The 144,179-nt window shown below is 45.9% G+C and overlaps 2 protein-coding genes, 2 long non-coding RNA genes and 1 other non-coding gene across 6 annotated transcripts; 2 read left to right on the plus strand and 3 right to left on the minus strand.

The window, feature by feature from the left end:
- The first annotated feature begins 9,077 nt into the window (after window positions 1–9,077).
- Window positions 9,078–9,712, plus strand: LOC124049646. The gene is made up of 3 exons (XR_006841440.1): window positions 9,078–9,194; window positions 9,366–9,438; window positions 9,540–9,712. It is a non-coding gene; the product is annotated as an uncharacterized LOC124049646 (long non-coding RNA).
- An 11,055-nt stretch (window positions 9,713–20,767) lies between these two features.
- LOC124049355 (matrix metalloproteinase-16-like) lies at window positions 20,768–77,492 on the minus strand. Of its 2 annotated transcripts, XM_046370882.1 has the most exons (11): window positions 76,962–77,492; window positions 62,307–62,455; window positions 60,998–61,012; window positions 60,039–60,161; window positions 55,750–56,054; window positions 41,516–41,677; window positions 37,215–37,432; window positions 30,361–30,499; window positions 26,808–26,958; window positions 25,983–26,098; window positions 20,768–22,969 (listed from the first exon to the last, which is right to left on the minus strand). In XM_046370882.1, exons 1-11 carry the CDS (start codon window positions 77,085–77,087, stop codon window positions 22,635–22,637), a joined length of 1,839 nt encoding a protein of 612 aa, XP_046226838.1. In that variant the 5' UTR covers window positions 77,088–77,492; the 3' UTR covers window positions 20,768–22,634. The 2 variants fall into 2 exon arrangements, with proteins under 2 accessions (XP_046226838.1, XP_046226839.1); XM_046370883.1 differs by lacking the exon at window positions 60,998–61,012.
- Window positions 77,493–125,160: 47,668 nt separating this feature from the next.
- LOC124049935 (proteasome maturation protein) lies at window positions 125,161–126,865 on the minus strand. Its single transcript, XM_046372068.1, has 6 exons — window positions 126,754–126,865; window positions 126,349–126,446; window positions 126,088–126,148; window positions 125,792–125,893; window positions 125,572–125,665; window positions 125,161–125,483 (listed from the first exon to the last, which is right to left on the minus strand). Exons 1-6 carry the CDS (start codon window positions 126,754–126,756, stop codon window positions 125,416–125,418), a joined length of 426 nt encoding a protein of 141 aa, XP_046228024.1. The 5' UTR covers window positions 126,757–126,865; the 3' UTR covers window positions 125,161–125,415.
- Window positions 126,866–127,031: 166 nt separating this feature from the next.
- On the plus strand, window positions 127,032–127,103 carry trnac-gca. The gene has a single exon. It is a non-coding gene; the product is annotated as a tRNA-Cys (tRNA).
- Window positions 127,104–128,149: 1,046 nt separating this feature from the next.
- On the minus strand, window positions 128,150–129,040 carry LOC124049960. The gene is made up of 2 exons (XR_006841516.1): window positions 128,603–129,040; window positions 128,150–128,467 (listed from the first exon to the last, which is right to left on the minus strand). It is a non-coding gene; the product is annotated as an uncharacterized LOC124049960 (long non-coding RNA).
- Between the last annotated feature and the right edge of the window lie 15,139 nt (window positions 129,041–144,179).

The following is a 144,179-nucleotide window of genomic DNA, read 5'->3' on the forward strand; positions in this document are numbered from 1 at the left end:
TCTCATGTCTGTGTAGTCAGTCCAAGGAAATCCTTTGGAGCACAGTTAGCGACAAATTGAAACTTAATGAAGAATCTTTTAAACAGCAGTAAACAAGAGCTGCATGCCAGGCTACAATTAAGGCTTTTTATGTTCTTCTAACAAAGTACCAAGTTTTCTATTGCAGGTTTAACTTTTTTGTGAAACCGATGGGACGTCCCGCACAGTAAAAGCTACCGGGGAGCCGCGTCCTCACTCATTTGTGCATCTAACGGCCCATCGGCCCTGTGAGGCCGAGGCTAATATCGCTTTTCCTGTAAGTAGGACTGGGAACACAGCGCAGACCTGCTGTTGGGAGCCAGCGTTAACAACGTAGACCCCATCTGTTCCACTGGTTCAGCAACAAAAGCTTTGAGGTCCATGTGAGCAACCACAAAAACAGATTCATCTCCTTCGGAAAATATTATTAGGCCTCCACGTCTGTGTGTACACAAGGTCTGCCTGCCGCCAAGCACACAAACACAGATGAGTTTTTACTGTCTCTTAGGCTCCGAGTGAGAGGTCAGCTGGGACCATTTCCTCCTCCTCCTGGCTTGTTATATTACACTGCAAAAAGTTTAATCTCCTCCTGGGCAGGGCTGCCCAACAGTCAAGTTTAAACAAATCTGAGGGGACTTTGTTCAAATTAATTCAGAGAACGTAGCTCAAAGCCTGACAGCAAAGCTGCTCTGTTCGTTTTCGATCCGTCACGGTGCCTCGGCTGAATGACAAGAGCGACAAACTAGCGTTGAGGGAGGGAGATGATTTCCAAGGTGTCCGATCCCAGCCCAGCTGCACGAATGAAATGTTGGCATTGCACACTCCTGCAAAGCCAATGATACGTTAAATTTGTACTTTTCATACACATCCCGTGAACATTTCTACCTGTCACATTCAGATGACATTATTAGCTAACCCTGATGCCAGGAGGAGGAGGGGAAGGTGGTGGTGCGACGCCAAGGACGGCTGTCAGGCGAGAGGTTGCAGCTCAAGACGGTGTTTCAATGTCGGTAAGCGTGAGACCACTTAGAGACAACAGCTAAGCATTTGTAAGGAGATGCTGACATGTTAATCAGGTGTTTTAAGGCACAGCATGATCTTTTTCTAAACCCAACAAGTAAGCAGTTTTGTGCTTAAACCTAACCAGGCTTTAAACAGCAGAAAACTGAACATTGGAACATAAGGTCTCCACATATCATATGTTTCGTAGAAATGTTGCTTTGCTTGGCATGAAACACAGAAACTGACAACTTTCATTCTGGTGATTGGGTCGTGAATCCAAAATGTTTCCCACATTAATGCTCCGATGGTTTTAGTGGATTATTTTCTTTATCACACAAATGAACACAACTCAAATTAGACCATTTCATTACTATTCGTCTGTTGCAGTATTTTATCTCACTGGCAAATTTACTGTAGTTTCTCACACTCCTTTACTGTTGTTGGTGATGTTGGTGCATTCGTCAGGTTTTTCTTTTCTCTCATCAGACAAGAACTTTGTTGAAACTATAAATGCTGTCTAAACATTATGCATTAACATTAGCATGGAGCTGGTGAGGTGGTGAGGTGGAGCGGAGGTGGCTGCTGATAACAGACCAGAAACACACCACAGAGACCGGGACTGGACCACAAGCCATAAATCAAACAGATTTTGGACCAAGTTGTCTCTTTCCTTCCAAATGCATGCAGCTAAATGAAACTGGACCTCTTTACAAAATGTGAAAGTTTACCGCCTGATCTGATTTAATGATCTGATCCGGTGTTGCAACATGTGACTGATGGATTACCTTGAACAAGCCTATATGTTTTGGAGTATATTAGTACTGTAGTGGTTAAAAAGTTTTCAGTGTTTAGTGCATGAGTGTAAAAATTGCCACAGTTTCAAACATAAAAGAGATGCTGGATATAAAAATGTGGGTAATCCCTTTTAAAAAGTGATAACTCTCTGCAGTGCTGCCTCTCCCTCAGCCTGTGTTGATCTATGACATGTTTCCTTCCACGTTGCTTTGGGAAAGTAGGAGGTGCGAGGAGAGCGACATTCATTAAGGTGGCCTTGACATCAAAAACATGGCGTGGAACAAAAACTGGACAAGACTGAGGAGTCAAGGCCAGTTGACAGGGAGGAGGAAGGAGGGGACGTGGGATTGGCCGCATATGGACGAGACAGTAACTGTGTGTGTGTGTGTGTGTGTGTGTCTGCACACACGTCTGTGCACGTTTTGCTCATGAAGTTGATGGAGATTGAGCCATTAAAGGCATTATCACCGTTCTGCTCAGGGGGACAATTGATGCCGACGCAAACAGAGACAAAAGCATCTCAACCTGTCTCTTTGCCATTTATCATTGTTAGGCCGACAGCTGCAGCACTCCCAGTATCCCCACAAAATCCCCCAAGTGTGTGTGTGTGTGTGTGTTTCTAAGAATCACTTCTCACACTGTATATTTCACAAAGGAGGCAATTTACGACGATGTGAGGGAGATAAAGCTCGGGGAAAGAGAGGAAAACACAAGACGCTGTTGGAAGGAAGCTAATTTTATCTTGGCAGACGACGGGCGGCCAGAGGGTCGATGGCTGTTTTCTCATTCCAGATGCTGGCTGGAAAACGGGCTGTCGTCTGGATTTCTGCGTGGACATAAGAGGAGACAGTGGAGGGACGGGGGGTGTCCCAGTGCACCGCCGACTCTCTCTCTCTGTTTATTTGTGTGCATGTGTATGTTTTGCAACATTTAGGAAGCTGCGGACGCCCATCCAAACACAGCTTCACTGTGTACTTGTTTATGCACACACACGCTCATCTGTCTGCAGACTTGATTTCCTGTGTGTGTGTGTGCATGTGCATGTTTGTATGCGGGTCTCTCGGGGGCCCGTCCAGGCCACAGTGTTGAGCACTGAGCGCTGAGTCAGTGCATTACTGTCATGGCAGATGTATCCTCCGGCCCGTCCCCTGGCTCGCACTGCCAGCCCATAGAGATGCGTTCAGCTGCAGCCAGCGGCACTTTGCGTGATGAGCCTGGCCAATGGCCTCAATAAGGACTGATGGCACCATTTTAAGAGAAAGAGAGACGGAGGAGGTTGTGGGGGGGGGGGTGTAGGGGAAAGAGGATGGAGTGATGCTGAGGAGAGTAACGGTGGGGAAAGATGGGTAATACTGCAGCATAACTGAGCTCTGCGTGCACTCAAATGGGCAAACTGCTGGCCATTACTGATAAACAGTCATGTTCTGTGACTCCAGCCAGCTCAGACACCTATCATTACCCTGCTGAATTTATTATGAGACACTGAATCCATTTCACAGCCACACTGAATCAATGACTGGAGCGTCGCTGGCAGCTGAGTCCACGGCACGTGTTGCCCGATGCCACGAGTTTGAAACCTTCGCTGAGGCCTGCCGCTGCTGCCGACGGGAGGGGGAGGCTAAGCAGGGAGGGGGGCATTTCATTATCACTTCAGATCCACATTGCCGGGATAAATAATTAGTTGGAAGGCACTAAAGAGAGCCCGCCATGCTAACACTCCCAAAAATCAAAAGGCAAAAGGGTGATTTATTTACACAGAGATCATTCAGGTGATCTCTGTCAGCAGGTCAGCGGAAAGAGAACGAGTCAACAGTGGAGTATGACTTCGCTTGACTTTTTAAAAGCAATATTAGTGCATAAAATGCCACTTCGGCCAGAACACTGCCGTATCAAAGGCCCTGATGGCTCCTTACTGTCATGATAAATGTCATGACTTTCTTCGTTTCATCAAATCACAGAATAAAACGTGCGTTTTCATTTCGCTGGTCGACACACTCGTGTAGTGAATGAGTCTGCGACTAACGACTGTTTTCACTGTCCACCTGTGGTTCAGGTCGTTCCTAACACAAACCCTTGCACAGCATACAAACAGGCGTTTGTTCGCCGGACGCACGTAACACGAACCACCGGAAAACAAGCTGAAACGTAAACGTCTCCCATGCAGATAAATGTTGAAAAAGGGAAAGAAGCTGCGGGCTGCTGGGTAGAAACCCGTCTGTGACCCACTCGCCACTATCTGACACACGGACGAATCAGAGCTGACAGTCAGCTGACTCAGGTGACTCGGTCATTAAAGTGATAGATGGCGTCATCAACCTTCTGCGCTCTTTAATCACCTGTTAAACCACACGAGTTGAAAATGGCGTACAGTAAAGACACAACCCTCACTTAGTGCTGATGACAGAACTGAACACATGAAACATCCAAACCAGCTGTAAACAACTCATTTCCATCTTTATTTGTTGTTATTTGTTGTTTGTAGTTGGGGTCGACTCAAAAAGCTTCCTAATCAGGCGACCTGCTGCACTTCCGTTAAGCTTGATTTCCACGGCGCTGATTTCCGGCAGCGTAGCGACGCCGCATGACTTCTCCATAACAAGAGATCAGCGCTGACAGCTTTGACTGCTGATTAAGATGCAGAGGAAGAAAGAAAGGAGAAACTGAAGCCCACTGAATAATTCCACTGCAGGGTTAGGCGGGTACATTTAGCAAGTATTTCATATCATGTCAGAGTGGATCACAACCCTCTGAAGGAGAAGAGGGTAGGCTATGGCTAACGCATGCTCTCCGGTACCACTGACATGTTTGATGTTTCAGGAAAATAACTCCACATCGTCCTTTATTTTGCTATTCAAGTGACGATGTGTCAGCCTCTTCAGAACATAATGACCCGTGTTGGTGCTATTATGGCCCAGAAACTTGTGGTTACACGTTGTGAGAAGGTGCAAAGATGAAAACGTAAAGAATTCACTTAAAGAATTAATATGACATTTCTTAATTATATCATAAGTCTTATTCAATTTCTCCCACTGTGAAACTGAAATGTCCAAACTAGAAGAGTCCAATAGTTAGGTTAACTAACTAAGCTAGCTAACGTTACAGCATTAATGTTTACATCCTACATGAACCTGCACACAGCAAGGTCTGAGGATTATCTGGAGAAACTGATATCTGAAACTCTGCAGCTCACACCAAAACCATCTGGATGTGTAGACCACACTACAGGTGGGAGGAGGAGGAGGAGGAGGAGGAGGAGAAATATGTACTTCTGATATTGGAGTAAACTATGCCGTTAATGAACATCTTCAGGCCACAATTAAATTCAACCTCGATACAACACAAGTGGAGCAACGTCACACCACCGAGAACTTTATGTCCAAACCAACAATAAATTCACTTTGCATAGACACACTCTGCAGTCTGTGTAACACAAGTGATTACTGGCCTTCCAGTGCACAGCCTCACCAGAATTCACCAGAAAAGAGGACAAAACTCAGACAGATAAATGACCAGCAACAAATAAAAACAAGCAGTGGACACCAAAGCGGGTGCATGGAGCCTCAGAAAGTTACACAACTTAAATAACTGCCATCAGGCAAATGGCAGCAAAGTAAAACATCAAGAGAGCTCTCACCTGTCTGGACGTCTGAAACTCCTCTGTCTGTCCCGGCTCATTCGTCCCAGTAGAACCCGTCCTCTCGCTGTTTTCTGTCCATCTGTGCTCCTCAGGGTTTTCAAACATTTTGCTGACAACAGGAGAAAGACCACCCACACCTCGCTGAAGGTGGAAGCCCACAATCAAATGCAGAAGCCACCACTGGGTCATTTAGCCAAACCCAGCCTCACCTGTTAGCCACGTACCATCCAGGTGTGTTTGATTTCACTCACCGGGTCTTGCTTTGAACCTCTGATTGATTAAGTTCATGTCTGTCCAGACTCATGTAGTAAATGTAGTGGGTGACACAGAGCTTCTTCACGTGGTACAGTCGCCTGAAGCTCCGTATCACCAAAACACATGAGGTGAACAATAATGCTTCAAATATGGATGTTAGCTTAGTTACTCAACAGGCGCAATTCAGTGTCCTGCTTTCAAACAAGGCTGCGTTGTCTGTTTCTCACCTCAAATGTTTTCAGAAACATATTTTAATCTACTGATACATGAGAAAATTTCTTACGAGGCCGCCATGTTGAAAAAGACATGTGGAGGACAGGGAGGACCTGAGGCGGCGGTGGTTTTCTGAGCACATGGTTTCTTCTCTTTGAGGACTGATATTACACATGCAGTGTTTTCCCTGCATTCTGTCCTATTTAGCAACAGTACACAGACACACTTAGCTTCCCAGTGAAACATGTATTATTGTTGATCTGCACTGAAAAAACATTTCACTGGCTCTTACTGATGTGTTAGTGCACGTAAGCTGGTGTTGGTTTGATGTGATAATATAATCAATAACAGCATCTAATGAACTTGAAGCCACGAGGGGACGCGACGCCTGCTGTTTGGAGAAAGATGAATGAGGGTCAGACGGCATCCCAGTATCTGTTCTGCATGCAGCTTCCTCTTCCTTTGACAAAGCAGACTCCAGCACAGCAATCCCACCTCCCAGCAAACAGACCCACAGTCATTATGTTCCCATTAGCCCTAGCTAACACCACTGCTCCAAACATTATCACGCCTAGATGCTAATGTTATGACTATGATTATCATTATGTGTTCTTGGTGCTGGAAGCGCACACACACACACACACACACACATCAGTGCTGGAGACCTCATTCCATTTCCTTCCCTGCTGTGAAACAAATCAAAAACTAGTTAAGCCACCATCTCTGAACGCCATCTCTGCTACCTCGCCACGACATTAATATCAACTATCGATACCAGCCGGCAGGGAAACTATCGACCGGGGCCCACTTTTCAGCTGGAGTCAATTAGTGGGGAGGACGACTTCTTCAGATCCCCAATTATTATCCCCTCATTAAAACCCCTCTGGTTCATTCTAGTCTGCCCTGATAGCATCTCAGCTGTGCCGCTAAGCAAAACTAATTCACATTCATGAAAGAGTGTGAATGTGCACACGTGTACGTGTTGTAAAGCCCTCCGGTCGCTCGGTGGGGGTCGGCGTCGCAGCAGATAAAACCGTTTCCTTTCACAGATTGTTTTTCACCTGTTGAGATGTTTCCTTGATAGCTTCCAACATTGTAAACCAAAGACAATGTAACCGCATTGCACTGCGCTCCTGCTGCAGCAGCCTGAATAATAGTGCAGCAGCAACAAACAGATGTTTGCGATTGGTCAGTTGCCAAACACAATTTCCTTATGTTTTGTTTTTTTCTTTTCAGATAGAGACGTGTAGAAAAACGACTGAGACCAGAAAACCAATTCATCCAACATGAACCTCTGCAGCACTTTGTTAAGCAGTGCATCTTCCTTTGTTTCCATATCTCCAAGGTGTCCTTATCTCTACTGCAAACGTTAGCATTCGCAGCTAACTATCTGACTACTACATGTTGCTTTGACTTTCTTCTTAATGTCCTTCTTCTTAATAACCTGCCTCAGGTGATGTCACATGGGATGGGGTGGCGGAGTCAGAAAGAGGGGAACTTACCAGATCTGCGTGGCCTGCTCCTCATCTCTGCTTCAGGCTACATCAGCACTAACGAACGAGCCAGTTCATGGGGCTGAACCTCGATTAATTAGCTGGCTGGAAATCAAGAGAGACGATGTCCCTTCCCTTCCGCTGGATCGCCGTGGAGCCTTTTGTCAGAAGAAAGATGAGACTGATAATTCTCTGATTTCATCTGAATTCTGCCATGAATTACATATGAACACGTTTGCCAATTTAACAGACAATTTTGTAACTCACGAACATCCAATACTTGGACTTGTGCAACACCACTTTGCTGCTGTGCGTACTCTGCACCTTATCCGTTTATTCCTACAATGTTTTCTTCGGTAGCTTTGTATATCTGTTTATATTTTTAGCTGTATATACTGTTGTACATTTTAGAGCCTTCATTCTATTTAACTGCTCTTATCTACTGCATCTGCACCTGTTGGCCTGCTCCGGATCACGTCTCAGTGACAATAAAGACGTCTACCGCTGCTCTTCTTGGTGTAAGACACTAACCGTAACCGACAGGCTTACAGAGCAGAGTGACTCTCCTTTCACAAAGCTGCAGCGGCCAACAGCGACAGACTTGTAGTTATTTTAGCCTCTTTATTTATGTGCCAAACTAACACATGTTGGTGTTAGTGATGTATGTTGTGAGAGTCAACCGAAGTGGTTCACTAAGCAGTTTAACACAACGGTTTACTGTCTCAAACTGTCGGAACTTTGAGTTGCAAACTTATCTTTACACATTAAATCAAATGCACTGTACTACTTGCCGTTGTCTCCTCTGCATCAGCGCTAAGGTGATTAAAACAGGCCGATATGCTTGGAAATCCCCGTCTGAGTGTGTGCACTCACCTCCTCTGTGCTCACTTCTTCTCTTTTTCCTCTTTGATCTCACTGACAGATCTGCACTGCACCCTTATTTTGTTAACAGTAATTGGAGAGGCATGATGTAAGTAGAATGCAGCTGGACTCTATTTGTAATACAAATGCAAATTTGATTTACTTTGGTACAGGCTGCACCTCTCGCTCCAGGCATCCGAGCTGTCTCTGCTTATTCTTTTCCAAGTAGTCAATGAATACAAGCTAGAGAGTGTGATTTTAAAGGTAGTTCGGTTAGCCAAAGTTCAGCAATTCATGAACAGGTAAAACTTATCGATGTTTCAAAGCCCAGCTTCCGTTTTAAGTTAATTAGTTCTCGTTCCTCCTTGCAGTTTGCGTTAAGCAGTTGTGGGTTAAGCAGCCTCAGTTTTCCCTCCGTTTTTGTCCCTTAGACTTCAGGTTTTGTAATGAAGCATAAACCGCCTGCTGTGTAGCCTGTGAACAACGTGGAAAACAGACAATTAAAAAACATCTTCCAAGCCTGCCCCGTCCCTCCACGAATTCTCCATCTTCTCTTCACCTTCAGGTTTCTAATAACAGTCTTAGGATGACATTTAGTTTTTCCTGGGGCCAAACACTTCTGCTGGTGCTGTCTGCTTTCTAATTGTAATAATAATTGTGGTTCCGCCTAATCTCAGCCGGGGCTGCGACCCCAGCCTGCTGTGAGCGGATTTGAGATAATGAAATAATTGCCCCAAATGCTTTTTTTTTCCCAGCTGCCGCCGAAACCTGAACCCTCAGACGAGGCGGCATCAACATTCACTCGGTCTCCATCAGCGGCATTTTCCACTTTAATTGAAATTTAGATTGTTGTTGACCCCCTGGATGAGGTTTGGTGGACCAAGCAGAGGAAGAGGAGGATATCATGCAACCCTAATGGGGTGGGTTGGACAGAGAATGTCATCTATCTATCACTGTGCGTGTATTCATGTTTTCATATAAAAGCAAGTCCAGATGATCTGTCTTCACCACTGCTGCAGTCATTTCTGCATATGCATGCGTGTGTGACGAGACACACACACTGAGGACATGTTTTCCATTTGTCTCCGTAGCAGGCTGGATATCACCATGCATCATTTATCATGCAGGCCGCTGGTCCTGGCTCTGAGCCGAATAAATCTGAAGGTAATTTGTGACTCATTTGTGAACGTCCTACATGTCAGTGCAGCTCGGCTTCGGTCTGTTTAGGACAGCGTTTGTTTATATGTGTTTTTCCACTCTAACAGGACCTGAGGGACATCAGCGAGGCTGTATGGACGAGCACCAGTGGACATTCTGCTATTAAACGATTACCCCATCTGCCTCCATTTCACTTTGGCCTCTCAATGAATGTTCTATTTGCCTCACTAACTAATGAGAGTGGAAGAATGCCTGCGGCAATAAATGTTTAAAATGACTTACAGCTCACCATATGTCTCTTTAAGCAGTCGGTTTAAGCAGCTTAAGGATTTCGACTCAGTTACCACAGAAGGAAACGAGGCTAAAGATTTTAATGTCGCAGGGACAGAAATAAGTAATAAGTGTTACTGAAGACTTTACTTTTGCTATTCTACATTCGCATATTTATTTAGAACGTTTTACATTTTACCACACAAAACAAAGCCCCTTCTGAGCCAAACCATCCCTGCACTCACTGCGACATCCTCCTCACGGTCCTGCAGCAGCTGAGCGTTGGCTAACGCTAGGAGACGTGCTAAGCTAACAGCAGTGAGTGAGAAGATCCCAGTTATCTCCAACGACAACTTATCCAGTAATTACCAGAAGCTGAAGATGTTAATGTGTCGCTTAAATTCTTTCACTCGTTGAGGCACGAACTTCCTTCTTTCGTTCAACTTTGACGCACTTTTGGCCTTGAGGCCCTTGAACACAACACTCCCTTCAGCTTTTGGATATGTTTTGTATTTCGTGACCAGGTGTTTAGTCAGGTGAGACGTAAGGCCCAGAAAAGATTTGTAATTTGCATTACAAACACTCACACACTGCCTCATTACTATACAACAACACTGGATCTTTCATGGGAAACACCGTGTTTGCATTACAGCCGTTTGCACTGCAGTTCAGATATCACTGAGGGGAACCGCTGAATGGCTGATAGAGGATTCCTCGGAACAGGACCATTACAGAACCACTTTTATAATGTGGAAACTATTACAGTGGTTCGGGTTGGATCAATATTTGTAGTGAAATGAGTAAATGAGACGTCTTTGTCTTGTTCTGTCTCTCTCTCCCTCACACACAGCACTCAGGCCCTTTGTAGCAGAGCTGTAGTTATAAAAGCCACGATACAACAGCATGAATAGTAGCCGTTATCAGCCCACTTCGGGGCCACAGTGACCACAACCTCAGGAATCAGACCGTCTGAATAATTCAGACCTCGGAGACATGGGGCCGCTGGAGGGGACACGCTGCTCAGGGACAACAGGGACACAGACGACATAAATACACGATCAAATATTGCAGTGTAATTGCAGCAGGTAGATTTTGTTGTCTACGTCTTTATTACCTTTAATTCCTTTTACTGTCAGTAGAATTCTTTATGGCATTCATACTTTAAGTAGGAAGATGACTGGAGGAATTAAAGTGAATCAGAGGGGATAAATAAATGTCACATGTTTATTTAAGTGTGGCTTACATTACAGCATGCAAGTGATGAATATGTTTAATATTTGGCCACTTCTACACCAAGTCCTCCGACGCAGACGCAGCGCCTCAGCAAAGTACACCCGAAGAGTCTTGTGAAGTGTTTGAAATAAAAGGCAGAGTTTTTTTCCCCTCAAACCCCACAAAACAGCCTTCGTCCGATTGGTTCTGGGCCGAACGCGTTTAGATCCTGGTTCTTACACTATTCATCGCACTAATTAAACTGACTGGGGAACAAAAAACCAACTTAGCCCGTGCAGTTTCCTTAATTGCTTTTGACACAATCCACAGATCGTCAAAGATAAGATCCACAGCCTGTGCTATTAGCACAGGCTTTAATTAGCCTCTTTTACAGAAATAATTTTCATGAAGGCGAGAAGTGAGGGAGTCGGGGACTTTTTGTGACCACCGAGAGCACCCAAGTGAAGGATTGACCTGATTCAGATAAAGGCAGTTCCTTCATCACGGGGCTCGACGATATTGCAACAACACGACAGGAAGTGAAGAGGCTAAAGCAAATACAAATGATCAATTACTACAGTGATCAATCATGGCCACCGTGCAGGCTAAACGACCCCGCAGAGGGCCATCGAAGAGCCTTTCTGACATCCACACTCTCCCTATCAGGTGATCGGTGAGCCCTGGTTGGTTTTCAGCTGAGCTAATCCTCATATCATTTCCCCTGTTCTTTTTATGTCAAGTCCCCTTTGCAAAATCCTCCCTCAGTGCTGTGCGTCAACACGCCGCTCTGACGTTAATGTCGTGACGCCGGCATAAATATCATCCTAACACTTTTAGAACTGTTTGAATACACTGCCTGTAATCCACTTTCTTCACATCCCTGAAACAGTAATTCCCGAGCACACGAGACATGCGGGAATGAGATGGTTGGATAATCATCTCATAAATTGGGGAGGTCAAAGTGTGTGTGCGGTGGGATTAGAGGACAGATTAAATCCGATCCGAGATGCCTTCAGTTGCCGAACAGGAAGCGACGGCCGAGGCTTCGTCTCGCAGTCCGGCATGAACTCCTGTAGCCGAGAGGTCTTACTTATTGATAAAAACACGACCACGAGTTTAAAAATTGAACTGTATGGAGCATTTCAGACTTTGAGTGCAAATTTATGTTTCATATTTGGAGTAATCTTTGCCCGAGAATTTTAATCCAAACGTTTCAGCCTGCGCTCCTGAGAGCTTTGGAAATGAGATTCGGCTGTCGTGTATAATCCACTTCTATAATGACTTCCCTGTAAAAGGGACAGATAGTCTGAGCCCACAGGGGTTCGCTAAGTAACTCTGTCAGAGAGCCACAGCCACTCACCGCTAACACAGACGCTTACTATAAATACACTCGGTCTGCTGAGCAGCACATTTCCACACATCCTGCTTGTGCTGTGAACATCCTGCTCACCGTACAGGTGACAACACTGACGTGCAGCCGCTTTGCAGCAGTGGCCCACTCAGTCACTGTTTCCTGATACGTTCATGTTCCTCCAGCAACGCGCCAACTGTGGCTCGCTGCCTGCCGCTGAATCATTAATAATGAAAACTCCATTATGAAGTCTTAAATAAATGAATACTTGTGACAAGTGCCGCACATGTTGAGAGTTTGATGAGGCGGAAGGGCTCGTTTTTTTAAAGCCGCGGCATCACCGTCGATAAGGCTGCGGTCGGAGTCCGTTCTGACAAGATGCACTGAAGAGCTTTAAAAAGTGCAGCTGATGACAGAAGCTCGTGTTCTGTATGTTGAGCACCTGCTCCAGCACACCTGCGTCAGGTATACAAAGCTGCACAATGTGACTTCAGACATTATTAAACTGCAGCCCTCAAGTGCTTGTTATCGCTGCTGCTGATAATGTGTGCCATGTGCTGACCTGATTCAGGCTTTACGCACACACCAGCTAAAGATGTACTTTTGCACATTTTCACACGTGAGCTACTGGAGAATTCGACCTTTTTCCATTTATCTTCGCAGGTCCGCATGTTGACTTCTAAAATTTCGGTTCGGTCCTTTGCAAGCTATTTTGGCAAACATGTTTGTCAGGAGGACCTGCAACAAGCGACGCCACAAACAGACGCAGGAAACGCCAGAAGCAGGTTGTTAAAAGCAAGTAAATCTCCAGCTTAAGTTGTGTGTGTGTGTGTGTGTGTCCAGCAACTGAAGACACACACACACATGCAGACACAGCACGACAGCCATGAGTCATAACTCAGATACACGTACACACATATAGACACGGGAACATATTTCAGGCTGTTCAGGCCACTGAGCCTACTTCCTGTGAGAGGAACAGCATGCGGCGGTAGCCCTCGCTGCCCTCAGTCGGCTCCTTTGTGATCACATGGTGCAGCTTACACAACATGCACTTTGCTTCACAAAGCCGCAGCCCACAGTTCCTCTGCTAAGAGCCATTTGCATCAGGTCCACTGCTTCACGGAGCTCCATGTCTTTCCCACAGTCATTTGTCTCGTAAGGCCTGCGGCGGTCTTACTTTAACCCCCGCTTCCTTTCCTTTACGTATTCCTCGGAGACTTAATCCATTTTGAAGTCTACTTATGAGAGTAAAATGTTTGTGTTTGATGTTATTACAGATGTAGACGTGTTTGGCTGAGACCAATAAAGTCCCGTTGATCTTATCCTAATTGCCTGAGATCTGACTAAAATTCTGCTGAGCACAGGAAAGAAACAAACAGGGGGCCATCATGGCTGCGGTACCAAAATAAAGTCCCGAGGAGACGCCTAATATTATCTTCACGTCGAGGCTTGAGACAAATGGGGGAAGCGAATAAGATGGACTGCCCACGAGGAGCCGTGCAGCAGCCTCTCAGGACCGTTTGAAATGCATAACACTTCCTGAGTTTCCACTCGCTGAAAATAATCACCGAAGAGAGAAAAAAGAGAAAACGTGTGGGGTGTGTTGATTTAGCAGATTTGTTGCTGAGGTCCTCAGAAACGCTGTTGGATATGAAGCGATTGCATCCCGCGTCTTCCTCGCTGTCAGACGAAGCTGTGAAGACAAAAATGAACGGATATTTTTGCTCTTCTGGTGTTCTCACGTATCCTCTTCTGTAAAGGTCAAAGGACAATTCAGCTTCTGCGGCATCATCATCATCATCATCATCATCATCATCATCTATCCGTCTCGTACTTGCAGGGCCGCCAACAATTTCTAAAAGTTCAAACTGAGAGGTTTACAAGTGGGAGCTTTTGCTGCTGTTTGATTTTTGGGGTTTGCACAACTGAAAAGCCACAAAAAGCTAAATGTTAAGTTTGTCGGTCTGATTTTCCTTCAAGGATCCGCACAGACAAATTAATGCAATGTGGAAAATCCCTTTTTGGTTGTTAATGTTCCAACTGTGGGCGAGAAGAGAAGGAATTTGTAATGAACAGAAACACTGCGGGTGCGCTTGAATCACGGCTCCACGTTGAGCGGCGGCGAGCAGAATGTTAATACATGCCCTCCAGGTGTTGGACTGTCCTTCATGAACGGGCGATTAAAACCTGTAAAAACCCATTTATATCTGAAAGTAAAATGTGTATCTAAGTCCAAGTACACTTCCTTCATTTCTGAATGAAGGCATTCTTCTTATTTAGATCAAGCGATTCCTCTTGTTCCGAAACAAATCGGGTTTTGGACTAACAGGAGCTCGTGTTTGGCTGCATCGCACTGCACGGGCGGTTTAAGGAGAAATAATCAAGACTGATGGAAGAAGATTGTGCTGGTAAAAAGGAAACAGAGCTACATTTCAGCCATTGCACTCGTGCATTGAGAAGGCAGGGTCTGGCACACGTTTGGAAAATAACAACAGGGTTTCTTTTATGTTTGCAGGTATTTGGGTGCTGATGGTCGATGCATAGTAATGGCCCCGCCAGCCTCTCCACTTTCAGATCTCATACATCTTTCTGAAAGGTGGATATCAATCAAAGAGAAAGCTCTCTCACTCCCACTCTGGAATCTGGCTGCCAAAAAATGAAAACAGTTCATAATGTCTGGGTCAAGATGCCGGCAGAAAATCCATCAGGGGGAAGCGGGAGAGAGGACAAAGGTGATGATGCAGAAAGTGAGATTTAAAAGTTTCCCGGCAAATCGCCGTTGAGTCATACTTTTTTGAATAAGAACTGGATGGAGGAGGTTTTCAAGCCCAATTCCTCTTAATCTACAAAGTGACAGGTATCGACTGTTCCTCTGAAGGCTGAAAAACACAAACAACACCGAAGAAGAGCCTCCGGATGAACAGAGACTTTTCTCCGCAATCAAAACACATCATTCACAATTAACCATAAATCCAGTCCCACGCCAAGACTCCAGAGCTCACCGCTGCCTCTTGTGACAGAGAGGGGGCATTGCATTCTGCAGCTGACCAATCAATGGTGTGATTAATGAAACTAATTTTACCTGGACACTGCGGATCATTACTTCCTGCTCTCCATCTCCTCCTTCCTTCTGTCCATACGGAAGTCAGGGTGGATAATGTGTTTGCTTCACTAATGAGAGTCCCGCAGAGACACAGAGGACAGCGGAGGGTAAAGCCACGGACGACGAGTCATCTGGGACCGCAGCCCGGAACAGAGATGCTATCTGCAGGAGCCGCTGAAAGCACCGCGGCCGCTTACAGAGTCGTGACCTTCTCCACGGCGTCCGCCGCTGACAGCGCCTTGACTGGAAATGCTACTCTCGCAACAGCCTTTCATTAGCCTGGGTTTCTATGGAAAATAATTCACTTTTCACCATTTCCAACAATATAATCGTTGCAGAAATGCTAACTTAAATGTTGGTAGTTCTCATCATTTGTAATGGACGGCACCTCAGCAGGTTCTGTCCCCCGTGTTGACTCCAAGGCGGCGTTGATTTGTCCAACGCAGCTTCTCCTTCAAACAGGCCGTCAGATTTGAGCCAACGTCAGCCACACTCGATTCTCTCTTTGTAGCTCATGATGTTGCACTGGCTCAGAAGCAATAAGCAAGATGCCTTTTGGTGACCTTAACCTTGAGCTCAGATTCAGAGCAGGGCCGTTTGTGTGAATTCAGGTTTTATGGCTGCCAAGGCCAGCTGAGACCACAGTTTGAAAGATGACTAAAAACAAGGAACCTCCTGGGGCTGGTTTTCTCAAGATGACCCCTACAAAATATGAACTTGTGACCCGTGCAGGAGAAGAGAAAAAATAAGCCCACAGGGACTCGTACAATAGATGTGTGGCTCCATTCGCTCCTGAACTACTGGACTGTGAACTTTCATGAACAGGATAGTCGTGTCTTTTCCCCCTTTGTCCAAATCACTGTTTTATTGTTTCACAGCTATCTTTAGCCGTGCCATGCTGAGGTTTCAGGCCAAACACCAGCAACACTAATGACTCTCCCAGCAGCCTCAGCTGTACTATGTGTTTAGCGTTAACTCTCTAATGTCGCTAAAGACGCTAAACTACGATCCTCCTCTGCTGCGGTCCACCGTGATTGGCTCGGCAGCTGTTGTTAGCAAATGGACACAACAGGAAGCGAGTGATGGCACAGGAAAAAACTCTCTTTCTTTACTTTGTTTAAGTCTGTTCTGCAGTGAACCTCTTTTCCTTGTCAACCCATCAGCCCCATACCGCTGAAGTTAATGATGTGAACGCAGCACACAAAACAGCCGCTCTGAACGCAGCCGGAGAACCAGAAACTAGAAGGCTCTCGGTCAACACATGGTGGGAAAACTAAACAAAATGTCAGCGATTAGAAAAAAGAAAAAAAAGAGAATGTAATACTGTTACAACAGCTCAGAGACACTTTCAACAAAAGCATAATGCGCCTCATTTGGGAGTCTGGAATGTAAAATATGCCCTGGGTATGTTTTCATATGTATGTAGGTGTTATTCTAAGTGGATTCCAAGGAGAAGGTGCACGGCTGAGAAGAAACCATTTGGAGCCACTGATGGAAATGATAGAAATTGGAAACAGATTACAAGCACGTCTGGTCTGAGCAGCTCGCTCAAAGCAAGCAGACACAGAAAAGAGTATTTCTTTGCAGATGCAGGGCTGGCGTATTGCAGCAGAGGCGTCATTGATTATTCAGTATCATTCTGCACGGTGCTGCGCTGGAAACCTTGCTGTCTCCGTTCTCCTGTCCTTGCACAGGTTGCTGTTTTCTATGGAAGTGTGAAGATGGTCCATTCGGTGGTGTGAGGGAAAATGCTGTCTGCCTCTGAATGGACTAAAAGGAGACTGGAAGACGGCTTTCATCTGTCACGCTGCACATAGTGACAGTAACTATTGTATTTCTCTACGCAGAGAACAAAATCCATGGCACATCTCTGCTCTCCTCTTTGAAGGAATGACAGAAGATCTCTGCATGGATGTGGGAGGAATGACATGAAAGGCTGACGTATGCTAATCATATAAGAATGTGACAGGAAGTGCGTTTCTGTTCCCAGGTACGGCTGTTTCATATTCAAATACCTGTAAGGTGTAACTGTAAGAAAAGGCTTTCAAAGAAACTGAGTTTTTGATCATCTGAAACTTGTTGCATGTCGAACTGTCATGTCTGAACTGCTTGACTGGATTCCTGCAGGTGAAGGCGATGAGTCAGGACCACGCATGCATGAACACAGGCACGAACAAGACAAGGATGCATGGCAGCATCTTTTCAAATGTATTTATTGACAGAGAAAGAGGAGAACAGAAGAATGATGCAGAGAAACATTTGGTGGAAAAATGACCAAAACAAAAGAAGACATTTTTGTAAATGAGCGTCATCAGAGCGCCTCTCCAAACACAACGACATGACTGGACAGGTCAACTGAGCGTTCGCTGAGCCCCATCCCGTCACGGTTAACCTTCCTGTCAAGCTTTCTGCTGTTGCACGGGACATGTGCACTTGATAAAAATAACGGTGGCAGACACTGGCTAACGCTGGCAATTCAAAGTACTTTTGCTTTTTTAAACAATGGGCCCTTGATTTCAGGGAGAAGTAAAGATAATGCCTAATTCACAACCGGAAACTGTCCATTTTGTTGGCTGAAACAATAACCGATAACCAATAACCATCTGATCAACCAGCTAGCAAATCAATCAAACACTAGCGCTGTGAAATAGCTGAAAAAACTGTTTATAATTTTTCCAGACAACTTGTTTTAAACGTATAAAAAGAGTCTCAAATCCAAGGAAAAATGAAAGATGAGACTCATTTTATTCATAACTGTGTTTAGCTGCTTAGCATACATTTGGTTAGCTTTGTGCCTCATTACGCATATCTTCACACACATTTCATTGTTAATGTTAAGACTGAATTATGTGCTATTACGAATTTATTACATAATGCGTATTTACGTAACGTGAAAATGAATTACCATTTCAGGCAGGACGTGGCTTGCTGGACAGACGTGCTAACAACTGTAGCTCATGTTAGAGCAGGCAAGCACACTTTTCATTCCCTTCCTTACACTGTTGATCTTGTGATTTTGGTTTTGGAAACACCCCTTGAACCTTGAACACCCCTTGAACCTGGTTCTGCGTACAGCCACGTGCACGCAAAGCTTGACCATCCTGGGGTTTAGCAAACAGTCAGTTTTGACAATGAATGAGCTGAGATGTCACACACACATTTAACGTCATCAAACACAGAATATAAAGTGGCGAGCGATGTTACAGAGTTAACTGTGAACACGTATGATCCCCCCCTGCTACAGAAGGCCGAACAAGTTAACCGCCATTAGTCTGTGTGTCTCATATATGTTTTGACCTTATTCGTCCGGGCCAAAGCAACAGCTTGACCCGTGCTAACCTTCAACGAGCTCCTTTCACCTGCGCTAATAACCACCACTAAGATATATGGTCCTTAACCTAAGAGGGGCCATTAAGCAGGGCGCTGTAAGGACTCGGCTTAAATGAAAATGTATTACTTCGCTTCCCGTTGTAATCACTCAAGTTTTGTACCAATGACAGCAGCAGCAGCAGCAGGAGGAGGAGGAAGAAGAGGAGGAGGACGAGGACGAGGGCTGACAAAAATAGCACCGTAGAAAAACAGCCATGACCAGTGTAGGTCAGCTTAGCACCAATGTTTTAGCCCAGCAGTCGCCACAGTGACTGCTGAGCCCATAGGGGTTTGTTCAGGCTCCAGCTGTGAGGTTTACATGCTTGACACACACACACACACACACACACACCATCATGATCATGACAGAGTTTCACTTACTATAAGCCGACTGAGACACACCAAGGCAGGAAAAGCAAAGTTTGGTGTGTGGACCAGATTAGTAGTTCCTTTATAGAAGTAAGAAACAGAGTGCTTACTTCTTAGCACTAAACTGCTTGTACTAACTGCTACAGGACTGGTAAATACAGTACACACATCTGTAGGGAAGAGACACACTCACATGGACGGACAATGAGTTAGAGCCTCAGGAAAAAGCACCTTTCTAAACATAGCTGAGCACATAATGCCTTTGTCTGAAAGCAGAGAGGCAATTTCACCACTGAACAGTCCTGCGATGAAAGCCAACCAAGTGTTATCCCTAAGAGTGTGACTTCACACACACACACACACATAGTGACCACAATCAGTAAACTGGTTTGACTTACACTCCCTTTGTTGTCGGCTCCTGTTTCACATTCAATGCACAATAAATGCCAACGCTGCACCGCTGGGATCGTACATCTAAAGCGCAGATTTTTATCACGCCGCCCAAAAATACTCTCACAAAACCAGAGGACTGCTGAGCTCTGACGTCCAGATCCACACGTATACAATTTTATCAGAATCAAATCCTATTTTTTATTTTTCTTTCCCGCTGCTGGCTGAGTTTATACCTGCAGTTCACTGTAGCTCGAGCCAAGAGCCTTATGGACTGTACATCAGTCTTCTGCACTGTTTTCACTAGACATAGTGGTTATTGTCAAAAGAGAGAAAAGACCGCAGCAGCATCTAATCTGACAATTTAAGGAGCGTTTATGTGCTGTTTATGTTCTACAGCTTTGTGGCTCGACAGCCACGTAGCCTGCAAACAGACATTAGCACTCTGGCCAAGTGAATGTTTGTTGGGTGGCTCGTACAAAAAGCTAACTTCTAGGACAACATGTGTGTTCTTGTTTGTGAGCTGGATAAGAAGGAGACTTTAGCTGCAAAGCTAACGTAGATGTATAAAGTAAGCAGACGCCATCATGAAAACATAATATTAAAAATACATCGAACGTGATGTTAGCATTTAAGTGGAGTCTGTGCAGTAGTAATGGGGCAGTGGAGCCATGGTATCGAGTTCCCGCCCATGCAAACATCTGAGCCAATCATTAGCAGCGCTCACCTGTCAATCATGAGGCTTGAAGCACTTTTTCATAGCATCAAATAACTAATTAAAATCATCATCAACTTATCAGGAAAATCAATACTTCAGCATTATTCAGCACAAGAGAACTACCTAAGATGACAGAAACCATCTTTGGGAAAAATTTATTTAATGTGTACTTTGACTTTTTAGTTTGGCTCATGTCCCATCCGCTAACATGGAGGGGCAGGGGCCACTGAGCTGTACTGCAGTCAGCCACCAGGAGGCGATACAGATGTGTGGCTTCACTTTTGAGGAGCTCTCATGGCGTTCATCTTCATATATAATCAAGTTCCCTGTGTTTTTCCAAAGTCTGAACGCTTCACCTTCCTGACTGCATTCAAGCCGAACTGAACACCACACTGCTGTGCATTCACGTCACCTAAGAGGCGGAGCTAACAAACGACCACGAGCTCACAAACACAAGCAGACGCTCAGCAGATGTAGAAACTGCGGCGATGCGTACTGAACATACGAAATCTACAGAGAAGTTAAAAGACTGTTCGAAGGCAGCTCGTAATCATGTATTGATCAATTTATTCATTCTGTCAGGACATGTTTCCCCGTTGTCCCAAAGTATTACACAAAGAAGTCATGGTGAGATTTTTCAAATTTGTTCTGACCAGAAAACAGGAAAGAAAAGAAAGAACCAGTATGTGATCAAGAAAACAGACACACATTCAAAGACGCTCGCCTTCACAGCGAGGACACTACATGTTTGCTAACGGTTGGTCGGTTTGTTGAGGCCAATTTGACTTGCTAATCACCCATCAGATCTCCCAAAAATTTCCCAAATGTACCACTTTAATTGTACCTGGAGGTAACGGGGAGGAGGGCTTGGGGTACACATAAAATGTAAAAAAAACAAAATAAAATAAAAGCAAACATTATTTTGAAGAGTAAACTTCTTCCTCAGCTTTTGAGGGGCTCCAAAGCCACGTTGAGCAGAACCGGTTGGATGTACAGCGTGTAAATGCTTGCATGCACGTTGACACAGGCACTGATCTGGATTTGGTGTCTCACTTTGTGGGTCCTCAGTTAAGAGACCGGATCATTCTGGGAACTGTGAGCTCTCTCAAACAAGGCAGTCAACAGGATTCTGTAAAAACAACAAAACTAAAACGGTCTGTTCATTCACAAATAACCAAACAGAAGAAGCACTTCTTTAAACTGAGGGCAATATGGGCCAAGGACAAAAAACATAACATCAGCAAACCCAAACCCAAGACCCTCAGGCTCATAGTTAGCCTGAATTCTGCCATGTGGACATGATAAACGCAACAAATAGCTGAACACACAAAAATAGTGGCTTAACTCCAGAACCTTCCGACATCCTTTTACAATACTATACATTATCCTCAGTACAGGCTGACTCTACTGTATGCTCTGTCCAGAACACCTCAGCAATCCAGTGCTGAGAATTCTGGGTAACGTAATTAAACATATCACAGGAAGCTCACAGTTAGCTTCTGTTACAAACAAACAAACAAAAACAAAAGCGGTATACAAATTTAAAAAAAAACTCAAAGAACAGCAAAACCAAGCACAAGTCATATGATCTATAATTAAGGCGAGTTAAAATATTGCAGAATAATTTGGCCCCTGTGTCTCAAACAGACTGCCACAACAGTCAGAGCTTCCCGATTCCAGAGAAGAAAGGATGAACTGAAATGAGAACAGAAAAAGAGAAGAAAGCCAAAGGAAAAAAAGCGATCCTCTTTGGGGAGAAATTGATTTTTATTTGGTTTAGTTTGGTCTCTCCCTCTGGAGCACGTTAAAGGGAACAGTGAGGACCTCCTTTCTCGATGAAAATAAAAACATCAGAGGAAATACGAACAGAAAACGGTAACGTGATTAACTTGTATTTATCTTTTGAGCGCAGTATGAAGCGGGGGGGAGGGGAGGCACCAAGATCAGAAAATATAAAACTGTTGTTTAATCAATAACCTGATATGACAGATGACGCGAAGTGCCCTGTGGAAAGAGTCCGTGTCCCCCTGAAAGTCCTCCTTCTGATCAAGAGCAGTCGGGCAAAGAAAGAAAAGAGGAATGGGACAGGAAGTGAAGTTTCTGAGATACAAAGCCGACCCTCCGTTTTGTGTTTGACTGGGACCGAAGGCCGTTTCAGGCAAAGATCCCCCACAAACTGTCCCGCGGCTCCCCTGTTTGTTAAAAAGGCTGGGGGTTAGCAGAGTCAACTCGAAGTCCCGGGGTCGCCGACAGGCCGTCTGGCTGTTTCCGTGGGTCTGAACGAAGGTATCAGATCACCCAAAAGGAGGAGGCGTGGCTGTGCGTTTCCGCTGAAGATGTCCAAAGTCCACCGTCCTCCTCTGTGAAAGCGAGGGGCCCTCTTCCGCCACCCCACCTTCTCACCTCCCTGCGGCGTTTCAGACCCATTCCTGCATGGAGCGTTTGCAGTACAGTATGTGGCGTGGCGTCCCCTTCCTCTTAAACTGCACCACAGTGTAGATCAGCACCAGCAGGCACAGCGCCAGCACGCAGGGGATGACGATGGCGATGGCCTTCACCGTGTTCGCCTCGTTGTCGAGCTCGATCACCACGTCCGAGTTGCCGTCATCCGCCGGGGGCCGGGCGGGGTCGATGGGCCTCAGCTCGCAGCCCATGAAGTCCTTGAGGATGGACCGCGGGTAGCCCGGCTCCACGCGGAGGAACTGGTTGTTGAACTTCCAGTACTCCTTCCCCTTGTAGAAGTAGGTGAAACCTGAGGGAGGGAAACAGAAGCAACAGAAACCTGTAAGGGCACCTTCAAAACCTCAGAGTCCCCTGTGGTTCAAAGTTTACGGTCTCTTCATCTCCTCCTGGAAGGGGAGGCCCGTCGCCTATCTTTATCAGTGTCACTGGCTGTACAGTAACTGGAGCTGTCAAATAAAAGCAGTCATAAAAAGTACAATATTGCCTTGTGAAATGGAGTGGAGTGGAAGTACGAAGCATTGGGCAATGGAAATACAAAAGAAAAGCACTTGAGCGAGGACTCTTTAAGACTGTTCACAAGTCCAGCTCACTTTAAACTCAAGGAGAGCATTTTTCTTTCTAATTCAAACACTGAACCGACTCTGCCTCTCGTACCATCAGACAATAAAAACAGACGGAGCTGAAGTTAGGTGACGATTAGGTGCCAGAGGGGTAAAACAGGAGGATCTCAAAAAATCGTTTCCGTTTCAGCTCGACTGTCGAGCCGAGGTGTCCCAGACTGTCCCTCAGGACCAATTATATCTGGTCATAACAGAGAAATCACACCCAAACCAGGATCCAAACCCCACAGCTAATATCACGCTACAAATGTCATCAAGAACCAAGCTGCTGTGGTGCTTTCAAATCACAAGAGTAGCAGTTTTATTTTATTCTTTTTTTCTGCAGGGTTGTGGAGGCGACTGTCCCACAATGTCACACAAAATCACGAGTCCACTTCGGCACCGAGTCAGTGTTCATTTTCTGATGAAACAGTGCGAGTTATTTCACTTGAGTCCCTTGGAAATTGTGAGAGGAGCTAAACGTGCATTCAGAAAACATTTTGACAGGGAATAAATTGAAACATAAAGATGTCAAGTTTGAAAAAGATGTTAAAAAAAGAGGCGAGGGGACATTTGAGAGTCCTTACAGTCTTTTCCTGTGCCCTGATAATAAATTATTGTGAAAATGTTGTCTCTGTTTGCATTGACGCTAAACTTTGCTGCCTCCTGTGAGTTGCTGCCTCTGAAATACTTTGGATATAAATGCCGTGTGAAACTGAGTGTGACAGTCTGGCTGAATTCAAGGGCTCCTCTTCCTCACTGGACCCTTTTACACTTTGCTTCCCGTGATTTATTATTCATGCACAATCTTCTCAGGGAAAATAAAGGAGGAAAAAGCTCTAAATTTCCAGTCAGATGCTGAGAGAGCTTCTTAAATCACTTGTTCGGCGAAGATGTTTCTGGTCAGGAAGTGAGGAGGGACAGGATGAAGCTTTAAAAGATTCATTTGTACATGTGAAAAAAAAAAACCCCATCAAGTTTAGTTTCTTTAGCAGCAAACTCCAAAGTCGTCTGATGGCAGCAAACCCAATTAAAATCTCTGCAATAATTCACTGATTTTGCTGGTTATTGGTGTGTTTCCACCTGCTTCCAGTTGTTATGCTATGCTAAGCTAACTGCCTAATACTTGGCATACAAACATAAGAGTGGTTTCAATCAAGGGAGCCAATAAAATGTTAATTTTTTTGCTTTAATTTACTTTCCCTGCGTACCACCAGACTCCACTGACAAAAACACTCATTTCACCTTGCAGATGTTTGTAAAACACGCTTCATTCAAACAAGGCAGGAAAGTCTTTCTGGCTCCACGCGCTACATTCTCAGCTCGCCAAGCTGTGTCTTCCAGCTGCTGAGTGACCTAAATCCACCTAACGTAATTATTAGCTTGCTTGTCCTGCTGACGCTAACTGCCCCGAACACGAAGTAAAAACTGCTTTGAATGTGTCTCGAACTGGAACGTGTAGGTGGTCACTCTGTAAACCAGACCGGTCTGAGCAACGCGTGGGTTGTGTAGGCAGTGAAACACAAGCTGATCTACACACAACACAACAACGTCTCTCTGAGAATTCAGCTGAGGATTGTTGATTAGCTGAAGAACTACAACTGCTTCTGGACTTTCTCTCCGTCCTGGCAGCAGCTGCTGCCACACATTATTTTTCTACGCTGAACACGGATGAAGATTTATATGAAGAAATCCAGACGACGCAACAGACGGAACCATAAACTTGAGTCCTGTGATGAGCGTGGATATTGAGAGGGGGAGGCGGGGGGTGGGGGAGGGTGAGAGGTGAGACAGCCCGAGTCGCTGTGGGTTAGGGCCAGGTCACCATCGCCCCGAGGCCTCCTCTCCGAAGCTCATCATCGACAGCAGCAGCACACTCGGCTATGGATGGTTATCTGGGTTAATGCTATGAGCGTGCCACTTGACACGCCGTCTCCGCACACAGCAAACCAGACAAATAAATGCAGGCAGAAATACATGTGCTGTAAACAAACTCCCATCATCCCTTTGGGTATCAGTCCATCCTTCATGCTCCGACTGACGCCCGCACCACCTGGCCCTCACCGGCAGAAACGCTCGACTACGGATCTGGCAGCAGATCTGTGGCACAGATGGCCTGAGCGCTCGGCACCACCTGTCCTGCTTTTTCCAATCCAGGCGGTGCCAAGACCAGGCCCAATCCCACCTGGCACAACGCAGCCAATGGGAAAAGCGTTCTCCCTCTTCGCTGTCTCCGACGGGCCAATGAATGAGCTCGTTCAGCCTCAAACACGCCTCCCGACCCTTGGCGAGGGCCGACTGGCTCAAACCGGATTGAGCGCCCAGCAGTGGTCCTGTCCTTTCTGCTTTCCACAGTCCCGCTCCAACTGGGTCTTATGGCACACTGAGCAGGATGGACTGATTATGGAACGCTGTGCTTGTGAAACAATTCAAAACAAAAGCATTTCTGGATGAACTGACCCCTTTTTGTCTTTGCTTTGCTGCACACAAACGCTGCGTATGTGCCTGCTTAGCCTGATATTGCGTGTATGGCAGCGTGCCACTGGCTGAGACTCGGTGTAATAACTGGGGCAAATTTCAATCAATACTCTCTGGTTTACGTCCCGCTTAGCGAGTGCCAGCGACCGGCTGAAATCAATGCTGCCTGGCACGTGAACCGTGCTGTTATTGCCAAATGGGAGTAGCGGGCAGGACAAACCGTACCATTGGCTTTGTCGACGAAGGCCCCCTGTGGCGAATCGGGCACACCTCTCCACACTGTGATGGGCTTGGGATAGCCGGGGTCCATGGTTCTCATTTCCTCATTGTAGCGCCAGTACCTAAACATGAACAAATGATGAGCCGCAGGAAGACAAAGCAGGTACAGCAAGTCTGTGAGTGCAGGCTGAACTGACAGCTGATGGTATTTTGTGCTCACATGGCAGAACATTTTGGCCTCTGCTGCTTTGACTTTAACCACTTTTGTCCCCTCCAGCTTTATAAAAATGCAGCAATAAACCGCCAGACGTTGGGCCACCAAAGAGGTGGATGTTTTGTAGGGAGATGGTGTCCCTCCGCCTACCAGGCTTCCACAGATCTTGGAAATGGATTCCAAGCAGCACAGAAGCTGTTCTGGATGCTCATGGGGCACAAAACACTTCGCATTCAGTTTCCCTTTCTTTTGTCATCGATTTTTATGTCGGCGGACTGAACCTGAACAGGATCACCCGGCCTGGGGTCAAAGCTCTCAAGGCACGTCGTTTGGTAACAGAAATCTGAAATTCTTGATGTGCTACAGAAACATGTTTGTGGCTGTGAGGGCTTGACTGCACGGGGGATCAGTAAATCAACTCTGTGGGGTTTTACAATTAGGTCACCCGTTTGAAAATACAGTCTCCTTTAGGGACTTCATGGTTATGGTGTCTGTTTTAGGTTGGTATCTCTAAATAATACTAAAACTAAGTCATTATTTTTTGGTATTTCTTGGACAGTTGTGGTTTCACATCTTAATAATTTCATTTTCTACTGGTTTGCTGATGTTTTATCCACCTGTCGCCTTTAAAGAAGTACGTCTTGGCCACATCCTCCCACCACACGGCGGTCTCGATGCTCTGGGCCGGCATCCCGTGTCCGAACTGGGTGATGTCCTTGGGGTATCCGGACTGCAACACCGTGTCCTTAAACACCCAGAACTGCTTCCCTGCACATCAGACAGAGAGGAAAAAATAAATTAGGAGGAGAAGGACAAGTAACAGCTGGGATTGCCCTCCAGCAACCACACACGAGGAGGGCAGATTTACGAAGACAGATAGGAGCCCTGCAACAAACGGCAGGCGATAACCTGCTGACTTGGATTACTGTAGCTGATGTTGATGTTTCCCTAATTTAAAATAGGACACAGACATGGCGACAAGTTCCCCTTGCCCTTGCTTAGAGGTACTCGGGGAGCTTTTCGGCGCTGACAAACTGAGCCGGTAATGGCTCAGCTGAGATAAAAAGAAACAGCAGCGACCCTCGTGGGAAAACTGGAGTCCAAAGGGTCACATTAAAATATGTTTTCAAAGTTTCCTGACTCGAAGGAGCCGAGCAAATGCTGGAACATGAGGATATTTTTCATGTCCAACGTCCATTGAGATGTCCCTCTGCTCTCTCCTCTTTTCTCCCTCCTTCCTGTGGAGTAATTAGGTTACACAGCACGTCTCTGACACAGCCTGACCCCAGGAAGTGCTCTTCTCCGTCACCGATGGAGGCGGAGGCTCTACCGGCAGGAAGTGCCGGGTGAGCGGGCGGAAGTGCGTTACACGAGAGCAAAAAGAAAGAAGGCTGAGGGAGGAAAAACAGGACGTAAAATATTCCGTGGCATCATTCTTTACCGCACTGCTCCTGCTGTCCCCCTCTCAGATCATCTCGCTCGATTCATCGCTCGAACGAGTCCTCAGTGTTCCACACGGGGGACGCAACATTCGTCAGTAAGACTGCGTTTCTATAACGAACACATTTCTCTCTGGGATCTGAAGTTTTGATCAGGTAAGCTGATGATGAAGGGAAAGCGATCAGGCTGTGCTGAGGAGGAAGAGGGTGAACCTTCAACATGTGACGTGCCTGTGGAGTTGACTTTGTTTTGTTTGTTTTTTAGGATTATTCTAAGATTTCAGTTAGTTTAGGCGCCGAAACTTCTCAGATCTGCTTGGTTCAGTTTAGGTAACTTAAGTGAAACATTTTAAGATGATTTCTTTGACAAAAACAAGAAGTGGACGTGAAATAAAACAAATGCGATTCCGGCAACATTTGAGCTCTTGTTCCTAACAGGCCACACGTCTGACATTTAACCGTGAAGAAATATTTCCAGCGTACAGCTGAGGTGGAGGGAGATTTATGGATGGAAATCAGGAAGGAACAGTAGGACTGAATGTAAGTGGGAATGTAGTGGCCTCTTTTCGAGAAAGGAAATTCCTGTCATTTCACCCCTCTCTCTTCCAGGGCTCCTCTCATTCTGGGTCACACTTCCTTTGGCCCTGACACACACACACACACACACACACACACACACACACACACACACACACACACACACACTCAGATTAAGTCTCCCATCCCCAGAAAGAATAAGCTCAACTCGATTTCACAAAGAAACCCTCTCTATCCTTCATTAAACGGGGTTCTCCTTTCTTTTTCTTCCTGTCTTTAAATTGGAGTCGACTTGCAGAGCCTCCACATTAAAGTCTGGCTTCATCCTCAGAGCTCTGAGGGCCGCTTTGATGTCATGGCGTCCGCTGCATCTGCTGCAGTGTAACGACTAATCCCCTGCCTGCCCTCCGCGCTGTGCGATGAGTGTTATATAGGATGAAGATTTGTTCCAAAACCGCGTCCTGCTGAACGCTGGCCACACACAAACACACACTGTAAATCAACCACACATGTGAGGACTGAGATCGTTATGCACAGTCACACACACACTCACACACACACACACACTCCAAATGAGAGCCTGAGGGGAAAATGTTTGACTTTTCTGTAATTTTGTGCCTCTTTCCTGATTTGTGAATGTTGTGGGACTGAAAAAACATCATATTGAGTGACAAGTGTTGATCCTGACTCTTTGTAAGACCACAAACACAAGAGTAAAAGCCTAAGCAGTCAGTTACACAGCTTGTTCATCTGCTCGAACGAAAGCTGCAAACGTTAGCCGGCTAACTAGCTCACCGCGGTGAGGCGGTTTCTCTCTCTGACGTGGGTAACAAATCATTTGCTTGCATTCTTGGCTAAATGTCTGTCTGTCTCCTGATGCAAAAAGCATGCACGTGTGGGGCATTTAGCTTTAATTCACCAACGCAGCTTTAAGGTGCAAGTCTTCAAAATGTGTCTGCATGCTGTCATGGAGCTGTGACGTGTCTGATGTGATCAACAGAGCCGACAACAGGCTCGAGTCTACCGTCGCACATGGCAGAGTCTTGAAACGGGGAAGCACCGAGTCAAAGCTGGGAACAAGCTGCTGTGTGGGAATGAAGAACACATGCTGAATCTAATGTGCACCAGTGGAGTCTGCTTACTGACCTGCTGCGATGCCATTACAGCACTAAGCCAATCAGCGTCTCAGCCGTGAGTCCGGCGCAGACTAGTCTATAAAGCCTACATCTGTGCCTGTATTTTGGCAGAACTCTTCAGACGAGGCTGTTAGAGAATATTCAAAGCGGATGGTTTGAGTGCTGCATCCCTGCAACGGGGACAGACAGAATGAGGCCTTCAGGGAAATCAGCTGTGCATGTTCAAATGAAAAACGGCTTTCCGTTTGTATAAATTTCCTGAATCTGAATGCAATCCCGCTGCTGCCCGGGCGGGAATGAGAGCAGGTTGGAGGATGTTGCACCGAAAGCAAACTGCCAGAGCTTGTGGCACACGCAGCACCAGCAGGCCGCACTTCCAGGAATCGTTTGGTGCTGAAGACAGACAGGAGTTTGGGTGAAGATTTGTAGTTTTCATGCCAGCAGACTTTCTTTGCTTACCGACATCGGCCCCCCCTCCTGTCGCTGCTCTGTTTGTTTGCTGCTTCTTTTGAGTAGCTTTTCGGCTTTGGACATAATTATCTTTAAACCTCAGTGTTTCCAGGCGAGCTCAGCGTGCTGACAAATCTCTTCAGGAAAAATCAAAATTAGAGATTATCGAACACTGACGGAAAATACTGAGGGTCTCTGTCACAAGGCCGTGAAGCACACTAATAATGTTTAGCTACAGTCGAACACCTTTATTAAAACATACTGCACTGAAATCAGTGCTATCAAAAGTCGTAACTGGTGGATTATGGCAGATTTTCCAACCAAGTGAGCAAAACATCACTTTAATCACCCACAGATTTACACTGAAGTTTCACAGATGAGATCAGGGCACGAGTGTGTGTGTGTGTGTGTGTGTGTGTGTGTGTGTGTGTGTGACAACATACAGCAGTCACTGAGGATACAAACACGTTCGTTTCACACACGGAGAACACATGCTGGACGCTCAAAAGGCAGCGTGACAGCCGTGTATGCAGACCACATCGAGGACGACTAACACAGGGGGCGCACATGCAGCGTTTGGACCGTGTGGATCGAATGCAGCAGCTTACCTTTGAAGAAGACAAACTTGCCCTCGCTGTTCTCGTACACGGCGTCAATCTTAGGCGGCAGGCCCCTCCAGAAAACACTGATGAGCATGGGGTATCCTGGCATCACAGCGTTATCTCTCACCCGCCAAAACCAGTGGTCCTGAAACATGACAAAGGCCACAGGTCAGCCCGTCATCTCACACCCTGAGCAGCCACGATTCGCTGGCCTTGAGACATAATATGCAGTAAAATGAACAGAAAGTCATTAGAATATAATATAACACTAACTGATCGGGCGTGTCAAAGAAGAAGCCCAGTTTTAAACCGACAATCAGGACTGAAAATCACCATAACTTGTCCCCCGTCGCTTCAGTTTGGATTACTGTTGTTTTAACGTGTCTCTTGTGAAACCCTAAAGCGCTGGAGCAGCCATGTAACCGGACACAAATCGTCTGGCAAACGTGCGTCTGGTTGAAGGGAAACTTAGTCCTTCAAGTCATTTCTCTTGTAAAACCAAGACCAAAACATTCACTGACACTCAACTTTGTCATCTTGTCGTCGCAGCGGTTTCCTCCTCGATCTGGTTCTCCCCAGAACAACTTTGCTTGGTGATGACTGACAAACCAGACACCCTTTGTCTGGTTACTTTCCCATTCCTGATAAAGAGTCGTGCACAGACAGACAGGAGAAAGTCTGACTCCTTCACGCTAACTGAAAAGACTTTTTGACTTGTTTGGTTTTTGTGTTCACATGTGCAACACTAACGAAGGCCTTGACGCGCCCGCTGACTCGGCGTGAAGTCTCCGGACAACGACCTGCTCGATTCAATGGGCTCAAACTGACAGGCAGAAGTCCGGGCCAACCGATTCAGGCGTTTGTGTTGACACACGCAGCTCTGCTCTGCATCCCACACCTCTTATCATCTGAAGGCAGCTTTACAAACAAATCCCGCCGGCGATGATCGGCTCCGGCTGCCGCTTCATTCGCCCGCGTGCTTTTCAGATCACAGACTGTCAAGTTGTTCACAAAGCCCACGAGAACAACACGACGCACGCAGAACTCGAAGAACATACTGGGAAAACCATCACGTAACGAGAGCAAAGTGATAGCCAGGATCTTTATGAGGAACCAAGAGTCTCTGATTTCCACCGGGGGGGCCGAGGGGGTCGGGGGGGTCGTGAGCTCAGCCAACTGGAAGGTGTGTCTGTTTGATGTTGGATGAAATCAGATGACAGAGGGGGGGCCGAGGGGAGACCCAGCTGCAAAAGCCATTAGGACTCAGCGAGGTGTCCCACCCCTGAACGCGCCGAGGCCGAAAGGGCCGACCTCATAGCGAGGGACGCACGGACGGCGAGAGAGGAGACAAGACATCATCACACCCCACCTCATTCGCAGCGAAAGCTAAATAAACAGCCCATTTATCAAACCCTCCGCTCTGCTCTCGTTCTCTCTCTCCGTCTAATCCAATTGTTTCTCTGGGACTCTCCTCTCTGCCCGGACTCTTCCTCCTCCTTCTTTTCACTTCCCCCTCGTCTCTCACTCCAGTTCCTCCTCTCTTTCTCCCCCTCCCTCGCTCTATACGTGCTGCCTCCATAGATTTCAATTGTTCAGCGTTTTCGCCTACCCGGCCTGATAATTGAAAACAGATCAAACTGTGAAATACAAGCCATTTGAATCGTTTTGCCTCTCCCACCCTGTCGACACGCTCTCACGCTGAAAGCAAAGCCGAGGCGAGCAGACGTGAAGAACGTCCGAGCCGCCACTTCGCAATCACAGGAACGTCGAGAACAATCACGAGTTGGAAACGTTGGCGCTCTCTGCTTTCAGGTGAGGCGCGGTTCAGGGCTCGCCACACAAACCGTCTTCAAAGCCTTCAAACTGCGGACTGCTCCGCGCTATCAACAAACTGCCGCCGCCGCCGCCGAGCTTTTTCGGTGTCAGACAAAGTGGAAAGCAAACTGCAGTAATTAGCGTGAGAGGAGTGTGAGCTCAGACGATCCTCACTGCTATACTGACTCCAAATGACCACCGAGAGACACACAAAAAATCCCATTTTCTCCTAATTTGTTCAAGATCAAGATATAATCTTCTCAGGGCTGCAAATAAGAATGATTTTCAACATCTATTAAGCTGCTGATGATTTTAATGATGAACTAACTAATCATTTAGTCCATATAAAAATGTGAAAAATGCTCATCGCAGAGCCCGAAGCTTCTTCATTTACTGTCATAACTGACAAAGAAAAGCAGCCATCAAATGCTTGACATTTTAGCTTGTAAAATGACTGAAACGATTAATTGATTACCAAAATAGTCTGCAACTAATTTACTTGTGATTGACTCACTGCTGCAGTTCTGTATCACAATGATAAAAATGTGTTAAAAAGTGAACGTTATTAATCCATCGCAGGTGAGCTGTGACACTCGTCTGCTGCACTTTCACACAGATTCAGTAAAATGAGCAGCGAGCTGACCTGCTGACGAAGCCTGGACGCCGACTTATCACAATTACACTTCAAAATACCAACAAGACGTCAACTGAGGAGTCACTAAAAGGGAAGAATATGATGAATGAAGCTGGTGTCTTTTTGACTTTATCAGGTGAAACGTGAAGCCGACTGTGTGTGTGTGTGAAGAGGGTGACAGACAGCAGCGTTCCCATGACAAAGTTGCTGACCTCTGGCTTGCTTGGCTTGGCTGAGAGCAGCATGCAGGTGTAAATAATTTGGAGGGAGGAGGAGGACGGCCGACGCCTGACAGTCCAGGATTTATCTCCACTTCGTTCCAAACTCGACTCTTTCACAGAGGAAAACAACAGCCGGCCGACTTTTTCTCAGCATGTGTGCAGCTGTGATGAAAGCTAAACTTCTCCAAAGCCACATTAACTCAACTGCTGTAAATAATTAAAATATTAAGTCCGACCCTGAAACGCAGTCACTACAGCAACGTGTGGCTGTTTCCCTTCGTTTGTGTTCATTCTGACGCGGAGGCTCCACAGATTATAATCAGAGTGCAGTGCGACAGCAGGCAGTCAGACATGTCAGCACAGGTGTGTTCAGCAGGTGACGACTGATAATGTGACAAGGAAACGTCCTAAAACAAAGCTTTTGTTCCTCATGTCACAAGAACATCTGGATAAAATGTGAGCCAAAGTGGCTGAAGTTCTTCTTAAATGTTTGATCTCCCTGAAACAATTAGAGCAAGTGGTTTGCTTAGTGTAACATCTGAAACTCCACGTCCAATCTGATGAACATGAGAACATAATTATCTGGTTTTTTTCTTAAAAACAAGTCTTAAAAATCTTTAATGAAATAAAACTGTCTCGTGTTCGTCTTCTGCAGGCCCGTCCATCTCTTTCGTCCCAGTGAAGCGAAGGAGACAGACGCTGAGGAGAGTGGACAGCTCACTGCCCACTCGGCCACTGTGTCCTCATTAAAGACTGTTGGAATCACAGTGTGTCTCCAACATCGGCGGCCAAGTGGCCAATCTCGAACAGCAAGGCCCCCTCCGGCATCCCAGAATCCCCTGCTCCTAATCTGTCCACCAGGGGAGGGCGGTGAACTCGGGACGTCATGGAGAGGTCGGAGGAAGGAGGAGGAACACGAGGGTGGAGGTGGAGGCAGATTCCTTTATTACAGAGCGGATGGGAGCTCGTCGATGGACTAAAGACTCAGGTGTGTCTTTTTCTGTGTTGTACCTGACTGAAGGCAGAGCAGGAGGCTCTGAGGTCCACAACTACAAACGTCTGAGCATCATAATTACATGAGAGCAGAGGAAAACCGAAGAGTTCAGTCAGTCACCCCAACAGTGGATACAACCGCTCCAACGCCAGCGCTTTGCAAAACCTTTTCACACGTTCTGGGCTGAAACCTGTCTGTGTTTTCTGGCTGCACAATCTGATTAAGAGTCAAATCCAGACTTCTAAACACCTGCTGGACGACACCACACTCCGAGCCTGACGGGAACGAGTGGACTCTTGGTAAGTGGTTGCATTAATGCCCGAGAAAACTGACTGTTCATGTGGGCACGGGCGCATATGCGTCCAATGGGACACCATATGCTGTGAGGGTTCATAGAAAGTTGAACCCAGAGCGCCTGTAATCATAAAAGCAGTAGCTGTGTAGTTTTAGTGAGGCGTTCGCTGGTGATACTGGATCTACACGGCCGTATGAAGTCACCCGTAAACCTTAAAAGTCACCCAGCCGAGAGAAAAATGGCCGACAGTAAAACAACCACCTTAACAAGCGTGACTCCTAACCCGCCTTTGTAGATTAACGCCCCTCGAATAAATCAGGCACTTCGCGGCATGGTTGGGAGCCAGAATGAGCTCAAAAACCAATAGACTTTTCTTTTATTTTTTACCTTATTACTCCTGCACTGTTATCACTGAAGTTAAAGAGGTCACGTTATTACTCAGCTCATAAAAGAAGCAGTTGCGTAAGGTCTGCCGCTGCTCTTAAAGAAGCTTTCCTCAGTTTGAAATAATAACCCTAACGATGTTGTCCAAAAAACCAACCTAATAAACCGAACCACAATATTTTATGCACATATTTCTGGTTTTACCCACTTCTAGCTGTGGCCTTCCTGCCAGCAGTACCAACAATCCAAACTGAAGTTCCTGATGGCAGATGGTGTCCAGTTTAACAGAAAGTTCACCTGAAACACTTTCTGCTCAAGTTTATGAAGCTTCCACCACAAAGGAACCAACAACAGGCAGGACGGCTCGGGTTTTACGCTCAAAGATCCTGTAGCACAAAGCCGGCGTTACAAATCGTCTCCTTCACGTTGCTGGACCACCTGTGGACCGCTGGGATCTCTGCTATAATCACCTGGCAATCACTTGACTCGGCTCTTCCAAGACAATCAAGCGTGGCCTGTGAAGACTGGCAAAAGGTTCGTATGGCAAGAAGTAACCGAGCAGACAATCACTCACATAATGAAAAAAGGAAAAAAACCAAACCACAAAATCAGCCTTAAATGACAGGAATGAGAGGAAAAAAACCACAAATAAGTCTGAAATAAGAAGTAAGCACAAGCTGTGAATCATTCCTGTTCGGTCAGCCGTCGTTTTAACCAGCCTGCAGTCCAATACGCAGACCTTGGCGAGCACTAAAACAAATATATCAAAGTATGGAGTAGCACAAAATCATGATTCCAGATCAACCGTTGGGCAGCCTCGCCTCTACCAGGAGAAAAGAAAGCACGAACACGAAACCTCAGTCTTCTCAGGGAAAACTGGCACAACACTCGCTGAGAATGAAGAAATATGAGGACCACCTGCTCCTCCTGCGAAACACGCTCGCAGAGGCCAAGTCAGGCCTGCGATCGCTTATTGATTTTACTTTACTGAACGCGTTTGATTCACTGGCTGGATTATGCAAACGAGGGAGCAAATCATCGTGAGTCTCTCGATGTTACCGGCGGCCCTGATGCCGTGAACGCCGGCGATTTACGGCCGTGCGCTGCAGCAAATCACTCCGCTGCACTTTTAAAAACAGAGGAACATCCACCAGCCTCCAAGTTCTTAGGTAGAATTCTATAATGTCTGCAGTGACTGAGCTTCTCCACATGCAGTTTTGTGGGCTCACAGTGACCTTTGACCTCCAAGTTATAATCAGTCTAATCATCGTCATCTTTGAGTCCGAGTGGACGTTTGCGCCCGGTTTGAAGAAATTCCCTCAAACGTTCCTGAGATATCACATACATGAGAAAGGAATGGAAATAACCAGAAAACACGACGCCTCGGGCCTCGGCTGACGCCAGCGTGGAGACATAAAGAAATGTTTTCCGAGGGTCCCTTTTGTCTCCACGGCGACTCTGAGCTCTGCAGAAATCCCATGATCCTCCACACCGGGCTGCTGTCCTGAGAGCGCCGTGCGGACGAGGCTGGGCTGTATTTGGTCTGTTGTAACTAGCTGATATTATGGTCATCAGCTCCAGGTTTAATACCTTCACAGGTCCTGGCGCTCTTCAGGCTTAAAGAACGCAGTCGGAGAGGGGTGGCACAGAGGGCAGAAAGGGTTTTTCCCCTGGCTCCACAAGCCTCTTATTTAACCATTGAACACTATCTATTTATATCCGCAGAAAAACACAGCCTCACTCACAGAAAGCATCAGAGACTCTCTTTCTCCTTTCTGTGGAGAACACAGGACAGTTTGTGTTGCCTCAAGGTTTTTCTCAATTCCTTACTGCGCGTTGCCAAGGTCTTGTGCTCACAAGCTTAGACCGAGGATAAAGATGCATTAATGGACGTGTGTTTTTTTTTTCCCTTCTCGCACTCGAATGAAAACCAGGCCGAGTTCGTCGGGAGAAAGGAAAACCGTGCTTCCTTCTGAACACAATATCCATTTTGTCCCGATTCAAGTGGCCCCAAGCAACCTGGAAAGAGTCCAGTTCAGACATAGTAACTCCTTTAATTAGGCCATAAAATACACAGAGTCTGGCTGTAAGATAATCAAGGAAGAATCCACCGTATTTCTTCACGCTACGACCGCAGCGTCAAACTTGTCTCCACAGGTCGGACCTTTGGAAAACTCAGCCAAATCATTCATGTTACATCCGTGTGATCCGTTTGGTGCACGTATGCAACGTGGAGCAGATTAGCAGAAAATCTGCCACCCACCCGAGCGCCTTCTCTCTGCAGGGTGTTTTCAACCCTACAGGCCATTTTCATCGCTCTGAACCGAGAGAGTCATTCAGAGCGACGCACGAGCCCATTAAATCACCCAGAAATTCTGTTGGTATGAAGCAACTCTTCCATCGAGGCCTCACCAGTTTGTTTGGCCTGCTGCACTGGGCTGAAACAACCCCGGGGTTCAAAACGACTCCTCAAAACAAACAAAATGTGAACATGCCGCGGGTTTGTTTTTCACTTACCTTGAAGACAAACATCTCTCTCCTCAGTATGGCCAGGGTGTTGAAGCCTCCATCGCAGATGTTGGGCTTCGTGTTGGGGTGGGACGGTCTGTCTCCCGGCGGCAGCCTCGGAGGTCGTGTCTGCCTGTCTGGCTTGCGAGGGTCTGAAGGAGGATGGGAGCGGGGAGGCGGCGCCGTCGGCAAAGGCTTGGTGGGCTGGGGAATCTTATCAGGAGGCCCTGGAGGAAGACAGAAAGACGAGGATCAGTCATGTCTGGACTGCGTTTGAGAGCAGGAGGTGCAATCTGACCCAAACGAACAACAACAAACAGCAACGCTTAGAGCAACAAACAGCTGTAAACGCACCGCAACAAAATAATTCACTTTGGTTTGGATTAAACAAACGGACGGATTGTGTTCACTAGATAAGCTTTGCTGGTAGGAGGAGTGTGTTATTTTTGGACACGTGGGCTAAGCTAAGCTAGCTGGCTGTTGGCGGTTGCTTCTTTAGTTTAATATTTACTAACCAGACAAGAAAGTGGGAACAAATTAGCATGACAACCAAAATGTTTAATTATTCATTCAAAAACTTTTCAGGCCAAGCAGAAAATAACTCAGACTCCATATTTCAAATGTCTGAATTTCAGGCTCAGAGTGGATCTGATAAAGGCAACATTTAAAGATCTTAAAGCTAAACTTTGTTGCCTGAAAATGGGACGGATGACAAAGGAGGAGGAGGAAAGAAGTGAAGACTGAAAAACAAGACAACAAAAAGACGATACAAAGCATGAGGGAGGACAGTACAGACTGTTAAGATACCCTCACGGTGATCAGAGACAGCGAGGGACGAAGAGGAGACGGCAGGTAGGAGGACGTCACACGTGTGGGTTGAGTGTATGAATAATTGAGCACATGACGACGCATGAATAAGACAGCGTGGACCTGTGAGAACCACAATATGAGTTCCCATGTGCTGACCGAGGCCAGCAGAGGCAGAAATAGATGTGACCGGCAAGCTCCTCCTCGTCCTCCAAGAACCAACATGTTAAGGCCTCGCACATCAACGACATGAACCTCAAAAGCAGTGGAAAACACTCAGAAGTTACGTGTGAGTGATTCAGGGGCTCGACAAATGGCGGTGAATGAAAAGCGGATTAAAGACGCGAATGAGCAGCCAGGAGTGCGTCCATAGTGAGCAATGAAACAAAGAAATGAGGCCAAGGCAAACCAGAAAAGTCGTCGACACAGCAGCCGATCGGAGGATTAAGAGTTAACTCGGCTCTGCTAGACATCTCCCAGCCTGCAGAACTGATCTGAGATCTGCACCAGAGAGTCTATCCCCCCAGACTGAATCAAATCCCCTGAAATTCATCTGAGATTAGCAGAGCTGAAGCACTCTGCAGTTATGTAAGCAGTGGGAGGACATGCAGCCGGATGGACACGGAGAGCAGGCGGCTGATGGTTGGTGCATACCAGAGTCTTCAAAACAAAGAAAAGTCACGCACGATCTCATTACTTTATGCACATTAAAATCTAAAGTAAATGGTTATCTTAGCTGGAGATATAAATCATTACTGAAACAGAAAAACACACCAGGATACGCTGTAGATTTCTGGTGTTTAAGTGAAGTACAACTGCATTATTTTATTCATTATTACATTAGAGTGAACCAGCAAAACGCAGTAAAACAATCTGAATATTGTTTCAGAGGTACACGGGGACCTGTTGTACAAGAATGCAGCAAAGGAACAGAACGTAACAACAGATGTGATTCAAAACGTACAACACCTCTCGTGACATTCGAGTGACGATCTCTGAGTTCACAAGGTGTACTTAAATGCACCATGTACTTGGAGGGGTGGGTGTTCTTATCAGACCCTGCTAGCCTGCAGTGGTTTTAGATTAGATCTGCTGTCACTTAGGATATTAGAAACATGATAGAGATAGATAGATACTTTATTGATCCCGAGGGAAATTCAAGAACATGTTAACATTCAGAAAACTGATGGTGACTGAAGGCGTTTACAGTTACAGCACAAAGCTGGAGCTGTCATCATGCTAACATCGCTAACGTCGCTCCACAGCAGCCACACCGAGGAGGCCGCCTTCAGATGTGCCCACAGACACCGGAATGCCAGCTAATCAGACAAATTAATCGGTCGACCAGTTAATCGTCCGTGACTGAACCCAACCACACACAACATTGTGGTAAACGCAATCAAACATGTCACAGATTTTCAGTTGAACTCTACATTTATTCCCAGTCTTCAGGTGGTCCCAGGTGCTCGACCAGTCGTCCAGTCCAGTTGACTGATTAGCTCACTATAAGCCACAGAGCAGGAGTCTCATCAGCGAACTCAGCTGCTGCGTTGATTGGCTCCAGTGAAAATCTGCATCCTTGTCGGTGTTAATGCAGCATGCATGGAAACAAACAGTCTGGACTGGAAGAATTAAAGAGGACCACAAGGCTTTGAAGTTTCTATCAGCATCCAACTGAAAACATGAATACAGACCGAGAAATGGAGCTGCTCTACCACGCAGCGTTTCTGCTCTGGCTGACCTTCAAGACTAACGGCTGACGTCTTCCCTCCCGTCCTCGTCCCACCCAACTTGTGAGACTCCCACAAGTTGGGTGGGACGAGGACAAAGGTGATCCAAAAATTTAGCATTGATATTCCATGACGTCAGGGGGAACCCAAACCTTAAATCCCTCATGTTGTTCTGGATCCCACAATTCCCACAATGCACTTCAATATCTGTCTGACCCTTTACTCAAACGCCCTTTAAAGTGCTGGGAGGAAGTTCAGTGCAGTTATGACTGATTGTTTTTCACAGTAACGTGATGGCTTTCTTTCCTGCGCTCCATGTGCAAACAGGAAACGGGCTGTTCACTTCAAAAGAGCGGGAAGTCATTATGTTCAAAGCTCAGCGATTTGTCCATGGGGGATTAAAACCAACCAATTCCACTTTAATGTGTTTTGTGTGTGATTTGTCGTTATTGTTTAGAATTACAGGCAGGCTGCTAAAACTTTTCATCAGCTGGTAAACCATTAAATATCCAGAGAGGCTCAAGCTGTTCAGAGAAATGATTAGAAACAGGACTGCAGACGATCCTCAGCTCGCACCTCGTCACTGAGGTAAGCAGCAGGAACAGCAGCTCGATGTCTAAAACTCAAATCGATCCTCCACATCAGGCTCATCCTTCCCCCGTCAGACCTTTTCTACCCACAATTCAAAGTGTGATCCAGCTTGGCTCCCACTGACTGCAAATCAGACTCCTCAAGTCCCCTCGCAATTTACAGCCACACTCTTCAGCTCCTTCTACACCTACACCTCCCCTTCACATCTCCCCACACCTCCCTTCCTCTCTGGAAAGTTATTCACGTTTTTCTCTGTTCAACCTAAACGCCGCCTCCTTCTAAACGTGACCTTTCAGCCCCAACATCGAGCATCCCTGTTGAGGAAGAGGAGCCGTTCTGCCCTTCAACTCCTGCTACAGCAGGGAGGAGGGGGACGAGGAGGAGGAGGGGGAGGAGAGGGAGGAGGATAAGCAGGAGGAGGAGGACGAGTAGGAGGGGGAGGAGGAGGACAAGTAGGAGGGGGAGGAGGAGGACAAGCAGGAGGAGGAGGACAAGCAGGAGTGGGACAACAAGCAGGAGGGGGACGAGGAGGAGGAGGACAAGCAGGAGTGGGACAACAAGCAGGAGGGGGACGAGGAGGACGAGTAAGAGTGGGACGACGAGCAGGAGGGGGACGAGGAGGAGGAGGACAAGCAGGAGTGGGACAACAAGCAGGAGGGGGACGAGGAGGAGGACAAGCAGGAGGAGGAGGAGGACGAGCAGAAGGGGGAAGTGGAACGAGCAGGACGAGGAGGAGGAGGAGGACGAGCAGGAGGAGGAGGAGAGGAGTTCAACATGAGGGATGAGGAGAGATTTGATTGCTCGCCCAGGTCTGTCACTCCCGGAGGGACGTGGCCCAGCCATGTAAGCAGATGTCAGCTTCTTTTGTGTGTGTGTGTGTGTGTGTGCAGTCGTGCAATCATGTGACAGCTGAGCGTGGCGGGTTTACAGCCTCGACAGCAGCGAGCGATGACACGTCACTCCCCAACAACTGGGTTCTTTGCATAAAAGAACAGTTAACACAAAAAATTAAACTGCAGCCATGATCTCTCCTCACCCAGTCTATGACTGCGTTTTCATTTTTTGGGTGAACTGTTCCTTTACCTGTCAAACTGAGGTGAAGTCTAAAATAACTGTAAAAAACAAACTCAACCTCAGCGTAACAGCATGTATGAAACTCTAAACGAATCCAGGAGGCCTTACCGTAAATCTTCTGGATGCCCAGCAGGTCGTCCATGGGCAGCTTGAAGTTGTCGGTGTCCATGTACTGGTAGAAAGGAGCCATGATGGCCGTGGGGTCGTTGGAGTGTTCGAGGCCCAGCGCGTGGCCGAGCTCGTGGACCGCCACCAGGAACAAATCGTTACCTAGAGGGAGGGAGGACAGTCTGTCAGTGCTGTGCTCGACAGCGAAAAGCATTCACGGCATTTCATGGCTCTGACATGTCGGCGCCGCTCGGGTTTGGCTGCGTCGACCCTTCAAAATAAAACCACGGTTTGAAAATGTTGCACCAAGAGAGGAAAAGTTTACGGGTGGGTCCAGAGTCAGACAATAATGTGCATCATAAGTACTCAAATGTGTGTGTTTGAGCACAGATAATCCTCTGCTTATGCACCTCATGAGTGGATTATGTAGCGAGCAGCCACTGACGGGACACACAGAAACACATTCATACGTACCCCGCCCGCACTCTGTAATTAGTGTCGAGCCGTGGTAAGCCGATAACTACGCTGGGTTGACCTTTTGACTCAGAAACCCCCGTGTGGCCGACAGCCAAGCCCCGACCCGATCCCAACTGTATTAGATGTGGATATTTGGGATTTAAAGCTGCCCCTCGGCGCCCCACTCAAGTTCCTCCTCATCACTGGCAACCAAAGCAACGACAAAAACTGCTGCTCCTCCTCCTCCTCAGCCTGCTCTCTGATCGTCTGCCAGGGTGTCAAATCCAACCCAGAAAGAAAGTCCTCATCATTGTTGGCGAACTCATTGGTGTACAATGGACTGCCATGTCCAGTGTGTAATTTATAACAGTATCATAATAGTGCTGCCTGTGGGAAGCCTCTGAGACCTCTGATGCCTCAAAATCAGTTACTTGAAAGGAAAGACTTTTACATTTTCTCGTAAATAAAATGCTAGGACAAGCTGGCTTTAAAAACACAAACTCAAACACACTAAATATTGGTTAAAAAGTTGGCTTTTTGAGTAACATGTTTTGCCCAGGACCTCGCTGCTGCCATCTCCCTTCACTTTTACCTTTTCCTTCTTTCTGATCACACCGAGAGGCTGAACGGCAGTGGAGAAGCGCATCACTTATTCATCGTGTTCCCGACTTCGGCGAGGCACTTATCTGCTGCAAATCTGTCACATTAATAAAGCATCAGCATTCAGATCAGTCCTCAGCAGGTACACTACAACGCTTAACAATTTACAGAGCGGACCACTACAGAGAAATGGCTTAATTGGAACCTGGTGATGAATATTTGACTGTATAAATGTCAGCGAGTCTTTATATGGTTGATTTAAAGCCCTCCAATCCACAACGGGTGAAGAAGGACAGACAGACTGCGTTTTTATCAGGGATTTCTTTTGCTGAAAAAGCTCCATCGCTGAGCCAAGTTCTTCCAGTGAAAGCAGACGGCTTGTAAAAGCTGGAGAAAGTGAGTCAAAATTTATGCAAGCTTGTAATCCAGAACAAGTGTTTGGAGATCGAGTTTACCGCAAATAAAGAGAGGCGGAGGGGAGAGAAAGGAGATAAATAGAGGAGACAAATGGCTCAGTGATGCAGGAATCACTTCCCTCCTCTGCAGCTGAGGACTCCTCCTCAGGTCGTTTCCTCTGACTGCAGTGGGGGCACAGGAGCAAAAGTGCCCAATTAAGCAGTTTTAAACACTGAAATATTGCAGAATTAATTGTGGCGCAGACGGAGGGAAGTTGCTGTACACACATGTGACCACGGTCTGTGGCAGGCGGTCGGTTTTCTCTCCGTCTTGGTGGCTGCTTTGTACAAAACAAGCAACTGTTAATGTGTCTGTGAAGCATGAAGTCACGTGACTGTGTTCGCCCAGCGAATGTGGGGCTGTAACGATCAGCCACGTTTTCAGACTTTCTGTTACATTGCTTGTTTACTTTTACTTCATTCACGTGCGCTTGTGAGTGTTTCCTGAGTCGGCTAATCTTACATTTTGGTTGAAACATCAGGGCATCGGTTGCTTACTTTTGCTTTCTGGTGGCAGAAATTTCACACTGAATGTTTAAACCTTTAGGAGGAGCCACTTCATTCACTGAATTCATCTCATCATTCTGTAAAACTGCAGTATCTGGTGCTGAAGTACATGCTTTTAAATCGTTTGCAGTACATCGCTGTCCTGATGCTCCAGATGCTCAGGTCACATCAGCTGTGTGAGTAAACGACTGTCTTGTCCTTTTCCATCTCCGTCCTGCTCCATCCCTCAGTCTTGACGTGTCTCTCCGTCTCCTCGGGACGTCTGAGGTCAGCGTTGTCGCTTTGCGTCGGCTGTTTGTGTAAGTCACAAACGGGCGGACGGGGACGTCCCGTCAGCCACGGGGCCGCCAACAAAGCCGAGGCAGTTTATACTGCCTGGCTAATTATCAGCTGGAAGGTACACTTAGCCCACGCAGGGGGACAGCGAGGGAGTGGACGGAGGTGACAAGGGCACGAAGGCAGACGGCGAAGGATGAAAGAGAAGCGAGGTGACAGCAAGTTAAGGTTAAGGTGGGGAGGAAGAGATGAGAGGGAGACGGATTCAAAGGAGATGAGAACAGAGATGAGAAAGGTGAGGAACGCTGAGGGGAGGGGTTGTTGCGAGTGATGGATATGTGAGGAAAAGAAGGGAAAAAACAACAAGATGATAACGAGAAGGGGGAGAAACTGAGGCGGCGAGGAAAACGATAAGGCTCGGGTTCTTATCTTGCTGCCATGTTCCACAAAAGATGTAAATGATAAATTATACAACTGTGACCTTTGACACTGGCATTTGTAACATCAACCTCCTGTCAGCCGCTCAGCCCTAAAGCGGAAAACACAGCCAGAGGATGCAGAGGAAGAACGCAGCGGCAGCAGAGCATCACAAAGCTCTGCAGGGCTTGTGTGATAACAACAGTTTCTCTTCTGTGTGTGTCATCCGCTGGTTTGACCAAGAATTTAGCATAAAATCCCGTCGACTATTTAAAGCATAAAAGCCACATTTCGAGTCACAAAGCACAAAATTTGCACCTTAAGTGGGCAGTGATCACAGAGGCGGCCCGCGGCCTCGCCGACACTCTCTTAAGGATAGGTGAAGGTGGCTGCTAATGAGACGGTGTAGCCCTGGAGGGAAAACAGAAAAATAAGGGAGAGAAGATAGAGTGGAAGAGGTGGGGGAGGAGAGTCACTGGAGATTTATGATCAGACGTAGCTCTCTCCGTCTTTCCCCACAGGGCTGCAGTAAAGTAAACAGGGATGGTGATTAGAAACCAGAAGCGTCAACCTGGGCTCTTTCTCCATAAAATACCGGCTGCCTGCACACGCCGCCGCCGCCGCCGTCAATGCTGGCTGAGGGCACACGTGACACGGGAATACTGGGTTTGACACATAAACACACAGATAAACACACACTGGCCCACAGATCAGACACGAGGCCCTGGACGCCGCTGTTCAACTGCAGTAATAGCTCAGGTTGCCAGCGCAGGTCTCCAGGGGCCTGTAGTCCTCTCTGCTTCCTCACTGTTTAACCAAGCGCCTGCAGATCAATCACACTGACGTCAGCTACAACCAGCAGGCTGTGTACTTGTTGGCTTCCTATACAAGTTCTCCCGGAGCTTTCGGATGTTCACTATCGCTCTTGTTTTTGTTCCAGTGAAGAAAAATTACCTGCTCTGTCAAGGGACTAATTTTGTCTCCCCAGTCAGGGAGGCTGTCGCAGCAACCCCCTGTGACGCCGCATCAACATCTTGAACCAGCGAAAGCTCACAAACAAGGCCATGACGACCCTGGCTCGGCCGGCTGCACAATGGAGGTCCAGCTCCTCCACCCTTTCTTTAGAAAACACTGCTGTGACTGTTACTGCTGTTATCTCATTGCTGCTGTTTTGCTCTCCGAGTCAAAGTGAGCACAAGCTCTCTCTTTGTCCCCCCAGGATCTCAAATGTTTCACATTGTTCAGCTCCCACGAGCCCCCGAGTGGCTGACGCTGCACTTTCTGGGACGGGCTCGGAAGAAATCTTATCGAGAAAGAAAGGCAAAAAGGTGTTAAATGCAATTTACAGGATCATAAACTTTTTGTCCTGCTGGAAGAACTTTTCCTCTTCAACCAAAATCGTCTGAGCTGATATTAAACTGGATGGCATTCAGTAACAAACTAATGTAAAATAAATAATGTAAGAGTACAAAAGGTTTTAAGAATGTTAATGTTTATGTCGGTTTACTCAAGTTTTCGTTTGTACAACTTTGACTTTGAGGTCTGGATGTTTATTCATGACTTCCAGCTAACTGCTCAGACTTTGCTAGCTGACTGGTTTTCATGCCCTCACAGCTGCAACATGTTGGCGTGTTCAGGCAGTAAACACCAGCATTGGAAAAGTTTCTGATACAGTCTAAAATTCAAGATCAAAAATTAACTTTCCAAAGTTTCCAGTGAAAACTTTACTGGATCCAGGTCAGGGTTTGTTCTTGGCCTCTGACTTCCAGTGGAGGGAAATCTTAATGCTTCAGTACACCAAGACATTTTGGACAATGCTATGCTTCCAACTTTGTGGCAACAGTTTGTTGAAGGCCCTTTTCTATTCCAGCATGACTGTGCCCCAGTGCACAAAGCAAAGCTCCATAAAGACATGGTTGGATGAGTTTGGTGTGGAAGAACTTGACTGGCCCACACAGAGCCCTGACCTCAACCCCATCCAACACCTTTGGGATGAACTGGAACGGAGATTGTGAGCCAGGCCTTTTGGTCCAACATCAGTGTGTGACCTCACAAATGCTCTACTGCATGAATGGGCACAAATTCCCACAGAAACACTCCAACATGTTGTGGAAAGCCTTCACAGAAGAGTGGAAGCTGGTAGAGCTGCAAAGCTGTCTGAGTGTTTACAATGAGACGCCATTAAAGTCCCTGTTGGTCAGGTGACCCAATACCTGTGTCTATATTGTGTATATGTGTGCGTGTGTATTTTTTAATGCACTGGTACTGCATAGTGACTGGAATGAGCATCAGGAAGCAAACTGACTGAGTTTCTACTCTTTTGTTGTTCTAATTACTTGAGCTCTAACGCGACTCGTGTACTCCCGCCTGGGAATCATGAGAGACAGTTAAAATATCTGAAGTTCATGAAGCACATGCAGTGTACAGAGCAAACACAATCTTCTTCTACAGGAACGATAAAATCCACGCAGAACCTCGGTGACTAAATAAGAAGCTGAAGCTAAGCTGGTGGTTTGATTTTACTGTCGCTGATGCTGGCTGAGAGCTCCACAGCAGAGAGCAAGGAAAGGAAAAAGGAAATCAACTGTTATCTGCTCGCCGAGGTGAAGTTCAGAGTACTGACTCTGAGCCGGTATGTCGTCAGGAATCAGAACAACCTTGACCCTGGAGGAAGCTGCAGATATGTGAAGTGAGAAGGAAAAGCAGGGAGTCCAGAGGAAGCAGAGTGTGAGTCAATGAGAGGAGCGCCGTGCTGACAAGCTGCCAGAGGATCTCAGCCCAGTGGTTCAGTGCCTGGCTCAAAGGGCCCTGGGCTCACACAGCTCTGCTGGCTGTCAGACCGGAGCCGCGTGCCCGACAGGACGGAGTGACCATTGTGAAGGACGCAGCCAAAGCACAATGGCTGCATTCACGCCGTCTCCGCTGCCAGCAGACCCTCACAGCACAAAACAGAAACACACAAGCGAGCAGCAAATCAACTTGTGTAAACACCGAGCTTTTCACGTGTTCCAGGAATTTATACATCCAGGTTGGACAGAAAAACTCATTCCTTTCTGGTCGCAGTTTGTGATCAAAAGATGATGTGTTCACAACAATTCACAGGCATTTAATTCATTCGATTCAGCCATGGGGCAATTAGGACACAAGAAGAATAAAGTCACACAGTCAGTCAACACACTGATGATGTCTGCAGTTAGCTGACATTAGCCAACACATCCGCTGAGTGCGGTCAGTGGAGACTTTGTCATCGCTTAGTTCGGAAGTTCAACGTTTGAATGACACGAAAAGTTTCATTCAAGCTCCTAAAAACGACACAAAGGCACAAAGCTCAGCCGTCGGAGACAGGAAGTGAAAAAACCTTCAGAACGTCGGTGTGGAGAACATCTGATGTGATGGCAGAATCATCAGCTTGGAAAGTCACCTCAAAGTCATGACTTGCTTTGACTTTTTGTGTGGAAACTTCGATCCGCACACTGTTAGCGTGGTTAGCCGCACTGCTAACGAGTGTTGGTATCAGCACCACCGAGCTACAGGATGTTGTTCCTCCTGCTCTCCTCACCCTCCTCCCCCTCTGTGCTCCCCATCGCTCCGGGCTGTTGACTCCGGTTGAGCAACGCTTGTGCTGTTGAATCTATTAAACTTAATTCTCACAAGCTCGTCAGAGAACGAAATCCGGGCCGATGGGAGCAACATATGTGCACTGGAGTAATTATTTATTTACAGAGACCGAAACTCTTGTGCAGAACGTTGCCAAGGATCCAAATACTGACGGCTCCTGTGGACTGGAGGTAAATAAACCAGCAGAGAGGAGATAAAAAAAATGCTGCTGAAGGAAAGGACATCCTTTATTCCTGTCATGTTTATCTCTGTGCAGCACCTGTGAGTGAGACGGGGATGTGTGTATGTTTTCATTGTGATCATTAATCATTAATAATGCATTTGCAAGCAGTGGTGTGTGTGTGTGTGTGTGTGTGTGCACGTGCGTGTTTCACGAGCTGGCACGCACTCCTACAGCTGTGTCCACTTCGCCAATGAAACGCTGGAGGAAACTTCCTCAGCTTGTACCAGACAGACATTTTTTAATGGAACTTTTAAAACATTCGTCTGGTGACAGGGTTTACCAGCTGAGTACGATCTCAGAGGAACAAGATGGCCTTCGTCCCCATACTTTTGTCTATATAACGTATCACACATCAGCGAAGACGCACGTGATGCTCCTTCAGCGGTGATAAAATGTGTGTGTTCTCAGAGGGAGACGAAGCAATCACGGCTGTTTACACTTTCCGTTTGCTGAGGATTATGGGTACCAGGTTATGAGAGCATCTGACTGGCTGGTGGGGGGCCAAGTCTCCCCACGTGCATTGTGTGAGTGTGTGTGAGTGTGTGTGTGGGTGGAAGACAGTGCTACCGCCCACGTGGAGGATGATGCCGCTGCCGGTGGGCGGCCGTCTATTTCTGGAGGCAGCCTGGTGGGCAGGAACGCATGGCGATGATATCTCTGCTTTCCTTCTCTTAATTTCATTTTCTATGTGGAAGTGTGAAAGCGACGCTTTCATTTCTTTCAAGTGGCTGGGAGTTAACTGAAGACGGTTATGTAACCCAGCACAACAAACACGGGTATCAAAGGTGCTGAGTGTGGTGAACTCAGAGGTCTGACACACAAACGAAGAGATTCGGTGGATTACTTCTACACCGTCTTCATTTAAAACTGCATGCGGCTGGAGGATAATGTTGTATTTGCATCTCTGCGCTGCTTTATCCTCAGCAGATGTTCAACAGTCACGTCTTCTTCAGACAATCTCCTTCTTTTTAAATTAAAAACAGAGGGCTTTATTCAGCCGCCCATCACAGGTGAAGACTGCCTCTATGCCGCCTGACAGACGAGGCCCAGGGCACAGAACGCACTGAGCTGTGTGTGCAGCCATGTGTCACACATACACAAAGTGCACAACATGTATGTGCTGTGGTACTGCATCGAGTGCGTACATTATGTTCCTCCACTCGATTTTGTGTTCTCCTCTTCTGATCTATTGCATTTCACTGAATCATATCATGGTGTTACATCATGTAACGTCAACTGTCCTACTGCATCCTTGAGATAAACTGCCTACAAGGTGTGTGTGCGTGTGCGTGTGTGTGTGTGTGGTCGTACAGTAACTGAACCATCAGTTCTGTCCCTGCTGTCTCTTCAGCTCCAGCTGGACTCGCATGCTTCCAGTAAGAGACAAAGATCTGCTCCTGCGGTGGGAAAAAGCGTCTGATTCTCCCCATTTGTTTTCTCTGAGCGATGGAGAGTCGAGGGGAGGTGGAGGGACAAAGATAGAGACAGAAGGACACGCGAAAATTTATGATCTTTATCGAAGGGAGGTTTTCAGAGAAGCCAAACAACCTTGAGAGAACGAGGAATTATTTACCTTTTCTGTGGTACCTCCCATTGAGCGAAAGAACATGAAACATCAGATTTTAATCTTCATCTTTCATGTAGCTGTGGACTGCAGGGCTCGAACCGCATCACTTTACATCAGCTTACATCTGACCAACTTCGCATTGGGTTCAACGGGCTGAGATCGAGCCTTACCAACGAAGATGCTGAGACAAAAACCAAAGTAAATGTATGCAGATTTCAGCTGAAGTGTTCAGACTGAAGCTCCCACTTCAGCTGCGGGACGGGAGGCCAGTAACTTAAACAAAATAATCTGATTCTGCCTTGTGACATTACCAAGCCTTGTCCTGTTAATAACACAGAGAGGAGCTGCCTGTCAACATGATAAAGCTCGGCCAAACAGCGTGCGGCGGCAGACTAGCTGACCTGATAAGAAACCTAAAAAAAGACCAGGACTGAATGGACTGCGGTCCGACAGCAGACGGGCCTCCCCCTCCGGACAAACTTCACTTCCTAAAAACATTCTTTCCAAACACATGCACCATAATTTAAACGTCTGGACAGCCAAAAGAAATGAGTCCTCGCTCTGGGTTAGCGCTGGCTGTTAAACATATCACTGAGCGCTGCCGAGAAAAGGGACAGCAAGCAGGAATTATCGTCACATAAAGTGGGCTCCGGCGTTTCCTTCTTTCACTTTGCTGCAGACGAACTGTCAGCCGCAGCTTTTCTCTGAAGATGCTTTGGAAACACATCACACGTCACGCCGACTAAACCCGCTGAACCCAGCGGACGGGGCGAGCGCGACGAACGGCAGAGAAAAGATGGTGGAAAAGATGGTCGGCTGCTTCCTCCTCGTCACCCAGTAGGAGCTGCAGCCTAAAAATAAACCTGCAAGGACACCATATGCTCCTCTGCTGCCCCGCCTCTCTGCTCTCCTGTGCTCCACTTGCTCTACCATGACGGATTTTCCCCCTCAGTTTCCTCATCCATGTTAACGATGTCTGCGCCGCCCACCGCCACGAGGCCCGAAGATCCATCTCTCTTCGTTTGTCTCGCCGTAAAGACAAAACGACAGCCGCTCTGAACGGAAGCCACTGGATCGGACGTCAATGAAAAACCGGCGTGTCGATCGGCGCTCTGCGGCCATCAATCAGTGTCCAGCCCGTCCCGACGTCCCCTCCCTCAGCCAATCATCGCTCTGTTACCGAGTGGCCCAGCAGCTCTCTGGAAGCACAGATTTTCCCTCCTGGTCAACGTGTGTTTTTCTAACCTCTCTGGCTCATTTTGGGGGAAACAATAAAGCTCTGGAATCCCTCATTTCCTGTGTGTAGGTCGAGCTCGCTGTGTTATGCTGCATAGTTTTCACTCCTCGGTCCCGGCAGGCATACCAGGCCTTATAAGTCACCCTGGGGCGAGACGGCACGTTGTTTTTCTGGTGCCGAGTTGGTTTTTGTTTTGTTTTGTTTTGTTGTTGTTTTTGTAAAATCCAGTCAGCCTCAGCGCGCCTGAACGTCAGGACACAAACTGTGTTTTCTGTTCCGCCGTGTGCTGCTTTAAGAGAGAGAAAAAGAAAGAAAAACAGCCCACAAAGATGACCTTGCGATAAAACACAGATGAGCTCCTGCTTGTTTGCCTCTTTGTTGCACAGAAATTGCAAAATGTCAAAAAAATAAAGATAAAATAAAATAAAATAAATAAAAACACTAATAAAAAAAAGACTTCCTGCAAATGTGCTCCCTCTCGAAAGCAGCCGTGACACGTCGAGCTCTGATGAAAAGACCATCTAATCGTCTCGATCTCCAGCTTTTATGTTTTTCCTGCCTTATCCTGTGTTCACACTAAATCCCTCCACAATCCCCTCCTGTCTGCCCTGCGGCTCCCCATCCCGACGCCACCTTTGCTCAAACACTTTGTTGCGATGTTTCATCCAGTCGTATTTCATCCTCTTGCTCTCGCTGTATGAATTTCCTGCTGAACGTCTGGCCTTCCCCATCGCAGCCTGTTGTGTCTTTAGTTCATCCTGCCATCCATCCATCCCTCCATTTATTGATCTCTCACAGCTGTTCATCCATCAGACTCCACAGCCGAGCAGTCTGGGAACGTGGGGACGCTGGATGCTTCTGTCGTCCTCTCGGTGAGGACAGTGGACGAATCCCTCGCTGTGCATCGTCCTGCTGGTGAAAAAGAGCTGCGAGCCTCCTTCTTAATATTTCATTTCTTAGGTAGTTCAAAGGCAAGAGAGAAAAAGGAGACGCTGAGAAACAAAGACGAGGAGCTGATCAGGTGGCGACAGCTTTACGTGACCGTGCTGTTGTCAGCCTGCGGCGAGGACACGAATCAAACAGCTCACAGATCACCTGGGATGGCGCTCAGTGTCGCAGCATCGTGCTCACAGTATCGACGCACCTGTCGAGCGCCGCTTCCCGTTTTCCCACGGCCACTTTACTCCTCTCATCAGCGTGAGATGATGAGATGCTCCACTTTGTCAGCAACAGTTTGATGACGATGGAATAAAACCCACAAACAATTTCCTCGTGCCAGAAGCAGTTTTCTAATCCACCGTAGTAAAGTCTTTGTTCATTTAAACGTTGCTGAAACAAATCCTTCCTGTCGACTGCAAACACACACTCTGCAGTGAACAAGAGGGAAGGAGGGAGGAAATGATGAATCGGCGGGCGTCGAACCCTGAACTCTCTTCAGGTGTGTTGCGCTGCGCAGAGGAGCTTTGACATGTGTGAAGCAGACTGACATGCACACCTCCAGTTTCCTCATCTTCTTCATCTGCTGCGAGCGAGGAAGGTCTCTGCTTCGCCGTTACATTAAAGCAGCCAGCAGGAAAAACACTTCTGATCACATTCACAGAGCAGAACAAACAGGAAGTGAACCAGGAGGCTGGGAGCCCTGAGCAGTTCTCATCCGAACAGGCGCTACCTGTCTGCCATCTACACCTGGAGAATCTGTCAGGACTGGTGTGATTATCTGCACTTTTCAGTTTGCTCTTCTATATGATGAAAGAATGAAATCGCAGACGTGTGGAAAGCAGCCGCTGTGTTTCGTATATCCAAGTCTGTCTTAAAATGCTATTAGCTAATCCTAAGACTCTCATTCTGCTGCGCGTGCTGAAAATGAATAAAACTTTTACTTAATCCTCCGTCCTCAAATGCCTGAGCTGCAGTCGAGCGAAGGTGCAGACAAACGAGTGTGTGTGTGTGTGTGTGTGTGTGTGTCTTTAACCCGTGTATAGAAGTGTTTACCTCCATGCAGGTTAATCCTCCAGTGTGCATCATAACATACAAAACTACCACGGTAACATGTATGTCGTGATGCCGCCAGTGGTTCACATGGGATCCTTCTCCACAACAGTGTGTGTGTGTGTGTGCACGCGCATGACACAGGGAAAAGACAGAGACAAAGCACCGACACACAGACATCACGTGCTGAAATTGCATCATTCCCAGCTGTTGATGCAGGAAGAGCGAAGTGGGGGGGTGAGAGATGGATTACAAATCCAGCTGTGCTTGAAAGAAATGGAATCATCTACCTGTGCTGGCAGGGACTGTGAGACGAGGTCTCGGTTAAAGCGAACATCTGCAGGCTTGTTTTGGTTATGATAATGTATTGTGGAGATCTCGGGGAGCCTTTCAACTGACAGGAAACAAATATCTGGAAGAACCAGTTGTTTTCAGCTCAATCAGCCAACGGGATGACGAGTGTGTTAACCTCCTCTGTTCAGGCACACTGAACTACAGGGCAAACAAGCTCCGCCTGCCTGCCTGCCTGCCTGTCTGTCTGTCTGCCTGCCTGTCTGTCTGTCTGCCTGTCTGACTTCACGCTCTGCTGGTGAATTACTGAGGACTCAGGGAGATGCAGCACCAAGTGTTTGAAGTTGTTTAGTAGTGAGGGTCAGGCTTTTACACAGCTGGAATCAAACCTGTAATGTAAGCTTTCAGTTTTACAGCGAGTACACTCACACACACACACACACACACACACACACACACTTCTCAATGCCAAAGAGATATAAAAGCGTTCAAAGAAAGCCGTGCTGCCTCTGAAACGCTGCAGTCAGAGTACTGCTATCACATCACAAGAGGTTGTGTCATGACATATTAAGCTGCTGAATATCCTGGCACAAGCATACATACTGACACTGTTTAATTATTAGTAGTAACATTAGTAATACTTACAGCGCTTTAATCTCAGCTGTTTTTTTTTTCTTTTTTTTCAGTTTTCGCCTGCCAAAATCTACACACAGCCTCAGAGGTGTTGCTATCGAGCCAAGACAATGAAACAGTCTGGCTGGAATACAGAGTACTTCATATCTGTAGTATTTCTTTGGCATAAGTATTGTAAAATCTGAATATATTCAATATCTCAGCACATAGTACAGGCTGTGGGTAACGCTAGTCATCACGCAGGACTAAGAGCAACCCCCCGCCACGGCGAGCAGACGGGATTCAGCCTCTGCGTGCTCATATTTGGCAGGAAAGCCAGCTGGAGAGCACGTAATGGAACCGCATGCATTATGGGATGTTTTCACAGCCGCAGCAGCGCCGTTTTAATATTGCATTGAGGGGCAGAGAGTGTCTGTTGGTGGGGAGTGAATCACGGCCTTCAGCGGCGTCTGCGTCTTCTTCCCGATGATGACAGCGTGAGCGCGCTCAGAGCGGATGCGCACTCACGTGTGTTTAAATACGTTTGAGCGGATGAGCAGAGCGGCAGGCGGGGCCCGCAGTTCACTTGTGATTATTGTTATCGCGTCGGTTGTGTTATTTAACCTGCAGGAGCGATTGGATCGTTGAATACGGCTCTTCACCACATATCATCTAAGCCCGCTAAAAGCCTCGCCGCTCCTGCTTAAAATTCAGTCTTCGACAGCAACTTCCTCAGTTCTATCTCCGACACACAGAGCTCAACAGCTCCCACTCATCTCCTCTGCTCTCCTCTCTCCCCTTTCCTCTTCAGATGTTTTCTTTACTTCTCGCCGCCGCGCTGCCTTCCCCGTCGTTCCCTCCACGTCTCTCTCTTGCGAGCTCTTGAACCTCCAATATTTGTCTAGAGGTACTCTGCCATTCTGTCTTATCTTCTCCTTCTCTCTCCGTTATCGCGCCTGCCCTCCTTCTGGTAACTCCTCCTCTTTCCTCACTGCCTCAGAAGCGTCTCCTTGTCTCTCGCTCGGTCGTCTTTTGACTCGTTTTGACTCGTGACTCAGTCGCAGTCGTGACTCCTCTCGAGTCGTCTCAGTGGACGACAGGGCAGCCTCGGCTCGCATTTACCGAGTAATTCAAATAACAAAGTCTGAGGGACAAATCTGTTGCCCTGCTGTGACAAGCATTCAGCCAGGAACATCAACTGAAGATCCATTTAACTTTCACTGCTTGCTTGGATTTTATTTGCTATGTTTCCCTTCACTTGAGTTACCTTTCTTTCTTTCTTCTGCTTCTTCTTTCCATCACCACACTGAAGGCTGCGCAGGGTTCAGAGGTCGAACGGCTGCTGGCTGCTACTGATAGCACAGACACACACACACACACACACAGCAACACAGCTGTTCAACATGCAACCCACACAATAGCATGACAGACAGATGCTGCTTAAGGCCTACATGCAGCCCGACAAGCTGTGAAGCTCCGAGGGCAAGTGCTCAGCAAGGGCGCGAGCTCGAGGTCGCAGTGGACCGCGGGGTGATGTGATTACTGCGGAGCACCGAGGGAGATATCTGCGAGCAGGCTCAGATGTTTTCCACGAGAGGGAAGACTGAGCTAGCCTCAGCAGATCGGACTTTCATCGCACCAGTGCAGGCCAGAAATCTGCAGCTCTCGGACCAGCAGAACCAGGGACCAGCAGGCACAGCAGATGTGGTTTAGTGAGACAATGTGGAGAACTTGTGTGTCGTGATGCTGCCATGGTTTTGGCGTTCTGCCACTGAACCACTCGTGTAAATGCTCTGGGTTCACATTCAGTCGTCTGAAAACCAGTTAACTTCGTAACACGTCGTAACGTTGCGCTGCAATGATTTACGTTCTGAAACGTATCATGTGAGCCTTCATTTCTGCCAGCGACCATATCGGTCCAGGTGAGTCAGCTGACTGACTTCTCTAATCCCTGACGCCATCATAAGGACACTAATGAAGGCTTACCGTCATGGTTGGGGTTGCCCAGCGTCCACGGCTCATCAGAGTCAAAGTGTGTGTCGCCTCCTATTCCCGGCCCTGGAAAGTAGGCGTGCGCCAGGAAGCCTCCCTCGCCGTCAAAGGGCGAGCTGTCGCCATGGAAACCTGAGGCGAAGATGATGGTGATGTCCACGTCCTTCTTGGTCCTCTCCAGCTCGCTGTAGGGCACAGCCTCAAAGCGCAGCGGCGTCACGTTCTGCCAAACGTCGAAGGCTCGCCGAATGGCATCGTGGGTCTCCTCGGCACCCACTTTGGGTGTCACGTTCTTTATGCTGCAGAGATACGACACACAGGACGGACAAAATAGACTGTGAAAACGCTAGAAGCTTTTGTAAACATTTCACACAACCAGATAATTTGGTGTTATCATCACGGCCCAGTAAGCCTCCGATCGGGAGGTTTTCTCCTTCAACTGACAGGATGAGCAAATCTATGGTGAATTGGTCTGATAAGACTCCTGGGTTTTCCGAGCGTTTCGTAAATCAAACACACATGCTGGATGTCCGCACAGAGGAAAAATGAAAGATTAGAATCTAATCAGCCAAAGCAAACAGCCTCAGACTCTTCTGAAGCGTGAGATACGGTGGGAGGGAAAACAATGCAGTCAGCTCGGCTAGCAGCACTGCAAACGCAGGAGGCGACCGCACGTCAATCTACACGACCGCAACACGCCACAAAAAAAAAAACCCAGAAAAAACTATCGCTGTTCTCCCCGCATGCTGCCATTTCACGCTCATCCTCATCTCCGACAGAGAGCTAAATGGAGCGATTTGTGAGAGAAAACAGCTGAGTCCTCCCCTGCCGGCTCTGAGCTGCTGCAGGTGTGGAAAAGGACGGGACGATTTCCTGCCACTGGAATTTATTTTCTAATTAAGGATTATCAACAGCCCACTGCCTGCTGAGAGCCCCAGTCTGATTTGGGCAATCAGAAAAACCTGACTCCACTTTACTCGCTCCAGAAGCGTCACGCTCTACTAAAGTCTGGCTTCTCTCTCTCGGGACAGACAGATCGATGGAGTTTGGATCATCTGACTTGTAATACTCTGTCTTCTCTGCAGTGAAGGGGAAGATGGTCAGGTTGTGTTCATGCCACGTCTGTAAATAAGACTTCAGGAATCCCCTTCTGTCTCACCCACCCACCCCGTTTCCTTTGTGCAGCCTCTGGCACAGCGTCTGCTTAGCTGTCATCATTTTCCAGGAATATTTTGTGCTGCTGCTTTAAAATGTTTAAAATGCTGACACTAAACCACCGAGTGCTTCGGTATCTCGCTGGCCTGACAGCTGACTTTCACTTTAGCAAAGGTGTTTGTTTGCTTTAATTAATGCTCTCAAGAGTTTAGGAAATATTTTCACTTTTCATCTAAATGAATGTGTTTTGACAGATCTGAGCCCTGCAGACGCACACGCACACACGCACACACACACACACACACACACACACACAGGTGCAGTAAAAAGGTGGACTGTAATAAAGACAGGTTTACAAAAACAAAGTGAGGCAGGAGCAAACAGCCAGTCGCCCTCGACTCTGAGAGCAGCTGATGTTTTTCTCTTCCTGATCAGCTGATTGAGGAGAAAAGTTTCTCTCTGAATTTCGCTCCTCACTTTGTGCTCTTTTTCTGTTTTGAGGATGAAGGTCTGGTAGTCGTGTTTTTACAGCTTTATTTGTTGGTTTAGGGGAAGACCTCGTCCATCCCTTCGCTGTTCTTGTCCAGGCCTCCACACTCTCACAGTTTGGGTTACATTTTGCCTGACTAAGTCATTCTCAGCGATGGCGTCCACTCTGTTGGTCACGAGGACTTGTCAGATCCACCAGAGCCGCGAGCTAACAGCATCAACAGCCCCATTTTGATGGCTTGTTGTTGATCGTGATCAGATTTGTCTTGATGATGAATGCCTGAAAGCTGTGGTCAGACGTCTGGCAGTAAGTGTGATGTGTAAACGCTCGGAGAAATAATCTCAAACGTCGGTGAGAGTGCGCTGATGTGTGTGTGTGTGTGTGTGTGTGTGTGTGTGTGTGTGTGTGTTGAGCGAACAGCCTGATTGAGGGCATTTATGGAGCCAAGACGAAATGTCTCTTTTGTTTCTTTAAGTGCCTGGAGAACAGAGAGAGCGTGTGGGAGCTCAGGGGCTGACAAACAAGAAAATAATCCTGATTTCAAATCAATGTCAGGTGACCCACAGAGGAGCTGTGGAGCCCCTCGAGGGTCCTCCATGAATACGTGTCCTTTTCCCGCTCAGTCTGCGGTCACAATAAAAGGCCTCACCAACAACTGGGGCCTCTTGAGGAAGAAAAAGACGCTCCTGAACATCTCAGCGTGTGTGGGGATAGAGAGACAAACACATGCAGGGAGGAGGTGGAAAAAAACGACAAATGAAAGGATCCCAGCCTGCTCTGTAAATATGAAACTCCATGTTGCGAGGCGATAATGGCTCCGGATGCATCTCGTGCTATAATGTTACCTGCACACAGGGAGAACAGTGGGGATGCCAAAGCTAATTAGTGCCTCCCCGGAGCAAGTAGTGTATGTGGCGACATGGAAGGCAGCGCACACACAGGGCGGCCATGCATTTGTTATGCTTTCCAAATGCCACCATCTTTTTTTAAACGCTTATATTTGGACCTTTCAGCTGAAGGAACAGAGACGAGCGGGAAATACTGACTTCAGTCACAACGCTGCAGTTCTACAGTCGCACCTTAACCAGCCTCGCCCCCCGGCAGGAAAATGGCCGATTCGGATACCGGGATCAGGTATCAGTCCGAGGCCGAGCACACGGACTCACTCACACTCACTCTAGTTTAGTATCCTGACATCATTATGGATTTCAATTCATACTAATGAAGGCAGATACTCTGAGTGGGCGGGGCTAAGACAGGTAGGTTGAAACTGATACGGGTCGATCAGAAATATTGGCACTGATAATTCATTTGAAGACTACTCATAGAACAGCCTAATAGCTGAGCTTCGTGACAAAGTTTTTAGGAACTTGAATGAATAAACTTTGGATGACACTCGGATGCTTCGTGCTCTGCCTCCACTGCACCCATTCGAGTTAAAAGGAGCAGCTGCAGGCACATCTGACTATTGACTGGAGGTTCAGCACACATCCATCTACCACCACACAGTCACACTCACGCACACACACACACACACACACTCTCAAAATGCTCCCATCCTATTACATAACCCTAATCTGTCAGAGAGCACCTTCTGCTTTCCACTGGGTTTTCCTCCTCTCCTCCCCCTCCCCTGCAGCTGCTTCTCCTCCATCCCTCCATCCCTCACTTCTGCTCATCTGCTACTCCACTCTTCATCAGTGCGGCTCATTTTCTTCTCTTCACATCTGCACTGTCACAGATGAACCAAACACTCGTGAAACGAATGCCGGGGAATCGCACAGACGTGAATCTGCCATCAGCGACATGCGGCGCCGCGTCAGTTGCAGGTCACTGATCCACCGTGTTACATTCAGCACGTAATACTGCTTTAAGATTTACACATTTGTCCTCTGGGAAAAAATAAAACACGCCGTCGACTTCATAAGGATTATCCTATGAAACATGGAGGTGGGAGTAAGTGACAGCATGTATAGAATATTACAGAATGTGGGCTACCGACCTCACGAAAGCAACTGAGGCATATTACATAACTGCACCATGTTGTCCTATACATTATTATTCAGCAGGATGTCAGAAATGTTCCTGTGTATTGTGGAATCGGTGGCGGGATCTGTGGTGCATGAACAGCTCCTACATGTACACTCTTTTCCAATTTGTGCTGCATGTTTCAGCTGAGGAGGCTTGGACAACACCGACCGGGTTGTGTGTAACGGCTGCAGTTTGACTTTGGACTTACTGAACTCTGCTTTCACCTCTCTGCACAAATATTTATTCTTCTGTCGCTTCTTTGCCCCACAAGCGGCAACGCTATGGACGCTTACAGACGAGGGCGTATACAGTCAGAAGTTTTACCCAAAAGCAAAAATGCAAATATGGATGACGTTTCTTTTTCTGTCTCTCTGGAAGGAATGTACATGTTAATGAGGAGGGCAGTGACTGTGGTTAAGTCCTGAAGCCCTGTTTGTGTGTGCAGATAGCAGTACCAGGCCCACGCTGGGTTAATCTCGTTGAGTGGACGTCGACAAAAGCCTCTTCTTGACAACCTGTGTGTGCGTGGGGGGAATTTTCTGGTCGTGTCAGGCTGGAGGGACAGTCCAGTTATCATAAAAATGCTTGAAAATTTGAAACCACCCACCTGTATGTGATATGTTTGTGGTGCCACTTCTGTCCCGTGAGGGCATACCGCCGTTTTCTGACGTTGAATTTGGTTGCACCTCCTATCTGGTCAGGAACGCCACACCTGGGCTTCTTCATCCACCTGCAGGGAAGCCGAGAGCAGGCCACCAGTCAGCGCTGATCATTTGGCATGTGGGTACGACGACGTGGGGGTGTAACGGCTCTGAAACTGAGGCCGAAGCCACACTGCAAACATCCACGGTGTCCAGTCGAGGGTCTAACTGTTACTGCAGTAACACTGTTAACTGTTACTGTCACTCAGAATACAGAAAAACCAGTGATGGAACAGAGTGTTTCAGCATCAGATAGTTCACGCTTCCGTTACACTGTGGGCCACTGAGTGGAGGACGCTGCATCAGCACACATTTCTAAAATCAGTTCATTAAAAAATAAACCCTCATCTGTACTAATAATCAGAAAATGCCGAATACAGGGACAATAATCAATATGTTCGCTATGAACTTGACTCACACTGATGAGCTGTTTAAAAAGGACTCTCAGATCGGACTCCCTTCTCGTCTCATAAAGTTTTGTCAGACAGTAAACAGCTGCCTGCTTCTGTCGCCTGACTGAGCTTTTCATGGTGCATTCAGTGGCTGCTTGGAAATTACAAACCTTCTGTCACATCCCATCCGCATCGAACTTTTCAGGCTTTTTGCTGCACCTAAAGAAAATAGTTTTTTATGTTTTTATTTTTATTTTTATTTTTAGAGTTAATTCACGCAAAGTTTAATTTAGAAAATGGATTTGGTTACACCCCCACGAGGACCACAAATTCTGATCCATCAAAGTCCTTCACACTGATGAACAGGGAACATAAAACACACATATGATGACGCACGAATGCACCACACTTTGTCACAAGCACTGACCAAAAGTTCGTATTCATTCACGCATCAGACAGAGAAGATGCCTCACCTTATCGTGTCATCCCTACGTCAACAAAGAGAAGCAGAGGAGAGAAAACAGGCACACTGTTAGCTCATCACATTTCACTGCTGTTAATCTGCATTCACACCACCGGCCTCCACATCGTTACAGTTCAGTGGACAATTTGAGCTCAGTGCTACTTGTAGCGTGGATGGTATTTCAGTGTTTGGTGTGGACAAATGTCAGTGAACACCGGTTGTAGACATCTGCTGGTAAATGGATGTCTGGTTCACGTCAAGCTGAAATGAAAAATGCCTTTTTAACCCTTGTAGATCACATCCATGGGAATGCTGTCCCATTATTATTGTCCCATCATTTTTTATCATCACGTTCTCTTCCTGTAAAACAAATAAGTGTTCCTACGTCAGCGTGAACTGAGGCCAGCGTGACGACGGGAATACGAATCCAGTACTGAGGTTGTTTCCTGATGGTTTTCCTGATTGTTGCAGCAGCTTTTAGACAGTTAGCTCGGTTAGCCACCCAGCTAATGTTAGCAGTCCTGTTAGCTGACTCGGCCCCAGCAGGAAAACCACCTCAGTACCGTGTTATCCCTCATCACACCGGCTTCCATTGGGCATCGGCCTTTCGTCGGCTGGTGTGGGGGACCTGATGCACGTTTAGCACTAATGCTGTTGCTGTTGCTGTAAAGACCAGTCGATACCTGGGACAAGTCCGTCCCTACCTGACCGTTTTTACAGGAAACATGTGAAAGCACACAGCACTCACTACCATGCAACATAGAGCTGTAACCACAGACTGTGTATTGCTGACGGATTTGTCGACAGCCACATGGAACTCATACCACCATCAACAGTATGATCTGAATGTGCCTCTTCAAGGCCTTGACTGATCGCGTGAGGGGCAAACAAACGCTGCCCCCCAGTCTTCCTCTTCTTCCATTGAGTATTAATACTTTGACTTTTGGCAGCCTTTGATCTGACAACTGAGGTGTACTTGCTGTAAAAGGCACTTTGATCAAATTAAAATGGCCCACTTAATCCACGTCAGGGTAACTCTGTGTCTGGCAAAACGATTGTGCTCGCATTCAGAATGCAAAACAGGATGAACTAAAGCCTCATCGACCGTTTGATATTTTTGGTGTCATGATAACTAAGCACAGTTATGTGTGGGCTAATAAAAGAACCGAACACTTACGCTGCTAAATTAAACATTGCTGCTTCTTTGCATGTTCTGTGTGCCTCAACTTCCCTTCTGTTCAAATTTTTATGAAGAAAAAACCAGCCACACATCATGAACTCGCCAACCCTGAGAAGGATTTTTAAGGAGGGTGACTCACTCTATAGTGTTGCTGTCCAGAGTCCCTGTGACATTGAGACCGTAGCGGCGCTGCATGGCAGCGATAGCGGACTGCATGACTCGAGCCGAACGCAGCACTGACATTCTGGGGTCTGCAGCGGGCAGGTAACCATACCTCTGGAGCCATGCCTGTGGACAGAAACATGCAGACAGACAGGGACAGGTGAGACAACGCAGAAGGAAAAGGCGTCCAGCTGAGAGGCTAATGGCTGTGCAAAAACAGATCACAGGAACTGTTAGACGTATTGAGCTCTGGAGGAGCTAGCAGACAGATTTATGCTAAGCTAGGCTAACTGTACCCTCGCTGGTTCTCCTACAACAAATATGAAGCTGTCCTAAACACCTCTTTTGAAGTCTTGGGCTAATAATTTGATTTAAGATCGTTTTTTAACAGCTCTGATGCTTTCAATACTTTTAATAATGAAGTGTCCAAAAGGAAGGCACCTGACCCACACCTGGCCACGCAGACCAAGATATGAACACCTGAACATTATTAAACGTCATCATAGATCCAACTTTATGTTCCTATGAAAGTAAGAAAACCCGCTGAACTCAGAGCTGCTGAGCTGCATGTTTGCCTAAAAGCTTTTCATTCCTCACTCGCTCTCGTCCACAATGATGTCGAGCTGCTTCAGTCATTATGGAGGCCTGCTGCTCAGGATGGAAAACACACTGAGAATCACATTCACTGAGCGCAGAGGGAAGCCGAGCGCCGGCGAGGAGAAAGCAATAAAAGGCGAGTCGTTATTCAACAGTGGAACAAATGTGAGTCTCCAGCTTCTGTTAGGGTGAGCCAGTCTCCCGTCAGAGCTGCAACCATTAATCAATTAATCGATTAACTGATCGAAATGAATTAGTTGTCAGCTATTTTGAAAATTGATCAATCGTTTCAATGTCTAATTTCTTACATGTCAGGATTGGATTTCTGACAGCGAGTGAAGTCTCTGGACGTAATAACTTAAAGTCTTTCAGGCTTCTTGAACAGAGAGGAAGCTCAGTATCTGAGCCACACTTCCTCTTTGTAGTTTACCTGTGCTGTGATTGGCACTCTGATGAATCCCTGATGCTCTGCCTCCCTGCTTCCTGTCCCCATAGGACTAATTGACACATTCACCGTCTGCCAATAGGACTTATCACGGCCGACACTCGTCAGCGTGACACACGTCAGAATGCTATGTGTGTGTGTCACAACTCGTCCTCACATGTCTGTGGCTCTTTGTTCACCTGTTCACCTGTTTCATGGGTGTTCCCAGCTCCTCTCTTTCTCTGTCCACGCTCTGAGCTCCCTCCTCGCCTCGCACCCGCTGAGTGGATGATAACGTTTTGATGTGTGTCGGGGTTTTACCCTCTGAATGGACCTCTGGGCACGCAGGTGCATTAAGCTGCTCAGCATTGTACAGAGTGTGTGTTTCTGGTCCACGCGTCCCGAGAGATTTCAATGTCCCGGAAAAATGGGAGAATTTCTGGTCAAATATTATAGCTAAAAGCCCTCCTCTTTAACACAATTCACACTGTGCTTGTGTTCAGACAGGAAACAAAGTGGGCTCATCAACACTGACGCCGATCGGATCATTTGTGCTTATTTGGACCAAACAGCCTGAACACCCGAGTGTGCATCAGCTGTAAAGGAAGCAGGCAACCGTACTGCACACACACTGAAGGCTGACGACACGGACAGAAATCACAGGATGAACTACAGTTCATGAACACACACGCTGCACGCACAAACAAACAAGAAAATCCCTCTTCAAAACACACGCAAAAGATCATCCATGAGGTAAAGTTCACGGCTTCTAACGCTGAGGTTTTAAACCAATAAACTTTGAAAAGATGATGAGTTGGCCCCCGTTAGACCCTGAACAGGCTGGTCTGAACTGTTTCCTCCCCTGAGTTTCACATCTTTTCCCCGTTTAAAGTGTCAGAAATTCCACCACGTACAGATGAAAGGCCACGTTTTAATCTCTGAACTGTGAATCTCTGCGAAGGCGGGCGCACAAACTTAAATTAAATCTCTGTAACGCGACAAACATCACAAGTGCAGAGCAGTTATTAGAGGCACCCCAACCTCAGTTTTAATCCTTCAAGTCTTATTTTTAACTTTCCAAATCACAACCTTCCACAGATTCACTTTCATGACTGCAAAACTGATTGCACCTGAGGCAACGTTTACATTACACGTCCACCCTCAGTTACAGACATGCTCAACAATCGTCTTCACGGCGCCGTCACAAAGCTTAATTCATTCAGATCCCATTAAGCAGCGGGTATCACACACACACTCGCTCTCTCTCTGCAAAGCTTCGAGTCTCCTGTTCCCACGTCTCTTCGCCGTCACGTCGGCCTGCTTAATGTCTACCTTCCCTCGTCTGGTCCTGTAATCATCTCTGACGTCGGAGGTTTTCAGCGTAACCACGTTTGGCTCAGTACCATAACCGCTGACCCGCGGCCAGGCTGCTATTTAGGATGAAAGAGAGGGGATGAAAACATATTGATAAAAAAAAGGAGAGACGTGGCAAAGAGTCTGTGAGGCTGTCTGTCGTTGTCCTGCAGCTTCAGATTATGAGCTTCAAGACATCGGGTCAGAGCTTTTGCTAATCAAAGAGAAACTTACTGAAACTCTCTATAACTTTACAACAACTTTACATTCATGACTTCGACGCTACTGTGGGTACATGAACCTACAGACAGGACTGTAAAGATCTCCCTGCTCAAAACATCATGCAAATGAGAGGCTGCAGAGAAAACAGGTGTTTGGTGGCGGGCAGCAAGTGATGCGTTGGGGCTGAGAACGCAGCCGTTATCAGATTCAGAGATGTGTTAGAAAAAAGGCGACACGGGAGGAGAGAGCCGAGACTGTTGCTAGACATCCCTCAGACACTGACAGGATATTGGACAGCGTGTGTGTGTGTCCTAAGAGAAGGACATGGACAGATGTTTAGCTGATAAGAACATAACACATACATTGTGCCTGACACAGCTAAAAGATCAATTCCACAGTCCCTCAGCAGACTGATGAGCAGGTTACAGGGGAAAAGACTCAGTCAGAAGCTTACACTCTGAAAATAAAACAAACTTCCACTAAATACAACAGCTGGCTGAGTGTCTACAGCCCTGACTGTCCTTTAAACAGGTTTCACATTAACTTTAAAGATGCAGCGCGTAGCTTTCGCACCACTTCAGACATCACAGCAGATGAATTTAACAGTGAAGAGCAGCCGGCAGTTTCAGCACAGCCTCTTACACTGAGAGAGGAGTCGACCCCACGACGCTGAGCTCTTCTGCTTTCTCCTGCCTTTCACTCCTTCTGTTTTCCTCTCTCATCGATTCACTCTTTGTCTCAGTGATCTGTGGTTCTCACTGCAGGAGGCTGCAGCTCGACAGCCTCCTTATTCAATAACACAGAAACCCCCTCCCCGTCCTCTCTCAGCAAATGGATAACGAGGCTGTAAGCTCAGACGGGGATGTTAAGTAGAGCTGAAATTTGGACTCCTTGCTGCTGTGATAATCACAACGCAGAACAGCAACCGTACTTCATCTGATGCTGCATGTCCACTGGGCTGCTGGACCTCGAGGTGAAACATCAGAGGGAATACAAACGTCATCTGGACAGAGTTTTTATTTTGACAAGCAGAGAAAAACTTCGCGACCTGTTAAAAGTGTGTTTTTCTTTTCTTCACAGTCTGACACTCTGAGGCTGTTTGCACACTCACGGCTCAAAGTACAAACCTGCTTTGTTCCTGTATTTAAGCCAACAAAGACACAGCTGGGTGCTTACATCATAAACCAAACGGTTCATCAATAATGAAATAACGTCATGTGCAGCCCTGATGCCGTTCATTTGATCCATTCATGCATTCACCCAAACTCTAGAAGCCTCTCGTGTGTAATCTAATAATTATGCTGTTAGCCAAATGAAAAGTGACTTTTGCAGAGAAGCTGGTGTGCTATAATGAGGTTAAACTTCTCCACAAATCAAGGTGCTCTTGAAGTGCAAAGATAAGCAGTCCAGCAGCAAGGCTACAGTTTCTGAAATGCATCAGCGCCTATTTTTGGCTTCTCCACACTTGATTTCACTCCACTTTGAAGTGGATTTCTCTCAGGCTTCTGATGTAAGAAGACGCAGGCCTCACCTCCCGTCTCCACTCACTTCTTCACACCGAGTGCAGCTCATTTTCACCTTTGTGGTGAAACAGCTTGTGGTTTGAAATCCTGGCACTCACATCTTCCCTAAAAGGACACTTCAGTCCATGTAACCGTAGCTTCATAAGAGAGAGAGACTAACACACAGTCAGACTGAGGTAAACTCACACATCAGGAGAGCTCGACTGATGGTGGATTTCAGGGCAGATGCAGATTTATGTGCTCATTTCTGACAAAGGTTCACCTATCAGCTGAGTGCTTGTGCTCTGAAGGCAGCATGCAGGTCACCCTGAGTCCTGGACTGCCTCAGAGGCCTTGTCCTCACCCAGATGCCTCACACAGGCGCTGAACTGAGATGAACCTGCAGCGTTCACGTCCCCGGACCACCTCCCAGCCAGCCGCCTTGGCTCGCTGTTTGACGAGCAGGAGGCGGGCCGACGAGCCTACGGGCGCCATCTGTAAGGCGACCTGTAAGGCGGCCGAGTCGCTCTATTATGAATGAGACTTGCCTCAGGTAGCCTGGTTGGCATGGCAACGGGCTGACAGTGTGAGGTGGCAGCTGATGTTGACAGGAGCTCGGCGCGTTCAGGTTACAGCGTGCAGATCACAAACTGGTTCATGGCAAGGTGTTTGTCTCCTTTATTTTGTCTTTTCTTGTCATGTGTGTTATGTGGATTATTTGCCTGTAAAGCAAATAAAATCAAAGCTGTGGAAGCTCAGCTTCAGTCAGATGGCAAGCGTGTACTTTTGACATTAAAGTTACTTTATAAATAGCTGGAAATGTATGAAAAATCAGATGATTTAGGTTTTAAAAAATTATATTTGGTATGTCAGTGTCACAAACTTTAAGTTCTGCCATAAGCTGGGTCTCTCCGAGAGCTGGCGCCCCGCAGGTCCTTTGATGCACTGAAATCCAACATTTGCACACTAACTTCCGTGACAGTGCCTGGAATCACACGATATTTCCAGGGTTTTGCGACATTTTCTGTCACTCACCTTGGGTCCCGGGACACACACTGCAATATCAGAGGTAATTAGGCTCAGACGGATCTATAAAACCTCTTTATTTATGCCTGTGATGAGGCACAGTGTGTTTACAAGCCTGAGCTACTCAGAGAAGCTTTATGGGCAGAATGAGACAGAGAGGATAAACAATACCTCATATATTTAACAGTTTTACTCACCTAAAGTACACGTTGTTCCTGTATGTGTATAAGAGTTTCTATGTATGACCTGCATCAGTAACGCCTTCATGAATCTGGCTTATCGTTCAGCCTCTTTTGTCTCCTAACCTGTCAAACAAAAGCTACAAGACTTTACTGCAACACACTTTTAATACACATCATCATTTCCTGTATCAGTTTCAAATTAAAAGCCATCTAATGTTTCAGGGGACAGAAACATTTCATTTCTGAAAAAAATGCTTTAATTGTGAAACATTTGTAACATTGTAACATTTGTAACATTGTAACTCATTGTAACATAATTTTCTCCAAAATTTAGCACATTATTTTAAAGTGCCCACTATTTTCGATCTTGTCTCCATAATTCTTTCATACATCAGAGGATCCATCTGTCAAGACCAGGATAAGGTTTCGCATTAATTTAACAGATATGGGGTGCCAATTATGAGCCATATGCCACTCGGTGCACAGGTGCAGTACTTTGTGTGACAGGTGAAGTGTTGAGTGTTGGCAGCAGGACAGAAATGCTGCCTAAAAACTGCCTGAGGCTGCAAAGTGCCAACAAGTTCCTCTGCTATGGGCGACTTCCTGTTAGCAGTTTCCTCTGCGCCCTCCTGGTTTTCATTCTGCTCATCTAATCAGTGAATGACTTTCACCCAGGGATCCCGGGCGAAAACAATTAGCTGCCTGTTATGGCAGAAAATCTGCAAAAAAAACACCAGGAAGAATCGAATCAAATATCAAGGAGCCCATCAGTTATTAATTATAACCAGAAAAGGGCTGAAGAAGAACGAAGTCCTGAAATTTATGGAGATTATTGAGGAGAATTCAATGTTTCTATGTGAAGCACAGCCAACTTCCAGGGGCTAAAAAAGCCAGGAATCATAAGGAAACATCAGGAAACTTCAGGAACACCAGGAAACATAATTAACACACATCACTTTCCCAACATTTCAACTTCATTAGGTCTCACAGTTCCTCAGCAGAGATCAGAAGAGCAAAACAGACCAAACAGGATAGCGATGGCAGCTGTGTGGAGTGAAGCAGTGGATCTATCTGTCCAATCACAGGGCAGCTGAGAGTGACCGGAGCTCGCGGCACAGGTGATTTGCTGGAACCTGATCCGAGCCTCCGGGGAACGCCTGCCGCCTCTGACCGCCCTGAATTATTCATCGGTTACACGCCGAACCACCACTGGCGAGAGTGCCAGGGTCGTCAAGGCAACCGCAGCCTTCCTGCCCACACCAGTAGCCACAAACCCACACACATACACACATAATTTAACTGCTGACTTGAATTTAAATTTTAAACACGATGACGAACAAACAATCATCTGCACATCGTGAACCCCAGCGCAACGTGACGACTGCAGGGGTCCAACGCGGCATTTTTAGCCACTGGCGCCTACACAGATGTTTAATGCACACCGTGTTCACCATCTCAGTGGCTCCGTTTAGGACAAAATGTCACATAAATGTCACCCAAAAATGCCACAGTGTGATCATACATACTGATCAGAGCTGAGCCCTCTCGCGTGGATAATCTTTCAGGGTTTTCCAAAGCATTTTGATGACTTAAGAAGGTGGAGAACGACAAAGAGACGATGTCTGGATTATGACATCTGAAGCCGGCTGACGTCTTATGAAGTCACTCAGTAGAAAAATCTGAATTAAGACCAGACCTCCATCAGGCTGGCTGACATCTGCTGAAGTTCAGTAGAAACTGGCGAGTATTCTCATCTCATCACAGCTTCTCACAGCCCAAAGTGACATCTTCTAACTGCTGCTTTGGTCCCACCAGCAACAATCCAAAACCCCAAGCCTCTTCATCTACTGTCGGACACGACAAAGAAAAGCAGCAAACACCAGCATTCTGGAAAGTGTTTGACATTTTTGCTCGAAAAGTTACGAGTTAGCAACTTCCCTTTGATTGCCTAATCCATTAATTGACTAATCACTGCATTCATTTAGTCCAGAATAAAGGCATGAAGCAGACGGATTCGATGTCAGCTTGACCAGGAGACCTCGAACCTGCTGCATGTGAAGGAGACGTTCACAGGCAACCAACCTAAACGCCGATGGTGCCGTTCTTCTGTAACCGTTACACAACATTTATTTACATAACAATAAAAAACTGTCTTTTACCAGTTCAACATGAGGGCAAACGGAAATGACATGTTCAAACGTGACGCTATAAGATTACCGCACACAGAAACTGATTGCATCAGTTGACATGACTCACGTCGCGTTAAAACACACACACACACGTGTCCCTGAGTGTTTCTGTCAACAGCTTAATTGACAGCCTTTCATGCGAAGCCCCACTGGCATCATCCAATGCTGCTGTCAGTCACGTTCAACATTTAACAGCTCAGTAAGTTGTGACCAAAGATACGTTTCAGACAGACAAAGAGTGTGTGTTGACAAACGGGGAGAAGATCTGGAACAAGAGGCTGCTCTGGAAAATCAGGTGTGTGTGTGTGTATGTGTGTGATTATGAATCATTTAGGTCAGTGCAGGTGTGTATTTCTCTAGGACTGGGTGGACAGACTGACACAGACACCCCAGTGGCTCAGAAATCTGCTCTCCTATCAAAGCCAAATGACGTCAAGAACACTGTGTGTGTGTGTGTGTGTGTGTGTGTGTGTGTGCGCGTGTGTTTGTGTGCTTACAATCCATACAATCGCTCGGCGAGAAACGAGGGCAAAGCACACAAATATAAATACACTCATAAATACGCCCGCAAGCACTCAGACACAGGAGGAAAGCTCATCCATACAAAGCGTCCTGTATGTGGGAGGAAAACATGGCTGCCTGCACAGAAACCACAACAATCCACTAACAATCGGAAATAAAAGTATATCTTTATGCAAACAAAAGCCCAAAGACTTAACTGGCTGGTTACACAAAGCCAACTGTAACAGTAGTGTTCAGATTTGTTCAAATTTGGACCATTTCAGGCAATTGTGCAGTTAAGTACTGATAACCACCATGGAACAAGCAGAGGAACATTCAAACTTCATTAGAGAAATAAAAACACACCAAAAGCACCGTGTTCGACTGCCAAGTGATTTCTGGGAAACGCAGCACAAAAACACCAAGTTAGTGGACGCTTATCCCCAAAAATAGCCAATGAGGACTTTCAGACTGTTCTGTCACAGTTCTGAATTATATGCAGAAGTATTCAAGCCTCGGTTCAATTCAGGAAAAGAAATCTGTCCCTTGTGTCCCATGAAAACATTAGGGCTGGCTAGGATCAACAACATGTACCACATCGGTTACAATCCAGTGTACTGTGATATACTGCAATACTGCAGGTAAAAGTATTGCTTCAAGGCCTGCGCTCTTTGAATTGATACCAGCGATATGTGCTGACCTCTTCCCGTCTCAGTTGACGTGGTTACGTTGGAGTGGAAGAGTCAAAAGTCTGCGGAGAGAACACAACGCTGCCACCTAGCTGTGGGAGGCTTAAACACAGCACAAGATCGTGGAAAGTGTTCATTAAAGATCAGTAGTGCTTATGAGAATCAATAATGCATCACCAAACATAGCATATCAAGTGGACCTATTTCTTCTTACACACACAACGAACATGACTGGTAAGACACACACACACAGACACAGCTACAAATGAATTCATGCACAAACATGGCCACAACTGTTTACACTCACTCACATTCACACTAGTTGCTTCCCATTATTCGGATGCCAGTCGGAGGCCGAGCATGCCGACGGGTAGCGCGAGCTGTGACACGAGCGAAACTCCGCCATTCGCCACACAGTGACAACAGCACCAGCTCATTTGCATTGGGCAGGGCTGAGCTGGGCATGAGCACAGAGCTGAAAACAGATACAGCTGTTACTGAGGTGTGTGACTCAGAATTTTGCAGCGAGGCTGAAATCAACGTCACGATAGAATGAGAACAGTCTGTTGTGTTGATACGCTGTGCATCACGCAGGGCTGTAGTGACCGTCCTGTGAGGAACAGGACAGAGGATGGGTGTGTGTGTGTGTGTGTGTGTGTGCGTGAGCAGCAGCAGGAGGGAAAGGAACAATATAATTCACTTATGTTATAGTGGGACTTCTTCATGTCCAGACGCTTTTATTTTGAAATTTTACTTTGAAATCATGGGTTTAGAGGCTTTGTGCTTCCGTTACTTGTTTTGAAATTAACTTCCTTCGTTAAAGTAATCTCTATGTTCTCATCTCTCATCAGTAATCAATTAAACGTGCTGAAACTATTCCTTTGACTGAATCCTTAATTTGGATAAAAGAATTTTACATAATCCATAGAATTATGACTGATGTACATGTACATATATGTATACACACGCTGTATCTACAAAAAACACACTGAAAACCTGTGAACAATTTAATCATTTTCAGGCAAATCTTCCAACTGCATCAGTGACAGCAAGCGCTGACTGTAGAAGCTAATGAAGTGTTTCATCCAAAGAAAGATTCGAGCATTCAGTGTTGCTCTGACTGATCGGCCTCTCATCGTTATCAGCCCAGAGACTTGACTGGAGGTTTGCATTGAGGTGCAGCTGAAGAGCCAATCAGATAAGCACAGGAGAGGAGACAGTTTGAATCCCACGGCAGACTGAGCCAAGAGGACGAATCAGTGCTGAAATCAGCTGTTAGCTGTTAGCAGCCGGCAAGCAGCACAGTCCTGCAGTGCGTTTGGCTAACGAAGCTAAGAGCTCATTTTGTTTTAAATCTGTTTCTTTGATTCAAGCACAATAAATATATTTAGTTGTTTTGTTAAGATTTAATGCTGTTTTCATTGTGTCACTAATGACAACTGTATAAAATACAGTAAAGAGTCAACGTTTTGCTCAGGAGATGATGTTTCCAGCCACCTTTCCAAAAAAATCCTGATTGGATCCTTATTTAATGTTAGATCAATTCTGGAATCTTTCGTGTTTTGTAATCTTAAGCCTCGGTCTGCGTCTGGATCAAAGTCGACCACGATCGAACCAACTGTTTGTTTGAAACAATGCGTCTCCGCCACACGTCTGACAGACAGGCAGCAGATGAAACGCCTGGTGGGGCTGATCATGTCAGCCGGCTGTCAGCACAGTTTAGCCAAACCAGCTTTTATTAATTCATCCATCCACCCGAGACCGGATGCGTTAACAGCTGGGAGAACACCGGAGCAAGTCCTCGCTCTCGTCGCCGCTCAGCAGATTATCTCTGACGGTGCAACTCTGTTTGTCTCTGGTGAGCACAGCGGCTCGACTCAAACACCTAATGTGAGTCAGAGCGAAGCGCTGCACCTGATGCCTCTCTGTGAAACTCGGAGTGTAACCAAGGCAATGCGATGCCCATGAGGCTTTGGCACTTCCTTTGCTGCTGCTGCCGCCGTTGATGTTGTTGTTGTTGTTGTGTTCCTAGAGAAAGCTACTGTGGTGAGAAAAATCAGCCATGAGTCAAAATATCACAAATCCCAGCAGAATGAAAAGAAGGTAGACGACAGAGCTCACAGACAGCAGTGAGTGATACGATGAGGGTTTAACGCGAGCACACAAACAAAAGCCCTGAAGATGAACACATTCCTGTCTCGCTGCTTTGTTTGTACACACGGGTCACATGGTGTCCAAGCTCAGTCCAATCAAAAGCCAGGACCTTAACAAACGTGATGTGATGTCGTTTCTTGAACAGAAAGGCCAACAGTCTGCATCGAAACAACCACACAACAAAAAGTCAACTTCCTGGTGCATTCAGGTGCACCTCGTAAACGCAGAAATCAATACTCAAATGGCCAATAGGGTTAGTTCAAACCCGGGTTCCTTTGTTGAAATACACGGGCCACATTTGTCACTGCACTGTTGTTTAGACAGGCACAAAAAAGCTATAAAATCAAATCAAATCAATCTCCACAATACTCTTTCAAATCCCTCACTTTCCTCTGTGATCATTTCCAAGTTGTTTCACCGCAACAGTTTTTAATTAAAACACCAAAGCCATGCCGAATGTGCATACATTTTGGCTGGTGAGTCAAAAAGTTAAATTTGGACGCTGATGTGAGGACAGTTGAACACTGAGCAGAGAAAACTCATGTGACGACTAAAGTACGTACGGACCGAGCATTTAAACGACTTTGGTGGCTTCACATAAGATCAACATGAACAAGGAGAAAATAAAACTCATTAGCAGATGAATGAAACAAACTGCTGGCTGTTCCATTGTTAATGACATGACAATGTCTAATTTACAGAGAAAATTGCTTCTTCAGGGAAGACGCTGTGATAAACAAAAGCTGAGGAGCTTTTTGAAAATATTTCAGCAGTAAGCACAGACTGGCTGAGCTGCAGCGTTGTGCTGAAGTGAGGGTGTTACACATTATTAATTACTTGTTTTATCACCCAGCGACAGGCTGTACTTTCTGTAAAATGTCAGAGCAAACTGTAAGGAAGGAGAATACAGTAAACTCAGCCATGAAGTCAAATCCACTCGCTGCCGACCAAAAGGCTCAAAGTTTCTACGAGACCGCAAGTGTGACCACCAATTACAGGGTGGGTTTAGGTGACCTCCCACCTCAAACCACACCTGTCATCTCCCTCTTCACTATTACCCACTGTAACCTGTGCTACACACACACACAGCCATAACAAATCCAGTAAGCGGCTCCAGTGAAACCAGTTCCACGCAGTCTTTCCAAACCAGAACTGTTTATGACATCACAGACACACAGACGAGCGTCAGTCGCTGGATAACTCGGCCTGAATACTGCTGGACTTTGTTTACACAGTAATTACAGCACACAGACACACTTCAGGATGTAACTTTCATACCACTTTTATATGAAAATGAACACGTACATGGAGGCGTTTAAAGGTTGGTAAATCCACTAAAAATAGACGACTGACTCCACTCCCACGGCCAGAAGTCCAACAGATCGAACATCTCATCATCAGAAGATCATAAAACTTGTTTACAGTCATATTCTGAATTTAACACATTGGGGTTTTTTTTCCGAGAGCGGATGATAAAAGCTGAAGGGAGTGAGCCATCTTGTTTCCTAACCATCTCTGTTGAGAGCTGCACGTGCTCAGTGCTGACCGGGCGCCGTTATGCAGTCCAGTGATGTTCCATTGGTGAGTTTTTCATATCTTTTTCTTCAGTCTCTTTGAAACAGGACAATGACTGAATGCTGTCTGAGAGAAACTCCTGTGATGACTGCAGTGCTTTGTTGGATGCTTTCCCACTGAACACAAAAGGCCAGATGTTAGCGGGCGTTAGTTCTCTGGGTCAAATAAAGCCGGATTCTGTTTTATTTTAGCTTGCTGATGCTCGGCGTGATGCTCAGGCCTTCAGCACGTGCATCGGACGCCGTCTCCACGCTCTCTCACCTCCGAGCTGAAGACCACGCTCGAATTAGGCGCCATAAGTGGTTCACATTACAGTGAAGAGCTCAGAACGTCAGGAAGATAGGAAACGGCTGCAACCACCGAGCGCGGACAACCACGACACCTTCTACTCTTACACATGCACAGATGTGTTGACTGGTGCTCGTTCTCCCTGCACTTCCTGCGTTTCTGACCACACATTGAGGCGCGTCGTGGGCGACAGTAATTTGTCCGTCCCTGTCTTTGTGGGCTGCTGACTGGAGGGGTCGTGTACTTTTACTTGGTGAATGTACAGAGAGGACAAGGGGACACACACGGTTGTCTGCTGGTGCTCACTGGCTTACGACTCGTGTACAGTAAGACATTCTGGCTGTTTGGGGTCAATAAACACAAAGGATCCTCAAGCGAGTTGAAAACTTAATGAGATAATGATGAAATCCTTGTTTTTACACACAGGTCACATTTAGCCAGAGTTTCTCCCCTCTGTGCGGGACACTGAGGTCTTCCGGGACACGTGGACGAGTGCAGAAACCCTGAGCAGTTGATCTCTTTGCTTGCCAGTCACTTGGCTTCCTTAAGTACAAGTAGCCTGCAGCACATTCACATGGAGGCATGAGAAGGAAAAGAGACTGGGATGGAGGCAATAACAAGCGAGAGGGAGTGCAGAGCATGACGACGATTATAATCAACAACCACTCACATTTACGAGGCTGGATCTTTCTGATCAGCACGGCTTTTGGCATGTGTTTGAGGTTATTTTGGTCTCGTTAGGGCAAAACCAACTGTGTCAGCGGAGAACAAAGAACGAACCTCTTCACGTCTCTCTTCCTCCTTCTGTCATGTGAGCCTGGACGTTTTAGCTGAATAACCTGTAGCATCTGGACCAAATCTACTCCCTGCCTTTCCAAAGGGAACAGCCTGGCATGCCAAGCTCGCAAATCAAGTGGATATGTGGATGTAGGACTTCAACGACATGCCAGGATGTTCCTGTGTGTGTGTGTGTGTGTGTGTGTGTGTGTGTGTGTGTGTGTGTGTGTGTGAGAGAGAGAGAGGGAGAGAGAGAGAGGCGTTGCGATGTAACACTTTATGATAGCCTTATGCGATCAACTTTGGCTGAACAGTGGGGTGATTTGCTGAATACAATAAGACAGATGTGCCCTCTTTTGCTCGAGGTGTTCGTCCTGCAGGTCTTTACGAAAACCTAAAACAGAACCGATTCTTCTCAAAGGCTGAGTGAGTGCTGAAGTTTACTGCCGTTAACACTTGTAGCCTCAAGGCTTTTAACAATCCATTAAGCTGGGATATCATGTCAGAATAAAGGCTCCATTTGAAAAGGAGCCCCCCCGCCCCCCAGTTAAAATCTCATGTAGCTGCCCACACTGTTGTGGAGCCATAAGATCCCTTTGTGGAGAAGCCTTGGAGCGTGTGCTGCTTTTGTCATAACGGCACAAGTGATCTGAAAGCATTTAAGAGGAGGTGATCGTGTTGTAGCCTAAAATTCTCAAGCAACAGAGCATTAAAAACAAAGATTTGGTGACGGACACAAGAGAGTGGACTTCGAGTTCACATGGGAGGATAACAGCGTTAAATTAAACTAGTCTTGTTGCTCATTTCCTAGCAATTTACAGCTTAAACAATCAGCTTATTTTGCTGAAATGTTAGCCCACTCTGAGCACATAAAAGAGCCCAGATGGGCAAAGAAACAATAATATTTTGCTGCCATAACTATTCCATCTGATTTTCCTCCAAACAGGACTCAGCAGCGGAGAGGAGGATGAGCTACAACCCAGCTGGACGTCCTCACAAAGACCCTGTTGTTACCGAAACACCAACACAGAACAAAACAGGAGGCTCAAACGTGTTATTCTGCTGCAATAAGACTCGCACACAATTCAGAATGACGGCAGGGGAAGCTTCGTTGAAATGTGACATGTCAACCCATGGCGGTCCCGGCTCTTACCTCCACACTGAACGGCTGCTCCTCTCCGTTCACGGCACATAAAATCCACAGCAACAACTGCAAGCATAACGTCCCCATACAGCAGCTACTGAGACATCTCCTGCTGCGGAGCGCCAGTGAAACCATAGTGAACCCCGCTGCGGTCGCCTAACGTCTCTGAGCACTTTTATTTACAGTCGGGTACAAGCAAGCGGACAACGCGGCTGAATCCTAGACGTTTAGCGGCAGCATCGCGGGCGCCTCGCTGTCTCTCTCGCGGTGCCGACAAGCAGAGGAGCGCGGAGGGGAGAAACGGGGGAGAAGGAGCGGGCTCGTCGACCGCTGCTTTAGCCGCGGCTTCAGGAGGAGGTTGTCCCCCGGGGGCAGAGAGACTCGCTGTTAACGCCTGTCAGCAGCCTCCCGGTCCTGCAGTCCCCGGGTGAGTCCTCCGCTACACCGGCCGTTGTTCCAAGCGGACGCTTCCAGCTCGTTTTCCGCACCGCGCGGCATAGCTGCCCGTTTTCAATCGTCGTTTCCCACTCAACGCGCATGCGCGGAACGGCACGAGCCCCCCCCATCCCGCTCCCAAAGTCCCCTATAAAAACAGTCCTCAGCCATGGCAGTGTTTGTTTGAAATGCGTCTCGTTTGGACTCGCAGTTTTCAGTCAACACATTAAAGGCATTTAGATAAACATTATAATGCAATGAAATGTTTGTGCCGTCAGTTAACCAGAGAGACATCTACCGCTCACACGGTTCCACCGTTTAAACACGTTCCTTTAGCACTCTCAGCAGGATCTCAGGAAAGAAAATGACTTATTTTGGGTAGAATTGTGAATAAATAGTATATAGTGTAGCTTAAATTACATGTTTTCCCGACAAAAATGGTCGCATAAAATCAGTGTCAGTTAAATCAGAAAGGGGGAAATGTGCTTCATGTAGACAGTGTTATATATTTGTGTTTATACTTTCTATTCACCAGTGTTCATCAGCATGTTGCATCACGGGGGGGGGGGGGTTGTTTACTGTATTTATTTTTTTAAAAACCTTCCATGGCCGCCAGAGGGCGATGATGGGCTCATCAGTTCCATCAAACCAGTAAGCGTGAGTCCTCATGGTACCCAGAAGTCTCCTCTGAGCCTCAGCAGTGTTTCCAGTAGTTGGTGACGATGATGCCATCGACTGTCAGTGTTGCTACTGAAGAGAAACTGATGCATTCAAGGTGCTGCTCTTACAGGCAAACCTGTCATCGTGAGTGAAGCACACTCTGTCATTCTAATAAAATGTGTTATGTAAGTGCTGTTGCTGGTAAAGCAAAGATACACTGACCGGCCCTCCTGTAACACCCAAACTAAAGACCTTCCTCTGATCTGCTCAGGTAACAGAGAAGGCTCAGCTCTAATGAGCCGGATCAATGATTCAGGATGACGAACAAGATAGGTGAGCCACACCATTAGCCCGCTGATGAGGTTTCAGTTTACACACACACACACACGCAACTCATCACTTTCCTCTGGGGAATTAACACCAATCACACTCAGTGAGACTCTACTTTTAAGTTTTGAAAAAGCATCAGCCACACTGAAGTCAGGAATATCCTCACAGCGAGTCCTGTGTGAGCCGTGACACGCTGTCTTACCGCGGGGTTAAAGACGTGCCCACAGCAACACCGCCAGGAGGCGTGATGATGACTCACGCAGCCATCAGTTCGCACGGCGTGTAACCCGGCGTGCACTGTGCACTTATGATTGTTGATTTTACCTTTTGCACAGCTGAGCCGCAGTTTAAAAGTGTAGTGATTTATGATTTGAGACTCTGAGATGGTTGATTTACCTCATAACTGATCAGAAAAATACATCCCCAAACTCCCAATGCATCATGATTCAAGTTAATGTGACACGATCTCATTTCTTCTCTGGTGAAGTCATGCTAATGTCCTCTCACTCAGCTTAAGGTGTGAAAGTATTGACGACTGAACTGCTGTTTAAAACGTAAGATTAACTGCAGCACTCGCCCTGAAATCTGCCAAAACTTCTTTCTCACACACATCTGCTCACTTTAGCAAGCTAACATGACGCGTGGAATTTCAGCAAGCTAACAAGTTAGCCACGTGATCTCATTGGATGGTGTATAAATAGCATGAAAGCATTAAGGACTTTCCTCGCAATTTAAGCTTTTCACGCCTCATTAAACGCGGCGCATTTTTTGAATCAGGTGGCTTCATTTGTTTAGTCACATGGCTGAGTTCAGTTAGCCCTAAAATCTACTTGATTGGGTTTGGGGAAAAGATCCCCATTTGGGCTAAAATAAATTTGCTTCTGTTACATGTGTGATGTAAGTTAATGTTTGCGCCTGAATATACAAGAGAAAAGCTTAAGGCGGCTGGCGTTAATTGAGTTAGGACGGCTGAAAGAAATGGAAGGCAGCGAAGCGGCGACAGAGAAGTTGTGCTCCTTCTCTTTATCCCTTGGATTTAATTCATTTCACTTCGCTGTGATAAAACATTTTCCAGTGTGAGAGCCTGACTTCCTTTCTTTGTTCGCCTTGTGCTCATTTAGAAGTTTGCTGGCTGGCTGAATCACTTTCTCATCCCGACTTCCTCTCTCTCCTTTCCTGATTCTCTCGCTCTCACCGTCCCTCTCTTCCTCTGCTCTTCTCTTAATGATTTCCTCTGTCGCTCCATAGTCCTGAATGCCCTTTTTGAAGGGTTCTGGCCCTATCCAACTGGTCCTCCCACCAGCGCAGAGCTTTGCCAGGATCCTCAAAGCCTCTCTTTCCAAACATGACTCTGTCTCATAACTGCTGCATCTGCTCCCAGTCAGACCTCCTGGATCTCCTGGCAGCGTGAACACAAAGCCACCCGTCTGTCTTTCTTTTTCACAGAGCAAAGGAATCAAGAGAAAAGAGCAGGAGAGGAAGTTAAAGAGAGGGCAGCGATCTGCACCGGAACATCGAGTTTCCAAAAATTATTGTAGAATTTAAGGTATTTTAAAACCTATAGCAGATTTGTTCTGCAGATCAATAATTCCTCTGCACCTCTGCTTAACTCTGATTGTGCTTCCTAAGGTTGGGTGGGATCAGGATCAGATCTCTGTCGAGGCGAAGCTCCGAAGTCGGTTTGGAAGCGCACAGAGAAGCCGCCCTCTTAACAAGGTCTCGGATTGATTGCTGTGTTATCGGCCAGCTGAGGCCAACTAAAAGAAAAACGAAAAACGCTCCAGTAGGAAATAACTGCTCTATGCCAATAAGAGCCTTTCACACAGTTGGACCACTTTACTGGGTTCAGAAATCATTTCGGGGTGCTTTTCAGCCTCGCAGTCCTGCTGTACTTCACATGGACCACATGGTTTGTGCTTGTCACCGTTACATTTTGTTTATTCTGTATCGGCCTTATGTGTGCCGTGTTTTGCAGGAATAAACTCAGTATTTTATTTCACATGTTTCATTAGCTCTATAAAGCAGTTCGGATTTCAAGTCTGCCAGCACACGTTTAGTCATTCAGGCCCATAAAAGTTTTGGCTCATTCCTCCCCAACGTGCATCATAACCTTTCTCTTAACGCGAGGTTAGATTAGAAAAATGGTCTCATGCATGCAGGGCTTACAAAGTCTGTGAGGTCATTAATTAAACCACTTACAGAACCGTAATTTTACTGTATTTCTGCAGTGTCTGTGATTCATTTTGATTCATGGCTCGGCTGAGCACCGGGGACCAAATGACACAGGAAATCAACACATCTGTGTCTCTGGCCCGGACCACAGCCCATCAGAGGTTTGATCGCACCTCCTTCAAGGCAGTTTTGGCATAAAGCTGAGAGCTGATCTTTGTTAACCCAGCCGTGACGCCACAGTTCCTGCCATGTGGCTCCATGTGAGCGCTGGCTGCTTTACACTTTGGACACACAGACGTACAGACAAACAGCAGAAATGGGTCTGTATAAAAATAACCTGATTACAGCCCACACGTTGCCATCGCAGAGAACAGATTGGATATTTACATAACAAGCTTAGTCGTGCAGTCAGTTTCACACCAGCAAGAAACCAGATTCACTTTGCAGAAGCAATAGGGTCTGTGTTATCTGCACTGGGAAATGTGGAACAAATATGTGTGGCGTGCTTCACACGCTCGTATGGACTCGTGAACTGCGACTTGATGTCGCTGCAGTTGGTTTATCGAGCGCAGAAAAATGCGTATGAATGAGACGAGGACGTTCAGGTAGGAGGTTCGTTGGTTCATTTGGCAGCGGATTAGTGTGGAGAAGACGGTGGACTTTTTTGGCCTTACAGTCCCGGCTTTGTCTTTGCTGATGAAAACAAAAACCCCAGCAAGAGGAACCTGCACTGAGAGACAGAAAGATAAAGACAGACAGAGACAGAGGGAGGAGGTGTGGAGGAGTGGAGGAGTGCCGTGAGAAGCAAAGCAAAGCATGGAGGAGGCACAGTAAGAGTACTGCGTGTGGAATCCATTACTGCCTGGTGCGATACCAGGCATCAAGTAAATGTACAGCAAACAAGATCTTTCATTTGGAGATCATCATTTTAAAGGGACAGCTCACCCAAACACTGAAAACAAATGTTGTTCTTCTCAGCTGTAGTGCTGTTTTGGAGATATCAGCTCTGGAAATGTCTGTCTAATGTCCAATGAAGCTGGATGGCACTTTAGAAAACTCAACGGCAACGTCTCCATGACCCCCGCCATGACCTGCTTACTAAGATAATCCAAAGACCTCGAGGAAGGAGGAGACACATCCCTTTAAACATCTCAACCTACTAAGGAGATACGTACAATCAATCTTTGTACCTCATTTTTACTCCTAGTCAGTTTGAACCCGCCTGAACCCAGTTCGACCACCCATCAGCGGGTTTCCTTCGAGCACAGAGTGATAACATCAGCCGGCACACAGTATTACTAGACAGTATTACTTTACCTCCTTCCAGGAGACTGATATGTCAAAAACAGTTGTGCAGTGCCTCCTCATAGATCTGATAAGATTAGAAAATGGAAGTTTCAAATTCAAACCACACACACACACACACACACACACACACACACACACATGGCTTTGGGGAGATTTTCCCCTGTGATTGGTTGTGGTTACAGCAGCTCTGAAAGCCAGAGTCTCAGCTCTGCACCAGAAATGTTTCCACCCTTCCTGATCGGGGTAAACATTCGTACCATGCGGCCACCCATTGGCCAAAAACTCGAAACTGATCCGCACCGCAAAATCGGAAGTAGGTCGACTGGCGCTGTTGGCAAACTCTCTCTCTCTCTCTCTCTCTCTCTCTCTCTCTCTCTCTCTCTCTCTCCCTCTCTCTCTCTGGCTCAGTGTGACCAACAGTTTCTTTTTCAAACTTGTGCTTGTGGGAATAAGGCAGACTGATGCCATAACAGAGCTGTTAATAACTTCAGTGGGAGAAACTTGGAGGGGAAGTACAAGACTAAAGAAGGGAATGGCTACCTCCCATCTCCTGCACTTAATGACATCATATTTGTGGAGGCATGAACCTTTGCAGCAAGTGTGTTTTTTTTAAAAAAATGGTGGACATACTGTAAGCTTCAAGGAACAGAAATATTTGCTTACAAAGTTTAGCATAAAGGTTTTAAAATGGAAGTGTTGCTCCCTGCCAACAAGGAAGTCCATATAATCCCACCTTTTTACACTTTGGTTCATCCCGTGTCTCTTTACGGGAATTGCGTTGCTGATGTTTGCAGATGATGTGGTTCTGCTGCCTTCTGGCTCCACCCTCTGCCCTCCGGGTGGAGGTACAAGGTCCCAAAGATAAGGAGCTCCAGAGCTCCAAAGTGCTGCCATCCACCATGAAATACAGTCAGCACTTTGATTTCCCTCACTGCACTGTTGCTTCAGGAACTGAATTGGGAGCAGGTTAGGGTTGGATTTAATATGATAAATCTGTTTGTTAGTTTCAAGATGTGTTTGTTAATGGGCTTTAGAGGTGCTTGTTGGCAGATTTTGTATAAAATTTGGCTTTTAATTGCTTTCCCCCTTCTGATATAGTGATAATTAATGCTCATGCAGCTCCAAATGATCCAGTAATATTTGGAGCAGCACCAGTGCACGTGTTGTGCACAGAGAAAAGACATATGAACAGTGTAAATTACTGCCGCTGATACATTATTCATAATTAGTGCTTCTAAATGTTGTGGCGAAGAAGCACAAAATGCTCTCACAGTGAGAGAGGAGTGCTGTGTTTGCCAAACTGATGTATAATTTACCAGGCAGGATCTAATGATATCTGCACCGTCCTCTTTAACTGTGTGTGTGTGTGTGTGTGTGTGTGTGTGAGGCTCTGTGTGAGTAATATGACAGGAGGCTTTGGTCAGTATGTTTTAATACAGCTGGTGTGAAGGTGGAGGCGCTCTCTGTGATAGATCAGCCACCTCCAGCACCAGGGCTCAACATACTGCTGAATGGTGCAAGTTCAGCAGTGAGTGGAGGCCACAGGAGAAGGATGAGCAATGCACTCACCACCCGAATTTGAGCAATTATGATTGATTATAGCTCCCCGAAGTGTTTCTCACACTGGTCCTCTCAGAGCGCTAAATTGGTTCTTGGCTGCGGGCGTCGCACCATCTCGCACAGGAACATTTTAAAGCAGTCCGTAGCCTGCAGAATTGGGTTAGCGTGGACCTGTCACAGTTAGCTTATGAATTAATGCTGCATTACACCGGACGAGTTTTATTCTGAGGGGGGCTGCAGTAACCCTGCTGTCGCCACAGCAGATTAGTCTGTAGTCTGGACGGGCTGAAGAGCGAACACCTTGACCCAGGCTGGGGGCCGGTCTGGGGGGCTCTATGTGATTTTTTTGAAATGTGTCTGGATTGTTGGCCCGTGACTGGCCAGGTTCATGTGGTGTGAAGCAGTGCAAGACGTAGCAGAGAAAAAGTTTCTGTCAGTTTAGCTCAAGGGAGCGAAAGGAAAATGTGGAAGAACTGAGCTTTCTACAACAAACCCACTTAAACTGACAGTTTGCACTTTATTTCTCAGGATTTGCTCCTTTTCTTGTCAGAAGCATTACGTTACTGCCGGCCTGAGGCAGCGGGGCTCATGAATGATGGGTGAGATTATCAGAAGTACTCATACTTCATCGAGTGTTTTTATTTGTGATTGCATAATTTCCAAACAGTGTATTCATGGCTGGTAATGTCGGTGATCTTGAACTTGAAGCCAGTGCTCACTGTGAGCAGCTCCAGATACAAGCGTGAGCTGCTCCTCTAACATGTACATGTGAAAAACTGTAATGGGCTAAATTAGCCCTGGGCCAAGAATGATCGTGAGTCACGGGAAAACCATTATCCTGCAGATGCTTCTCAGATGAATGATCACATTAAAACAAAGGTGTTATGACACTAGAGGCCTTTCAAAATGTTAATTGTAAGCAAAAAGCCCTGGGCATGCAAAGACCAAATCGCTGCAACAGTTAAGAAACATTTTATGAGGAGGCTATGCTACGCCGTACGTGATATGAAGAGAAACGCTTTGAGACTTCGATCACTGTGGGAAACGTGCCTTGCTCATGGGCTGGGTGAACTGGGAGCTTTGGTGAGGAGTCTGAGGGTTTTAGTGCTGCGTCTCACTGTGACACAGACAGAAGAAAACACTGCAAACCACTGCTGGCCTTCAGATGGAGCCAGCGGAAACACAACCAGGACGAGGAGGAAACCAGTGAGCACCAAAGAGACCAATCCTGGAAATGTTCTCAGACATTAAAGCAACATGAGAGAGAGTGGGTCACACATCCACGACAGCCAGACTCTACATAACACCTTCTGTACACCGACACAAATATTCTGTTGTTGAATGAAACACTACACTTAGTTCATGAAATACTGATGACTTTTCATCTTCAGGATTTGTGTACAGAAATCCTCCATCTTTATCTTGTGCTGTCACAGATAAAAAGGGTAATTCATGTTCCAGGTCTAGCAGTTTTCTGGCATTTTAATGCTCTCGTGTCTTTAAGGATTCTCTGTTGACCTGAGACCTGAGACCATGTGGTCCATATGGAGCGGACATAAATAAAAGGACACGAAGCACCTTGTCCTAAAAGATAAGAGAATGTATTGAGAAACATATGGGAGCCTCACAGACGCGCATGTGTGTGTGTGTGTGTGTGTGTGTGTGTTGTCAGAAACCTGGCAGCATCACCCTTCGAGACAACGTGTCACTTCCTGGCAGCCCCCCCGACCCACTCGCACTGTCATGTGGTGGCATCACAGGAAGTTTACCTGCTGCTTATGACCCTGACTCATAACCTAAAGTGCCAACTGGGGTGAGGATGATGTACACCATGTCCGTGTGTGTGTGTGTGTGTTGCATCAGTGTTGGATCCCTGCACAGAGGATGTAATAGGTCACATCCTCTGATATTTACTGTTGGCCTTTTATTAGAATTCAGATCCAGTTAGTGGGTACGTAAGGTGTGACCCTCAGATGAGATGTTCCTGTGGTGACTGTTTGATTCCTGAGATGAAAAGTGAAGCTAATGCAGGAGATTTTTAAGTCAAACATTTTTGGTTTATCACTTGTCTTGAAGGAAAAGTCTTGTGCAAAGTCCAGGACTATAACACCAGAATCCAGGGTTTGATTCCCATCTGTGGCTGGGTTCAGGCAACAGAAACACTGTGGTTAAGGTTAATGAACGACTGTGATTTCAGCTATATGTTTATTTTAAACAATGGTTGTCAAGGCCAGGAATCCCATTCAGGCTGACTTCAGGTACTTTTGAGCCTGTGTTCTCTCTGTGTTCTCACTAAAGCCTGCGCTGATAGAAGCTGCCTTTAATAAACAGGTCAGTTTGGGTGTGGAGGTCCTCATTCGAATCAAGTCCGTCACTCTGTCCAGGCAAAGGTCTGCACATACAGACAGACGTCTGTGATGTCAGTCAGGTTTGTGGATCAGGTAAGGAGTCTCCCCGCTGAGGGATGATGATCCGACCCCGACGAGCAGCTCACGGCGGGAAGCGAGCCACGTCAAAATGCCACAGCAAATAAAATGCAGGAAGAGGGAGCTCAAACAAATCTATCAAAACTGGATTCATGATAAGAAGATATCATTTGAAAGGTCAGGCCTGTCTGAAACAGACAGCCAAAGATATCTGCAAATATTACATTATCCATGTTTTGAATATTTGGAAGGTTGGGAGTGTCTGGAAGACGAGCAAACAGCAACCGATCAACAAGCAGGCGTCTGCGTGAGGCTCATTTCCTTCCAGAAAGCATGAGCAACGTGACCTACATTATTCCGAGAGCAGGATTTCGATTTGTGAGCATGTGACTGTGCAACGCGTTCGTATCCCAGTTTGTCACATAACGCATCACTCAGGTAACCCTTTGGTGTCTGTGGCCGACGCATGATCAACGCCTAGGACAAGATCACTGATGTCTGGTTTCACACGGGACATGAAGTCCAGACTCCAGGATGAAGGTCAAGCGTGTGACCCTCCACTCCACGCTGACCTCCACCCCTGATCGAGTACTGAGCATGTGCATGAAACACAGAGGGGTGTGAGGAAAAACATGTTTGACGTTCTGGGAACAAGAGCAGCCTCGAATGTATTTGTGTGTGTGTGTGTGTGTGTGTTCTCTTGATGGAGGTGGCCGAGCTCCTCATCATCATTAATCTTCATCTTAAAAGCAAACAGTAAAATCTGACTGCACTAAAGCTCCTATTTTCTAATGATGCTGTCCTTCACTGGTGGCCTGCTGCCAGCCAAAGAGCTTCTGCTGCTATCTTACTATCAATGCCACAAATCGCTGTCTGCATTGTTTTCCATTTGGCCCAGGATGCAGCGCACGACTGCTTCGAGCTCCATCTGATGCTAGAATAGGGAATCAGTGAGTGCCGTAATCAATGGCTAATAACCGTCCAGGCAGCTCATTTGGGCAGCCAGGTGGAATGGGTTTGTTTCATTGGGTCGTTCACCGTTTGTCTGGTCGGAAATGGGGCGCTGCAGCCAGCTGCAGGGCTGATGTTTCAGTCGGTGTGCACCATCATCACAGTGCTGGCACCGCCTGTTGTTTCCACAGCTACACCCGAAAACAATTTTAACCTCTGGAAATGGAAAAAAACTGCGCACAATAGCTGCAATATCACTGCAATTCATATTTCCTGACACAAAAAGCGAGAAGAGTTTGCCCCACTTAAGGAACGCTTTGTTTTTTTTGTCTGTGCTGGGTTACATTGGACTCTCTGGCTCTGTGTATTTCTCTCTCTGCCATCCCTCCATCCCTGACAGCCGCTTTGATTGAGATCATGCTGTCATCTGCTTTCAGTGTTACTTACACTCAGAAATGGGACACGTCCCTCCCACTGCAATCTGTCTGTGTTACCGAGCTGACTTTGGGGTGGGACTCCGGTCACTTTGCACACTTCTCTCTCTCCACCTCCCTCACTCTCCACCTCTCTCTCTCCACCTCTCTCCTCCCACTCGTCATTTGGTGCCCAGATGGAGCCGTTGCAGGCGAAGCAAGCTTTAGCTGTGTGCCCTACCTTTTGCAGAAAAATTTTGCTGCAGGGCGACGAGAGAGAAAAACATCAATGAACGCCTTCTGCTGCAATCTGTGTCCAGTAGCGTAAGCGGCACAGTCGCTTTGAGCACAAAGTTAAACCAAAGAAATTTAATGCTGCTATTTAAAAGGAAGATATGACAGCTTTTCAGTTGCATATGAACCTTATGGGAGCAGAATGATTGTTCCGGGTACTAATCAAACCCTCAGGTGTTTCATAGCTTTTAAAAAACGTTAATTTCTGACAGCAAAACGCATGAAAATATGAATTAATGGTCCTAATTTTTTTTGTTTGGTAAGTGACCGTGGTGTAAGTGGGATAATGCCCCTCGAGGTGTCCATAATCAGGAGTTAATGGACCTCCACGCCGTCCATTAATTCCCGTTAATGTACTTTGTGCACATATTGTTCATCTAAAACACAACTCGACCTGTTACTGTCTCATAGGAAATACTCATCAGCGTGTGTGCTCTTCTTTTAATTTAGTCCCTATTACTGTATGATCCAGACTGAAAATACTGCATAGTACTTTGTTTTAGGTCTCCTCAGCTATACGAGGGCTGTAATCCAGTGAAGTACATGATAGTTTGCAGTACTCACATCCAGCTAATCCAGCTGTCTGGATGTTTTTAGGTGAATTTGTGATGTTTGACTGTGATATTTGCTGTTCACATTGAACACCTCCAGGCTGTGAATCCTTGTTGCTATAGCGGAGGATATTTTTACTCTTAGTCAACGTGTATACGGGGTTACCTCCTGCCACGTCCTTCTCGTTTGTGACCTTGATAAAGTTCAAGGCCCTTTTTGATCTCCATTTATTGTAATCACAATAATAACAGTCATACAGTGTAAGTAAGTAAGCTGTGTCTGTGCAGCTCAGTTGGTAAAAGCTGTTATTGCAAGAGTCTGTGCTTTGCTCACCACAGGAGACAACCATGCTGAAAATGCATGTTTTCCTTTGAGCACCTGTCTAACATGCACCGGATGAGGTGTTCACTCACTGTGGAGACGAAATGCGCTTCGGCATGTTGTCAAAAATGAAAACAACAGCAGCCCCGCGAGGGAATCCCATCAGGGAGGAGCTGGGGGGCTTGGATTGGATTACCGGTCATTTCCAAAACATATCCTCTTCCTCACATTCGGTACAGGCGAAGTGTTGTGCTACAGTCCGGCTTCTTTTTCTCACTCAACAACATGCAAGCTCAAACCAAGGCCAAACATGTGGCCAAGGAGGAATACTGGGTGGACAAACATGATCAAACATTAGTGGTATGTTTTTTATTTTTCCATTTTGCACAAGGGGCAAATGTAAGTGAATCCATGTCTGACGGTGGACATACTTAATCCACAAACTAATTTAATACATTCCTTTTGTTCTTATATTGCTGGTTTTGTGCAGGGTTATAACATTCAGTTTTGCTACTGCCACTGTTGGGAGGAGGGTTTTAGAAACAATCAACCACTGAAGATTTAACTCTCAATTTCACTGATAATACAACGTATACACGTATCCAGGCCTATTGCTTAGATCACATGTGGGCAAAATACAATCCCAAAGCCAGAACCGGCTGATCACACTCTCATCCAAAATGCCAAACAAGAAAAAAAACCAAAACTCTCCAAAAACAACTCCCAGAAGTCAATAAAAGGTGGCAGTATTTAACTTTGCCTTGAGATGATTACAGTGAGTCTGCATTGTTATTTAACTTGATTCCAACAGATGGCGCTGTCTACAGTTAGACTGGACTAAAAGTTATGTTGGCGCGTGTGAAGACAGAGACACGAGTGAGAATGAAAGCTTCTGAAGAGACAAAAGTCGACTCTGAATGTTCTTAACCAGTAGCGGACGTCTCGACCAAATTTCCCCTCGGCGATCAATAAAGTCATCTTCTCTCATCTAAACATTTTGCACTGTTGGTTCAAAGGCAGCAGGTTTGATGTGACAACAGAACAGCGCTGTGTTCAAGGGACACAACATCAAGAGACGCTTGTCAACCGATCAGCTAACCACACCACAAACCCGTCATCGTGGGAGGAAAAACCCTGAGACTGAACTGCCAGGCAGAATGTTTTTACAGTGCAGTCGACCATCCAAGAAGGTAAAGTTAGCAAGACGTCGTCACCCAGAGGCAGCCCCTCTCTGATGGTGCGTTTAGGACAGACTGTTTGGTGGAGGCTGCTAGCATCCTGTGTTGTCCTGACGACAAGTCAGTTTTCTTCCTGAGTCAATGGCTCAGTTTGTGGCCCTTCACTTACTTTGTATAAGTCAGTTTGGCCCTCTGGAAAAACAGTGAGACCAACCCCTGACTTCAACAACACTCCTCCAGTCATTAATAGCACATTTCAGTTTAATAAAGCCCTCTTCACTTCCAGGTGCAGACTCAAGGAAAGATTTAATGACATACTTGGACAGGAGCTCTCAGCCTGCTGCGTCGGAATAAGACCAGCGGCTCATCCAAATGTTCATTTAACCGAGGAGGAGATTTGGAAGGCCATTCAGTTAATGCCCTCAGGCAAAGCACCTGGTTTAGAGAGGTTCCCATTAAAATTTACAAAAGTCTGAATTATGCCCTGTTTTAATGCCACTAATCAACAGTCTTCTGGAGGGAAACAAAGGAGAGGAAGACTATGCAGTTGGGGAGGTTGGGGAAGATGTCCTCTACAACGGTCCCCCACATGGTTGACTAGTCAACTGTATGGACACTTTCATCGCTGCATACATGCAAATGAGGTTTTCCCAGAAGTAAGGGTTTGGTTGGGGCTTCTTTCTACAGCTGTCATAGGAGCCATCAGCAATGCAAAGAGGAATCCATGATGGAAGAATCCATCATTCAAACCAAAGCTTTATTGTCACCATCAGCTTTACGACAATAACGTCCAAGCTGATTCTCCAAAGTAGAAGCCAGTGTGGGGAAAAGTCTTTTCGGAAAATGAACAAACCTTTGTGTGATTTTAAAGGAATAGTTTAGGAAATTCACTTATTCACTTTATTATTGCTGTTGTTATTTCACTTTCCTTAATTTTGATTTGCTGACCGAGTGTCCAGCCAGCTCTTCCAAACCAGCTTGATTCTTTCGTTTCGTAAGATAACGTTGCTCATCCTAAGATGTTTTCAACAGTTTCATGACGGTTGGTATGCGACAAAATGTAATCAGTAGAAAGTACAAGTTGACCAACTGCTGTGATAATGTGTTGGTACTATCTGAAGTGGCAAAGGAATAACGTTCGTCTAAAAATAAGTGTAGTAATACTGTGCTTGTTCCTGAGCGAGACTCTGAGGTGACGATTGTAAAAGTCGATCCCATAGTTTCATTTTTGTTTACGTTACCACATTTTTAAGCACATTTTAAGAAAATAACCGTCAATTAGCCGTACGCCAGAAGACCTCTTCCAACAAAATCATGACCTGGACTTTAAATCCAACGACCCGGCAAACCGTTTGCCAGTAGTCAGCGATAGTTTTTATGCAGTCTTCGGTGGAAAATATTGAGTTAGAAAGGGTCATCTAAAAGAATTCCAAAGTTTCTTTTCTGACTAATATGAAAAGGATCATAAAACAACAGGTCGCTCTTCAATTTTTTTTATCTCCCCTTTTAGGCAAACAGTTTGAGGTGCACTCAGAGCTCGCTGAAACCCTGCACTGTAGCCGCTACTGGCGCACCCGTGAATCCGGGAAACTTTAACGATGACAGTGCACCTGTGAGAGCAATAATAATAAACCTAATCTTAATACGCAGAGAAGAGTTATGAAGCTTCCACTATAAAAAGACATTAACCCCCTGTTGTTTGTGTTCCTCGCTGCGGGCAGGAGCCATGAAAGTGGCTGCAGGAAAAGAAAAACTCCTAATCACCATCAATAAAAACCTAATACTCTCCTGCTTGTGTAGCAATGCCAGTTATGAGAGGACATGATTTTATGGAGTTGGAGTATACTGTGGCATAAAAATCAAGTCGGTGTGATTGCCTTGGGGGAGTGTTTTTATGTCTGTGAAACCTTGAAAAATTGGACACACTGGGGGGTTATGGGCGTTATCAACCCCAGACACTCTGCTGGAGATTGTCAGAATGAGTCGATCTCAATCCACTCCTGCGAGTCCTGCAGTTCTGTATATTTGGCCGTGGTGCACTTATAGGAGAAAGTAATTCGGCAGCATTCGACTCAACAAGCACGACCCTCGCCGGGCAGGAAATGCTACTGGGGGCTCTCAGAGGGACGTCAGCTGAGACACTTTACAGTTTAGCTCGATGTGTGCACTTAACTGTGCCTGGGCTGAAAGTGAATTCCTCTCACTGAGCGGTCTTGTTCAGTCCGGCTGCTTCGACATTATGGTGCAAACTCAAACTCGGTCCTGCATGAGTCTCAGGGCAAGTTCGTCAAGGACAAGTGAGCAATAAATCTAAGAGGGAGGGTTGAACAGCAGCGTATCGCACTCAGTCCTGTCAACGGCGCCTGACTTATATCTGACATAGTCGTGATGAGGTTTCTGTTGACCTGTCGCCACCATCTTGTCTCACTCTCTGTGGCTCTTTCTCGCCGTTTGACAGCCGAATATCCAGCCAACGCATAGCTGTCATGGTGTAAACCCCTCACTAATGATCAATAAAGTTACCATCATCATAACAGTGTCCAGTGATCAATGATGGCTTCACCAAGCAGCGGTTTGGTTTGGTGGCTGCTCATATGTATGTGTGTCATTGGTCATACGCTCGCTTATAACAGCCGACTCATGGCTTAATTGCAAAAAAAAAAGGATTACATTTTAATTCGTTGCTGCACAGATGTTTTGTCAGAACACAAAAGTCGGTGATTTGCTCCACAAGCTTGTGGTAAAAGATATTTATCCCCTCGTTGTCCTCCCTGATAAGCACGTCTGCAACAACGCTGTTAACATTGTGGTTAAAATTCAGCTATTTGGGTCACTTCACACGTTCATCGTGTTTAATTCATCATATCATTTAATCTGTAACTCATAATTACTTTCCCTCCTCTGCAAAGAGTCACAAACTGACCTTGCCTGATAAAGTAAATGTTCTAATATTGTGGAAAAACTCATCTTTCATGATAAATGAGACTGGTTGTACAAATAAAAAGTAGACGAGTGTGTCCAAACATCCTGCCTCTCTTCTCACCAGTTAGAAAACCCTTTGCAGTCTTTAAAGGTTCTTGTTTTATCCATCTGGTGCTGCAGTCTGGGCCCAAATGGCCGATGACGAGAGACTGTGTGTGCTGTGGACAGAAAGGAAGGGACGGAGAGCCAAAGAATCACACATAAGACGAGGTGGGCGGGTTGAACTTTGTCCTCTTCTGAGTGATCATCGTCAGGCATCACAAACTGTCCACCGATCCTCAGAAAAACAGCTCGGTTTGATCTAAATGTGATCGCTGGCATCGTATGTCTGACATGTGTGTTCGATGTATCAGCGACGAGCCTCCTCTCGGCAAGCACGCGCCTCATACATGGAAACTCTGAACGTTTAGCACATAAACGCAGTTGTACTTCCTGAACGCTGAGCTTCCACTGTCTGCTTAGCTGAATACATTAACTCAATATGTTCAAGGTTTTTAAAATCCATATGTACAGGATCGAAGCCAGGAATGTCAAAATATGGATGTCAGCAGTCCTACAGCGAGCATCTTTAGACAAAAAGGTATTTTTCTTTACCTTTTCTTCTGCTTAGAAAAATGACTGGTCATTATTTACGCTTAATTTGTTTTAATAAACCTAATTAACTAAACCTGATTAAAGTATGACAAAAAAGTTGATGCAACTTTAATGTTCATTTCCCACCAAAATTAAATATCAACAGCCAACACACGGATATCAGATTTTCTATCTTGGCCAAAACATTTTGACCATGACAACATTATTATAGTAACAGTAACAGTTCTAGAAAATTATCGGCCAGATTCATCTTCATATTGAACTTCAATTACACTTGAATGTAGGAGGTGGAGACTCAAAAGAATGAAAACACAGACAAAAGACAACCACTCGAACTGATAATATCCATAACAGGATGCCAGTATTTTGAATATACACATCAGGCACTTTATTAAACCACTTAGCCAGGTGAGGGTTTTAAAGCCTTTCTGTGTGTAGCTCAGCACCTCTGCATTATGTGAGCCCTCATGCACACCTCAACAGTCAGTAAGAAAACAGAACGTTTGTTAGAGAAGCCTTGAATGTTGATGATTTTGAGTGTATCCTGGAACAGTTCTGCCCTCCTAAGCTGAGCTAAATGCTAACGGCCCCTGAAGGTTAACCGGGGCCATTACATGACAACTCTCTCCTTTTGAATGAAAGAATAGCCTCAGAAATGAGCACAGAAACACTGGCTTTTCAGCTCGCAGGAGCCTCTTTGGGCAGTTGTTTCAGCTTAAACTCTGCAGACATGAACAATGGCAATGATGTTTAACACATATGCAGAGGATCCCTCTCCTGAATGGTATTTCCTCTTTTCACTGAAAGCTGGAAACAATTTTAGCCAAGCGGGTTTGCCAGCTCACTCCTCATGTCCCAGACCCTCTCAGTACTGACTGGTCCCTGTTTGATCTCCTTTATGTGTTTTCTGTCTCTCAAAACTCCTCTGAGGCTCTTGGAGGGAGGGATGGAGGATAGAGGAGGATCAGGGATCAAAGTGAATGAACTCGGTTTAGAGATCAGCTCAGGGATCCTGGATGATCTCCTGTCAGTTACAAGATGATCCACTCGTTCTGTTTTCAGTTACGTGAAGTCAAGCGACGCCACCCGTACTCTGAAAAGGTCGGGGCTGTGAAGAGGGTCTATGAAACTCGCTGAACACTGTGGTAGTGCAAACAACATCAGAACAACATGATTTCTTGTAATCTGACTTGAAAAGATATAACTTATTCTGTCAAGTGTATAAAGAAACACAACCAGCATATTAGCACACTTCCCAGCATGCATTGTGTCAGTTAAATCTCTCCCGAGACCCTTCGTGTTGACAGTTTAGAGTGGTACCGAATCCAGTCTAAACCCCTTACAGGAGCAGGTTCACATGTTGTCCTGATAGCAGGGCTAAAGCGGCTCAGTTAAGAGCTCATGTTCTGGAGCTTCAAACTGAGACCCGTGAGAGGAAATAAAGATTGTTTGTGATGTTTGTCGTTACTGAGCAAAGTTCATTTAACAACTGGATTCACAAAAAGAGAAGACCTTAAAGAAAAAGAAGGCAGCAGTTGAATTTACACGTTTAAGCTGAAACAGTCCAACGTCATCTACAGTTTGCTTTTAGGCTCCCAAACTCATTTCCACTCTTATGCATTTTAAGTTGTCATCAATGTTGAGATAAAACATCTGGTCCTCTTTAGAAATCGTGTGTTTGTTTCCTCGACATAAGATAAATTATCCTGTTATCAAAAGAAAATGGCCTTTGTTAGTTCAAGATAACAAAACAATTCATTCCTGATCTGCAGATAGCGTAATTAAAAATAATAATAATTGCACCCACAGCTTGCAGAGATAAAGCTATAAGAATAGCGAAACCATCATTATGTCATTGGTTTCATTCAACACTTTTAATATCGTCGGATGTAATGAGACTCGTGGCCCCCGAGGCCAGTATGGGGGGGCTTCAAGACGTGTGTGTTGTTATTAAGATGGTTACTGCAGGGAATTAATTATCCAGAGCTTATTGCCACCCACCGTGAAACTGCCAGCTTCATACCGTACTTCATCATCAATATGAAAATAAAATACCTTTTAGTGACTACGAGTCTTAACTACTGTGTGCCTGCTCTGGATTTCCAACATCATCTCAAACATCCACTTCTAGCTTTTCCGGAAAGACGGCTCCAAACATCTCCTTCCACATCCAGAGGATAACAGATGCTCCTCAAACGGATTGCTGTGATTAGGATGTAGCTGCTTCCAAATCCGGATTAGGGTGACAAAACAAGTTTTAGTCGTTTCTGTGACAGAGCACCAGGAGACTTGAAAAGAGCTTCCTCGTTTAGCGAGAAAAAGAGAACATTCAGAAAACTTCACCCACGCTCAGACGTTCTATCAAACAGTGTTGCCTATCATGTGAGTTATCACTCTCTTGATGTGAACGTAAACCAGTTAATACGAGTTTAGATTAGCACTCAGTCAGGTCTAGTTTTCATGAGGCCAGTCTGCTTTGTAGTTCTTCCTTTATAAGTCATCAGGCTGCTGCAAATCAGTGCTGGCAAGACCTGAACCTGAATATTTCACAACTACATTTTGTTTCATTGATTTCTGGCAAAATGCTGTTAACCCAGCTTGGGCCTTCACTCTGTGTACAGAGGAGGTCTGTGTGTAAAAAAACGTGTGTTCTGCATGTACTAGTGTGTACACGGGCAGTCTGACAATGACCTTATACCTGACCAGTTTTGCACAGACTTTGCTAATTTTTTGTGTCATTTTCCTTCATTTTTGTACTTCTACAGTGAGGCTATACAGTTAAATGGTTTCTTGTCTGTGACGTGATAGACAATCTGGAGCCTGCACAGGGTGTTTTATTTTGAAAAGTGACCAGGTTCCCTATGCCGTTCTTCAATCTGCTCTGTGCAGTTTGGCTCAGTGTCCAAAAATAGTCGAGGCGTAGCTGTGCCCAGTGGAACCAAGCAGTAATTCAAATGCTGAGAACTTGTGTTTGAGTTAGCAAGCAAGAATGGTATTTATATTCCTGAAAATTGAGCACAGCAAAAGACTTTTACTCTGAGAGGGTTCATTTTACCCCTGCCTTACCACTGGACCAACTTTTTGATGGGTCATTGTTCTAAAACCATAATGATTAGGTAGCCTGTTTTAATTTCCATGGATGTACAATGATCTGAGGCATATATAAGCTCGTGTTTCTCATGCTGTCCTGTTCTCCCCTTTTTTTAAAATATATGTAATAAACAAGATTACATTTGTTAATTGAGCTTTAGAGGTTTCGGCAGGTATATGTTTAGAAACTTCAGACAGAGTCAGGTGAGCTTTTTCCCTCTTTATGCTAGGCTAAGCTAATTGTCTGCTTGCTGTAGCTCAATAGTTTGCAGAAACACATTAGTGGGATCAATTTTCTATACAAATTATCAGCAAAACAGCAAATTACTGTAGCTCTGTAAATCTGTTCTGTTAAATGTGTGCAAATAAATGATGATGGCTTCCAGTCGGTCTAACTGCTGGAAGTATGACACATTAGCCTTCACTAAAGTATCTCAACCCTCCTATGCGTGCATAAACACAGGCACATCAATGCCATGACGGACATAGAAACTGGCTCATGTTTGCACACGTATGTTTACTGATGTTAGCAAATATGCACACCCACACAAAACCATGCATGTATGTTGAACACTCCCTTGTCAGTTTGAGAGTATCCGTGTGTCAGCCTCCTCACAGGGAGTAATTGGGGTTATGGGAGAAACTGAAGGGGCCACATGTTTATTTAAGGTCAAACCGTTGACTAGTTTACATTCCTGCCTATATCAGGACTGAATGGACAAGCTGGGATGATTTATTTGTAAAACCAGAGCTGAGATCATCGTATAGTGTGCTTCATTTGGTCTCAGTTGGAGAAAATAACATTACTTTCACTCACAGTGGGGCGATTCTGACCAGGGGTGGATGTGATGTGATAGTTATTCACAAACAGAACTGTTGATTTACCACCCAAGGCTGAGAAAGTCAAATATGAGTGATTTTGAATAGCTGTAAAGATAAGAAATAGGTGCTGTTCTGGGAGGTTTCCATTTTAAAATATTCGGTAAAGAACTTCATCTAGTGCTGCTTTTTCAGTTCAATGTGGGTTTTGAAGCATATTCCACAGAGCTCTCCCACTGTTCTGCTGATTGAATGCTTGTATTGATTAAGAAAGTGTGTATGTGTGTGCTGGAGTCGATCACACTCTGACCTGTGGGGATGTGTTGAGTCTGACGAGAAAATGGATTGCACTGAGAGCTAGAAATGGGAGTTTGGACCTTTTGGGAATCTCTGGCTGGCTGACTGTCCCCTGATCAGACTTTAAATATTTATATGACATTTTGACACAGAGCCTGCGTCGAGAGAGAGAGAATGAGTTGGTGTGTGTCTGTGTGACACAGGCTTTGCCCTGAGCTTTATGGCACACTATAAGACAGAGCTGGACTGTTCCCCATGCTTTGCTTTGAATCAGGGCCCTGGGGTGTCTGCCATCTGCAGCCTGGCATCAAGAGGTCTCATACAGATTATGTCATGATATGCCATCAGGGACATAAACATTGTCCCACTGAGGACCCACATTCGCGTGTAAAGCTTGACATTTTTACTTCCTGTTCTCCCAAAAACTAAGACTAATTTCTGATAAAAGAGGTTAAAAAGGTAGAAATGTTTCGGCTGAAAATGTTAGTCCACTTTTATTTAACTTACAGTTACAGTTAAGCTACCTGCCAGATGCTCGAGGCTAGGTAGCTAGCTTAAATGTTATAGTGAAAAAAGTAGTGAATAAATGTTTGAAAAAAAAGCAACCCACAGATGTCAGTAATAAATACATTAAAATGTTAGCTGTTTAAATGGTGGAAAAAGGTACAAGTGATGACATGATTGAAAAGGTTAGCTAACTTTGATTAACTTAAAGTTAAGCTAGCTAGCTCAAAGGTCAACCTTAAAAAGCTAAAAGTAATGGATAAATGACTGAAAAAGTGAGGATCAACAGATTGAATAGTTATTAGCTAGCTTAAAGGTAAAAGTAAAACAAGCTTTAAGCCATTTAAAATCAGCTCAGATGAATTTAATCAAACTTCACGTACGTGGACATCTAACACAAAAGGTGTCTGCAGGTCTGCCTAACTGACTTCCTGTTCTTCTCAGTAGAGATTCCTGGCAGTTTAAAAACCTTTGCTTGATTCGCTAATTAAATCCTCAGCTTTTTCCCGCAGTTGGTTCTTTAAACACTTCCTTGTCTAATTTTGAGTTTACCTTTCAAGTTCTGCGTCTGGGGCACTGGCAAGAGATTTCCCTTGCTCAGTGTATAATGTGCATTATCCACTGTGAGACGTATTAAGGGCTTATTTCGGTAAGACACTCAAGCTCTTTAAATCAGACCCTGGCCTGCTTGCGAGCTTTCTCCACCATCTTTATTCTATAAACTGTATGCCAAAGCCAAGAACATTTTGGCAGGGACTGCAAGGTTTTTGCTCCATTATCCTAATTGCCTTTAACCTGTAATCAATATTTACGGCACAGACAACCGAAAGCGCTGAAGGACTAAGCATTTCTCCCTCTTCTCTCTTGCCGCTGATTTTATTAAGGAAGACTGCAGCCGAAGTGAAAGAGCATTTCCTGGATATAGCTCAGGACGATTCAGGTGATTTTTCGCCGTGTGTTAACTCCTGACCTTCCGCTCGCCTCATTTTGAACTGAACAATCTGCTCAATACAATCGACCTTTGTCACGTATTGTTTGCAGAATGAAAAGTCCTGCGATGGGAGAAAAAATAAAAAGGTCAGGTAAAAAGGACAGAAAAGGTGAAACCAAGGCGAGGATGCGTTACGGAAGATGAAAGGGTGCAGAAGAAAGGGGGGTAAGTGGGATGAAGAAGGCGAGGAAAAGGGGCCTGAAGGAGAAGGAACAGCGAGAAATCAAGTCTGCAGAGTGTGAAAGGCCAACAGCCCACGCTGTGATTCCATCTGGCCTCCTCGCTCAGCATGTGTGTGTTTGAACGAGTGGAAGAGCGCCAGAGCGAAAAATGACCCCATATATGTGTTTGTGTATGTAAGCGTGAGGCTGCATATGTGTGTGTGAGTACATGCCCACAGTCTGAGTGTGTGATGGGATGTCCACAGCTCCTCGGCATACAGAGGCTGAAGTCAGAGGGGACACATCTGTCATACTGGCTGGAAAAAGACACCCGGAGGTACTTAATGAGTGGGTGAAAAACGTCAACTTGAATGTTTGAGCTTGTAAATTTGTATTTTACCCCTGATAAGTTCCCAGAGACCTACACCACGGCCCTGTTTGTTTCTCGTACTGGGCAACTTTTGTCGTGAAAGAATATAAAACTCCTTGCTAGTTTAATCATTGTGGGAAATCTTTAACCTAAAGGTAAGAAACAGAAAAACGAAACAGAAAACGATGCTACTTTAACAATCCAGAAATCAGTGGTGGATCCACGGCCATTGTGATCCATACACTTTATATTAGCCTTATTTTTATATTTTTAAATATTATTTTCTGTTTGTGTAAGCACTGTCCTGTTCTAATGGCAGGGATGCTCAGGAGGTAGAAGTACTGCAGTAATCTTACTGTTCACAAATAAAGCACATTCCTGCTTTTTTCTAATCACACATAGAGTTGAAGTGTCAAAAACTGCAGTTCCTAGAATGACCACTTGAGGCTGGCTCCAAAAGTGAGTCAACCCCTGAAAGATCAAGATGTCAAAAACTTTACAGCAGAAATAAACATGTTTACAGCCTGATACAACTGTTTCTAAATAAAAAATGTCTTCACAGCCAATTGTGCATGGAGAGTTGATTTACTGCACTTAGAAAAATAGCATTTTATTGACAATATTTAATGAAATTGTTGCATTTCTTTCAAATTCCATTTTCAGAGTTGAAAATCTAGACAAGAACACAATGAACTTTAATCGTTCAGCTCGGTGATGAACAGACGCTCAGTGTATGTTTCACTCCAACAATTTGTTTTAAATTGAAATCACCAAATTAAAACAAAACCTTTGTGGATGCGTGAACGATCCTTCATCAGACAGTTTTACCTTTCAGAAACACTCGTACATTATGTTTATGCTGGCACGTGACATTTTAGCCTGATGCACAGTTTACAAGTGTCATCTAAGCCTGGGAATACTTACTATCCAAGGAGCTCATTATGTAAAAGGCTCTGAGTCAGTTGACCTTAAAGGAGTCTCTTGCATGTTACTGTGCTTCACTGTCTTGGCTGAATTGGGCTCGCCACACTAAACATCCATGCTGTACGATGAGAAAAGTCCAGCATCATAATCCCCTCGGCTTCAATAACAAATAGTGATGAAACAAACAGCCTTTCAAATCCCTCTGAATCCTCCCGTCTTCACTCCCGAGCTCTGTTTTGTCCCTAAATATCCCCTGACCCATTTCAGGCTGTCGTTTGAGACAGTTTAAACTGTCTTGCATAAATGGCAGTCTGGGGTAGTCGCTGTAATAGTGTCAGCAGTCTGAGGGGCTGATCTACAAGAGCTGCATTTATAGAGCAACACTGTCAAAAAAAACAACACAAACAAGAAGTTTATCCACGAGAAAAGTCAAAGGAATTCTTGCAGGTTTAATTAGTGATGTAATTTCAGGTGTCTCGTCTCCTGTCCCAAACGCAGTATTAGTAGACGCGGCTTGTGTTGCATGTCTGATGTGAATCTGACTGACTTAAGACTGAATGAATGTTAAATTTCTAGGAGCAGTCGAGTGAGTCAGCACCCATAAGAGTCTTCCAATATGGAGCCACTGCTGCTGAAGAGTTTATTTATAGCACATTTCATGCACGACATGCACCTCAGAGAACTGAGATTAAAATCATATCTGTCTCGACAAGAGCTTATAGTCTTTATTTTAAGTTACATACAAGTAAGTACATCAAGTAAGTTAACTTAATTTAACCCAAACCACAATCTTCTCCTAAAGCGAAACGCGCACTTTTGGTGCCTGAATGTAAGCACCACTTTTGACAGTTTGCTCGCTTGTTTTCTGCGCGTTCAAAACTCATAAGACGCAAACTGCGTTAAAAAGCTTCAAATGTGCGACATGAGTTGTGTTCTCAAAAGTGTCTCATGATTTATTTGCCATCCCGTGTGATCGCGGATTTCATTCGATTACGAAGCGCTAAACGTGTACATAAAAAGGACTAACATAACAATGTGTCAGCTTACATCTTTCACATACTTTAATCTTTTTCTTAGCTGGAGTGCTGACGTCTCTGGGTGATTCGCTACCCGTCAGCCTCATTGGTCGTGCAGTATGGAGCCTTCACCCAGGAGCAACTTTTCACGACGTGACGTGTGATTCAAAGTGCTGACATGAAGTCCGCCTGGTTGATGCTACGATATGAAGGATGAAATTCTGATCAAACTGTATATTTCACGATGGATTTTAGTCAGTCAGCTTTGTCGCATCCATCGACGGGCAACACGAGTGTGTAAGAACTCGTGAATCTTCATCCGTTTTTACCCAGCAGCATGTAGCCGCTATTTTTTCTTGTAGCTCAAAAAAGTATCATTAAAAGTGCAGATACCCACAATTTGGCTCATTTGAGATGAATTCATTAGCAAAACGATCAAATATGTTTCGAAGTTGTTGCCAACCAAATCTTGGCAGATGAATACAATGACAATCAAAAGCTGCTGGTTTCAGCCAATCACCTCTTTGTAAAGCTCCTCCAAACCCCGCAGCCTGTCTCGGGTTGACCTTTACCTGTGTTAGTCGCTGGCAGTGAACAGATCCAGCTTGGTTTTGGCTCTGTGAAGCAGGAAGCCTCCTGTGGAGGGTCATGGACACTTGCAGGAAGGGGAGAAGAATGTGAATCAAGACATTTTATTTCGGTGGCCCGTCTTTCATGGCAGCACAAAACGATGACATGAGTACGTCTTTAATGCGACCATCTGAATTCATTGAAATCCAAAGAGATTCAACACGCTGAGTTGCACAGTCCAACCAGATGCTGCCGGAAAGATTTTTCTTTTCTCGCCCGGTGGATCCAGACAGAGTGGCCTTTCACTGGGCTGCAGTAAAGAACGCCAGCCTCCTCCAGCTATTCATTATCTTAAGTGTGTGTCTGCAGCAGACAGTGAGCGGGGAGCGTTCAGATGCACCCTGGGAAAGACTGCTGAAACATGCTTTTCAAAAGGGAAGATCTCACAGAGACTGTAAACCATCAATGCTTCTGATTAATATGGCTGACGTGTGTCCGAGTTGTCGGATTGTTGCCATAACAATGTTGGGTGTGCGATTGTAAAACCTTTTTTTCTTTGTTTTATGATTATTGCTTCACAAATTTACCCTGAGGAAGAGAAGGTCATTATTACTTTCCTGTTCATGATTCTTGAGATTTGGTGGTTGAGTAAAAACAAGAACCTTTATTATATCACTCACTAGGGGTGGAAATGCAACCTCTTTCACAGCTGATCAAATAATTATGGACTGTGACAACAAAGGAGCAGAATTGCCCTAAATAAATTGCTTTTAAGTATCATACGGTTTTAACACACAGAGGGCATGACAACCCAAACCTAAGTAGTTTACCTGAAAGTTTCTCTGATAAAGTCTGGTCTGACATTCACGATGTGTCTCAAAGTCAAGGACTGGATCTCGGGTCCTCAAACAGCTCCGTCACCGAATGGCAGTGAAGGACTCCGATGTCCAGGATCCTTCAGGTTCAAATCCTTTCCACAGAGATTTTCCAAAGATGAGTGCACATTTCTTCTTCTTTTTTTTTTTATTGGTGGAGGATTACTGCCAACTGCCGTGACTATTTTGCCTTTTTGTTTCCAGGATTGCTGCACTGTGTGTGGTGTCTGTAAATGGACGCTGAGGTTTGAAGGTGCCTGCAGATAATCTACGAAAGATCAGAAGCTAATCTCAGGATCAAGAAAGACTTCAACCATAAAGAGAGAATAAAAATGATGAAACTTGAAAAGTAAACACAAGTGAAGAGAACTTCAGGTTCACGGCAGCACTGAACTGTGGTGTGGATGAGGTGAGGAAGAGCGTTCTGAGGTTAATCAGCCTCACCTGTTGACGTGCACCTTGATGCCTATCAAACCATCAATGTCTCGGCTTTAATGAGGCAGGAAGAGCAGCGGGATGAGGCCGATTAAACTAATATCCTAAGTGCCTTCCTTCATCTTCTAGTGATTGAACGCTGTGAATGTCAACCGGCTGCTGCCGCTGCTGAAGCGAGGCAGGAAGTGGAACTCTGGTCTGTCTGTGTGCTGAGTACCTTGTGTACCTGAAGTAAAAGTACCAAATACAACAAAAATACTCCTCTACAAGTAAAGGTGCAGTATGTAAGACTTATCAGTAAGTGTCAAAAATACAAACTGCAGAAAATGGTCAGAAGTTGTGTCTATTGTTATTTCTTTTGGGATTAATATTACCGCTGCCTTAATGTGTATGTTTAACTTCTTTATATGCTGTTGGTTTGTCTGATCTGCAGCAATGCATTGCATTGTAGCGCGTATCTCTGCTTTCAGACAATGCATTTTCCAGCTAAACCAAGAGAAAGAGTAGTCGAGAGTAGTCAGGTAAAAAGTACAATGTTTTCCCCTGTGATGTTGTGGAGTAGGAGTAATATCTCAAATCTGTACATGGCGTCCATCCATCCAGTATCCATCACTGCTTATCCTCAGGAGGGTCCGTGACCCTGAGTCCTGTATGCTCTATAACATATTCAGACGCAGCACCGAGGTCGTATAAACTGAGCTTCTGAAGTTCTCAGACTAAAGTATTTCCCACTTTTGTGAGTCAGGTGACCGTGTTTTATTGCCTGAAATAATTCAGCTTTTATTGGTGTGGTGTGTGGACGAGAGGAGTTCACTTCCTCCTTTTTGAAAGGCGTTTTCAGGTACCACTCAGCCCACCAACCAGACACCTTTTTCATTTACGGGCGCCATAAAAACAAGATGCCATTCAGACTCGTTGAAGGGAGCTGATCGATTTTGTCTGCACAACTCTAGGAAAAAAGAATGTTACCACAGTCGAGGGAGTTCGGACACGTTTTCATGGAAAGCTTCTTTCCTGTATGAGAGTTCTGCTTTTAATCTGAAACAAATCTGGACAAACACACAGCCTAGACAGCTGGACGCTGAGTCGATACTCCTCCTGTAACTCTCTGATGCTGACAGATTTTCATTTCTGTGTGGAAGATTTTGGTAAATTTTCACAAATTATTTAAATGACCCAGAAGTGCTTATTTGAATTGGTTTTAAAACGGTGATAATTGCTGGAAGTGCCTGTTAATTATTATAGCTGCCTGTGAAAAAAATGATTCGAAAAGCATTTAAAGAAACTATTGTTGTGTTTATACCAATCGGGGAACAATTACCTCGCAAACAAAGAGGCCTTTCAGGAGCACAATGGAATGATAAAAGTTTTCCTTTATGGGTGGAAATTAACGTGAGTATTTCCTCCAGAATGCCTGATTTTCAATTTCTGTAAGGGTTCAAAAGGTTAGGCAAATGAAATTACAATAGAAAATTAGAAAAAGCCTGCGTCTGCTTTGTGTCGTATCTCTTTTTCGTTCCACCCTTTAAAGAGTCACTCACGCTTTAAGCGGCGCAGAGCTAAGAAAATCCTCTCAGACAAAAAGAGCTGCTTATCTTTCTCTCTCCATAATAACAGAAATCCAATACATTTCATTACTCGCAGAAATTCTAATTAATGCCGAGTTTATAAAAGGAGGCCGATCAGTCGGTGTTATCTGCAGACGGAGCTGGATGCAGCTGTGGAGCAAAGCGAGGACTCGGCGATGACAGGATGTAAAGTCTCGGTTGTGAGTCAGAAAAGCAGGGCCGGCGCTGCAGACGTGCCAGACTTGTGCACTGAGAACAGCCTGACGCTGCATCTCAGGCTTTCTGCTTCACTTCACTCACTCTGCAGATGAGGTTGGCAGCGGCGGCTCGCTCCGTATTTCAGACTAATTTATGTCCTCTGCAGAGGAGGGTGCATTAGGAAGATCAGCCACGTCAACCTCCGCCATGCTGCAACAACTGGCCATGAGAAGGCAGACGCCTCCACACACACACACACACACACAGAGAAGAGAGACGGTGTGTGTGTGTGTGTGTGTGTGTGAGCATGTGCATTCACTTTGCACAGCTGAGGAGCTGCTCAGGAACAGGAAGACTTTCTGTGCAACAGGCCACCAAAATCTGTCTTTCAAAAGAATAAAACATGATGCAAAAATTATATTCAGAAAGACAAGAATTGAATTGTGAAGTTTTATCCAGTTAAGAGCACTTTTCAGAGCCACTCTGGGGCCTTTATGGCTCGTTACAGGCTATTGTACAACAGGGAAGACTGGACATACGAGCATGTGTGCTGATGTGCACATTCGTCCATACTGAACTTGACCTTCTCTCAAGGTCTCGCGGTGCCACGTGACAAAGTTACGGCACGTCAGCTTTGGCATCTGAACGTCAGCGTTTGTCACCTCAGTAGGCAACAACTGCTGCCGTATTTCTGAGGGTGACAGGCAGGATGCTCGTCAGGGAGAGAACAGCATCGGTTTCGGCGTTGTCCTCGTTCTGCTGAGGGCACGCATCAGATGGTGTTAAGAAAAGCCAAAGCAGCTCCATCCAACTCCCACATTTCCTTCACTCGTGTTTTGAGACTCAGTTGTGACGTGGTTGTTGTTGTTGTTGTTGTTGTTGTGCTTCACATGCTGTTGTGCTCGTTGTTTCAGTTAAATGGTCCTTCTGACATTTTGTTTGTTCCGCCTTAAAGCTCAGGGACATATTTTAAAAACAGCATGGATGGACATACGGAGAAAACCCTGCATGCAACCATTAGCTTCCTGTGAGGACATTTAACAACACAAAGCTGAACAGGGACAGCAGACACAAAGGAACTGAAGAGAAACACACAAACCTGAGGGAAAACAAACTGTTGAGATGAAGCTGCTGAAAGAGTGAACACAAACGGACTGAATGCTCAGCAGGACTATCGGGGACGTGTGAAAGGACAGGAAGTGTAAGACAAACACGAGATGTCACAATAAATCAATCAAAACAGGACAAAGCTAAGCTAAAAAAAACACAGCAGCACAACCGCCGAAACCCGATTTCGTTTTCATCATCGTTGTCGTCTGTTTTCCAGTTTTTGCTCCACAAATCAACATTTTCTCAGCAGCTCAACAACATCATAAAAACTGCATTATTTACAAAATCTGTTATTTATTACCTTGAGGGTGGATTTTCTGTTTATTTTCTCTCTCCTTTCTTAAAGCCGATTAAATTCCTCGAGGGAAGACGGTCATTTATTTCAGTGGGAAACACATGGTGGGAAAGAGTCAACACATGGTTGAGTTTAAGCACAGGAAAGTGCAAAGCAACAAGTTATTGTGTTTGTGTGTGTGTGTGTGTGTGTGTGTGTGTGAAGGGGTTTGACCAGCCTGTGCACTGTCTGATACACTGACTGGATTTCATGCCATTTAAGCTACATGTTCAGGCGTTCGAGCTTGTTCACCCACAGTGAACATTTCAGTGTAAATAACGACTTTTCATCTCAGTTTGGGATTTGGGGCTTCTGGACACTTGGATTTAAGCAGAATGCTGTGACACTGTTTTGCAGTTATGGGTGGACTGCTCCTTTAAAACAGCTGCTTTAGTGCATGCAAAGTTTTCCCAGCGTACCCATTGAGTCTGCCAGTAAACCTCTGACAGCTCATTGTGAATGCCAGTGTGGCCGAGCTGCTGTCGTTAACGTGAATTTATGCCGACGATGACGCGGTCTTACCCAGCAGCTCGGGAGAATCACCATTAACCAACAACAGGAACAGAAATGGGAACACACACAACGTAAATCATGAATCGTGTCGTCAAGAGGGTGAAGAAGACGAGATTCAGCTTTGATGTCTCCACTAAACCAACGGATGGTTGTAATGCCGCTCGGCTGGAGCGCAGATAAAGACGGTCTGCGCCGCTTGGTTCGTGTTGCATCAGAACACCAACAGAAAAATGCTGTAAATCCTTTGCATCCCTCTTCGCCTTGTTTTCTCACTTTCCACAGATGCTTCTCAGTAATTAATGGACCATCGTGTTGTTGCCAGCGTTCTGTCACTGTTAGCTGCGAGTTTGGATCAGCTCGCATTGTGCTCGCATCCAAATGTTTTCTCACATTTAAATTTCTCCTCAGACGACCCGATTGGGACGTCCATCATTTTTACTCGCCAAAAAGACAACATGAGAGCTGAACCTCCGTGCTCGTGACCTCGCCGCGAGTGCACGTCACGCCGCTGTGATGATGCACCTCTGAGCTCTCAGGTTGCAATACCTTTCAGATGGAGTATCAGGTTATTAACCCCAGGGCCCAGCAGGCACATCAGAGGTGCAATCAACGCACTGGATGATGTCAGCGCACACCAGCACGAAGCCATACGGGACCTCAGCACAGTAACACGATCCCACAGCCAGGAGAGCGTTTACAGTCAAATACGTGTGCTGAGAAACATTGAATGTCGAGTGAGTCACGCCTTCTACACGCCCTCTGCTTGTTTTCCTCTTGTGAAGCAGATCTGAACAACAACTGATGACGGTCAAGGTTATTATTGTTATGATAAATAAATGTATTTGATGTACTGTGGGCCACTAAATCACAGCAGATGTCCTTTTTGATTTAAATGTCTGGTGTCTTCTAACAGAGCTGCGAAAAGGAAACTTCATTCCAGAAAAAAGAGGAGGAGAAAAGAAGAAAAGTGACTGACAAAGAGAAAAGGAGAAAAGAGAGAAAATGAGCAGGACAAAGAGGACTGACGGCGGAGGGAAACACTGTGACATTTCATGTCCCTGAAAGACTTTAAGTGGATTTATTCTTGGGAGAAAAGGAACACGCCGACATCAACAGAAGCTACGTGAGACTTGTTTGAAAGCGTAGACGAGCAGAACGCGTGAAAACAGACGGAGATCGTCGACGTTCCAGCAAGCGTCGGGACAAAAACCACCTGAGGGGGACAAAGACCCGCAGGACAAAGGCGCAGTTCGAAGAAACCAGCAGGTGGACATTTAAAGAAGCAGAAACTCAACAACTTAGTTTACTTCCTGTGTAGGCGGCAGGAATCCCCGTTTGGATGCAGACAAGCAGTGGAGGACGGTGGAGAAGCTCAAAGCAGCGTCACACCCAGTTTGTCCTTTCAGCACATCAAGTCGCCGGTTACAACCACAGACATCAGTTACAGACGTCTCGCTCTGGGCGCTCAAATTGGATTCAAAACCATCAGCGTCTCCACGACTGCTTGGACAGCCAGATGACGGATCTTCTTTTCTTCATGTAAAAGCCACGTCACCGACGGACCCAGTCACTGACCCCTGCATCGTTGCCACAGCAACCCCTGCTGATTGGTCGGTGATGTCTGGACACACAAATCCAACCTGATCACCTGCGACAGCCACAGTGTGGACGGTCTGCCTCAGAGATCTGATTTGAGAGGCAAATCTGATGCGTCTGCCGCCTCAGCGAAGCCACATGGTCTCAAAACTCCTTTAAACCGTGAGATATCGTAGAAACAAACACAGTACGACGCACCGGATCACGACGGATGATCGGAGAGCAGGCCACACCGTGTGGAACAACAACCACCAAGTGTTCTGTTAAGACAGAGACGAGCACAGACAAAAATGAGAACAGGTTCATGGTTATTTACTGGAAACTGAAGCACCATGCAGACGTTAGATGTTCCCAGCAGATGATTTACCGCAGCAGCGTGGGAATACTCTGTCACAAGGAAACGTCTTGCATTTAGAGTTGCATTGCAAGTTAAGTAGATGGTTAAAGTAGCACCTTATACAATCAAAATTGTCTCCAGATGCTGTACAGAGACCCAGAGCCTGATCCCCCAAACAAGCAGACAGTGCCAAGGAAAAACTCCCATTTAACAGGAAGGAACCCTGAGCAGGACCCGGCTTGCATGGGAGAACCATCCTGATAGAAGAACAGCGGGTACCTTTGCCTTGAAGCCTCCTGCTGTAGCCTGGAACATTTGAACAAAGTGGTTTTGAATGTCCATGTCATGCAGTGTTCATGCAGCGCTTCGTGCAGTACCTGTAAACGGTAAACGGTCACCTCGCCAAAGAAGGGCACCAGGTGACGTTCGCAGAGAGCGAGAGAGAACAGCTCGGCGTCCTTCACAATCACCACCATCAAAGACGGCGTTGTTTAACGTGTCTGCGGATTAGACGTTAGCTTTACGTTCTGTCAGGCAGCGATAAAATTTGTTTTTTATATTTCATTAATCAGAAGTGAGAACAAGACAATAAGCCGTAAAGGGACAGTTTACCCCAAAATCAAAGACTCGTTTTGTAAGTGGTTTCACATAGGAACTATTTTCTAACTATTTTCTTTCTATTGAACGAGAGTAAACAAAAGTCACCATTATTGATCGTTATTATTGATCGGCTGAACTCTTTGAACGCCACACGAGCTGCAGCAGAGGAGGAGGCGGTTAAAGATGAAGTCTGTTTGGTATCTTAAATTCCTAAACATCTGCTGTGATCCGCCTCAAAGCTCCTAACCCTAACCCTAACCCTAACCTCACACCCTAAACCCTAACCCCAAACCCTAACCCTAACCCAACCCTAACCCTGTCTGTAGAAAACACATTCAGTTGCCTTCTCAGTCTCGTGGTGTCCTTCATTTACGTGTGACTCCTGGGGGACGGTGAAGCTTCATTGGCTGATGGTCCACCAAAACAAGCTCACTCGGTTATATTTGACACAAGGAAAATACTAAGCCATCTTGAATAAATATTTTTGAGGAATCAGTTTTCTTTTCGATCAATTTATTTACCCTTTGTGGACTTCCACACCTCACAGTGGGAAGGGGTTTAAACCCGACCCTGCTGGTTGAATGCGTGTCGTGGAGACACAGTTGACGTCACGTTAAGGAGCAGTTAGCTTTTAAACTCGTGGAAGTGGAAATGCTGGTGTGAAACAATTAGAAATCTGATTGATGCAGTGAACCAAAAGGAACAAAGATCTCCTGCCTACGTGACAGTCGACTCAGAAGCTTTTTGTTGAATCCCGTCTTTGTCTTGTGACTGAAAAGATCATCAGTTTTGCACACATTTACGCGCTTTGTATTACGCTTGTTCCTCTTTGTTTCAAAGAAGGTTTCCATCCCTTCTTTTGTTTCCCCGAGTTTGACTTCACTTCAGAGATATTTGCTTGACCTCATTTTGTTATGTTGAGGTTTTATAAAAACAGTACGGGTGATAATAAATGAAAACACTACAAACACAGACATGATGAAGGATCAGCGTCATTTATTTGTCCTTCTAACTAAACTGGGTTGAATGATTTTTATGTGGGCTGTCCTTTATATTAATATCTAACCTTGAATTATTTGTGCACATTATTCTGACTCTGACAATAAAGTGGACAACATCCCTCAAAGAACACTTAAAAGATTAACATAAAAATGCCCTTTCTTAATGCTCTGTGGTCCCCACATTTCAAACAATCAGAGGAACATTTCCAACTGGAAGGTTAAGTGACCACATTGGACCAACGTTAAACATTTGTGGTGGTTAATTTACTTTACTTATCTAAATAACATCCACGTAGGACATCTGAGAAAAACATTTCCTTCATTATTTTTATACAACAGTGGAATTATTAATCCTTAAAACATTTATTCTTAACAAAAATATTGAATTTCTATAGACGTGTGGCATAAAGTCTTTATGTTTATTTTTTAAATTTGGACTGAATTATCTCTGTAACGCCGGATGTTAGTAATAAACGGTGAGGATGGATGAAATAAATCACTGCCGGTCAGCTCCACTGATTAAACATTAAAAGGATTTTGCCACCTGCAGCCTGCGAGCTCACAGCAGAGGAAAAACAAAATTCTCTTTATTCGGCCAAAGTGAAGCTTCTGTTCTTATCTCAGCTGACAGGATGTGATATTTGAGGCAATCGGTGATGATTTTCTGCTGACTCACCACAACAGGAGGTCAGAAAGAGGAACCGTGAGTCATCAGCAGAAAAAGGTCACCTCAACTGGACATTTAGCTGCAACGTTCAAGAAAAGAAGTTAAGTTTTCGCTGTTCAGAAACTCGTCTCGGAGCTCCGGCTCGATGATTGACTCTGAGGGTGAAATGGCTGTATGTCTGCAAAAAAGATATAAAAGCTACACACTGAGAATGATGGATGATAAGCAGGATTGCGAATCGTTAATTTTGCTGTAATTAATATTGATTAGATTAGCTGGCTTATTTGTAGAGGATAATGCGGTTAGCAGTACACATAAACAACTCCAGGGCCAAATTTAAATAAAATTTTAATAATGAAGAGAGACTAACAGACAGAGTCATTCACCTTTCGGGGGAAGCGGAGTTAAAACTTTCAGAACACAGAGGCTTTTAAAATACACCTCGCAGCAATTAGGTTTGTTATCTGCATTGCTCATTTGTTTTACGGTGTTGTTTGTTTTGTGGATATGTTTATTTTACGATGCTGTTTACTTCAGTTAAGTGGACGTCCAACAGCTCACAACAAACTCCACTTCAGCCTGTACGGGAAAATCTTTTTTCTTTCTCACTCTCTTTTTCTTTTTTAAATAAATCCCCGAGGGCTCTCAAAGCTGCTTTGCTTCGCTCTGCCTGTTATGTTTATCTGCAGCAGCACATCTCTTTGGTTTTTATGGTCTTAGTTTCTCCTCGGGATCTGCTTATGCCTGACTGGGCCCCGCACTTCTAGAATGATGAAGGGGAGCGCAAAGCGTTTGGGAAGGTGATCTTTTATTTGTATGATGTGTTTATGGTTATTGTTTCCATTTGTTATCAGCTGGCAGCAGCCCGACGGAGACGCGTGTGGACGACCTGAAAACGAGTGACAAGTTTTCCCCCCATGCAGCAACATGTGGTCGACACCAAGCATCCGTTGTATGGAGTGTTATAATGTGAAATAAATAAATGGAACTGGATCATTTGTCCCAGAAGACAGAAAAACTCATTCAAAAATCATTTCTTTTCGAAAAGGACAAAGTCCAGTCAAAGGACACTGGCTCACTCATTATCTTGTGTTTTTAGCAGCGTTTTAACATGGCCAAGTGGCTGGTTCAAAGGCAAAGTCAGGACAGCTAAAAAGTTAGGGAGAAAATATTAGGAAACAATGCTGGTGGACATTATGCAGAAAAATTAAACCATAAGCTTATCCACGCTGCCACATGTCATGGGAGATGTAGATCTTTACATGCTAACTAATAAGCTCATTATTTAGCTTTGTTGAAGTCTCAAAGATTTCTGTTCCTAATTGTAGTATTGTAGTGGATGCCAGTTTGTCTCAGGGTTGTCTCATTGTAGTCATTATGGCTAACAGGAGCTAGCTAAAACTGCTAACTGTCACCCACTGCTAGCTGTGGCTCAAACTATAGCCTGTGAGAGAGTGTAGCTGCTGCATCTGAACTGGGGTTAGCTGAACACTGAAAAGCAGCAGGCAGGTAGACAAGCAGGAGACATACAAGCTAGTGATGCTTCACTGAGGCTGAAACGACAAACTGAAGAGCGAGGGGTTGATATACTGCAGGTAGATGAGCTGATGGGAGGCAGGTGTGCAGGCTGGGAGAGGTTAGCAGCTGACTGCAGACAGGTGTGCTGGACGAGCTGAGGTTAAACATATCCACACAAAGAGAAGGAGAAAACACACTGTAGTACAGCCACAACATAAGCATCCTGAATAGAAGCTTCACATTCACTGAGAAGAGCAGCTCGCAGTTGAATTTGGGATTTTTTCTCAGGTTTGGCCAGTCAAAGTAAAGCATCTCCACTGACATGAGCTCTGGTGGGGTGAATTTCTGTAAATAAAACCTCTCATTAGACCCGCTCAGTCGGAGTGCTGCTGTAATTAAATTCATCTCTGCTCCTTTCACCATCAGTCGCTGACATGGTGTCCACACATCTGCAGCAGCGTGGAGTGCTACTGGACATGTATGACCAGTCAGCTTTTCCTGTCGAATGACGTAATCTGAGCCAAAGATCCTGTGATGTTCATGAGAGTAACTCAAGAAGCACGTCTCACGCCGCAGAATGAAAACGTGTTTTGCTGCTGCCCATGTGTTCGTGATTTAACGGCGATACAGCAATGATGTTCCCATGAACAGAAAGAAGATCCGCCTTTGCTTGTTGTTTTTATGGCCCTCTTGTTCATCCTTCCTCTTGAGGACATTGCGTCAGTGAGTTATTGTAGTCCTGCTGTGCGTGGGCTTTCTGCTGATTAAACTCACCAACCCCTCTATGCATCATATCAACACCAAAGCACAAAGAACTGGGACACTCAGACGGGTTTGTGTAAGTAAATATGTGAGTATATGAATATGAGCATCTCCAGGAATCACAGCCATGCCGAATGATTTAGAAGTGCACAACTTACATCCATCTAGTAGCATGTCCTTTATGTACTGAGGAGAATCTAATAGTGTGGAGGCGTGGGTGGTGAATGATCTCCGTCATGTGTGAGACCTGAACAATTAATATTCTTTTTTAACCATCACCAAGCAACACAATTAGATTTGCTCGTTGCCAGTCTCCCTTAAAGGAACAACGCGGCTCATCTTCTACAGGAGGAAACAGTTTTGTTCTCGATAAAACTTGCAGCAGGGACTGACTGATAAAGAAGTCTTTCAAAATGGATGGAAGAGCGGTCACTCTGCTGTGTCTAAGCCTTCACACTCGTCTCAGTGTCCTGAAAAGGCCTCCCTCAGTAACAAACAGCGGAGCTTTAGCGGAGGGCTGCGACCACAAACGATCTCCTCGAACAACAGAAGCGAAGAATATGACAAATCTGCCGCTGATGGATTACGCCCTAATGTCCACAGTCAGGTGTCCATGGACTTTAATCCCTGTCTGATTTGAAATCTGTTTATGTGGAGATACGACTTCCCCCACCCAAAACCTCTCCCAACGCCCCCAGAGCGGCTGCTGACGGCATTTTGACGAGAAGAGGACTTAAATCTCATCAAGACTTCTGGGGAAGATTAAGAGTAACAGTTTGGGGGTTGACAGCTGATCCCTGAACAGCCTGCGGTGCGGATGCCAGCATATCTGCAATCTGTGTCATTAGGACAAACGTAATCAAGTGTTTGGCCTGAATTCACCTCAGCATCTGATGAGAGGCATGAAAACATGATTCACGCCTCCAACGTCGCCTCTGCCTGATAAACCTCGTGTTTTACTTGACCTGATTTGGCAACATGTTAATAAAAAGGAGAACTAAATACTTTCAAAGCCTGTTTCTGATATTCTGGTGAACACACACCAGTCAGAAAGTTTCTCTTCATCGCTGAGCACCGGGATTAAAACCCTCTCTGATCTCATGTGCAGATTAGCAGGATGAGCACGTGTTGTTTGTTTTTTGCATGTCAAGCATCTCATATGTCGGATTTACCGTCCGATCAGCTGACGTGACGGTGGTTTCATACATGACATTAACGAGGCGCATGTCAACAAACACATAAAAACCAACAGGAGGCTCACTGGATGTTTTGTAGGACTGATGGTTAGCAGATGGAAAGCAAAGAAACCCACAGATGACGCCTACACACACACACACACACACACACAGTGTGTTTAGTCAGCCTAAAGTGGCAGGAAAGCAAAGCCAGAGTCTGAATGTGCAAAATGAGGAGAAGACTCACTTCTGTCTTCTCGAAGAGTCTAACCTGCAGCTTCTTCCTCGACTTCCGTTTCATACGCGTCTTCAGCGGACGAAAAAACACAAAAGTGTTTAAAAACACAAAGTGATAAAAGGGAAGCTAACAGCCTAAAATAGGGCTTTGCTTCTGCCGCTGCTCAAATAAAAGACTGACATCCGTTTGCACCATGGAGACAAGTGATGTGTCTTGTAATTGAATTCCTGTCAGATTTGCTTAATGTGCTGGCTGTCAGCTTGTCAAGACGTTGTCATCCGCACGTCTCCCAAAACTTTCATTATGCATGTTAGCGTGCCCACACAACTGTGCCCACATGGAGAAAAGACGCAGCTACGCACACACACACACACACACACACACACACACACACACACGCCCACAAACCATTTTAAATCCCGTCTTATTCTTTCAGCTCCACTTCCAGCCCTAACCATCCGTCTTCTGCTGCGGTGGTCTTTATTCGTGATTTCGTGTTTGACATTTGCCAGTTAGAGTGTCATCCAGCTTCCTGCTGAGTCACTCCAGGACCACAGATGGAAGAAGCCCGGCCTGCCTTTACAATTTGCAAACTCCACACTCCACCATCACCAAGTCGTTTGTGCGACCTCCAGCCTTATAAGGCAGGAGAAAGGCTCTTCGGAGGCAGTCAGGAGGGAAAGCAACAGGTTTTGTTCTGTTTGCTGCCATCCTGCCGGGGCGAGTTTGCTTCGGCAGGGGCTTCGGTGTAGCCGGAAGCAGAGGCAGATCAGGTTCGCCGTGGTTTTGTTAAATAGGCTGCCGGCTTGTGCCTTTGAGTTTTGCTTTCGTCCCTGGCAGACCTACTGGCACGTGAATTAGTAGCATGTATAAATCAACAACGCTGTGAGCCAATTCATCCGTCAGGAGAAAGATATGGAACTTTATGAGAGCAAACACAATAGCACCAAAAGTGATCACAGCCGCATTGTTAGTAAAGAAAAGCAAAAAGAGAGAGAATAATGAGAGGCAGCATTGCAGTCTCTCTGGCCAAAGACTGATGGGCCAAGCAGCTCATTGCATTAAGGACACAGAGGGATGGAGGAGGAGGGCACTCAAACAGTCGCCTCACTCACACCAGTGGAAACGCATCCCACAAACACAAATTACCTGCCAGCATCAATCCCAGCTCCTGTATGTCACATTTATGTGAAAGGTTAAACAGAAACAAATGGTTGATTTGGCCGCTGAAGCTTGGCAGGAGAAAGACTCTGTTTGGCTGAGGGGGGTGGGGGGGTCCCAGGATGGAGGTGACCACAGATTTAAGAGCCGCTGTTCACTGTGAAGCTCCTGTTTGGGTCTGAGAAACACCTCAGTTCACCTCAGCTGCTGCCGAGTGAAGTTAATGACTCCTCACACCCCCATAGCAACTGTGTGTCTGAAACAGGAAACAAGGCGTCACCTGAGGCATTTGTGTGACAAACTGGTGGATTAGATGCACTGTGTAAAAGTAAGAGGTTGTCTGATCTAAAGAATTCTGATCACTTCAACACCTCGTTGCTCTTTTCATTAAACACAGACAGATAAATGTGACAAAATGTGTTTATTAGCAGTCACGTCTCTGCTGGAGAAGCACTTCAGAAGTGTGGGTCTGTAACGAGTTTTCAACGTACTGAACACGTGCTTTTAATTTGGAGTATTTCTTAGCAGTGGTTGCAGATATGGTTTTAAGGTAAAACTGCAGTCAGGATACGGTTAGCTTAGCTCGCTGTGGAATATGGTCACGGTCTGCTCTTCTGAATGATGGACAGAAAACAGTGAAGCTGACCTTTGACCTTTTGGGTGTCTTCAGTTTATCATTTTATCCTACTGCACATGAAATTTTCCATCATGAGATATTCCTGTGGATTGGACCCCACAGATTCTCCATCAGGCTGGGATCTGGGGAGTCCGGGGCAGTTGTTGTGGTAACTGAGGCATTCCTGAGAAATGTGATGGGCGGTTTGGTTGGTCCAGCTGCGGGGAGGCTGCCGCTGACGGGAAGAGCCGTCACCATGGAAGGAGGGTAAATAAAATGAAACAGATTGTCTCTGATGCAGCACGTAATCTGCAAAGTGACTAAAGTTATGCAGTGTGGAGGAATGAGTACAACATTTACCTTTAAAATGTACTGCAATGGAAGTACAAAGTATCATAAAATGAAAATACCTGTACTGTACCATCTCTGTGAAAACTGCTGTTACCAGTATTACCACTGCCTCTAATTATGATCACAACAGCTGCTGCATTTCTGCGAGTGGGTCTGAGGCTGAAAGTAAAGCGACTGTCGTTTGAATTGCAGATCATAAATGAATTAAAGCAGGTTTGTCGGCGGCAGCAGTGACGATGGTTTCAGACGTACTAATACAACACGCCAGCGGTGCTGAAGGCGATTGATTCCTGACTGAAGCTTGAGCTGAATGAACTGCACTCACTGAATCATCCCTGTAGTTAAACTTTCCGCCTCCGCTGGTGCAGAAACGTGCTGGCATTTCCAGCTTCCCGGCTCGTCTCTTTCCCCTTTTCCTTTTTTTTCTTTCAGCTCAACCAGATTAGATGATGCACTGACTCAAAATGTTGTTATTGACGTCTTTGATGAGTTAATTACACATTTGCGTGAAGGTCAGGGCAACAGCAGACGTGAATCAGGAAAGTGTTCCGTAGGGGGTCTACACCCTCCCCGCCTCCCCTCCAGCCTGCTCGCTGTGGTTTATTTTCACATGTCACGTCATCACAAATGGCAGACTGTTCCCCTAATAGATGTTGAGGGTGTGAGATGTTGCAGGTTGTTAAAGGTTGGGTGACGCTCGAGGCTCATGTTGACAAGAAAATCAACTACGTAAAACCCGGAGCCCCATCATCAAGCCGAAACCTGGAACTAGCAGCCAGGTGGGTCCTGTTCCCGAGGTTTCTGCATGGTGTTGTGTGCACGTAGCTGCAGAAAGACCAGCAGCTACCAAAACATTTGTTTAATTTATTGTCCAGAAGTCGAGTCACATTATTTAGTGACAGAAGAACCTGCTCAGGACTGGAGGTTCTACTGTGTGAGAACTTAGACCGCTCACATGTATAAAGATGGCCGACACGTCTCCACTTCCTCCCGTGGAGTCTGCGCAGTGGTGACCAGGCGTTAAAGACCTGAACTGAATCTCAGTTCAGAAGGAGACGTGCTTTGCTCTCTCCAGGTCAGCCTCATCCAGCAGCCCGGCTGAGTTATTGTTCAGAATCCACTGCTGCGAAAGGCTCAGCTGAAGCTAACACGCCTCCTGACAGGCTTGTAGCCATCGACTGCCGCTTCCACCCAGTCCCTCGGCTCTGTAGGAAATTAATGAACTTCCTGTGAATTGCTGATTGTGTTTCTCGCGGTGCGAATGCACAGCGAGGGTTTAATGATTTGTCGCTCCTGTTTGAATCGATGCAGCCTGTGCGTCTTCGCTCCACACGTCTTGTTGTGCTGCCCCGCGTGTCTCCGGCGTGCGGGCGTCGCTCGCTGGTCTTTCCTCCGCGCAGGCGCGACGTCTGCGTTTGTTTCCCTTCAGCTGTGGGTGCTGAGCCGCTACTCCCATCACATCCTTGTTCTCGGGTCTCCCAAAAGTCTCAGGAGGGCCTGCAGACCTGATGTCAAAGCGTGCGCCCCCGTCACGTTTGCTTGCGTCTTGGTAAACCTCAGCTTGTTTCCACCGGACATCTGTTGGCTGGAGATCTGCGGCTGAGTTTGTGTGATGCGAGCTGACGCCGCTGAAGCGTCACCTCCCATCAGGAGAAGGTGACGGTTTACAGTCTGAGGTTGTCCTTCGCCAGCTGAGTTACGCTGACGTGTTGAAGGCAGCCGATGAAATGAAGTAAAGTGTTGCTCATTTAAGCCCTTCCTGTTCCTGCATGCACACTGTGTTAAAGAAGGTTCTGATGCTCAAATCGGTGTTAATCAGCCTATAACTGAACACTCAGGGCTGAGCTGTTCACCAGAGCTGCCAACACACACACACACACACACACAAATGTAATGTTTGCTTTCTGGACGCTGATCACATAGAGAAACTGCTCAAAGTAAATTAAATTACAAAACACATTCAACCGCAGTAAAAAATGAATATGAATCATTCTTGTTGGTTTTCTTTGCATATTTATGCAAATGAATTGAAGATCATATCTGAGATTTCTTCCTCCAGTGGCAGCTGTGCAGTGGGATCACGTGTTCTGTGATGCAGGAATGAGTTAAAGGTGACTCATGTTGTCACCACAGCTCGTTCACAGCTTTCAGCACGTCCCGATTAGCATGCAGGGGGGTTAACATGCAGATCTGAACACGGGACGAGCTGAACTCAGACCAGCACACGGTCGAACAGTTTTAGCTCCACCCACACAAGAGTGAAGGGAGAAGCACGCAGAAGAAGGAATAACTGAGTCTTATAAAAGGTAAAAACAAGAACGTTTACCTTTATGTGCAGGTATGACGAGCCGTTCAGAAGGTGAGAAAGGCTTCAGTCAGGTGAGAAGATGGCTGAAGCGTGTGGCAGCGACCTTCTGCGTTCATCTGCATGCATGCAAACTGGATGAAAAATCAGAGAAAAACACGTTTTCATTAGTGAGACAAAATGCTGCTTTTACACTAAAGCCGCCTGCTGCCAGCTGTGCTTTTTCTCCTGCCATTTCACACACGGTGAAGCCAGGACAAAGTGGAGCTCAGGGCAGCAGCTCAAAGAATAAACACCAGGCTGTAATGACCAAAACACTGACAGCTCAGAAAGGAGAACCCCAGAGTCAAAACGTGGAGGAGGAAATGAGCAGAGCGGATCCCCTTTAAATCACAGCTGGAAGCTGGAAGCTGGAAACTGGAAGCTGGAAGCCGGAAGCTGGAAGGTGGAAGCTGGAAGGTGGAAGCTGGAAACTGGAAGCTGGAAACTGGAAGCTGGAAGCCGGAAGCCGGAAGCTGGAAGCTGGAAACTGGCACCGACGCGTCCCTGCATGTGGTAACTGGATGCACTTTCAGGAGTTTAACACAGTGGGAGCATGAGGCAGTTTTTTTAAAATCAAAGAACCCAAATGAAAGAAGGAAGACATCAGGAATCATCCTGAATCTGGAGAAGGTGAGACGGATGACATACCAAATGTCAGCTTTGGATCCAGAACTAATTAACTTCATTCAACTTGTTTTCCTTATGGGGCGACGTGGAAAATAATTTCCAAAGTTCTGCAGGTGCCTGCAAGGACGATGTGGGACCGTGATGGCTTCTGTGGATCCCAGAAACTGTGTGAAGGACAGGAAGCCGAGGGGGGTCAGGTGGTCTGAGTGCTCAAGGTGAACCACCGGGGAAACCTGGGATACCTGATATCCATTCAGCTTAAAGTTTATACAAACTGTGCTTGTTCCTGGAAGGCGTCCAATGGCAGATCAGATCAGGTGGTTTGAGGTGAGTGTAACCTGCGTCAGAAATCGCACTTCTTCTCACAGTCATAACAGTCTAATCTGTACGTATAGTCGCTGTAAACATATTTTTAGACTCAGTGTGAGTAATGCTGCATTCGCTTTCGAGAGCAGGAAGGTAAAATTAGGTGAGGCCGTCAGAGACTGCAGCAAAGGGAGATGACTCGCCATTGAAAATTTAAATAATTTAACTCCGTTTCAGCTCTTCCAAATATCCACACGGTGCTGAATTTTAAAACTCAAAGACATTAACGTCTGCAAACCTTTAAAACGTCACACGATCCCAGCGACACACAACACATCGTGGCCTGATGTGTTTCCCGGATGTTGTCCTCCCTCTCTGTTGGCCTTGTCGTGGTTGGCTGTGGTTCGCGGCGAGGCGGCCAGTGGAGAACAGCAGTGTTGTGTGAGAAGAAGTTTCTGTGAACAAGAGGCGAATCCTCCTCGTGTCCTTGAGAGGCATCGAGCAGTGTGACTTAGAGACCTCCTCCTCTGCCTCCCGAGAAGAGGCAAAGGGGTCGTCTTCTCCGTCTCGTTAAAAAGACAACACTGGATGGGAACAGGAACATCCTGTGGTGTCAGAGAGGTTCACGTGGGCTTTCCAGCTCCTCGGTGTGTTTTATCCCTCAGTCAGACAGCATGGTTTCAAAAAGCACAGGATTCACAGCACCCAAAAGCCCCAAACCCCAAGTGGGTTTCACAGGAAGGACACCTCTGCATGAGAAGGACACCTCTGCATGAGAAGGACACCTCTGCATGGGAAGGACGCCTCTGCATGGGAAGGACACCTCTGCATGAGAAGGACACCTCTGCATGGGAAGGACACCTCTGCATGGGAAGGACACCTCTCACATCCACCTGCCTTCCCTTTCCAGAGTCGACTTTGACCAGGTCTGTAAAAGAGAGGGCCTGTCTGACTCGACCTGACGTGGATTCGATAAGGTAGACCCAAGGAGAGAAAGACCACAGGGACAAGGACAGGAAGGCGCTGGTGAGCATCTGCGACGTGTGGCCAGAGAGTTTCGTGCTGTTCAGCTTGCGAATGCCAAAGCGAAGCCGTGTGAGTGTCTGGCATCTGATGACAGGATGGGAGGGGGATCCTGTCCTTTACAAGGTGTGGGATGAAGGCTCAGATTGATGGAGAGGCGTCCAGCACCCGCTAAGAGCGAGAGATGAAGAGAGTGAAGGAGTGAGAGTTCGCCTCCCGCAGCAAACTGATGTTTAGGGCTAAAATCCCATGAGGGGAAGACAGGAAGTTGTCTGTTTTGACCGCACACATCACAGCATCCTCATCATGGAGAATCTTCACCGTGACTGAAATTTTTCTGCTTATTGATACTTTGTCGTTTAAGAGTTAGAAAGCAGTCAAAAACTCAAGCGGCTTTTATATCATCAAATTGCCCTAAAGGAGGGGAAAAAGCCTCCGGTTTTCCTGTCAGTGGGTGCTGCTGAGGCGCAGACCGTCAATAAAGAGGCTGACAGAGCCAGCGAGGAGAATAGCATCTACCACCCACTGAGCCTCTGCAGGAAGGCAGCTATTTGAGTGCAACGGCTCCAATCAAGGAAGTGAAGCCACGTGTGCGAGGTGGAGGAGTTCGTGTAGGACTGGAGGGTGTTGCGTCAGGAGTGTCGGGGGGAGCTGAGATATGAAATGAAAGTCAAGCAGAGAACGTGTTGCTTTACTAACTGGGATGTTAAAAGCAGCACTTCAGCTCGCTGTGGCGCTCAGCGAAAGACGCCACAGCGAGCTTTGTTTTTGCCTGTGGGACAAACTCGGGTTTAATCAGGGTCACTCTGAATAAAAACATCTCCATGAAATCAGCATAGCTGTCTTATCTGTGGGATGATGTGGATTAGTGCTACACTGATGGTCTTAATAAACTCCTACACTGGGCTTTCTGGATCTGGTGATCAGGGTCCAGGAGTCTGATGGACTGTTGTGGTTTTGTTTTTTATTTATCCACATTTATCTCCTCTTACAGAATGTCGTCCCTTCATTCTATTATTTTTTTATTTGTACTAACTCATATTGTTTTGCATTTTGTGTCTTTTGTCTTCATCTGAATGTTTCCTCACTCACATACGCTCGTCTGACCCAATCAGAAGCAGCAGCACTGCCCCCTTTTTATAGCATCAAATAACTAATTAAAACCAAACTTATCAGAAAAACTGACACGTGTACAAATCAATTTATTTGTGTGTTTGAGTGTTTTGAGATTTTAGTTTGGCTAAAGTCCCATCAGCTAACATGGAGGGGGAGGAATTTATGAGCTGTACTGCAGCCAGCCACCAGGGGGCCGTCCAGATGTTTTGGCTTTGCATTTGGGGAGTTTTATGTCGTTCATCTTTATGGCTCGTGGCGACCAACATCCCCACAATGCACCTCAAAGTTAAAGATGAACGCGTGTCGACCAGCGGCAGCTCTGTTTAAGTCCCGTTTGACCGCAGTGTCAGGGTTTCAGTGTTGCATTCCTGAAGTAAGTAATTACAGGACCTCTTGGCTGCACTCCAGACCCTGGATAACAAAGTGAAAGGCAGAGAGGAGCTCTCTGCTGGGCTTCTTCTTCTGACTTGATGAAGTCTTTCTTCAGCTGGTGTTCACCAACAGATGTGCTGTGAGGAGCGGTCGGGTCGGGGTTTGAGGGCAGTCCTGAAATACAAAGTCATTTTCTCAGCGTATACAAAGTGTGATTGGAGTTTGTTTGTTTGTGAATACAGGCGATATTCACGACTGTCCACAAAGCCCACAGGAGTGAATGTAAAATTGCTCTTTAATCATCCCTTTGAGGATGTTTATTTCATGTTCTGTACGTACGTATTTGTGTCTTAATAACAATGAGTCAATTAGTCTTTGTGAAGAAGCAACACCACATGAGTCATCCAGAGGGATCACCTTAGTTGACTTCTCTTTTTTCAAACCTCGCCCACAAGCTCTGAACTATTTCCAGTTACTCAGTAGAAGTCTGCAAGCTGTTTTCATTACCATACAGCTCTGCTCGTTTCTGTAGGTGTTAATGGCTCCTCAGCTTCAGGACCTCTATTTTTAAATCTTTTATCGTATACATCATGTTGTCCCAGAGTGTATGTCACTGGACCCGTGTGCCGTTTCAGCTCATGCATGTTGTTTACTTCAGGCATTAGTCAGGGGCCATATGATCCGGATTTGCCCTGTTGACAGCACATGCAATGTTAGTGGACAGTCACAGGGGATTGGACATGTGGCTGTAAACAGACCTGCTGTATGTGCTGTGGCTGCCCCGAGCTAACACACAGGGGGTGTTATTGTTTGTTATCAAAGGCAGCATCGTGAGCCTTTAAAAACCTCGGGCTAAGCTGCTCTACAGCCATGCGTGAAAGAGTCGGAGGCACCGGGACAAAGTGATCCTGGCTGAGCCGCCAGGACCTGATGGGTGAACGCTGAGTGTGGATCAATACTGCCACCTTGTGGTTGAAGAGCAGATGTGATTAATGCTGGCAGCGTTAAGTACGATTGTTGTCTTTAACAGAGTAAGAGACTGTCAGTAGACAAGAGAGCTCGGCTGAAAATACAGGAAGTCATAGAATGCATGTTTGGACCTCTTGTTTTGTTTATTCATAACAGTAATACATGTTTCTTGTACAACTACGTTGCAAATTTGAATCGGAAAAAGCCGTTCTTTTGCGCATGCGTAATGCAGCTTCCCGTTACGGCTAAGAGTTAGAAACGTGGATGTGTTCTAATTGGAAAGGCAGCAGTTATAAAACCAACAGCCATCCAGTTTAGGAGACAAAACCACAACCAATTTACAGTCTGTGGTGTTTAGCCGATGCTAAACGTCAAAGACGACCTCGGTGTCGGATTTCTCTCTCGACACTCATATTGTCTTTGATAGCACAGTCAGTCATGTTAGCATCAGGGAAGCTCTTTATATCGTCATGCGGAGCCTGACCATCGCATTCTTTGCGTTAATAGTGTAATTTTCACAATAGTGTATTCGCTCAAACTAGTTATAAATACTAAAAGACGCTGATCTCGCGTAAAAATGCTTTGTTTAAATGCCTCCTCCTCCTCCAGCGTGACGCATTTCCCAGCATGCTCTTCAAACCGGGATAGTTGTTTAAATTCGGGCGTTCAGAAAGCAGTGGATATGTTTAATGCTCATGAATATTGGTTGAGTGTCTAAGAACAGCCGCATTGATCTGTGGGTGGTCAGGTTGAAAACGTGTCACCGTGTGTTAAAAACACACCGTCTGACATGCCTTTAAATACACGAAGGGCGGCTTTGGGCTTTCGGTTGGTCCGATGGCGGTGGGATTTCAATTGATTGCTACAGTGAGTTACAGAACCTCTACGTTTCTTCTCTCCCCTCCCTCACCGCCGACCTTGACCAGCCTTTTGACCATTTCAACTCCCTCGATGTAATGTTACAAGGCGAAACAAAGAAACAGAAGAGGTTTTCTTACAAATAATCATTCAAACGACATACAGTCACGGCAGTACTAACCACCAATGCGTCGCCATCTGAAGAACATGATGTGGTGTGCAGAGGCCAAATAACGCGATAACACACGTGTTTTGATTCAAGCCCACACCCTCCAACAGCATTTCCCTGTTACGTATTTTTAAAAGGTGGTCAATGAATCTCACTTCAAACGCAGGACACCAGGTGAACAGCAGGAATCACCTGATAAACACTGCATTTAACTGTTTCATTTTCCTTTTAACTCAGGCTCCTCCTTATTTCAAAATAATTGTCGGTTTCAGCCTCATTGTTAATTTCAACCTTTCTTTAGTGAGCAATAATTCACCCATTTGTCTAAATTTTGTGAAGTTCCCAGACAGCTACTTGTGATATCATGAAACATTATTTTTGTACTGCAAAACACAACATGACAATATGACACGTACAGCAGTGAAACAACTTGTGGAATGAACGCACATCGCGAAGGAGGTTATGAAGTTTATTAGAAATATGAACCGGACTGGAATCATACAAAAGCAGCACTGAATGCTTGTCTGAACTGATCTGTCATTTACAGAGTGGCTCCCCACAACACACCCCATCATCAACCCCCCCTTCTGTCCCAAAACAAGTCTCACTCTACAATTTCAATTTCTATTTTCAGCAAATCTGCAGACAAATAAAATTCCTAAATCTGTGTGTGTAGCTGTATTTGGTGCTTGTCCATCTTCTTTCACAGCAGTCCCAGTTTGTATTCCACCATCATGTGTGGCTCGCCCATCATTTCACTCTGGGCTGGATCTGCAAGGCGACAGGACGGACACAGTGTGACGGTTAGATATAATAAGACTGTAGTGACTGTGCAAGTTAGAAGGGACGATGCCCTCACCGTTCAGGATGTCGTCAAAGCCGATGGCGTCGTCACTGCCTCGCAGCGTATCCAGAGCCAGATTTGAGCTCTGTAGGAACGGCAGACGCTGGATCTGGTGGGTGGGGGGCAGACATCAGGAGTCATGAAGCAAAACAACAAACATCAAACCAAGTGAAACGGGCGAGGAAGGAGACAAAAACAGCTATTTGGGATCTGGATTAGAAAGACATGCAGTTACCTGTCTAGCTGCCCTGTACTCCATCTGCAGCTTGAGAGGAGCATGAAGACCCTGGATGTTTCTGAGTGTAGAGAAATTCATCTTGTCCTTGTTCAGCAGGTGCTGCACATCCACAGAGAGACAGGGACAACAGCTGTCAGGTCCATTGTTAAACTTTCATTTGTTCTTCTGTTGTACACTCGAAATACTCAGGAGTACGTGAGGTCTGAGCCACTGATCTGCTTCCAGCAGGAAAACTCCAGATTAAACAAGCAGAAGTAGGTAGGAGCTCTGCTATTTCAGTTCAGATTACTCACATTTTTTTCTGAAAGTTCCAGCGGGTGGCTTGGAAGGAGCTCGTTCTTTACACTGGAAAAACTGTGAAGTAAAAGAGGAAATGCAACAGGCAGGTGACAATTATGAACAGGTAATCAGGTTACAAGAGGTGGGACAATTAAAAAACATCAAAGCATCTTTTTTACCTGGCTACTAACTGTCATCAAGCTAGGAGATGGTATTGGTTTTACGCAAAGCATTACGTTACACCAAATTTACTTTATTTGTGGACGTTATCTCACCCGCTACGGAGAGAGTCCTGCACCCCATAAGCTCCCTGTGGACATAAGCCTGCCACAGGTACACTGTCTTTCAACTGAGAGCGGAGTCCCCGAGAGTCCTGTAACAAACAATATGCATTCAACGTTTAAAACCGCTAATATTTAGTTAGAACATTACCCATATTACAAACCCTGACAGCAAAAGTCACTTCGCCACCGCTGTTCTACTGATGGAGGCTAAGCGCTAACTAGCATTAGCTTCGGTGACTAATCAAATTCACAACTACTGGATTTTAGAGGACACAAAGACAGAAAACAAATGAACAAACGGTGAAACAAATAAACGTATAAGTACAACAAAAAATGTCATGGCACATAATATTGTAGCGATAGGATAAATTATAATAAATAAGGCCACATCCATACCATTGTGGTTGCGTTTCTTCCACTTTCTTTTCGCTACACTTGAATATCCGGTTGAGTCGCGCTTTCATGACGACACATCCTTTCTGAGCCTGCTTTGCGTATAATGTATTATTTAAACAAATAAAAAGACGCTGTAGCATACATTTGTGTACTGTATGCTTAAGTGGTTTGATTTTAATCAAATTTAATGTGCATCATACCATCTCCTAACATAACAACAAAAAGAATAATCGTTATAGTCAGCCTTAAAAAGACTGCATAAGACAAGGTAGTCGTCAGGGGGTATAGCTCAGTGGTAGAGCATTTGACTGCAGATCAAGAGGTCCCCGGTTCAAATCCGGGTGCCCCCTCTTTTCCACCACGAAACCCGCGTGTATAATTGCTCAGGTCAGTTGTTTGTATCAGGTAGTTACAAAACTCTAAATACTTTAGCCAGAATTAACCATTGTGGCATATTCTCTCACACAGGAAGTATAGTGAACAGTGACATTTAACATGTACAATCCTGGGAAACGCTATTAATAATGCTGTAAATAACTGTGCAAATGGTCAGAAAAGTAATATTGATTTAAAAAGTATTTTCCTGGTTTAACTGAACAAATTATTCTGAATCCCCCACGTTTGACAGCACGCAGCAGCAGGTTAAAGTAGTAACACACCTTCATCACAGAGATGGAAACATATTTAGTTTACTATATGAGCAGAATAATCCAGGCTTATGTCATATATGCTTCTAGAAAGTCCAGCACAAGATCACATCCATACACAACTTGTGCAGACATAAGCTTTTCAAAATACAAACCTCAGTTTGAAATACGTGTTGTTTGGGAGGAAAATGATGTGAACTCTGTCGTCTGATGAGGCAGATCAAATATTACAAAGTTAAGTGGTGTCCCTCAAAGCAGGACAAACGAGGACACAATAATACTTCAAACTGATACTTGAAGCTGAAGTGCTGGAACAGGTGTACATCTGAAACACTGTGGTTTTTAAATGACCATTTTGTCCTTTTGAAAATTCATTCTGCACACGATTGTATAAAAAGTCCAGGACAAACAGTTTGTTGATGCTTTTACTTTAATGTGCATGTTTGGCTAACAAATAGGAAAAACAAGATCAAATTACACCCGTGCGTCCGCTGATATTCAGAAGAACCGTTTGAAATGCAAATCAGTTTGGTGGGCGCAGCCAGACGTCTCCAGTTCTCAGTGTTTTCTGGTTCCAGGCCACAGAGATGCACTAATTAGATCACAGGCTTGTTGATGTCGGCGCTAAAAAAATAATTACTTGAATGATGTCAGTTCATCTGCTGCAGTCACACACACCACCACACCGATAATAACCTGATTATATAGATGGCTTCCGATCCTTTGCACAATTAGCAGCACTGGGATGCTTTCATCGGGAATTTTTTTAATCTTTTTTTTACCAAACTGTGTTCACCAGCCACACCAGCATACTGTGGATCCAACCCGGCCAGATGTGTGTCAACATCTGCCAGATGAGGAGGAGGCCAAGAAACAGGACAAAAGGGGATAAAAGAAGAGCTACATGCTGAAGCAAAACAGTTTTGTTAGTCCCAAACTTAAACAGCAGATGGCAGCACAGCTCATACTGTGAAGCGTTAAAAAGTGTTTAACAGCAGGAAGGACTCTCACCTTCGCCCGTCGCAGAGGAGTGACTGCAGGCCAAGCGTTTCCACTCCTCCATGTATCTGCAACAGGAGCAAAACGTCCAGATGTCACACAGTCAAGCAGATTAAAATGTGTATATTTCATAAACACGCAGTTTGAATGGCGGCTCTGTTCAACGCAAAGCTTCACAAGGTCACAGACTCTGAGGATCTTACTCCTCAAAGTTGAGCGAGTTGGTCCAGACCAGCAGCTCATCCAGCTCCCAGTCCGGGAACTCGTCGTCCCCCTTCTCTGCCGCGCTGTCCCAGACCTTTACCTCCTGACCTCCTCTGAAGCTGAAAGGCTCATTTCTGTTAGCTTCCTGCTAACTCCAGGTGACAAATTATTCCATTGGGTTACCTGGAAACGTCACAACAATGCAGCTTTCAAAATAAAAGTGATTCCAATGAGTTCATCAAAGATCCAAACACACTCATGGAGACAAAACACGTCACTCAGCCTGTGATATTTGTATAAAGTCTTATTTTTAAGGTGGCATCACTGAGACTGAACGTAAGCATACAGTTCAAAATGCATGCTCTTATTTTGAAGACGGAACGAGTGACCTTTAAATAGCGGCCCTCTGTCATCATTCATTATTTTCTCCTCCTCAGAATAACTGCTCATAGTGGTGTAGTCTGAACGCTTGTCTTCTGTTCTTTCTCGTTTTGTTTCTCAGTTAGTTTGTGGTTTGCGTTTCACTGTTTTATTCCTAACAAAACTCTCTCTGCTCTGTCCGCTGGACATCCAGATGTGCAGGCCTGCAGCAGCTGCATCTCAGCCTCAGCTTCTGTCTGCTTTCCACACGTCCAACACACAGAGAAAACTGCTGTGCTGGCAGACACAGAAGCTTCTGACGCTGACTGTAAACCTGAACCTCCTGGTTAAACAGGAAATGACGATTTGAGCTGTAGAAGAAGCAGTAACGGATTTAATCGGACCCAGTTACCCACAATGCAATTTATGTTCTGAGCGTGTGATTTAAATCAGTTTTAAGTGAGCATGAAACGGCTTCCCGTCGATACGGCTGACGTTTCCGGCCCGTGTGATCCTGACTGCGTGTGTGTTTCCGGTGACAAGATGTTCACATTCTGGTGGATTTGTGGATGTCTTGTGCGGTCACAGCAGCTGATGAGAAACAGTAAAACGAGTCCCTTCCCTCAGTAAAAACACGCAGGGTCACGTGACATCTTCACATCATTTCCGCATCAGCCCTGAGCGCTGAGTGAGCTCGCTGCCGCGTTAGTTCCTCCGTCAGGGTCTGCTCAGGTGTAAATGACCTCCCGGGCTTCTGCAGGGCGACTCGTTGCCTTCACTGAGGATTGGAGAAAACAAGTTCGAGCCTCCGGCAGCAGGGGGCAGCACGAGACCGACGCACATGCTGCAAAAGTGTAAAAGACGTGAGGCGGGAGAGCTGTGATCATCACTGGAGTCTTCGCTTCTGCATCTGCTCTGGCAGGAGATCCGTGGAGCTGCAGACATTAACTGATGTCCTGTTCGGGCCGCGAGCGCGTTTGTGCCCACCTGGTGGGTGTTTTCGGCGTCATGCGACCCCTGAGGGAAGCGGAACAATAAGCTGAGAGACTGTGGTGATAATACTGATAATAGCAGCTTTAAAGAAAGCGTCTTAGACTCCAGTCCGGCTAAACTCTCTTTGTTTGCCTGATTTTCTATTATCAGCGGCACACAAATCTGCCAGAAGAGCTGAAAAGCCTCTTGAGACGTTTTGTTTTCCATTGACAAATTCTGTAAGCACCAAGCAGTGACTGAGAAGCAGTTCCAGTCAATAAGAAGGTTGTTATTTTCTATAGGAACAAGCTAACGACTCAGCTTCACCAAAGGCAATAAAGACTCGTGTCCTTCGCAGTGAAAGATGGTGCAAATCAGTCTGCTTTGAGACGCTGGATGGTTTTCAAACGGTTTGTATCCATCACACTCGAGCTTCAGTCCTGCACATCAACCTGCACGCCTACAGAGACGTAAAGGTGCTCACAAGGGCAGGAAAGTTCGATCAGGACACACAGCCAACAAACAAACAAACAAACAAACAAATGGAACTGAAGCAACATTTCAAGCTCCTCATCAGAGGGGTCAAAGAGCTGCCACTAAGCACAGCCAAGACTTTATAGACACAAACATCCTCACCCTGCAGGTGTCTGTGATCCACATGATTGAAACCATCAAGCTGAGCCAATCAGAGCGGAGCTGACGGCCTCGTCTGGTGGACCCGAATGAATCTGAGAGCGTTTTGACTCACCTGTTCCGCTGTGTGATGGTGATGAAGACGAGGATCTCTGTGAGAGGAGTAAAACCAGTCTGCAGTGTGCGCGTCTTCTGTTTGACTGACTGTTACAATCAGACTTAATTAATTTAACTTAAAGAATTAGACTTCAATGATGTTTACGTGTGCTTATTGTGAATGTGATGCCAGCAACACGTTTCAAACCAGCTGGGACAGAAGCAACGCTGTCCAGTGAAATATACCAAAGAAGCACATTTTCATTATCCACAGGGTTTTTTCCCAATAAATAAATACATAAAAGCAAGAAAAACAGAACTGCAAACAGATTATATCCCACTGAAGAACCACAGGACGGTTTTCTCAGCAGCGTCGATTGTGTTTTGTTGCGTTTCTGTGGGAATTTGTGCCCATTCATGCAGTAGAGCATTTGTGAGGTCACACACTGATCTTGGACCAAAAGGCCTGGCTCACAATCTCCGTTCCAGTTCATCCCAAAGGTGTTGGATGGGGTTGAGGTCAGGGCTCTGTGTGGGCCAGTCAAGTTCTTCCACACCAAACTCATCCAACCATGTCTTTATGGAGCTTTGCTTTGTGCACTGGGGCACAGTCATGCTGGAATAGAAAAGGGCCTTCAACAAACTGTTGCCACAAAGTTGGAAGCATAGCATTGTCCAAAATGTCTTGGTGTGCTGAAGCATTAAGATTTCCCTCCAGGGGGCCAGGGGCCCAAACCCTGAGGAACAGCCCCATGCCACACCTGCAGTCAATAATACAGAGGTGTGTCCCAATACTTTTGTCTGTGTAGTGTATGTCTAAATGGCTGTTTTGTACATGCTCTATGAAGGATGTTACTGCTCTGGAAAACCGTCGTCAGTGACTGCCTTCTGTTTTCTTTGGAGGTTTATTGGACGTCACATTTCAATCAAGCCAAAAGCCACGAGGTTTGGTTTTTCTCTTCCAGTGGCAGACTGTCCATCAGTCTGACAGGAAATGGATGAGCTGCTGCTGTACTGACCTTTGAGACGTAGTGGATAATAAAGCTGTGGACTTTATCAGAGCACTTCAGCACAAACACACTTTAATCAATAAGCGGGACAAGAGCTGAAGCTCCTTCCAGTAAAACTAATAAGAGAGTGTGGACGTGCAGTCACATCGGCGAGCTCGTTCACCGTCACCTGTTCCTCTCCTCTTCCTCTCCTGTTCGCTCCCTTTGTCCTGAGTTTCCTCTTCATCCTCACCATCGTTTCATCTTTCTCCTCGTGTGTCTTCATCCTCCTGACTTCCTCATCGTCGGGGAGTCACAGCGCTGAGAGGAAGCTCCTCACATTATCGGCTGCTTGGCTTCGCTCCTGATTGGCATCTCACATTAAAGATTCTGCACTCTCTCAGTTACTTTTTGTTTTCCCTTCCCTAAGAACCTGAAGCCATCAGCTCCTCGGAGAGCCTTCACGGGATCCTCCATCTGTCTGTTTGCTCTGCGCCTTCGCTGTAAGCCTGCTCTCGCTGACTCCGCCCGGTGACCAAGTCGTCCAGGTTTTCACCCTGGACGCGTTTCCATTTGCTGAAGCGGAGAAGAAAGAGTGGCTCCACCAAGCAGCAGCTGCCTGACACTGATGCCCTGATATCACATGTTGTCCTCGTGTCAGGAGCAGGCTTTGTGTTGAAGCATCAGCGCCGACCTCGCAAACCAGCAGAAGTCTTTCTGAGTCTGCTGCCTTTTGTCTCTTTAATATAATTTGTTAACCTGACGGATTCGATGCTCCATCAGTCAAAGCCCTCCTGTTTTCCACAGTGTAATTGAACGTAAACAAATATCGGGCAGGAAACAAAGTAGCTGCTGAGGGTCTTCGTTGCCGCGTCCTTTAATCGTCACTGACACCTCATTATGTCTTCAGATGGAGTCCTGAGTGAAAGCAGGCCAACCAGTCTGGACTTTATTAGCCTGGTGCGTTTGGTTTGCACCAAACCTCCACAAAGCAGTAAACAAACTCAAACGGTTTGGCAGCTTGGGTTGAGTGTTTGTTTATTGAGTCTGGGCGTCTCACTTACCGTAAGGAAAAGTTGTGCCAATTCTCTAAGATGGATGGAAATGGTTTCCTTCAGGGCCACGCACAGGAAGCCAAACCCAGGCTGAATAACAACAGAAAGCTGCTTTATTGCCACCTGAAAGGAAACAAACCTTCGCAGCCTGGAGGGGATTTACTCACTTGCTCTCGAGAAGTCGAGCTTCACACATATTTGAACTTGGATCACGTGGATGACAGCCAGCGCCAAAATGCAGCTGAAAGATTTTTGTCCGAACGTCCTCTGAACTTCCTGAATGTGAAACAAACATGGAGATGTGAAGGTGAAAGCCTTGTGAGCAGGAATGTGCTCGTGGCAGCCGCAAATCCAACAGACAACTTTAGCTTCTGTGCTAAGAAACGCACTTCCTGGGTTCAACACTAGGGGGAGTACTGAAGCACCAAACAAAAATGTGTGGAAACGTGTGTGTGTGTGTGTGTTGAGAAAGAAAACAGGTGCTTCCTCCTTTTTCGGCTTTTCTCCACTGACCTTTTCCCCTTAAGAAAACTACTTCACATGAACGCGATATCAATAGCACACACTCACACACACACACACACACACACACACCCAGACTGTGTGTCCAGATATTTTTTCTCTAATTATTTTTAGCAGCTTGACTCACGGCCTCCATTGTTTCAGGTTAACACTCTGGTCTGAAGTTGTTCACGAGGGGGTTTGATGAAGGCTGAAAAAAGCAGCTTTAATCTGTGTTTTTATTTCAGGTTTTGTGCTATTTTAACCTTTACAATAAACAATGTTTTCTCTCCCTGTGTGACCGCTGCGGCGCTTTGAATGGAAACACGTTTTTGTGGGGAGATTCCTCACATTGCTAACAGTCCAATCAGTGCAAACTCTTATTGATTAGCAGGCGTCTCCATGTGTTCAGGTGTCCCTTCATTCCGCTCGGACAACACGAACTTGTGCACAATATTGGCTAAATATTACTTGCATGAAAATAGTAAAGCAATCAGCCGCATGAGAGAAGGATTAGAAATGTAAAAGTGCACTGATTTTGACTGTCCTGCAGCAGCTGGACGTCCAGCTCTCGTCTCCATCACTGCTGACACCGGACGGGTGACTCACTGCAGGTACGTGCAGGACGGCCCTCTTTGGACGGTCCTTTAATGTCTTTCCAGTCTGTCCAGAACTTCCCAGAGAGCTCGTCCAGCCAGCAGGGAGGTTCGCTCTGGCAGGAAGCGTGGAGGATAATATTAGAGGAAAGAGGAACACATCTGTGCACAGCTGGCATGATGTGTTCTGTAGTGTAACTTTACTCCTAACAAAGTTCACAGACTGAGCCACATCCTCTAAGTGAAGGCAGAGGAAACTCCTTAACAGCCACTAAATCATTCATGGCCTCTGCAGGACAGGTAGGAAACAAACAACTTCAGGAGCTTCATAATTAATGCACATAAATGAAATGATAAATGCTTTTGCTTAGAGACTGTGATGACGCTGTGCTTCAGCCTTAAAGCTCCTGAAAACTTATTTCCTCATTGAGCTTCTCAGTGTAAGTCGGGTTTGTCACTCTGAGAGACACTTTTGATCCATTTTAAATAGAGAAATGTATCACTGAGAGCATCTTGAAAACACAATTTCTCATGTTGATGCTGGAGATGTCAGGGCTTTCATTACCATTCGGTCCACTCCTGATGACTGTGGAGCCTCATTAGACAGAACACAGGCTGAAGAGCTCTCAGGACTTCAAAGAGCATCGAGTCCTCAGTGATGTCGAGATGGAAGGAAAAATCCACAGTCAAACAAGCACATCTTTGCATGAGACTTTAAACTGCCTTTTTCATCTGCTCTCACAGACCTCAGAATACACAAATAAATTCCATTTGAGCTGTTTGTTAACCAGGAGTCAAAAGTTGAATTCTTGGCGAGTCCTCGGGGGTGAATTCGTGGGAAGATGAACACGCTTGCATCCTTAAATAAAGAGCTTGAATTGTCGCTTTCATTTAGGAGTGAAACTTGAGCTCGTAAGTGCAGTCACTGCTGGTGTTCTCACAAAGTGGTTTGGTTTTCACTGAGAGAATCCATTAGCAAAGCTCTCTTCCCCCTCATCTTCATTCCACTCGCTGTACTCCTTTTCATCACTAAATACCAGCACATCTGATCAACATCTAACTAAGCTGGAGAATCTGCCGCATGCAGTTTGTTGCTGAACGTCACAGTCAGGGTTCGTCCTCTGAGGACCACGAACGTGTGTGTTTTATGAACTGCAGTGCGAGAGTCGTTCAGATTCTCGCAGTGTGAGTCGCGGCACAAGCACCGACTAGAAACGGCAGCAGTAAGTAAGAAATCACAGAAATACAAAACGGTTCAAAGTGAACTGCAGCCAAAGACTGAAACCCTGTTGGGAACAGAAGGGAAGGAGGACACTGAAATGAGGTTTCACCCGCTAATGAGGCTCCTCACATCCCCATCACTAACTGCTCTTCCTTCAGCCAACATGCTGAAAGAGATGAAATGGAGTCAATGAGGGGAGGTCTCGCTCCCGAAAGGCATCGTCCCACTTCTGTGTCCCCTTCACATGAAAAGTGAAAGTGCTTCTTCTTCTGTGGAGCAGACACGTTGATGTTCACACACTCTGAAGCCTCCATCAGCATGTGGAGGCTTCAGAGTGCTGCAGAGGTGGAAACACATTTGTTAGAGTAATCACGTTCTCACGCTGGATTTGACCTTCTGATCCCAACCTCAGAAGCCGTTAGAGCCCAGATGACCTCTGTGGGACACGTTCGACCCACTTTCTGACTGGATTCACTGAACATTAAGATATTATAAAAAACTCTGTGTAGTTTGGACTGAATTAACACGTTTTTGGCCTCTGAGCGAGAGGTGATCACCTCCTCAAAGCACCTTTAATGTCTATAATACGTGTGTGTGCAAACTGCATGACCTGCAGTTATCAGCTGCTGCAGAAGCTGTCACAGAACAGGATCAGAGGGGAGGGAAAGCGGGAGCACAGACGGACTGAGTATGATAAGTCGCTTCTGTAGTCATGACTATTAATCACGATAAAAGTCATCACTATGGAAAATAAAGTGTATTTAATTCAGTGTGGCTTCTGAGCTCTCTGGCAAACTCTGACAAAATGCCAGCAGGCTGCTGGGTCCATCTGGACTGAATTCTTGTCCTGCTGCACCTCCTGACCTCAGCAAACCTTTTCTTTCTCTCTGCTGTTTGGCCTATACAATATAAAAGCAGACGCAGGAGCCGCCGGAGGCTGTGGACAGCAGTTAGCTCATCTTTTCTGCTCACCTTGAGAAAAGGTTTCAGAGAAAAAGCAGGAGAGGGCAGATTTGCGTTTGAAGATATGAGCTGCAGACGAAACAGAAGGTGGAGGAGGAGGTGGAGGCCGTAGAGCCACCAGACCTGGCGTTTGCTGACCAGTGACAGCCCAGTTCAGACAAAAGCAGCTGATGGCATACATGAACCATGAAGCAGAGACAGACTGGCTAATTTATGACTTCAGTAAGGAAAAACACGCCAATGCAAAGTGTAAACTGACTCAGCGGTCATCAGGTTGCAGTCGGGACCTCTTACCTTGTGAGCCCAGCAGTAATTAGCCATGAAACCTGCAGTACATAATTTCTGTCACTCTGAAAACAGAAGACGTCCTGATGTGGGATCTTAGGGATCAGGAATCAGGAATCAGGCTGCGATCACGACTGAGCAGAACAAACCGTCGACAACTTCCTTCCTCCCTGACGTTTCGTCTGGTGGTGTGATGAAACATACCGTTAGCTTCTCTGGGTGGGAAACATTTGGGATGACCTTTAGGGATGCTGTAGTTTCTTTTAATGCAGAAATGTGGGACGGTCAGTGATTGCTTGGTTTTATCTTGCAAAGCTTGTGTGGTTTCAGTCATATTAACCACCAGAAGCCCAACTGCAGGGCTGTTAGGTCGGTGCAGGCTCGTGTCCGTTACAGGATGCTGTTTCAAATTAAGTGGACAGGAGGAAGACCATGAGACAGTCTTATTAAGTCTCTTCAGTGTGTTCTAGTCCATTTATTTCATAGCATTCAGGGGAAATGCATTCGCTTGCTCTCACATACTTCCTAGAGATCAAACGCAGCCTGTCTGCCTTCCTCCCTCGTGTTGACTTCAAAGCTGCATTGTCTGGTGCTTTGATGGTAGTCGTAGCATGTTAGCCGAGGTACGCAGCCGCACGCCGTCACTCTGGTGCACTCTCAATTATCTGCACCAGCTGCTTCCTGAATCCTTTATGAGATTCCTTCTCGTGCACCGAAGAAACTCCACATCAGCAGGTGTGAATGAAACAAGCAGGTCCCGTCGCTCTCGACCACAGCAGACTTGTAAGAAAAGATTGTACGATGTTCAGATCCAGTGGTTCAGGTCTGGTGAGGTGAGGTGCAGCCGTTTCCCCTTCCAGAGTGTTGAAATCGACAAAATATTCAGAAATGGCTTTGGAAATAAATTCGACTTCCTGCAAAAACTCACCTCTAGAGAGATTTCAGACCGAGACTTCTGCCTCAAACGCATCAGAGCAGGCAGGGAGGAAGCCAAAAACCAAAAAACCACAAAAACTAAACCCAAAGTCCAACCCAGGAGAGCAGACACGACGAGACACAGAGACGATCTGACAAGGAGCAAAGGGACAAAGAGAGGAAGATGTCTGGGTTGGACAGGTGGGAAACGCAGGGGGAGGTGAGGGGGCGAGGACATCAGGTGAGTCACATCGAGGAACCAGGAAAAACACGAACTGCACTGGAGCAACAGGGGGGCTACCTGAGCGTTATCTGAATCAGAATGAGCAGAGAAATGAGCATTAGGGTTTTGTCAAAGTTCTTCTAATTGGTTGTTTTGATTCTTGTTGTGTGTGTGAGGCGCATATAAAACCAGCCAGTAACAGCCAGTTTATTCAGCTCTTGGACAGCGCGGGACGAATGGACTGAAAACACTCCGACTGCACCAGTTTCCGCCGGGGCCGTCTGGTTTCTCTGCAAACCAAACATAAGCCATCAGATTGCTGTAGTTACATGAATATGCAACACATTTAGATTTTAATCAAGCTGTTTCAGGGGGACGTGAGGCCTTTGCTGTTCGACTAAAATCCTCTCCAAGTGTCCAACTGTCCTCGCTGTCCACGTCTCTGCAGTGTGTCGGCTCCGTGTGCACTTCAGTCACTCAGTCAGTGAGCCAATCCGAAGTGGACACCAGCATCCGTGAGTTTCACGGAGGTTTAAGAGTCGCTAAGCTCTCCAGACTCGTTTCCTGACTGAACAACGCTGGAAACTGGATCCAACAAGCTTTGTCTTGTTTTCCTAAAGTCTCCTGAAAATTGGAAACGACAGGAGAGCAGCCTTGCATGACTGCAGTCCAGACAGCAGGTAAACGGCTGTCATCACTCACAACCACGAGCAGAGGAAGTTATCGACACGCCGAGTCAATAGAGAATAATTACGGCTGGAGAAACTGAGAGCTGAGAGCAAATGTTCTGTATGTACAACAAGAAAATCACACGTGCAAACGCTCAGAACAAACTAGGACACCTTCCTCCTCCTTCCTGTCCCATCCAGGACCGAGAGCTCAGCACAGTGACTTTCACACGCAGACACTGGACACTGAGTCGTGATTTACTCAGTCAGTCGTGCAAATGGCGAGTCTCGCTGGGCTCTGGGATTGTCATGTGAGACGTGCAGGTGGCGTCTTCCGTGTTAACACAGACATGCGTGTGCTCCAACACGCGATGGTTTACAAACCGCTGATGATGCAGAAAAATGTGAGGATGTTTTATGAATAATTTATGCCTGCGTCTGCACAATATGAACTCATGTATTCTTACTGTGATTAAGCTTCATATCGACATGTTTCCCCCGATCTGTTCATCCGACTCTTTTCCACGAGGCAAACAGGCCCGTGTGGCCTGATGCATGCTGGGAGCTGCCGCCTTCAGTCCGCTGCAGTTTAATTGAATTTGCAGAGATCATCAAAAGTGAAAATAAATGAAAAGCAGCACAAAATGAGAGTGTATTGATGTGCCGTCGGTCAGTTGGAACATTAACGCCGTCGGGTGAAGCTGAAGATAAAGGTAATAGCAAATCCTATTTGTGTGCAGTGTTGCATAAGGTAATGACAGTGTGGGAGCGTGACAGCGAGTTTCAGGTGTTGGGAGTCTGAGGATTTTATTTCTGTCTGCAGCAGGTTTGGACTGATGCTGCAGGACGGCCTGCACATCACCTGCTGTGGCTCTGCAGGAGGGAAAACATTCAAGCGATTTAACTTCTCGCTTCACGGGTTTTTAACAGGCCTTACAGACCGGGACGTGGAGACTGACAGTCGTGAATTTAGTCAGGAGAAAGTGTCGCCAGCCAATCACCAATCAAAACTTTATTATCATCTCTACTTGTCATTAGTGGAATCATACAAACGAGATAAAAATGTTGAGGAAACAAATAACTGTATTTATTTAGCTTTTTGCTTATTTTTGCATCAGACTTCATAGCTAACCAGTGACGGCAGCATCTCGATGAGACGCGCCGCGATGTGGTCGGCGCTCAGTTCATTTTGTCATCTGCTAAGCAACAGCCTGTTTTCACATTGTCTTTTGTGTCCCCTGTCGGGGGACGACTGGATGCAGTTCAGCAGCTTGTAGACAAACTGTCTCACATGCTGATCGGCTCCTCTGATTGGCTTTCGTAAAGTCCACTGATTGTGCTGCTTTGTGTCTCCTCGGCTGCCTTCAGATGATGCAGAGTTATGTCGGCTGTAGAGTCACGTGGGCTGCTTCCTCCACCTTCACCCATCTCCACCTCCTCTCACTCCTGTCCCTCTCCTGTGGTCCCTCCTTCATTCCCATAATTACTAGTCCACCCACTCTTCGTCTTCTCTCTCAGTACTTCCTTTCTCTTTCTTTGTTTTGTTGCTTTGCGGGACATCAGACCCCTGATGTCTCCTGCTGCTTCCTCTGCCTTCCCTCTCAGTTTCACCCGTGTTTCCACGTCTCTTCTCCGTGTCCTGTGTCTCTCATCCGTTTGACCCAGTGATGCACAGCAGTAGTCTCAGCGGATCCTACAAGAAACACTTTAATCTAATTACTTCTCCTCCTAATGTCCTCGAAGGCCAGCATGGACATTTATCAGGGGAAAAGGACCCGGACGTCGTCGGGCAGCAGTGGAGGCCGTTTGAGATAACCTGACATGAACTGCCTGTTGGTGGCTCGTGTTTCTGAGGGAGATCAGCTAGTTTCCCTGCAGACGAATGCTGCTGTAGTCACACAAAGCTCGGGGACTGAAAACAGAAATGGCTCTCGTCGTGATATGCTTCAGTGTTGATGCCTGTGGGCAGCCCGTGTGCTTTAATCAGCACACATTTGCATTGTGTTTGTGAGTGGAGGCAGCGTGCGGTGCGTCAGGGCGCAGGCTGCCGGGCGTCCATCTTAATCATGTGGAGATGCGGAGGATGCTGCGCTCTTGCAGGTGATTGTCCTCTGGAGGCTGAAATGTGTGCTGATGTGTTTGAATCACAAAGAGAAAGTGAATATTACAAAGCATGACTTTATGATCTGTGAGCCACTGATGGAAGCGACATAAATATGCACATAATGTTTTGTATTTCTTTAGAAATTCATTATCAGCAAAGTCAAAGGCAAGATTGTGCTGCCCAGCGCCAATCGACTGTAAAACCGTCAGCTGCTGCTTGTGGGCTCACGGTTCAAAAGGTCAGAAACTGCCTCAGCAACGCAATTATTACTCCAGTTTCATTACTACGCCTCTTCACTGATCACAAGTGGCCTGTTATGGGTCATCTTCTGTAACAGGACGTCTCTGATGTGACAGCTTTTAGCTTAGTTTCACGTCCTCCTTCGGTTCATCGTCTGCAGGCCGCGGACGGACTTTTCCCCATTTCTGTGCAGGCACAGGACGAAAGCAGCTGTTTACCTGAAATGGAAGTAACAGATCTGAGAGCAACAGTCACACCTGAGGCTGAAAGAGCTGCAGTGACTGTGACTGAACTGAGAGTTCAGGGCCACGTTTCAGAGCGTTTTTAATGGTCTTTCCACTGCTGTGGTGCAGTGCTGCTTTGGCCCACAGCGACGAGAGCCTCATTAACATGTGAACATGATGACGGATGATTGAAATATTAAATATATTCAATTTGCACTGCTGAATTTGGATGTTTAATGAAGTTCTGAATGAGCTTAAAACAGTTCTGTCATGTTGAAGATGTTTTTGTGTCCCTGGCACAAAAGGGAGGATGAACAACAGCCGAAGCTGAGTAAACATCAGCCTGACTTTTATGTCCGGCTGTTGGAGGCTCCGTCGGCGTGAGGGCAGCACCCTGACAACATGTGCTGCTAATAAACACATGTGACCTTTTCACGGCTCGGGATGAGCGCAGCTCCACACGAACAGGACCACATGAATGGTAAACCTGCTGATGTGAGTCATCTCAGAGTCTCTGCTGACACCCTGAGCCCACCTGCACCTGCAGCCCGCCTGCGACGAGGTGCATTTCACGCTGTCTGAGGCACACCTGGGAAGGTGACGGTAAGATCGAAGGAAGATGGAGATTTGGACGGAAGCCCACTTTCACCAGCAAAATAAATAAAACAGATGAATCACGATAAAAAAATGCTTGCCAACTAAAACGTTTGACCATTTTTAGTTTCATAACTGACATTTATTGAAAATAGCATTTTTTATTTTTTTGTTTTAAACTTTAGAGCGTCTTGAGGCGGGAACAGCAGAACGAGTCTGAAATCTCCTCTGACAGTCACACTAATGATATTAATTGAAGTGGGTGAGCAGTCAGCTCCCCGAGGCGGGACGAGACATCACATGTTAAAATCCTCCCACACCAAACCGCATGGATTTTCTGGAACAATTCTGATCTAAAGCGAATTACCAGGTTTTCACGCACACCTGGATAATCTCATGCAATCCATTTCCAAAATCCCTCTCTGAAAGCATTTACAGCATCGTGTCATTTCTCATCACATGTAATCAGTGGGACCTGTCGGTGAAACCTCACGGAGCACAGGGTCAGCGTGTGCTGATCAAAGGCGTTTATAAGAAATAAACGTGTTTCCTGCTGTAGTCAGACCTTCTCATCAGGCTCCACTACGTTTGTTTTAGATTTATTCTTATTTAAAGCCATCGAGCAGCAAAAGATGCCCTGAATCAGAAAGTGTAGGCACAGCAATGTACGTGTTCTGTCCGAGTTTACAGATTTGTCGAGGTTGTAATCACTGGCCTTTACTCCCAGCGCTCCCCGAGGCAAAGCCAAGGCGGCTACCTGTGGTGAGTCTGCTTCACATTAGCATTTCATTTTCATCAGCTCTCTCCTGTGATATTGTCACAGGCTCCCTTTGGGAATATAAAAACCTACTGTCAAAACACAGCAGTGATTCCAGCACATGAAAGCTTCAGTGTTTGCTGTGAACATCAGAGAATTCATTTTTTAACTGACGTTTCACAGTAAGCTCACTGACACGCAGACGACTTTTCAAACACTTCCGATGGCTTTATTTGTACTTTTGATTTTACGTACTCATTTGCGTCAGTCACACTACAACGCGTCGCTCTTCTCAGTCAGTAGGGGGCAGACAGGAGCGCATCGCTGGCTGCAGTTCGGGTGTAGAGAGTTTCTCTTGACCTGAAAAGCCTTCAAACTCTTTTGTTGTTGTGTTTCAGCTTCTTCATCACAGCTTCAGTTTTATCTCGTTCCCTGAGTTTGGCTGCGGAGGCCTGAAGATCGGCTGTTGGCTTAGCGAGCAACACCTGAACTGCTGCTGGCGTCCTGAGCCGTGGTGCAGGTCACCGACAGATGCGTCCTCGGTGGTTGGCCTTCTGCCAGTGGTAGCGGTCAAAGTCTCTGTGGATGGAGGACTAACTTCAGCCTATTAAGATTTCATGTCTATTTATGGGTCAGCGCCAGCAGAATAAGCTTCCTCCTGTGGGGAACATGAATCTGTCAAGGCCGGCCATGAAAAGCACACATGAATCACAGGAAAAGTCTCAACTGCTCTCAGTCCGGTGACCATTAAGCTCATGAAGCATTACAGCCTGTTTTGACGGCAACTAATGACACCTAATAATCTGGAGGACCCGTTCATCTCGTACAAACAGAGCGAATGATGAGGTAACGTCTCTGAGGTTACAGACCAGCGTTTGAGCCTTCACTCAAACAAGCCGAGCGACAAGCAAGCGAATCACTCAGAACGAACGGAGCAAAGGACATTCAGCGTCTTGTTTAACATTCTGACTCAACGCTGTGAAAAGGAGTGAAGCTCAAAGGGATTACATGCAGCCATATTTCAAAGGTTTTCTAATGAGGATGAGGGTGAAGAGCCGTGACGACGCAGCTCATCTCCGCAGTATTTTAACAGCGCGACTGAAATTAAAATGGAGACGAATAAATGTCAGAGAGGAACAAAAACCTGTCATCTCCACGCTGTTCAAACGCTCAGAAAGCCTTAAATATACACCTTATTTAATCAGAACTGAATCCAGACTCCAGAAACAGGAAAACTGTACAAAAATCTCAAGCAAATGTCCAATGACTGCTCAGCACATTTATCACAACTGTTCACACGTGACTGATCAATTACAAAATGTCAGATTTTCTCTTTAAATGTAAATCTCCATGTCGCCTGCTGTGTCCTTGCTTCAAAGTCCCTGTTTTATCAAGAGATTTTATTTGGGACCTGCAGTGTTTCCTTTCAGTTTCCATTCATAATCATTTGTGAGATGGATGGGAACGCAGTGCCAGGCAGAGCGAGGGTTTAGAAGATTTATAGACGTTAAGAAGAGGACGAAGCGCCGGAGAGCAGGACGGCAGAGGAGCACAGCTAGCGGCATTGTTGGCTTGTCATAAATCTGCACATCACATTACTCTGCACGCAGCAGCGAAAACCCACTGCGCTCGCCCCGTGAAGAGATTACATTCATCCTCAGTGAGAGTGCACGGCTTCTTTTTACACCTCGTCACACAGAAGAACAAAAGCTGGAGACAGTTATGAGTTAATTAAAGAACACACTAAAGAACTAAGCCTCCCCCTGAAATAATTTCGATCCGAGTCCGAAGGTGTTCAACTGAGACGTGATTTCAGCTTTCGTTCAGTCAATTTAACGGCATAATGTAAAAGGTAGGTGACTGCCTCACCTGCTGCATACCTGCCATGTCAGTCTCAAACTGGGTGTCTTAATGGAAAGTCTTTTTGATTTTTCTTGACCAGAGTGCTTGTTGGGTACATCGTGTCCATCTCTGCTGGGGGACAAGGGCTGGATAATGCAAACTGTGTCGAGGAAACGTTAGGAGGCGCCCAGGAGGGATGAATGAATGCTTATTGCTCATTGGACAAACGAGGATCGAAAGGTCGGTTGGTTTATGTGATCGCATCACTTCTCCTCCTGCTGCTCGCACTTCATTTTGCTCATTCTAGTTCTCGATCTTCCTCCCACAATTTGTCCTT

The sequence above is a fragment of the Scatophagus argus genome, chromosome 18, assembly GCF_020382885.2.
Source record: "Scatophagus argus isolate fScaArg1 chromosome 18, fScaArg1.pri, whole genome shotgun sequence".
Lineage (NCBI taxonomy): Eukaryota > Metazoa > Chordata > Actinopteri > Scatophagidae > Scatophagus > Scatophagus argus.

What these genes read in the sequence shown, in the direction of transcription:
- LOC124049355 (XM_046370882.1), bottom strand. Translation starts at nt 77,087, where the DNA reads ATGGTTTCACTGGCGCTCCGCAGCAGGAGATGTCTCAGTAGCTGCTGT. An exon ending in AGCAGCCGTTCAGTGTGGAG is followed by an intron (nt 62,456 to 76,961) that starts GTAAGAGCCGGG and finishes TTCTGTCCACAG; the next exon opens with GCATGGCTCCAGAGGTATGG. An exon ending in GGGCATCCAGAAGATTTACG is followed by an intron (nt 37,433 to 41,515) that starts GTAAGGCCTCCT and finishes GTCTTCCTCCAG; the next exon opens with GGCCTCCTGATAAGATTCCC.
- LOC124049935 (XM_046372068.1), bottom strand. An exon ending in TGGAACTTTCAGAAAAAAAT is followed by an intron (nt 125,894 to 126,087) that starts GTGAGTAATCTG and finishes GTGGATGTGCAG; the next exon opens with CACCTGCTGAACAAGGACAA. An exon ending in CTTTGACGACATCCTGAACG is followed by an intron (nt 125,484 to 125,571) that starts GTGAGGGCATCG and finishes GTCGCCTTGCAG; the next exon opens with ATCCAGCCCAGAGTGAAATG.